Source organism: Marmota flaviventris, chromosome 15 (assembly GCF_047511675.1).
Source record: "Marmota flaviventris isolate mMarFla1 chromosome 15, mMarFla1.hap1, whole genome shotgun sequence".
In the NCBI taxonomy this organism is placed as follows: Eukaryota; Metazoa; Chordata; class Mammalia; order Rodentia; family Sciuridae; genus Marmota; species Marmota flaviventris.
Genome location: NC_092512.1, coordinates 19883645 through 20027823, shown reverse-complemented (window position 1 = coordinate 20027823; position 144179 = coordinate 19883645). Strand labels below are relative to the sequence as shown.

At 34.9% G+C, this 144179-nt stretch overlaps 2 protein-coding genes and 1 pseudogene across 3 annotated transcripts; 1 reads left to right on the top strand and 2 right to left on the bottom strand.

Moving 5' to 3' along the window:
- Positions 1-40999: 40999 nt before the first annotated feature.
- Taf2 (TATA-box binding protein associated factor 2) lies at positions 41000-121310 on the bottom strand. 2 transcript variants are annotated; one of them, XM_071602159.1, is made up of 27 exons: positions 120985-121310; positions 120473-120527; positions 114849-115009; positions 109432-109550; positions 107935-108076; positions 106518-106749; positions 104771-104955; positions 103633-103746; positions 102029-102128; positions 100588-100673; positions 95750-95885; positions 94047-94201; positions 93220-93334; positions 92762-92871; positions 87708-87773; positions 85929-86181; positions 84024-84164; positions 81084-81194; positions 75990-76183; positions 75110-75249; positions 72937-73006; positions 58971-59080; positions 57409-57638; positions 56069-56224; positions 55468-55573; positions 52074-52196; positions 41000-42458 (listed from the first exon to the last, which is right to left on the bottom strand). In XM_071602159.1, exons 1-27 carry the CDS (start codon positions 121065-121067, stop codon positions 42157-42159), a joined length of 3795 nt encoding a protein of 1264 aa, XP_071458260.1. In that variant the 5' UTR covers positions 121068-121310; the 3' UTR covers positions 41000-42156. The 2 variants fall into 2 exon arrangements, with proteins under 2 accessions (XP_071458260.1, XP_071458261.1); XM_071602160.1 differs by lacking the exon at positions 56069-56224.
- Positions 89094-89394, top strand: LOC114106006 (transcription initiation factor IIA subunit 2 pseudogene; annotated as a pseudogene).
- A 2780-nt stretch (positions 121311-124090) lies between the features above and the next one.
- Positions 124091-143232, bottom strand: Dscc1 (DNA replication and sister chromatid cohesion 1). The gene is made up of 9 exons (XM_027949577.2): positions 142979-143232; positions 140356-140524; positions 137144-137278; positions 135720-135810; positions 132802-132940; positions 132268-132320; positions 131901-132055; positions 128415-128563; positions 124091-124848 (listed from the first exon to the last, which is right to left on the bottom strand). Exons 1-9 carry the CDS (start codon positions 143155-143157, stop codon positions 124740-124742), a joined length of 1179 nt encoding a protein of 392 aa, XP_027805378.1. The 5' UTR covers positions 143158-143232; the 3' UTR covers positions 124091-124739.
- Between the last annotated feature and the right edge of the window lie 947 nt (positions 143233-144179).

The following is a 144179-nucleotide window of genomic DNA, read 5'->3' as shown; positions in this document are numbered from 1 at the left end:
TGAGGGTGGAGACAGAACCCAAAGAACGCCAGTCTAAAGGGCTGGTGGGGGAAGTGGAACCCACAAAGTTAGAACTGTAAAGGTCGGAAGGAGACACTGAGGCAGAGACATCATGGAAAAACATGAGGGAGAGTGTAGCAAGAAAGGAGTCGGCAAGTTCAATGGGCAATAAAACAAGCACTGAACATCATCCTCTGAATTTGGCAATTGACCAGACAACTTTGGTAAAAAAGGAAGCAGAGCAAAGGAGATCTAATACATACCTGGCAACACATTAGCATTGGCCTATCATTTCCACTTTTTCTGCATAAAAATCCCCCAGAAGAGGAATCAGTGGCTACCAGATATTAACAAATCCTCTGAGGATCATTCAGAGGCTCAGGGAAGCTGTTGAATTTATATACAGGCCTGCCCCATTTTCAAAGCGCTATCTTATTTCCACTACCTTATCTTTCAAGTAAGATGATATTGAATTAACTAATGTCTTTAGCCTCAAAAACGTAGTATACTTTCATATCACAGTTTCCTAAGTTACTCCTAGTAGAAAAAGTTTGCTTGATTGCTTTTACAAATTCTGATAGTCAAGACAATCACTAGGACTGGTGGCAAAATGTGGGCTAATGCGCCTTCCTCCTGCAAACTAGCCCAACTGCATTGGCTTCATTCCTGGCAACGAAGTGCGCAATAGATGGTGACTAAATCAACAGCACCACAAAATTAGTGGCAAAAGGATAACAATAATAAACAAGGCAAATCCCCTATGTTTTCCCTGCTTTTTTTTGGCGGGGGGGGGGCGCGGTACTGGGGAGTGAACCCAGGGGCACTTAACCATTGAGCCATATTCTCAACCATTTTTACTTTTTATTTGGGAGCAGGGTCTCGCTAAATTGATTAGGGCCTCACTAAATTGCTGAGGCTGGCTTTGAACTTGGGATCCTCCTGTGTTAGCTTCCTGAGTCACTGGGATTACAGGCATGCACTACCCTTCCCAGATCCCTTCATGTTTCTTTTTTTTTTTTTCTTTTTCATAGGATATTTTTTTTTAAATTCTAATTTGTTATATATGAAAGCAGAATGCATACAACTCATATTACACTTATAGAGCACAATTTTTCATATCTCTGGTTGTATACAAAGTATATTCACACCATTCATGTCTTCATACATTACTTAGGGTTCCTGAATGTTTCTTTAATAGAAATTTTTCCCTAATTGATTGTTCATCTCCAACTATGTTGGAGAGAGATGAATATACACAAACTTTCTTGGCCTGGAAATGACACTCTCACCTCTTGTATTCCCTTTTCACGTTTCTGTCTCTCTCACAAGACACCAGCGTCTTCTTTGCTCAATGCAGTGCACACTATAAAGGAGGTGCTCAACGAATGTTTCTTCTTCTGAGCTGTTTCCTCTCCATCCCCAGGCTGAAGACAGTGCTGGTGGTTCTATAACCAACTTGCCTTCCTTAAGAGAGAAACTAAAAAACACATCAACGTCAGAGTACATGATTAGTCTCAACTTCATTACTCAACTGTTTCAAAACATATCAACTGATGATATTGGCTGAAGGAAGTATCAGTAATTTTATACTCTTCCTGAGTAGGGGGAAAAGATAAGTTGTATGAACAAGTTTATAATGGGAAAATAAATAAAGATTCTAGAATTCCTCCTTATCATTTCTATCCAGAGAAATTCGCCCCCAAACATAGAGAATACTATGAGAAGTGAGATTTTTAATAGGGCCATAGGACCAGGATTTGTGTACTATATATAATATTCATAACAATTGATTTTCAAACCAACTTAACTAGAAGAAAAGAAAAACTCCTTGCCTTGGCACTGTGGTGACTATACTTCGTAAGACTGCCTCCTATAGCTAATTGGATAATACATCTTTTAGTGGAAATGTTTTAAGGTACACATTTTCTCAATAGGGAATTTAACCATGTACCATAATTTTCTGCATACTTATACATTTTCCAGGGACTGTGGCTTAATTCTTTAAATAATCCTATATGTCAAGGATCTTAACCTAAGTAACACATTTGAAGTCATTGGAAAAGCCAGGGTATAACCAGATCTGTTTATTATAGGATCTGTTATCTTAATTATAAGACTAAAGACTGGTGACCCTCCTTTTAATTAAAAAATACATTTTAATAACAACAGATCCCTTGATATTTAGATGGTCCTATAGCCCCCCAGAAAAAAAAAAAACAGCCTTTCTTGCAGTTAGTTAAGGTCATGACTAGGTTTTGACTAATGTGATAGAGGCAGATGTGATATATGCAATTTCTGAAATTTATTCTAAAGGAAAGAAGCATACCAGTCTTCATCATATCCTCCTTCCTACTGGCTAGAGTTTACATGTAACTGCCATAGTTCCTATAGTCATTTTGGTATGGAAACTGTTTTTGTCCATTCTGTGTTGCTATAACAGCATACCTGAGACTGGGTAATATGCTTTTTTAAAAAAGAAATTTATTTCTCATAGTTCTGGAGTCCAGGAAACCTAATATACCAAGATGCAGGCTTCTGTTGGGGGTCTTCTTCCTGTGTCATAACATGGGCAAGAACATCACATGAGGAGAGTACAAGAATATCATCTCAAGTCCCTCTTCCTTTTCATATAGTCACTAATCTAATCACGGGGCCCCACCCTCATGACATCATTTAATTCTTATTACCTGCAAAGGTAATTAATTTTCAAATACCATCAACATGTTAATTTGGGGATTAAGTTTCCATCACATGAGGACTTGGGAAACAAATCCAAACCATAGCAGAAGTAATAGGGAATTGCAATAGGAAAGAAAGTGTCTGGGCCACGTGCACCATGGAGTACTAGCTACTGCCCACGGACATCTTGAACGTGGGGACATCATTCCTATTTGCTTAAGCAACTGTGTTTATTTCTTGTTACCCACAGTTGGGTCTAATTCCAACCCATACAGGAACCTTATGGTATCTCATGTATTACGATATACTAACATTGAATGTGAGTTTACTGTTAAAAGTTAGTATTGGAAGTGCTAAGTCCTAATGATAACAATGACTTAGATACAGGCTTTCTTCAAGGAGGTTTTAATCTAGAAGAGGAGAGGAGGTAAACCAATGGGACCACAATAAAGGGATTACCTGGTATGTGAGTAGAATATTTCTACACACCATTTATTTTTAGGTATGTTTTGAAATTTTTAAATTTGGTTTCATACATGGACAAGGGAGAAGGCGCTGTGAAAGTCTTAATTTGGGGGGAATGTTTCAGTTTCTGACCTTCCTGGGCCTCAAGTCTTTAATTACAGTTAATGAATAATGAGGGTTGGACTCCATGGCCTTCAAGGTCTCATGTAGCACAAATGTTCCCTGACTATGTGGCTGGAAGCCCAAAACAGGGATTTAGGGAATCTTGGAAGATGTACTATGGACTGAATGTTTATATCCTCCCAAATTCACATGTTGAAACCTTGCTCCCCAGTGTTATGGTATTTGGAGATTACCTTTGGGAGGTAATTACGTCATGAAGATGGGCCCTTTATGATGAGGTTAGTGCCTTTATAAGAAGAGATAGGAGAAAAGGAGAGACCTTGTTCTCTCTCTCTCTCTCTCTCTCTCTCTCTCTCTCTCTGCTTTTTGCCATGTGAAGACATACCAAAGAGATAGCCATTTGCAAAACCAGGAAGGATGTCTTCACAAGAACTCAACCATGTTGGCACCCTGTTCTCAGATTTCCTATGTCCAGAACTTTAAGAAATATATTTCTGTTGTTTTAGTCCCCCAATTTATGGTATTTTTGTTATAACAGAATTAATTAAGATATGGGCTGGGGTCCTAGCTCAGTGGTAGAGTGCTTGCCTAGCACACGCAAGACCCTGGGTTCGATCCTCAGCACCACATAAAAATAAATAAAATAATAGGTAATAATAAATAATAAATAAAATAAAAGGTATTCTGTCCATCTACAACTAAAAATAAATATTAAAAAAAGAATTAATTAAGGTAGGTTGAATTTGGTTCTTCCACTAATTCACATGATGATCTTGAAATAGATATGCAAATCTGCTAACCCATAAAACAAGGCTGGTGAATAGTATAAGATGCCTTATACTATGTCAGAGAGTTCATTTATTCTATGAATACCTTTTGAAAAATTATTCTTTCCTGATGGAAAACAATCAAGTTAGTATTTTAAAATATATGGTTGAAGCATTTAAAATAACTCTAACCTAGTATTCCCCACATAAACCAGGGATTATTTTTTAATTACCACCCTGTGATAATACCAAAATTGGAAGAGAAATGGAATTTTACATTATCTTTTATCATTTTACATGGGCTTATACAGATCACAGCTGAGGTCAGAAATGAAAATGTTCTCTATGGAAAAAGTCATGTAGGTCCGTGTGGATGACCATGACCACAATCTTAATGTCCTGTTATTCCCCTTGATCCCAAATCAGTTTCCTTTTATCCAGGTCCAAGCAATTCATCTATGTCCATTAGAAAAAAATCATTCAGCATCATCCATCCCCTTTTTAATACCCTTCAAATCCTCCCTTACAATAAATCTTAGCCTAAGGCCAGCAAAGTATTGTGTTTTTTCCTTTTAGAGCTTGTACAATGTGTACACATTTCCAGAGCAAGACATTCTACGTCAACTCCAGGCTGTAACTAAGGACTTAGTAAACAAAACAGTTAGGGGTAGTTAACATAGCTTAGTGCCAAAAAATTGAAAAGTCACTATCTTCATCAAACAACAAAATCCTGAGTGAATGGAAAATTTTATTGCTTTTTTTTTTTAATTTTTGGGGGTAATTTTTAATTTGTCAGAAGAACATCAGTTTATTTACCTATTAGAACTAGAAAAAAACAACTTGAGTAAAATAAATATACCAATCTCCTCTTCCTAAATTGAGGCTCAAATTTTGAAACTTTGCATTATGGACTGAATTTGTTCCCCAAAAGCTCATATGTTGGATTTCTAACTCCCAGTATCTCAGAATGTGACCATATTTAAAATAAGGTAAAATGAGGTCACATTAGGTGGGCCCTAATCCAAGATGACTGATGTCCTTATAAGAAAGAACACAGATACCACACTGAGAAAGTGTTTGTGAGGAAGGAAGAAGAAAATCCTCTATAAACCAAAGAGACAAAGGCCTCAGAAAAAAACAACACTGTGGACATCTTGATGTCAGAGTTCTAGCTTTAAGAATGGTGGAAAAATAAACTGCTATTGTTTAAGCCACCCAGTCTGTGATACTTTGTTATTGCAGCTCTAGCAAACTTATACAGGTTGCATATTCTGTGTCAGATTGACACAAATGGTGAGTCTCTGAGAGTTTATCCCAGTGCCTTGGACATCATAAGCACCACAAATGAAAAGATAATTTTGTAATGGAATCATAACTCACCTAGACTTCTAGAGCTTAAATTGTTTTGAAGTGATAAATAACCAGCCCATTTTTCTTTAAGCCTCTCTCTCATTTGATCTCAGGCCAGCATTTCTGTAATAGTTCTTACTGCATTTGTGATGGAAACCAATGCTCTTATTGCACTGCTTGCATATATGTTCTGCATTCTTCTAGAATTAGATACAACTCTCTCCATAAGTGAGGAAGTGATCTTAGTGTCTCTTTATATAGCCTTTAAAAATGCCAGAACAATGGAGAACATTTAAGAGACAGCACCTGAAGTCTAGGAAAATTGATCCACCTTGAGAACTGAGGAACAGATAGGACAAAAACAATTCATCTGGGTATTTGGGATTGTATTTGCCCATTCTGCCTTCTCTTTGAGGCTTTATGGAATTGTAAAGTTACTTGAACTCTTTTCTCTGGTCTTTCCAAATGAGCAGAGTGTCACTTAAAAATTTCTCTTGAATCATTCTTCCCTTTGTACTTTGCATGTCAGATATTTATGAATGGGTCTATAGAGCAGTAAGATAAGCCAACAAAGCTTCAATCTTTACATGTAATACTTAACCTTCAAAGTGTTCAATAGAGTTATTCTGGTGTTGCAGTCTTGGTTTTGAGTGTGGGAGTGTTTTTGTGGTGCTGGGGTTTGAACCCAGGGCCTTGTGCATGCTACCTTTGAGGTATATTCTCAACCCTTGTGGGTTTTTTTTTTAAATAAATGAATAAACATCTCCAAACTATGGCAAATTTATTCAGCCAATTATTTATTTAGTGCATCATCAATGCAGGCACCCTACCAAGAATGGAGATACAGGAGTGCAGATAAGGAACTTTAAGACCAAATGAAAGGACCATAAATGAATAGTGATGATACAGTGTAATGTTACATACCATCTGTGTGAAATGGTAATGGGAACACAGCAAAGTGAAAACTATCCTATTCTAGAGTAAGGGCTTCCCTGTAAACCTTTGCTCCCGTTGTCCCCCTGAATATCCTAGCTATCTTTCAATTTCGTATATTCCTACAGTTCTTGACTTATTAAAAAAAGCAAGACATTCTATGTCATTCTATGTCAACTCCAGGCTGTAACTAAAGACAAAGAGCTCATACTCATATTAAATTTTTTTGTAAGTCCAATGGGACTTTTAGAAAGCCCAGCTTAAGTTTTAACCCTTGGGAAAATCTTTTCTGATTTTCCATCATCTTCCTCACAGTTAAAATCCATTTAGCAGTGACTCTAAAACCATCTTAAGAAATACTTCAATTGTTCACTTGTGTCATACATTGCTAGTACCTGTTTGATGCTGAAAGCTTCTTGGAGGTGAGAACCACCAATACTAATATGATGTTAAAAACTCAATGAATTTTATGGCCATTTAATCTAACTTCATCTTTTACAGGTGAGACAACCCAGAGTCACAGACATTGTCACTTACTCATAAGAATACAAAGTTAGTGGAAGAACAAAATTAAATTGCAAAGTTAAAATGATTTGAAAATAGGTATCAGAATACTAAGAGTCCTGTCCATCTTTTCAAGTGCCAGCGTCTTTTGGGGCTTTGACTTCCTTCTTCTAACATCTTCTCTCTTGAATTTAGTCCCTATAGAATGAATGAAGGGCATATTGTATCCCTAAGGAGAATGAATGCAAGGTGAGGGATTGTGTTAACACCATAGATTTTGAAATGAGATCGTTTTGTTTCAAATCACAAATCTTTATTTTTCTTTTTTTTCCTTTGTGTATCTCCAAATCTGTTTCTGTGTCTATAAAATAAAAATAAGGCTGGGGGTATAGCTCAATTAGCATGTGCAAGGCAGTGGGTTCAATTCCCAGTACCAAACAAATAAAAATTAGAATACTTACCTTTTTTGTTCTCTTATAAGATCAGACTTGTGAAGTGATATCATAATGCCCAACAAAGAGTGAGTGCTCAAACACTTCTGATTAGTATGAAATTAAATGCACATTTTTAAAATATGTTCTTGATTTGATTAAAATGAAATGTCCAGGTAAAAGCTGTAGAAAAGGCTCACAATGCATAAAAATAGCACGTAAATTCTTTATAAGCAGTTACACACTTCAAACCTCAGCATGTAAAGATTACCATTTTTCTAAAAAAAAAAAAAAACAAAAATTCTTTCCTTTCCAATCAGAAAAAGAGATCACCAAAGATGCCCCCTACATTTAGTTAAACTACTTCCCTCAGAAAACAATCAGGCACTCATTTTTATTGCAGGTTGGAGGACAAGTGTCAAGGTCAATGTGCCTATTCATTATTTGTAATCCCTTTTCCACTGTCAAACGAAAACAGGAATCAATTAATTTCCTTCAGATGCCTATTCAGTTGAGTCCCACCGGCATTCTGGCTGTTTCTAAGGACTTTCCTCAATGATACCATCAAGAGCCTTGAGAGTTTCCTTCCTCTCTGCTTGTGTCTCTCCTAAAAGAATATTCAATTTACTACTACTTTTTTTTTTCCTGGTGGATAATTAACAATTTATGGTAAAAGTATGGAAAATTACCCCCATTGTAGTTTCCCTTCAGCTCTGCCAAAACAAAATGAAACAAAACAAAACAGAAGGTTTCTACAGAACTTACAGAATATCTAAACCATTCCTACAAAATTGGAAAGGGATTTAGTGAGTTTCTGAGATTACAGCAGATTGGCTTAATGCTCTAGCTGGAGGTCTTTTTGACCTCTACTGATGACCTTGTAGGAAACTGTAAATGCCTTTGCTCTCCTCCTTGAATCTAAAAAAAAAAAAAAAAAAAAAAAATCAGATCTACTGAACACAATTGAGATTTAAAGACACGTGCATTTCTATCTGGTAGTAATTAATATCTTTGTGAAGATAGACTAAGAAGTGGGTGCAGAGGAAATAAAAAAGGCCACCCTCCCTCTGCTCCTGGTTCTCAATCTGTCAGTTGCTGTGGGCACTCCTAACAAGTAGCAGGGGATGTCTCTACCAGAATGGAGAAGTCCAATTCATGAGTTTTGTTTTCAGAGCCAACCATATAAACAAATGTGTCATATATCTGTCTGCTTAAAACTGCACGTGATACACTCCACTCTTAGGATGCCTATACTAGGGACTCAAAATTACTGAAGAGCTTCCTCCCTGCACTTTGGAACTAATAATTAAATCCAGGGATGCTTTACCACTGAGCCTCATCCCCAGCTCTTTTTACTTTTTGGTTTGAGACATGATCTCACTAAGTTGCCCAGGCTGGTCTTTGAACTTCCCATCTTCCTGCTTCAGCCTCCCAAGTCACTGGGATTACAGGTGTGTGCTACCATACTGTGCCTAAAGAGTTTTTTAAACATGCAAATTCCCAGATCTTACATCCCTGAAAGACTGGTGGAACAATGGTGATACCCAGAAATTTGAATTTTTAGTAAGAGGCTCAGGCAGAATTGTGATGTAGATGCTTAGATCACATTTTAAAAATTATTTTGGCAGTTCTGGGGATCAAACCCAGGGCCTCCTGCATGCTATGCAAGTGCTGTACCCCCGAGGTGCATTCTCAGCCCAGACAGTACTTATTGAAAGATTTCTCAGGCAAGTGTATCAGGCACCAGATGGTTACTCTTCCAGAGCTCACTAGCTCCCTGTCCTAGTCACCACCCTCAACTAGCTGTCTCACTGGAAACCAGAAACCTGACACAGCAAAGGTGGTAGTAACTAGAAAACTTTTCTCTCCCAGAAACATTTTTTTTATTTTAATGAGGGAGAAAGAGAAGGGTGGCTGGTTTAGAAAAACACTTTTACATGAAGGAAAGATGGATGCTCAAAGCATCTGCCCAGTAAACCTGGCCCTGTGGCATTTCCACTTATCCATGCAGAAATTCTCAAACTCCTCTTTCTTAATTCTCATGACATGTAAGCCCACCCCGAAGTCATATTCTGTCTGACTTTCTCTCTGCTATCTTTGTGAACCAAGCCTGACATTTTTGGCATCACCAATTATGGAATTCCTTTGCAGTTTTCTTTTACTTTTTAATTTTGCCCTCTTCTAATTATCATTGATCATCAAAAAGCCTGTGAAGTTAAAAAGGCAATATCCTCAGTTCTCTATTGAATTTGCTCCCCAGCTCTGCCGTGTCATAGGAAAATTAATGAAGACTGTTCCTTCTGCACTGAAGAACCTAAAGCATGCTTTGCTGATTCAGTCTGCATGAATGTTATTTGTTATTTTTGTTCATCGGGGTGTTAGTAAAGAATAGTGACATGGTGTTCAGAACATCTACTAAATCCTAGATACTGAACTAGGTCCTCAACATCCATTAGGAAGTTTAAACCTCCTATCAGCCCTGCCCTGGAAGATGCTATCATGACCATTTAACAGATTAAGAGAGATTGAAGTGATTTGTCAAAGTCACACACCTGGAGAGCTGGAATTTGTCCTTCTGACTTCAACCCCATACTCTTCTCATTACATCACAACTGCTTCCCTCTATTAAACATGTTGCAATTATTTAATTATAAGCGATTAATTGTAAGCACCAATGTGCCAGGGACAACATTTCGCTAGAATTGTGAATATAATTCAATTAAAATCATATTGTACTCAAATAGCCAACAGATATCCACAAAGCGTTTCACACTCTAGAGAAGCTATGCTACAACATAAAACATATCCAGGCAATATGGTTAGCACTGACTGCATCTGCAAATTGCCTTCTCTATTCAGAGACAGGATGGCTTTTTAATTTCAGGGCATTAGTTCAAATCTGTTCTAGATTTGAATTGATGGAAAATTGTTCCCTCCTGACAGCCATTCGGCAGTCCATGCTCATTCTCAATAAATTGGTGTTCCCAGAGGGCAGAGTTGCTTGTGCACAAACTCTGAATGCCATTGTCTTCTGCTAAACCACATGGTAGAGTTGGGGAAAACCTGAGGAAAAGATCAACTTCCTTTAAAAACATTTCCTAAAGGGACCCTGTGTTTAAGGCAAAACAGATGCTCCTGAGAAACAACATCAACTGAAGGGGCCTTGTGCTCTGCCAGGAACCATCCCAAAATTCAGATCAGCCCTTGATCATGGCTCCTCTTTTTCCAATCCTCTTCTTTTTTATGTCTTTGCAGCACATTCACACATGTGCACACACAGTGGTCAGAAGTCAGGTTGTAGACTTCCTCAATGTAAAATCTCAGGACAATGGAGAATCATCCAGCTTTGCAACAAACTATCTGGGGATGACCCTAGTCAACAGTGGTGCAAATACCTACAAATTTACGGAGCTCTTAATGTACCAGACCCTGGGCCAAGTGATTCTTGTGGATGTGCAGATGAGGAAATTGGGGATTATAGAAGCTGTTATTTCCAAGATCATGCATCTAACCAATAGTGGTTCTGGGATGCATACCAGCTCAATCTGACTCTGAAATCCAAGCTCTAAATTCCCAAATTGCACACATTCTCAGTCATCCCTATAAAGCTCATCTGTTAAATGGGTATGCTGGACAAATTTTAGATTTTCAGAAGATCAAAAAAGGAGCTCACAGGAGTTGTGGAACGTTTTTATTTCTTTGAGTTATTGTAATTTTTTGCCACAGGGTTTTTTTTTTTTTCCAGTCTTTATTTATTTATTTATTTTTATTGGTTGTTCAAAACATTAAAAAGCTCTTGACGTATCAAATTCCTACATTTGATTCAGGTGGGTTTTGAACTCCCAATTTTACCCCAAATACAGATTGCAGAATCACGTCGGTTACACATCTACATTTTTACATAATGCCCTATTAGTAACTGTTGTATTCTGCTACCTTTCCTATCCTCTACTATCTCCCCTCCCCTCCCCTCCCCTCCCATCTTCTCTCTCTACCCCATCTACTGTAATTCATTTCTCTCCTTGTTTATTTTCCCATTCCCCTCACAACCTCTTATATGTAATTTTGTATAACAATGAGGATCTCCCTCCATTACCATGCAATTTCCCTTTTCTCTCCCTTTCCCTCCCACCTCATGTCTCTGTTTAAATGTTAATCTTTTCTTCCTGCTCTTCCTCCCTGCTTTGTTCTTAGTTGCTCTCATTATATCAAAGAAGACATTTGGTATTTATTTTTTAGGGATTGGCTAGCTTCACTAAGCATAATCTGCTCTAGTGCCATCCATTTCCCTGCAAATTCCATGATTTTGTCATTTTTTAGTGCTGTATAATACTCCATTGTGTATAAATGCCACATTTTTTTTAATCCATTCATCTATTGAAGGGCATCTGGGTTGGTTCCACAGTCTAGCTATTGTGAATTGTGCTGCTATGAACATCGATGTAGCAGTATCCCTGTAGTACGCTCTTTTAAGGTCTTCAGGGAATAGTCCGAGAAGGGCAATAGCTGGGTCAAATGGTGGTTCCATTCCCAGCTTTCCCAGGAATCTCCATACTGCTTTCCAAATTGGCCGCACCAGTTTGCAGTCCCACCAGCAATGTACAAGAGTACCCTTTTCCCCACATCCTCTCCAGCACTTGTTGTTGTTTGACTTCATAATGGCTGCCAATCTTACTGGAGTGAGATGGTATCTTAGGGTGGTTTTGATTTGCATTTCTCTGACTGCTAGTGATGGTGAGCATTTTTTCATGTACTTGTTGATTGATTGTATGTCCTCCTCTGAGAAGTGTCTGCTCAGGTCCTTGGCCCATTTGTTGATTGGGTTATTTGTTTTCTTATTGTTTAATTTTTTGAGTTCTTTGTATACTCTGGATATTAGGGCTCTATCTGAAGTGTGAGGAGTAAAAATTTGTTCCCATGATGTAGGCTCCCTATTTACCTCTCTTATTGTTTCTCTTGCTGAGAAAAAACTTTTCAGTTTAAGTAGGTCCCATTTGTTGATTCTTGTTATTAACTTTTGTGCTATGGGTGTCCTATTAAGGAATTTGGAGCCCGACCCCACAATATGTAGATCGGAGCCAACTTTTTCTTCTATCAGACGTAGAGTTTTTTCCAGTCTTAACTTGGTTGCTTTTAGTCAGGATATTCACACCCCTGTTCATCCAGGGCCCATCTATCTTCCCACTTTAGGCTCTACTCTTTGCCTACTACGGCTTGTCTTCTGAAGGCATTAACATTTTCAACTCCTGAATGCTCTGTACGTATTTCTTTAGCTTGACCATCTATAATCTCTTCATGTCTGAAAGTTCGGAGCTCTGAAAGTGGGGTAGATACAAAGTAGATGCTAGTGAAGTCAGAGTGAGAGATGTTGAAATTAACAATGGCTATGTGACAAGATGCTTACACGAGAAATGGAAGACATTATTTATCTAACATGTCAATTCTGATTGGTTTTTAGTAGAAGAATGGAATTAGGTGTTGAGAAGGATTCTGAGGCTGTATCCAGACACAACAGAAGAGAGTACCAAGTTTGATTCTTGAAATGTTTTAGCCACAGAACATTTTCCTTGAACAAAAGCTTGTTAGACTTCATTAACAAAGCACAAGTGGAGTTGTTTGAGCTTCATGAAACAGAGATAAGACTTAAGCACCATTCTTCAAGTTTCCTTTAATCCTTTGTAATTATGGACTTAACTACCTTCATAGAGATCCTTTGGCTCCTAAGAGATAATTTAAAAATCATTGGCAAAACCGTTCTCAAAGTATCCTTCATACTCAGAGATATATGGATTCCTTGAGACATCAAGAGCCTCTAGATAGGAAAATTCTAAGGAAAATGGAGGTTCTCACTTAAATACCTTTAATCAACCTAAACACAGGGTCAACCTCTTCAGGCAGAGATAGGTTGCCATTTACGTCATTTCCATGAGTGCTTATCTGACAAGCCAAACCATTTCCATCATGTCCTCCGTGTTCCAGAAGGTCATGGTCTCTGCACTGCCTCCTGGATGGCCTCTCTGCCTCACCCCTCCCATCTAACTTATTCACCACTAATGCAAAGAGCAGACTTTTAAACATTAGATCACCTCATGTCTCCACTCAGGCCTACAAATCCTTCCCAGTCAACCTAGGGAAAATCCCCAAGTTATCACCACCTGAAGGTTGCTCCATGTATTCCCCAGTGACATCTCCACCGATCCTTTCCTTACTGTGCTCTAGGGCAGCGGCTCTCAAATCCAGTTTCTGACACTCTTTCAGAGGCCTGAGAGGTCAAAATTACTTTTATTGTAATGCTAAGATATTGTTTCCTTGTTCATTTTCTCATAGCCCAAATAGTTTATTGATATGGATTAAGATTCCACATTGTGTCTACCTTTTAAAAGACTAGCACTTGTTGAGTATTGATGTAATGTTAAAGAAGAAGAACTACAAGTATCTAAAAAGCCTATTAAAATACTTTCCCACTGTCTGGTCACAGGTCTCTCCGAGGCCAGATTCTCTTCACATTGGTAAGCCTGGAATGGGCAGGCCTGGTCAGACTCATCTTCCCAGAGAGATGTATATAAGTGGTACAAGAGAATACCCCTTTGTCCTGGGGCTGCTAAGCTGGGAATTAATGAATCAAGGGCCATTGACATTCTCTTGCTTCAGTTTCATGAAATAAGATCTATCTGCAATAGGAGGGAACAAGGTCAACATACAAAGACAAGCAGATCCACAGTAAGAGGAGACAACATCATTTGAGGAGATGACATCATTTGAGTCCTTTGAGTAAAGTGGGCCTGCAGCCTGATGTCTCAGTTATGAGATCCAGTAAATTCCCTGAGATGAGTTGGGCCAGAGTTGGGTTTTTTTTTTTTTGGACATCTTTCGCTTGTATTTGAAATTCCTGACCAAAACCTACATCACTAGTATGTTTTCTTTAAAAATTGTTTTAAGGCCAGGTGTGGTGGTGTACCCTTATAATTCCAGAAGCTCGGGAAGCTCAGGCAGGAGGTTCTCACAAGTTCAAAGCCGGCCTCATCAACTTAGCAAGGACCTAAGCAACTTAGAAAGACCCTGTCTCAAAATAAAAAAATAAAAAGGGCTGAGGAATGTGGCTCAGTGGTTGAGTGCCTCTGGGTTCAATTCCTGGTACCAAAAGAAAAAAGAAAAAGTTAAAAAATGTTATTTACTATTAAATAAAGATTAATTTCTAATGTGAAAGAAGAGAATGTGTGTACATTTCTGCCTCAACCACACATATCTTTGAAGTCTGGCTTACCTGCTTTGAAAAGCCCTTGCTGATCCACCTCTCCTTTCCACCTGTGAGGGCTGGATGCTCTCATTTTTGTTACAGAACACCTGGGCGTCTTCTTAACCACATCACATTGTATTGAAATGCCGTTTCTAGGATTACCCGTCGCTGTAGATGACAGTCTCCTTGAGGACCAGGATACCTTCATATACTAAGTACTTATACTCACAGCTGTGTCTAATAAGGACTATATTAAACCTAGAGCTGAAAATGTGTACCCACAACTTATTATCACCACCTTGTGGTAGAGGTCTAAACTACTCTTTCATTTCCTTTGGAATATATCAACCAACCACCAAGTACCTTGGAAGGGGAAACCAGGGAATGTGCCTATTCAGCTTACTAAATTAGAATAAAATTCTCAAATACAAAATTACTGAAAGGTTTCTAAGTCAAAACTACCCAAAAATAGTACTGTTAATTTTAAATAAATCTCAAGAATGGTCAAATCATGTGAACATATTTTGGCAGATAAAGCTTGATTTATATTGTAAAATTTTGCCATATTGCATTCAAGGATTTTTAAAAATTAGATTCATTTTTATATAAAAATAGTCAGAGGCCAGTAAGTTTCCAGTAGTTTCTCTCCTTGAGGTGAAAAGCAAGGTCTGCTGCAATCACAAATCCTCAGCAATCAGTGATTTCAGCTGGCTGCATTTCTGTGTCAAAACTAAGTAACTCTGGGAAATGAGCAGACAAAAACAATAAATCAAATATGAAATTTTCCACTCTGCAAAGAGAAAAACATACCATTAACATACCATTGCTAGTAGGTGAACGTTTGCAAGTGCTATATTTTGCATTTTCTTACATTCCTAACATCCCCAATCCCCATCCTATTGCTTCTCTGGTAATAAACACTCTACCCTCCATCTTACAAACTTCCTTTCCTAAATGATGATACCATCTCCTGACAAAGCATTCTCTAGCACTTTCCCATGATTGCCTCTGCCATCTGACAGGTGTGTCTCTTAGAGACCTATCCATATTAATAACAGCTTGAGACATATTCATGTACTATACAATTTATCCATTTAAAGTGTAAACCTCAGTTTTTTAAATTTTTTTTCACAAAATTGTGCAACAATCAATTTTGCACATTTTCTTCACCCCAGAAAAAAACACTATACCCATTAGCAATGACTCACCCCATTCCCCTCTCAACCCTAGGCAACCAATAATCAACTTTTTCTCCAGATAGATTTGCCTCTTCTGAATACTTAATTTAAATGGAATTACATAATATGTGGTCTTTTGGAACAATGTTTTTAAAAGATTTAACAATGTTGTAGAGTGTATCAGTATTTTATTTCTTTTTATTACTTAATAATATCCCACTGTATTTATTTATCCATTTATCAGCTGATAGACATTTGGGTTGCATCCACTTTTTAGTTTTTAAAAATAAAATTTTAAAGAAAATTTGGGTACAAGTTTTCAAGAAATAGATTTTCATTTTTTTAAATACATTTCCTAGGATTATAACTGCTGGCTTATATGTTTAATCTTTCAATGAACTGAGAAATTATTTTCCAAAGTGGCTATACCATTTTACATGAATAGTGTAGGAGGGTTCCTGATCCACATTTATAATTGCCTTTATTTTTAATATCAGCCATTCTAGTAGAAGTGCTGCTAGTTCATTAAGATTGTGATTTGTATTTCCTGTTGAGCATCTTTTCCAGTGTTTACTGGCCATTAGTATATGCTATTTTGTAAATTTGATGTCTATTCAGATCCTCTGCCCATTTTAAAATTGGGTTGTCTTTTTATTTTAGAGTTGTAGGAGTTCTTTATATGTTCTAGATACAATTCCTTTTGCAAAAAAAAAAAAAAAATCTTTCTGATTTTGTAGTTGTTTTTTTCATTTTCCTGATGTCCTTTGAGGTGCAGTTTTTAATTTTGTTCAAGTCTAATGTATCTACTTTTTTTTTTAACCTCATGATTTTATCATATAAGTGTCAAATGAAGGTCACAAAGATTTAGATTTGTTTTAAGAGTTTTATTACTGTAACTCTTACATTAAGTCTTTGATCCAATTTGAATTAACTTTTTGCATGTGGTTGGAGACAGGGATCCAACTTCATTACTTTGCATATGGTTACTGTGGCTCCCCAGTTGTTCTAGCACCTTTTGTTAAAAGACTGTGTTCTTTTCTCATTGAATTATCTTGCCACCTTTGTTGAAAATCAATTTCCTGTGAATGTAAGGGGTTTGTTTCTGGATTCTTGATTTTTATGCTTATGCTTGTACCCTATTGCCCCGATTGCTATACTTTGTAGTATACTTTGAAATTGAAAAGTGAGGATCCTCCAATTTTGTTCTTATTTTTCAAGATTATCTTTGTAGACTTTGGTCCCTTCCATTTTATATGAGTTTTGGGGTCAGCTTGTTAATTTCTATAAAGAAATCAGCTGGAATTTTGAAAAGGATTATATTATTATCTGTATGTAGATCAAGTTGGAGGATATTGCCATCTCAACAACATTAATCTTTCAACATTATTTTGTAAGTTTTCAGCATGTGCATTTTATACTTTTGTTTAAAATATTTAGAAATATTTTGCTTGTTTTTACATTATAAATGGAATTTCTTAGTGTCATCTTCAAATTATTCACTGCAAGCATATACAAAAATCTTTTTAAGTCTTTTATGTGATTTTATATACTTCAATACTGTTTATTAATTACAATATTATTTAATGAATTACTTTGAGTTTCCTATATATAAGATTATGTATTCTGCAAATAGAAGTAGTTTTTTTTTTTTCTTTTTTTTTCAATCTAGATATCTTTTATTTCATTTTCCTGCCTATTGATTCTGGCTGGCAGTAGTATCATAATGTTGAACAAGAGTGGACAGAGTACAAACCTTTTTCTTTTTCCTGGATATTGGAAGATTTAGTCTTTAACCATTAAATATGATATTAGCTATTGGGGTTTTTTTGTTAATTGTTTATTTTTTTAGCTATTTTTTAACTTTGTATTTTATCAGTTCTAATCAGTTATATATGACAGCAGAAGCTTTTCGATTGATTGTACACAAATGGAGCATAACTTTTCATTTCTCTGGTTGTACATGATGTAGAGTCATACCACATGTGTAGTCATACATGTACCTAGGGTATTGAGGTTTGTCTCATTCCACCACCTTTCCTACCCACCTGGTCCCTTCCCCTTGGCCCAGTCAAAGTTCCTCCATTCCCCACCCCACCCCCCATCATGGATCAGCATCCATTTATCAGAGAGAACATTCGGCCTTTGATTTTTGGGAAGTGGCTTACTTTGCTTAGCATGGTATTCTCCAACTCCATCCATTTACCTGCAAATGCCATAATTTTATTCTCTCTTAATGCTGAGTAATATTCCATTGTGTGTGTGTGTATGTGTGTGTGTATGTATGTATGTGTATATATATCACATTTTCTTTATCCATTCATCTATTAAAGGGCATCTAGGTTGGTTCCACAATTTAGCTATTGTGAATTGTGCTGTTATGAACATTGATGTGGCTGTGGCTCTGTAGTGTGCTGTTTTTAAGTCCTCTGGGTATAGACCAAGGAGTGGGATAGCTGGGTCAAATGGTGGTTCCATTCCAAGTTTTCCAAGGAATCTCCATACTGCTTTTCAGATTAGTTGCACCAATTTGTAGTCCCACCAGCAATGTATGAGTGTACCTTTTCCCCCACATCCTCGCCAACACTTATTGCTGTGTGTATTCTTGATAGCTGCCATTCTGACTGGAGTGAGATGAAATCTTAGAGTAGTTTGGATTTCTCTAAATCTTAGAATAGTTTGCATTTCTCTAATTGCTAGAGATATTGAACATTTTTCATATGTTTTAGGATTAAAAATTAGCTACTCTCAGAATGGAAAATAAAAATCAAAACCTAGAAGCACATTGTTAAGTATTAACATGGAGTGGTGATTATGGGGGAAGCCTTAACATTTCAATATAAACACATCCCATATACCAGGTGCCAAAACTAATGCCAGAGAGCTTTATTTAAGAAACTTCACTTCATCTTTCAAGTACCACAAGGAGGGTGATTAAGAGCTGAGTCTGAAGTCAGCCTTGTGGGATCAGAAATCCAATTCTGTCACTAACTAGCTGATTAAATTGAAATATTTAACATCTCTGGGCTTCAGTTTCTACATCTGGAGATTGGAGATAATAATGGTACTTATTAATGTAGGAGTTAAGAATGGGCTCACCTGCAAGTAAAGGAACACCAGACAAAAGTAGGTTAAGCAAGTAAGGGTATTTTTACATAATCAAACTTCTAGCAGTGAGTGCACTTCAACAATGTCAGGGATGGTATCTGTGATTCATTTGGCCTTTTCTTCAGGAGCACAAGATGGCTGCTGCAAACCACACATCATGTCAACAAGGCAAGCAGCAAGAGGGGCCAATTGGAACTAGCTACGGGGTCCCCACTTGGGCAGCAAAGCCAAGGCAAAACCCCACAGATTTTTGTTTATGTCTTCATGGCCACACTATATTATATACATCCATTTGAGATAGATATATGTAGGAGACATTCTTCACCCACTCAAAATCTATAAGCAAGTGAGAAGAATTACTGTTAGATAAGCACCTAAATAGTATCTGCCATGTTATTCTATGAGGCTAGGGGAACTGAGGGAATTCATGCTCTTAACACAGTCCAGGTCCTCATCTACTGCAGTAGAGGTTACCTGGGTTATTTTAAATGTTTGTTTTTTGGCAGACAAAGAATTTGAACAATTTGTCTCAAACACACGGTTTCTATACAAAAGAGCAAGATTCAAGAGCAGCCCTGTGGCCTCCAAAACCTAAGCATTAATAATGTAAAAAGTCATTAGAATACCCAGATAGGAGCTTTTTAAAATATTCCTTTGTTCCTGCATTCCTCTGTATACTCTAAGACTCACACACTTTTTTTTCTTTCATAGATATATTAAAGTATACCTCTGCTGGAGCCCCTGCAGGATTAATGGAACAAGAAGTGAAGAACAAATCTAGTGTTTAGTCTTCTGAATCACCAAGCAACCACCTATAATGCAGCAAAAAGACATGTGCATTTAACAGAAAACTTTGTATTTAACCAAAAAAATTGCCATGAAGCTCAATTGTTCGATTAAGTATGGAAACCAAATACTAACCTTTTAGGATAATAATTGGCTTCTCTCAGAATGGAAAATGACTATGAGAATCAAAACCTGCTGTGTGAACTATCCCCTCAAAGCAGGATATTCAAAAGATGTTAGAAGCTTTTGCCAAGAAAACAGACATCTTTATTTTTCACTTGAAATTTACCATCACTAATTAAAACCACAACATTTAAAGACTGATGTCTCCTTGCCCCACACCCCAGCCACTGCATGAAAGGAATTAGGTTCATATTTGTAAGGTGTAAGGAACATGTAAGGCCTGGTGACTTCATACAGAACAACTCGGTGAATATAATTACTGTGTACAGAGGTGTCTGGACAGCAGATTTTCATCAATGCCAGGACAAGCCTGTATTACATTATTAAAAATGGAGAACACATGGTTCCAAATCTGTTTTTCAACCATAAAACGAGCAGAGTATTTGTAGCTTTATTTCCTTGCAGAGGATAAAGAGAAGCTCCATGAAGACACAAGCTTCAACTCTAAAGCATTGATCGCAGTGGTTACCAGACCTGGGAAATTCAAAACTGTCAACTTTTACCTTGCCAAATAAAACCAATTGTAACAACCAACAACCAACCAGCAAACTAACCACCTTCTTCCTCCTCCTCCTGCTCCTCCTCCTTCTTCATCATCATCATTTCATAGAAGGACTTTTTAATACCAAGCAAGAACAATGGACATGCTTATTCTCAAAGTAACAGGCAATATTTAAGCGCAATGAGTTTCATCAAAGTCTATTTTTTTAAAATTATTGGATACGAACAGATTAGCATTCGGGAATCACAGGGTCAGTCTCTGCATTGTTCTCTCTGCCCTAGATCCATTTTCCAGGGACTGAATTTTAAGGATAAGAGAGCTCTCTAGTATAAGATTATAAGCAGGACCCAGAATTTCCAAGATGCATGCAATGAAAAATTGTCATTAGAAGATTTTAGAGTATATTTTTTAATTGGAGCAAAGAACTTGACAAGACTTCTCATACTTCCCACACGGTATATGCCCTAAAGTATCTTATTAGTTTTAAGACTGAGCTTATTCATACTAAAGATTCAAGTTCCTGTTATTGGTATTTTTTGCAAACACCTTCACCATACAACATAGCCTCCCTGAAGGCAGAGGCCTTCTATTCTTCACAGGATCTCCCACCCAGCAGGAATCTAATGGTGCTTACCTACTCCAAGTGACTCAGCATGATCGTGAAGCCTGTAAAAGATCTAAAAGGCAATCAGCAGCTGGTGAACATCACTGTGAGCTAGTTTTTTTTGGGAAAAAAATAAATCTGTCCAGAGTTAAGAGAAAACAGTTTACAGAAAATTAAAAACTTTCATGCTCATTCACATATTTTAACTATAGTATTTTGTCCATATGTACAAAGTATATGCAGATGGTGTGAGGCTGAAATATTAGTCTTCAATAAAGATTTTCTCTATGCATTTTACTATATAGTAGGAACAGAATAATCACAGATGCCTTGTGACAATCTTATAATTTTCATTCTTCAGGGACACTAGCCTCAGTAAGATTGGGTGACTTTTTTTTATTGGTGCATTATAATTATACAAAGTAATGAATCCACATAATAGTGAGATTCATTATGGTATATTTATGCACATAACATAATCTGATCGATTTCATTCCCTGGGTCCTTCCCTTTCCCTCCCTTCCACCCTGCCTCACTTGCTCTATACTACTGATCTCCCTTCTATTATTACCGCTATTTTAATTAGTGTTGTAATTATATAGATGCATGTAATTATACACTCATATGCACGTGTGTGTGTGTATGGTTTGTTGTGGTATATTCCTACATGGACACAGCATAATTTGGTAGATTTCATTCTTTGGGTGACTTTTTTCAGCTCACAACACAAAGCTCTCAGAGTTGTGACACAGAACCCAATTCTGTTTTCCAGAGCCGTGATCTCTCTACATTGATCTCTCTGCTTTCTGATTGATATTTGACAAAACCAGAGTTCATGTTAAGTGCAAAAAGTGACTTGCAGTGGTACTGAATGATTAAGAGAGGATAAGCATCTTAAACAGGATAAGGACATGACTTGTGCACTCAGTGACTCAAAGTCAAATGGAAAGGATCCTCAGATACCCAAGTAACATCTTTTAGGGTAATTTAGCATCATAAAAATTTTCAATTTTTAATTCATCTAATTTGCTGAGCCTTTCCACTTTCTCTACCACATTCATAATATCTAACATGTATATTATACAGAATACCTTCTATAGTCAATTAGGTATCCCTATTGGAGAGTGAAATAAAAGCCCTCTCTAGAAGCTGCATCTCAATGCTTGTGAGTAGGAAAATGAAATAATATATTTTATATTAAATATATTTATATTTCGTGCTCCTTTGCACAAAACCCTGCACATTTAACCTACACACTGACATGCAATTGTCACATTAAGAATTCCATTTAATGTACATCAGTGTTCATCTAATCAATGTTCCAAACAACTATCATTGTAACTCAAGAACACAATTCCTAACAACTATAATGAAAAAGAAGTGAGTGAAAGATTAGTTCTGATTGGCATTATCCTTGAGGATAGGGGCTATCTGTCTTCCTGACTGTTTTAGAACAAAGAAAATAGTGGGTATTCAAAATACTGCATGTGTAAGTGTAAGGAACAAAGGAAGGAAGAGGAGGGAAGAAGAGAGAATAAAAGGAGGGAGAAAAGAAACAATGGTTGTGTAGTTGGAACCTGAAAATCTCATGTCAGAGGAGGCCTGAGTGGGGTCTCTGAGCAAGGCAAGATGTTGAGAAGGGGAAAGTAGTGGGCAAGTCATCCAGGCCATGCAGGCTGTGCACTGTTGTACTCCCGAGGGCTGTTTACATAAGACCCTGATACTCTGGTTTCTCTTCAGATCATATAAATCTTTTGCCTTTTACATAAGACCCTGGCACCCCTAAGGAAGATGAAATCTATCCATAATGGTGAATATTCCCTAAATGTATTTATAGTTCATCAATCGTGATTGATTTGGCTTTTTCTTCCAGAATATAATTTAGGTGAAGGTAGTGGTAGAAACTGAGATGAAGTGCTGTTCTAGAAATGATATCTAGGTTAAAAACTTGACCCTTCTTCTCATTTAACTGTGCAACAAGCTCCTTGAGAACAAAAGTGGCATCTGTCTTGTTCATGAATTTACCCCAATGCCTAGCACACAGACTATAGCTAACAAATGCTGGATGATAAATTTTAATCACAAATCACATAGTTGTTATGTCATCTATAAAACAAGGACATTGGCACTTATTTTACATGGTACACTGAATATGAAACACAACAATGCACATGAAGCAGGTACCAGGCACAGCGCAGACGGTTAATTATTGGAAACAATATGAATTTGTTTATTTTAAATAATGAAACCAAGCAATTTTCTGTCTTGTAAGCTGACAGACACTAATGAGAATCTGGAGAGAATTCTGTTAGCCAAAGGGTTTCAAACGTGAGCAATACTTTCACGTTTAATATAAAGACAGGTAAGGAGTTCATGATTGTTCCAATGACTGGGCATGCTCTTGGCATGCAGTGGACAAGAACCAGAGATGCTAAATGTCCAATAAAGCATAGAGCAATGCTACATAAAACACCCAACACATACAATCATGCTGTCATGAAAAGCATCACATTCTTTGAGATAATGATGTCTACTGGTTTCCTACCATCTTTTACTTTAAAATACTATATCCACAACAGGAAGTATGTCTTAAAAGTACTTGCAAATCAAATTTCCACATTGTTCTCATACGTAGAAAAATAAATAGCAGGTCCCATCATATTATAAAATAAATTCAATTAAAATGTCACAATTGCCAGGAGTGGTGGCACACACCTGTAATCCCAGAGGCTTTGGAGGCTGAGGCAGGAGGATTGAAAGTTCAAATCCAGCCTCGTCAACTTAATTTTGTGAGGCTCTAAGCAACTTAGTGAGACCCTGTTTCAAAATAAAAAACTACAAAGGGCTAGGGATGTGGTTCAGTGGTTAAATGCCCCTGGGTTCAATCCCCAGTATCAAATCAAATAAAAAGGGCTGGGGTGTATATCAGTTATAGAGCACTTACCTGGTATGTGCAAGGCCTTGGGTTCAATCCTTAACACTATCCAAAAAAAAAAAAAAAAAAAAAAGTCATAATATTCTTATGAAGGCATAAAAAGTTCTAATAATAAAAAATAAAGACAAAATATGGCCGTATAAGCAGAAAATATGTCTGTAAAAATCATTAAGAAGAATTTCATCTCATCACAGAAGCAACCAAGAATTTTTTTCTGAAGAAAATCAAATAAAAGCAATTTTGAAGTATTCCTTTATTTATCCTTTTATTTATTGTATCTTTCTGGCCCTATATCTCATATAGTAAATATTGTGTCCCCTTAAGATTTGATTCTTTCAAGGGATGGGCTAGCTGATGAATGCCAACTAACAGAAAGGACTTCTGTTTCCTTCTAGGTGGTGGCCCAGCTGCAAAGCAGCGTTGGCCTTTTCCTGAGTGGGGTTCCGACCACCCCTCTTCCTGGACCCTCCCCCGCTGATTGCCAATAGCAGTTGGGGCCAACTTTCTTGTAGATGGACACAATACCTTTATTTATCTATTTTTATGTGGTGCTAAGGATCAAACCCAGTGCCTCACGCATGCTAGGCAAGCCCTCTACCACTGAGCCACAAGCCCAGCCCCTTTGACTTTCTTGGTGTGAACTGTATTACAAGTTTATACCTGGATTTGAGGAACTGTGAACAATAGCAACAAGTTTTTGTTTCTTATATGGTTGAAGAGAACAATGTTTGACTATGAAGTGATTATAGTAAATAGGGCTCAGTGGCATCTCTTAAAGTCAGGCTGATATTGAGATCAGCAGAGGTCATCATTGACATAAAATATCATTATATCGATATTTACCCAACCCAGGGGTCTTAAGAGAAAGAAGCTCACAAAGTAGTCTATTAAAGAATTGGAGAACCATACCAATAGATAGATGGGTAGCCATATAAACAATATGAAATAAGCAAGGGAACAAACCATCCCAAAGAGCCCAACAACTGATTTCCTTGACACCACAACAACTGATTTCCTTGACACCACAGTGGAGTAAATGTCTGAGAAGGAATTAGAAAGTTCATAGTTAAAATGTTCAATGAACTAAAAGAAGATAGAAAGTGAAATCACAGAGAAAATACAGGAAGTGAAAGATTACTTCAAAATAAAGAGAAAAAGATTCTAAAAAAGAACCAAATGGAAATCACAGAAATAAAAGAATCAATAAACCAAATTAGGGGATGTAGCTAAGTGGTAGAATGCTTGCCTTGCACATATGAGGCCCTGGGTTTGATCTCCAGCACCACAAAAATAAATAAACAAACAAACAAATTAGAAATTTAAAAAAATAAATCAAACTAAAAATTCAATGGAAAGAATTACTAATAGATTAGAACACTTTGAAGATAGATTTTCAAGCCTTGAAGACAAAGTATATAATCTTGAGTATAAAGTCTACCATAAAGAAAACAGTGTTAAAAGAACATGAACAGAATAGTCAAGAAATCTAGTATAACATTAAAAGGCCAAATTTAAGAATAATTTGGATAGATAAAAACTATGAAATACAAGCTAAAGGGATGCACTTTCTTTTCAACAAAATAATATCAGAAACACAGAAACAACTCTAACACATGGAGATTAAAGAATACATTTTTGAATGATGAAGAGATAGCAGATGAAATCAGGGGAGAAATAAAAAAAATTCTTAGAAGTAAATGAGAATAGTGATGCAACATATCAAAATCTCTGGAACAGAATGAAGGCAGTTCTAAGAGGAAAGATCATAGATTGAGCTCATACATCAAAAGAAGAGAAAGATACCAAATAAATAAACTAACATTACTTCTTGGATCCTAGAAAAAGAAGAATAAACCAACACCCAAATCAGTAAAAGACAGGAAATAATTAAAATCAGTGCCAAAATCAATGAAGCTGAGATTAAAAAATATATAAAAGATAAATGAAAAACAAAGAACTGGTTTTGTGAGGATGAACAAAATTGATAAACCTTTAGCTAAACTAACCAAAAGAGGAAAAACTCAAATTAACAAAATCTGAGATGAAAAAGGAAATATTACCACAGACACTACTGAAATCCAGAGGATCATCGGAAACTATTTTGAAAATTTATACTCTAATAAGCTAGAAAATCTTGAAGATACTGACAAATTCCTAGAGACACATGGCCTACCCATGAGGACAAAGAAAACTTAAATAGATCAATATCAAGTAATGAAATTGAAGCAGCTATTAGAAGCCTTCCAACAAAGAAAAGCCCAGGACCAAGTGGATTCTCAGCGGAGATCTACCATACCTTTAATGAAGAACTAATTCCAATCCTCCTCAAATTATTCCAAGAAATACAAAAGGAGAGAACAATGCCAAACTCATTCTACAAAGCCAATATCATACTGATACCAAAACCAGAACAGAGATACACCAAGGAAAGAAAACTTCAGACCAATCAATGTACTTGATGAACATGATGCAAAAATTCTTAATAAAATACTGGCAAATCACATACAAACACACATTAAAAAGATAGTGCACCATGATCAAATGGGTTTCATCCCAGGGATGCAAGGTTGGTTCAATATACAGAAATCAATAAATGTAATTTACCATATAAATAGACTTAAAGGCAAGAATCACATGATTATCTCAATACATGCAGAGAAAGCATTTGACAAAATATAGCACCCATTCATGTTTAAAACACTAGAAAAACTAAGGATAGAGGAAAATTACCTCAACATTGTAAAGGCTACATATAAAAAACCCATGGCTAACATTATTCTGAATGGAGAAAAACTGAAAACATTTCCTCTAAAAACAGGAACAAGACAAGGATGCCCACTTTCACCACTTCGATTAGTCAAAGTCCTTGAAACTCTAGCCAGAGCAATCAGGTAAGAGAAAGAAATTAAAGGGATACGAATAGGAAAAGAAGAGTTCAAATTATCTATGTTTGCTGACAACATGATTCTATATTAAGAAAACCCAAAACACTCCACCAAAAAAGACAACTAGAGCTCATAAATGCCATCAAAGTAGCAGGATACAGGATCAACATTTAAACCAATTACATCCCTATATTCCAACGATGAGTCCACTGAAAAAGAAATTAGGAAAACTCTCCCATTCATAATAGCCTAAAAAAAAAAAAAATCTTGGGAGTCCATCTAATAAAAGAGGTGAAGAACCTCTACAATGACAACTATAAAACACTAAAGAAAGAAACTGAAGTCCCTAGAAGATGGAAAAAACTCCCATGTTCTCGGGTAAGCAGAATTAATATTGTCAAAATGGCTATATTACCAAAAGTACTATATAGATTCAATGTAATCCCAATCAAAATGCCAATGATGTTCTTCACAGAACTAGAAAAAGCTGTTATAAAATTCATGTGGAAAAAGAAAAGATGCAGAATACCAAAAGCAATCTTTAGTAAGAAAAGTGAAGCAGGAGACATCACAATCCCGGATCTCAAATTATATTACATTACTGACACCAAAACAGCAATGAAGACCAATGGAATAGAAGACATAAGAGACAAACCTACAAAAATGCAGTTATCTCATACTAGATAAAGATGCCAAAAACATATATTGGAGAAAAGATAGCCTTTTTAGCAAATGGTGCTGAGAAAACTAGAAATCCATATGTGGTAGAATGAAATGTAACCCCTATTTCTCATCCTGCACAAAACTCAACTCAAAGTGGATCAAAGATATAAGAATTAGACCAGAAACCTTGCAATTGCTAGAAAAAAATGTAGGTCCAACACTTCAACATGTTGGCTCAGGAAGTGACTTCTTTAAGACTTCGAAGGAAAAAAAAAAAAAAAGACTTCGAAGGAAGAAAAATAAAAAATCAACTAGTGGGATGGCATCAAATTAAAAAGCACTTCACAGTAAAGAAAACAATGGAGCATGAAGAAAGAGCCTACAGTATGGAAGAAAATCTTTGCCACCTTTTTCTCAAATAGGGCATTAATATCCGGGACACATAAAGAACTGAAAAAAACAAACAAAAAAAAAATTTGATTAATGGGAAAAGGAACTAAACAGACACATCTAAAAAAGAAAAAAAGAAAAAGAAAGAAAGACAGACAAATGGTTAACAAATATATGAAAAAATGTTCAACAGCTCTAGCAATGAAGAGAAATGCAAATTAAAACTACACTGAGATTTCATATCACTCCAGTCAAAATTATCAAGAACAAAATAATAATAAATGCTGATGAGGGTATAGGTAAAAAGGTACACTCATACCTTGCTGGTGGAACTGCAAATTAGTACAACCATTCTGGAAAGCAGTATGTAAATTCCTCAAAAAACTAAAAATGGAATCACCATATGACTCAGCTATCCCACTCTTTGGTATACATCTAAAAGTTTTAAAATGAGCATATAATAGTGACAAAGCCACATCAATTTTAAAGCAGCACAATTTACAACAGCCATGCTATGGAAGCAGCCTAGGTGCCCTTCAACTGATGAATGGATTTTGAAAAATATAATATATATATATATATATATATATATATATATATATATATATATATATATATATATATATATTCACATACATACACACACATACAAGGGAGTATTACTCAGCCATAAAGAATAATGACTTTATGGCATCTGCTAGTAAATGGATGGAACTGGAAATTATAATACTAATAAGCCAGTCCCCAAAAAGTCAAAGTTTGATGTTTTCTCTAATATGTGGAAGCTAATCCAAAATAAGGGGTCTAGGGGTGAAACAAAGAGAATAGAAGAAAGATCAGTGGAGAAGACAAGGGGAATGAAGGGAATGAGAAAGGATGGGATAGGGAAAGACAGTGGAATGAATCTGACCTAATTTTCTATGCACGTATATGAATGTGCTAGAGTGAATCTCACCATCATGTATATCCACAAGACACTAATTAAAAAAAAAAAACTAAGTAAATAGCAAAACATCAGTAGAGTAGAGGGAAAGGAACAAGCAGAGGAAGAAGAAGAGGGTTAAGGCAACTACTGGGGACTGAATTAAAACAAATTATATTCCATGGTTTTATAATTATGTTAAGATGAATCCTATTGTTATATATAACTAAGAAAAATAAAAAAGAAAATTAGTTTGTAAGTAGTGTTTAGTACTCATGGACATAAAATAGAAAATGTTCTATTTTAACTTGGCTTATAGTCACTTAGTTCTGGTAATAGTTTACTTTATTCATTTTGAAATTCTGCATAGGCAGAACTTTATGTTCAAGTATAGACAGCAGAATGACATTCAGATAGAGCTAAATAATTTCACTGAGGAAAAATAAATGATGTAGGTTCTTATCAAGAACTTGTTTTAACATAATCAAGACCAGGAGAATAGAGGAAGGGTATCAGGGGAAGGGAGGACAAGCAGAGGTATCAGGAATTAAATTGATCGAATGATGTTATGTACATGAACACATATGCCACAACGAAACTCACTCTTCTGTATAATTATTATGCACCAATTAAACAAACAAACAACAACAAAAAGTCTTATTTCAGCCAGCCACAGTGTACCTGTGATTCCAGCTACTCAGGAGAATGGGGCAAGGGGGTCATAGGTTTGAGGTCAGCCTGGCAGTTTAGACCCTGTCTCAAATAAGGATGGAAGTGTAGCTTAGTGGTAAAGTACATGGGTGAAGCCCTAGGTTTAATCCTCAGTACTGAAAAGAAAAAAATACTTCCATTCTGAGAATTATCTAGGGTAGCTATTACCCATTTACCAAATCATCCATTAAAACAACCTCAGCATGGCATTTGTGGAACCATCTGATTTTGAAGTACTGTATACTAATCAGTCTGTTAGAATAAGTTACCTGGTCATGAATAAAAGAACAGAGTAAGTTCCAGTTCTGTGCCAGTAATCAGCTGTATGGCCTTAGTCAAATCTTTAACTCCTTTATGCCTTAGTTTCTTTAAATCTATAAAAAGAAGTGATCTCTGCTATCCTATTTAAAACAAAGTCCATTATTGTGAAAAATTTTTGCTTGTGTCTATAAAATGTAATGGTTTTGGGCTGGGGATGTGGCTCAAGCGGTAGCGCGCTCGCCTGGCGTGTGTGCAGCCCGGGTTCAATCCTCAGTACCACATACAAACAAAGATGTTGTGTCCGCCAAAAACTAAAAAATAAATATTAAAATTCTCTCTTTCTTCTCTCTCTCACTCTCTCTTTAAAAAAAAAAAATTAATGGTTTTACTTAAAAAAATTTTTTTTAGTTGTGGATGGACACAATACTTTTTAAAATTTTTATGTGGTGCTGAGGGTTGAACCCAGTGTCTCATGCATGCTAGGCAAGCGCTCTACCACTGAGCTACAACTCCTGCCCTAGTTTTACTTAGTATAGTTGATTCTGAATTACCTACCCTTTTTCTGAGAAATATTTTAGGGAAGTTTTAGGCTAATGGTTTGGAAGACTCTGTTGTTCATGCTAAGGCCCACATTGATTATTTTTACAAAGAATTGAATGAACAGTTCAGAACTCTTCAGATAGCCATCAATCAGAAAATTAAAAAAAAATCTTTCTATTTCCAATTCAAATTAAAAACAAGCAAGTACTGGGAACCATGGCATGCCTGTCATCCCAGCAGCTTGGGAGGTTGAGGCAGTAAGACTGTGAGTTCAAAGTCAGCCCCAACAATTTTGTAAGTCCCCAAACAACTCAGTGAGACCCTGTCTCTAAATAAAATATAAAAAGAGCTTGGCATGTGGCTCAGTGGTTAAGCCCCAGGGTTCAATCCCTGGTACCAAAAATAAAAAGCAATTAGGTATTACCTGTGTGTCTCAGTCCTCTGCTGCTCAGTTACTGTCATTCAATCAATGGACTAAAAGGCATTTTGCAGGGCCAAGTACCATGGACTTCACCTGATCATTACTTTTATATCTGGAGCTTCAACTATATCCTCCTTTCTGTTTTAAAACATGATGATCAACAGTTTTGAAATCAGTTTACAATTTCCCCTTTATCATATGAATTGCTCAGAGGCAGTTATCTAAGTAGCAAACTAGGAGAAATTCTCATGATAGAACCAAAGGACATATTCTTGCTTCTCTTTACTATAATTCATGAAAATTGCCTTTTGTCAATGAAAACCCAAAACCTTGCAGTCCGAGGCCCTAATAGTCAGTGTTGACTAGGTTAGCATATTCACACAGGGAGGAAGCATTGTGACGTGGCAAATAGCCAAATAACACCCCCAGTCTGGTGGGCAGGATTGTACAAGGGTCCCCTGACTATTGAAAAGTCCATCTATTGCTTGTTATTATTATTTTTTTTTTCCTGTACTGGGGCTTGAACCCAGCAGCCTTTGCATATGCAAGGCCCTAGGTTTAATCCCTAACACTAACCTCCCCTAACCCCTACTCCCACCCCCCCAAAAAATATATAGATAGAATAGATAGATAGATTACCTCTCAAAAAGATGTACTGCCTTTTTTTTCAGTGCTGATGTTGGGCGCTTGGGACCAAAAGCCAGCCTCCTGCATGTTAGACTGGAGCTCTACCACCCAGTTACAATTCCACCCAGATGCACCAATTTTTCATTCTATCAGGGAAAAGTGCCTATTGTCCCTTACCTTTTCCACTTTTTGTGATTTTTGTTGTTATTAGTGAATGGTGATCTTTGTCAAATGGGATAAAAGTGGTATCTTTTAAAATGTTTATTTCTTATATCACTAATGAGATTTAACATTTTTATGTATATTTGCTATTAATACTTCCCATTTATAATTTCCCTGTTTTCTATAAAAAAAAAAAAAAAATTCTAGTTTTCCTGCTGAGCATTAGTCCTGCTGGTTGGTCCCTTGCCCTAAGACCCACCTATTCCTTTGCAAAAATGGAGATGGAGGAAAAACAATGATGAAACATTAAGGCACTGGAAAAGCAGGAAATAGGTTAAGGATATAAGTTCAAAAGTGCAGAACAGTGGCCTCCAAAGCAAAGTGCTTATATGCTTGGCTTATATTTACTTATATAATTGATAATCTGTTTATCATGCCAGAATATCATATTGTGTCTTTTAAAGTTTCTGAGCCCTGAGTATTCCACTGGTTTATACAAGCTGTGTGACCTCTGGTTTAACCTTCTTATGCCTAATCATTTGCCTATCTTATGTGGTTATGGTTCAAGTTAAATTAGTAATACTTAAAAAGTACTTAAAATGTCGCATGGTATACGTAAGTTTTTATGATCTCCTAATCAGATTCTGAGAGAAAGGAAAAATAGAAGTAAATTATTAAAATAATTTGAAATATTAACAAATTCTTGTTTTTAATAAACCAGAACTGAGTTTGTATTGTATTGTGTTATGTTGTTAGTATGAAGTAATTAAAAGCATCAGAGTAACAAATAATTCAGTTATTTACAATAATTCAGTTCATCTTTATTTTAGCCTTTTTATATTTTATAATAAACATAATATTAATAAAATTTTAAAAAACATATACATTGGTCATGCACACTAAATTTTTTAAAAAAGTAAATGGAATAAACAATCAAAAATGTTTGGAAAACACTGATAAATCAAGAGAAGTTTGTTTCAGCAAGAAAACAGTGCTGGGTAGATAGGTATTCAGTTACTGCTTTAAAGTCAAGTAGATACTTACTGAGTTAAAAATGTTTGCACAAGGAATCCTGATTACTCAGAAACTTTAAAAAGCCATTATATTCAGAAACTTTAAAAAGCCACAATGTAAATTACCCAAGAACAGAGGAGGCTCTCAGTAATTATGTCCCTTTATTAAACACTAAGATATTTTTGAGTAAGTCCTGAGAACTGGCAAAATTTCTAAAACGAAGGACTTTTCTCAATAACTGATTGAGAAAAATCATACTTTGGCCTTGAAAACAGTCCAAATAGCATAAATTATCAGGATAATAATGAAAACTTATGTCAAATAGACATTAAGTCAAAAAACTGTAAAATGAGACAAAGAAAGGACATTATATAATGATAAAGGAGTCAATTCATCAAGAGGATATAACACATGTTGGAGCATCCAATAGATAGAACAAATACAAAGGATCTGAAAGGGAAGAAACTGCAGTACAAAAATAGCAAGGGACTTCAGTACTACACCTTCAACAATAAATGAATCATCCATCAGAAAATTAATATAAAAACATTGCATTTGAACAACATTTTAGGCAAAATGGACCTGATAAGACATATACAGAATGTTCCATGCAATAACAACAGAACATGTATTCTTCAAACATACACTGAATGTTCTCTACGTTATGTTAGGGCATAAAATGAGCCTAAGCAAGTTTAAGAAGATTGAAATCTTTTATCTTTTCCAGACCTAATGGTATGAAACTAGAAATTAAATATCAGAGATTTCAGAAAATTCACAAATACATGCAAACTAACTTGACCAACCTGAACAGCCAATGGGTCAATGAAGAAATTAGAAGGAAAACTTAAAATTATCTTGAGACAAACAAAAATGGAAACACAACACATCAAAACTTATGGGATACAACAAAATCAATTCTAAGAGGGAAGTTTATAGCAATAAGTTCATACATTTAAAAGGAAGATCTCAAATAAACAACTTCATATTACTCTTCAAGGAACAAGAAAAAAATCAAAACCAAAATTAGCAAATAGAATTATAAGGATTAGAGAGAAAATAAATAAAATAGAAAAACAACAAAACTAAGAGTTTTTTTCAAAAAAGATAAGGCAAGATCAACAAGCCTTTTAGTTAGACAAAGAAAACAGAAGACTCAAAATCAGAAATGAAAAGAGGAGACAATACAATTGATGGCACACAAGAACAAAGGATCATAAGAGATCATGATGAACAATTATATGGCAACAAACTGAATATCTTAGAGGAAGTGGATAAGTTCCTAGATACATACATATATCATGCCAAGACTGACCTGTGAAAGAACAGAAACTTTGAACAGACTAATAAGGAGACTGAATTAGTAATAAATAAAGACTCCATTCAAAGAGAAGCTCAGGATCTGATGTCTTCACTGCTGAATGCTACCAAATATTTACTTATTGCACTTTTTTTTAATTGGTGCATCATAGTTAAACCAAATGCTTAAAGAAAAACTAATACCAATCGTTTTCAAACTCTTCTAAAAAACTGAAGACAAGGGAATACTACTAACCTCTTTTTACAAGGCCATCATTACCCTAATACCAAAACAAGGCAGGAACTTTACAAGAGAAGTACAGGGCAATATCCTTTATGTACATAAATTCAAAATTCCTCAAAAAATTACTAGCAAACTAAAGTTGACAATATACTTAAAGGATCACCCAACATATTAAAGTGGGATTTATCCCTATTTGTGATACACCACATTAACAGAGGAAGGATTAAAAACTTTCATTATGATCATCTCAACAGATGTAGGAAAATTAATTTATAAAATATTCAAAATCCTTTCATGATAAAAACTCATAGTAAGCAAATTAGATATAGAAGAAATATACCTCAGCATGATAAAGGCCATCCATGAGAAGCTCACAGCTAACATATCACTCTAATGGTAAAAAACTGAATTTCTTCTAAGATCTAGAACAAGACAAGGATACCCACTTTTCTTTTTCTTTTTTCTTCATCAAAGTATTGGAAGTTGTTGCTGGAGCAATTCGACAAGAGAAATAGAAGGTGTCCAATTAGGAGGAAAGAAGAATTGTCAGTCTTTGCTGTCGACATGATCCTATTATAAATAAAATCATAAAAATTTCACCCCTCCCCCCAAAAAATTATTTATAAGTGAATATAGTAAAGTTGAAGGATAAAAAAAATCAACACATACACACACACACAGAGACACACACAAAATCATTGTTTCTATACACTAACAAGCGACTATTTGAAAAAGAAATCAAAGAAGTCTCATTTATGAGTTACCAATAAATAAAAATAAAAAAACCTTAGGAATAAATTTAACCAAGGAGATAAAGGACCTGTAAGTTGCAACTATGAAATGTTGATAAAAGAGACTATAGACACAGATAAATAAGAACCACATTCATGGACTGAAGAATCAATATTGTTGAAATGTTTACGCTATTCAAATTGATCTACAGATTTAATGTAGTCTTTTTATCAAAATTCCAATCTAATTTTTCATAGAAATAGAAAAAAATAATCCTAAATTTCATATGGAATCACAAAAGAAACTGAATAGCCAAGGCAATCATGAGGAAAAAGAACAAAGCTGGAGGCAACATACTACCTAATTTTAATCTGTAGTGCAATGCTAGAATAATTAAAACATCATGGTACTGGAAAACAAAAAGAAACACCGACCAATGGGACAGAAGAGAGCGCCCAAAAATAAACTCATGAATGTATGGTCAAATAATTTTCAACAAAGGTGCTAAGAATATACAATGAGAAAAGAATGTCTTTTTAATAAATCATGTTGGAAAAAAATGTATATTTATATGCAGAGGAATGAAATAAGACCATTATTCACATCACATATAAAAAAAACAAATCAATTCAAAATGGATTAAAGCCCTAAACTACTTGGGGGAAAAAAAAACAGTGGAATAACATATGACACTGGTCTGTGCAATCATCTTTTGAAATTGACCCATAGAGCATATGGAACAAAAGCAAAACTAGACAACATAAAACCAAAAAGAAAACAACAGTGTGAAGAGACAAACTATGGATTCAGAGAAAATATTGGTAAACCATACATCAAATAATGGGATGATATCCAAAATGTACAGAAATTCGAACAACTCAGCAACATGAAAACAAAACACCCAATTAAGAAATGGGCAAGGGACCTAAACAGATATTTCTCATGAGAAGACATACAAGAAGTCAACAGATATATGACAAAATACTCAACAACACTAGCTGTTTTAGTTACCTTTTTCACTGATGTGACCAAAGACCTGACAAGAACAATTTTAGAGGAGGTAAAGTTCATTTTGGAGCTCATGGTTTTAGAGGTCCCAGTCCATACGTAGCCAGCTCCTTTCCTCAGGACTCGATGTGAGGCAAAAATGATGGCAAAATAGTATGGTGGAGAAAAGCAACTTAGGACATGACAATCAGGAAGCACAGAGTGAGCTCACCTCACCATGCCAAAAATATAAACCCAAAAAGGCACGACTCTAATAACTCACTTCCTCCAGCCACATCCTACCTGTTTTCAGTTACCACTCAGTTAATTGCCTATCAGGGGATGAACACACTGATTGGGTTAAGGCTCACATAACCCAATCATTTCCCTTCTAAATCTTACTGCATATCTAAACCATAACACTAGTCATTAGGAAATACAAATGAGAACTACAATGACATAATATCTTACATATTTTATGATGGCATAATCAAAAGGATAAAAGTTAGTGCTGGCAAGGATACCAAGAAAAGGTTACCCTTATACATTGTTGGTAGAAATGTAAATTAGTACAGTCATTATGCAATGTTGTATTGAGGTTCCTCAAAAACCTAAAACTAGAATTACCATATGATCCAGAAATCCTACTCCTGAGTATGTACCCAAAAGATCTGAAATCAGTTTGTCAAAGAAATATCTGTATTTCCATATTCGTTTCAGCACTATTTATAATGCCCAATTCACGGAATCAACTTGGTATCCATTAATAACTTAACAGATAAAGAAAATGGTACATATACACAATGAAATAATATTAAATTTTAAAAAGGAAGGAAATTTTGTCACTTGTGACAACCGGATAGAATTAGAGAACATTAAACTACATGAAATAAATAAGGCACTGAAAGACAACACATGAATCTAAATCAATTGAACTCACAGAAGCAAAAAGAATAGTGGTTATAGAGGTGGGGGTGATGGGAGGTATGGTCAAAGTTCAGTAAGATAGAAGGAATAAGGATTTTTTTAAATTCCATTGCACAATTATGATGAACAGTGAGTGAGTGTACTATGTATTACAAAATTGGTAAAACCAAATTTTAAATGTTCTCACCAAAAAAATAAATATTTGAAGGAATATATTAATTAATCATCCCACATCATATTCTTAAATCATTGCATCACTGTGTACCCCATAAATCTGTACAATTATAAATTGTAAACTTATAATAACAAAAAGACTTACTTATTCCTCAGCCTTTTCATTTCTTCCTTGGACGAAATCCTTTCACAATTCTCTCTTGATTACAAATTTTGGACCACTATCATTGGTACCTTTGACCTTTCTCCAAATGTACTTCTAATAAGTGTACAAAATTTTATTCTAAATCCTGAATTGAGGAAATGAATTTTTATATCTCAAAGAAGTAAATAATTTGGGTCATAGAGACAAGCAAAATACACTCATATTTTAGGATTGCAATTCTATTAGCAACTCTTCCTTAGTATTCCCACATACTCTTCACCCAGTTTTCCCTATTGTTAATATCTTATATTACCACAGTACATTTGTCAAATCTAAAAAACGACTGTCCTACTACATGTAAGTGGTTGGACTGGGCATACTTTTAAGTAGCTTATAAAAAAGAAAAATTTATCTCAGTTCTGGACTCTGGGAAGTCCGAGATCAAGTAGGATGTCAGCAGATTCAATGCTTAGTAAGGGCTTACTTCTAGGTTAATGGGTGATGTCTTCTTCAGTGTTCCCCTCTGTCTGAAGAAGCAAGCTAGTTCTCATGGCTTTCTTTCATAATGGAAACCCTCATGACCTAAAAAGTTCCCACCTTCTAATACCATCACATTGGGGGTTCAATTTCTAACATCAATTTGGGGGCGGGGGGCAAAAACACTCAAACCATAACAGCAACATCAGTACATTAATGAAATTCCAAAATGCACTAGAATTTCATTTGTTCTTCCACTAAAGTTATTTTTTTTCTTGCAGGATCCAATCCTGGATATCACAATGCATTGTTGTTATAGTCTCCTTAGCCTCGTCTGGTCTGTGAATTTCCCAGCACTGTCTTGTTCTAAATGATGTGAAAGCTTTGAGATTAATGGACAACTATTTTCTAGTGTCCCTCAGTTTAAGTTTGTCTGTTACATCTCTTATGATAAGTATGATTAGATTGGGTAATCAAGATTGTAGGTTTATTTTTTTAGTTGTTTAATATTTTTTAGTTGTTTTGTAATATTTGTTTTTATGTGGTGCTGAAGACTGAACCCCATGCCTCACATGTGCCAGGCAAGCACTCTACTACTAAGCTACAACCCCACCTCTGATTGTAGGTTTTTATACCTACAGGTAAGTGGCCTTCTCATCATATCACACTAAGAATTGTATAAGATATTAACACAACTTGTCACTATGATTACTTGATTAAGATAATTTCTGTCACTTTCTTAACAGTGAAGTTCCTATTTTTCCCTTTATGTACTCAATTCTTAGAAGCAAGTCTAGCACACACTTTCACAAAGGGGAAGGTGCTAGGAGTTTAACTTTGAAATAAAGTTCTGCTTAGACCGGTAAACATTTGATCTGAGGGAATTTCATTTATTTATTAAAAAAATAGAAAGGATGAGAAAACTAGTAGCTTTCCAGTCATTTCACAGATAAGGATTTCAAAGTAAGGATGATATTTTGATCAAAATTGTCTTCTTATGGAGTTGCATGACTTTGGTGGTAGATAAGTAGCTTCTCCAATCTCTATGAAAGCAACCAAAAGAAACACAAAGAAGCCAGGCATGATGGCGCATTCCTGTAATCCCAGCAGCCTGGCTTGGGGCCAAGACAGGAGGATTGAAAGTTCAAAGCCAGCTTCAGCAAAAGCAAGGTGCTAAGCAACTCAGTGAGACCCTGTCTCTAAATAAAAATACAAAATCGGGCTGGGGATGTGGCTCAGTGATCGAGGGACCCTAAATTCAATCCCCAGTACCAAAAAAAGACCCCACAAAGAACAAGAAGCAAAACCATACCAAGGAACTAAAAGAAATGTGAATCTCAACCCATGACACATGAGGAAGGGCTGCCAAAGTACACAGGGTGGAGGAAGACCATGAGAGAGGATGTTCATCCTCGCAACTCTCAGGCAAACTTAGCAAGAGAAAAGATGTCATACAAAAGGAAAAATTAGAAAACTAGTACATGAAGACTTGAAAAGAGGTAATAATACTTCCATCATTTACAGATGTAATTATTTTCAAGGACAATTGAAGAAATGCTTTAAAATTTTGCAAATAATGAGAATTCAGGCAGATAGTTAAGCACAAGTTTAGCATAAAAGAATAAATAATCTTATAGTGAAAAAAGACAATTTATAGAATATCAAATGATAACATAATTATTTTAAAAGAACTATTATATTAATAGTAATATTGACATCTCTAATATGAATCAATAGCAGGATATCAACTCTAAGTTACTTCCTGATTTAACCACAAACTACAAAAATAATTTTGAGGAGAAACTAGAAAAACTGATTTCATATAAATACTGAAAATAAACCCACAAAAAGGAAAAAAATAACAGGGTGGAAAACTGATAAGTATACGACAAGGAGTAGATTTTACAACATATAAATTAGAAGATAAATCAAAGGAAAAAAGAAAATAGTCCACAAGAAGAGACAAAAAATTCTGAAAATGAAAAGTAATAAAACATTAGTTATATCACAGTTCTATAATAATCTAAACAGTATGGTAGTGATAAGAAGACAGATCCATGAAATCAGCTATAAAATAATTTAGTAAAGAATATATTGAAATCTAGAAATTAAAGACAAGAGTTTTAAACACACGGTGTTGGGTAGCATTCGAGAAGGAAAAAAAAAGTGGATCCCTATCAATATTTTATCAAAACAATTCAAGATGGAATCTAGTTAGACAAAGGGTATAAACTTGAAAAAACATTTTAAAAACTCTAAAAGAAAAAAAAGAGGGAAATTCTTTTATAATCATGGAATAAGAAAAATAACTAAAGGCAAAAAAAAAAAAAAAAAAAAAAAAAAAAAGAATAAAATGGAAGAAAAAAAACCCTCACTTTTTTGGTACTCTGTTCCAAAGATTTGAAGGCAGCAGCAGACTATCTTACATGAGACTATGTGTCTTTGTTTTTCTATGTATCTCATTTAGACATTTGGCTTCAAAAGTCTAGTAGATTTAGGGGCTGGAGTTGTGGCTCAGCAGTAGAGAGCTCGCCTACCATGTGCTAGAGGCTGGGTTCAATCCTCAGTGCCACATAAAAATAAATAAATAAAATAAAGGTATTGTGTCCAACTACAACTAAAAAAAAAAAAAAAAAAAATATATATATATATATATATATATATATATATATATATATATAAGTCTAGCAGATTTAAAGCAAATCCACAGGACACCAGAGAACGGAAACAAAATAATTATATCTGAACAGCATTTCTGTTCCTCTCTTTTGTTGCCATTGTTGTTACAATGGCTTTGCATTAAAAATATTAAAAGCAAAAAGAAAAAACCACCACCAACAAAAACTGTATAAATATATATACCTGTAAATGTATATGGACTAGCTATAGAAAGGCACTAAACACTGCCAGCAATGACTGCTTCTGTGGAAGGAGGGAAGCAGACTGAGATGTTTACACTAGAAGTCTATATTGTTTGTGTATAATTACCTATTTTCAAAAACCTGAATAAAGTAATTTTCACATTGTTTGCTCTGAACTATCAGCCTAAATAATCGAGAGTGAACTATAAAAAAAGTTCTTCACAAGAATAATACAAATATCCAATTTTGCAATAGCACATATAATAGATCCTAGTTTAAAAGCACAAAAGGTGCTTTTAAATTATAATAGAAAGCTATTATTTGCCATTCTTCCTACAACACAAATAACTGAAAACTTGTCTGTAGAATTTTCAAAGCTGCGAGTTCTATGTACAGTACCACTGTGGACTCTATCATAAAAGATCCCATTTTCCAAAAATAATTTCAGTTGGTCAACATTCAATTAATTAGAATCTTTAAATACCTGTCATTTAAGCACTTCAACATCTGAATATATTCCTTTGCATTCACATTCCAAGCCATCTGTGCTTTCTAATTCCCAAATATGTCCTTACTTTGCTCATGCCTTTGAAGATACTGTTTCTTCTGCTGAGACACTTTTGCCTCACCTTCACCCACTAAATGATCCTTGCTATTGGGGCCAACTCAAATTCACCTATTTGCAAAGTGCTCTGCAAACCATGTGGATAAGTTTATTATATATACACAATAAAAAAGGAAACAAACGACATAGAAAGATACAAAGGCAGAATGGTCAATTTAAAAAGTTATTTATTAAGTTAAATACAACTAAAAGTATACTTAAAAGTTTAACAATATTGGATCCCTTTTGAAATATCTGTTCAGGGAACAAGTATCTTGTCAAACTTTTTAATGACATGGGAAATGATAAAAATTGAAGATATAAAAAGCATTCTTAAACAAACAATAAAACACGTGGTAAATCTAGAAGAAAAAATAAAAACACAAAACCACACAGATTACTAAACCATGAAACCAAAACGTTTCACATGTTTGCAAATGTTTCTGTTACACTCACATGAGTACTGAACTGTCTTCATCCAAATTAATAAACAAATAAACTCACCTTAAGGTCATACGTTGTGGTATATGATTTTAAAAAGAATACATGTTGGGTGTGTAATTTGTCCACATCTAACAAAACATTTTACATATGAACCTATTCACTTATACTTAATGGAAGACAAAACAAAACTTATAATTTAAGCATCTTGATTTGAGAACAACTGTGGATTTGGTATCTCTGTTAAATTCCAACATCATAATCACCAAATGTGCTATCAAAGATAGTTATTCCAATTTTTGCTAAAAAGAACTTCTTCCAAAAATTGTAGTATTTCAGGATAAAAGGAAACACAACATATTCTTTGTTCATAAATTACATTGCTTAGTTTCTACTGTTAACACAAAAAATAGTGCAAGAGGGAAGACTCCTATAGAAAAGCCTCTGTCTTTTCAGTAGTTTCAAATGGCGTTATACAATATTTCACTGGAAATAGTGATTACACCACAAATTTGGCAGTTGCTTCTGTTTAAACCGTAACTCTGCCCCATAACATCCATCAAAGGCTTTCAAACATAATTGGTTTTGGCAGTACACATGGAGATCATGATGTGAATGGGGACTGCCCAATGGACACCAGGGCTTTTGTAAAAGAAGTTTTCTCTGTGTGTCTGTGTGTTTTAAGTAGGAAACAGGCGAGTGTTTTAAGTAGGAAACAGGCAATGAAATAGTTTATCCAGAACCATAAAACACATCTTCCTAATTAAATCTCAGTTGTATAAATAATATAAATCAAATGTCTAGGACTTAAATGGATTCTGAATTTATGTAAGAAAAGCAAATCCTTTCCTGCCTTTTATCATTCTCTACAGAGGATAAAGCTTTAGTTATATACATTCTTCTGGACACAGAGGGAAAGGGCTCTTTGTCCCTTTTTCAGTCTGAAAGAGAGGAGAACGAGCAGACCTGCCACTGGCAGGGCTGGAGTAAGTGAAAGGATCCTTGTCCTTTTCTTTGCTGTCGTGCTTATGCTTGTGTTTATGTTTATGTTTGTGCTTCTTCTTCTTTTTCTTATGCTCATGGTGATGGTGGTCACTGTGTTTGGAGGATGTAGATTCCTTAGTAAATACTGAGAGTGGAGCTGTTGCCACTGGATGCATACTCATCTCCAAAGGCGATTGTTCTTTACCTTTAAGATTAAAAATAACCAAATGAATTCCTGTTGATACCAAGGAAGACAAAACTAAAGTTAAGAGGAAGCTGATGACAGTATTATGGAAAGGGAGATTCCTAAGTACTTATCACTTCCATCAGGAATGAGGAATAATCAATAAGATATCCAACCAGTTATACAAAGTTTTTAGTATTTTTGGCCATGAAGTTGAATGTTTTAGTTTCTTATGATACATACCAATGCATATATTAAAAGATGACCAAATTACCTTTCAATATTTTTAAGTATTACATGGTTTGTTACAGATTAAGATCTACATTAGTCAATGAAAATATAACTATTTCCAATACAGTTCTGCCTTATGTATTATATGTAGAAATGGCAGTATTTGATTAGTGCCATTTAAAGAACTATTCACTCACAAACGTGTTAGTTACTGACAATGATATTTTAGTGAAAACTGAACATTCTTATGGTCCCTTAATACAATTTCTGGGAATAGATGGGCAAAAGTAAACTCTCTGAGAGGATTCATATACACAGTTTTAGAAACTCAGAAAAGGCATAGTGTCATTGAAAAAGAAAGGGTCAAGAATTGGGAGATTCTTGCTCTAAACTAGGTTGTCCTGCTAGTCTTTAGTGTACTTTATCTCTTAGAGCACTAAGTCCCTCATCTAAAAATCTAAATAGAATATTCTCTCCAGTTCTAACAATCTACCAACCTAGGACTCTATAATAGTAGTTCCGAGACTTGAGTAAAAGAATTTTCCTCTTGTCCTTTGACCATGCTTTAAAAAACAATTACCTCTTATGTTACTTCAGGTTAATGGCATTGCTTTAGATGCAGCCAACTAAGGAAAAAGTCTGAGATTCATCTCAGATCCCATCTCCTCCAGATCTAACTGGTCACCAAATCTTGTTAATTTTCTCACAGCCTCTCTTAAATCAGTCCCCACCCTAATCCTGTCTGCAACTGTATTAATTCATACCTCTTCATCTCATCTGGATTACACCAATAGTTTCATATTAACTGATTCCTCTGCCTGAAGTATACCCTAACTATACTTTATACAGTTGCACAGTAGGTTATTTGGCAATATCTGGAGACATTTTTTTTTGTTTTTTTCAACTGGTAGGGGATAGGAAATGTAACTTGGCATTGTATGGGCAGAGAACAGGGATACTGCCAAACGTACAATCTATAACCCCTTACCTCACAACAAAGAATTATTATGCCTAAAGTATCAATGATGTCCAGGCTGGCAAACCCTATTCTATAATAATCTTCCTAAAAACAAAGCTGACCATGATATATACTTAAAAGGTCAGTTGGTTCTACTGATAATATATAAGCTTGGGACTTCAGTGTAGAAGTCTCCCCCACCACCACCCAAATTAACAAAGAAAAAAAAATTCAAGCTAAAATAAGCTTCAAGGTAACTGTTTATATTTTTTTTTCTGTTTATATTTTAAAAAGTAATTTCTCAGCACAAATTCTGATCCAAACCAGCTCCAAAACTGTAATTTTCAACAAAGTAGAACGTTTTCTAAAAACTATACCATAGCACTAATTTTACTGACAATTCACAATGTGTCCTGAAGTTACCTTTCCAGTCTTATCTTCCACTCTTCCTCTAGGCAAAAGAGAATATTTGTAAATATTATTTCCTTGTGCTTGGAATAACCTCCCCTTTTTATTATCTGGCTCACATACTCATTTAACAAATATCAGAAACTATAGGGGAACTAGAAAAAACAATGATAAATTGGATGGATCTTAGCTCTTCTGCAGCTTACAAATCAGAAAAGAAAAAAGAAAGTAAGTACACAGGACTTAAAGATACAGGAGCCCAGTAGGGGACTTAAAGTATTTTGGAGGCAGAACTAGAAAGACAAAGTTCCCCAAAAAGTAATAGTAAAGATGTAACCTAAAGGAGGGTTTAGAGGACCACTTTAGTCTCTTTAATCGTTTAAAAATAAATTCAAATGTTTCTTTGGGATGTTTCCCCAATGTCAATAAGGAATTAGTTGTTTCAGTTCCCACAGTATAATACAGACAAGGAAAATAAAGCAGTGAGATTAAGTAATTTGCCCAAGGTGGTACTGACAGATCTGAGCTACAAACCCAAAAAGCCTGATTCTAAAGTCTCCTCTTAACCCTTTATGCTATGGGCGCACCCTGCACGCAGACAGACTAGAATGTTTCTTTTTACCTATTAGTCTCTTCTATTAGCCTGAAAATTTCTTGAGGACAAGGAGTAGGTCTTTTTCCTCTGTGTCCCAGTGTACACACAGTATCTGACATCCCCTACCTGACCCCACTCTTGATAAAGCTTGCTAAACAAATTAATGAATTAATAACAAAATTATATAGGGTTTCTTTTCAAATAGGATGTCAGCTGAACTTAGTCCTTACATAATTTGAGGTTCACTAGTTTTGATGGGAGAGGGATAAAGTACAAAAACTATTATAGATTATAATTTCTTTTTGGAAAGCTAACACTATTACTTCTGGAAAAGCTAAATAATTCTTTCTATGGAGAAGCAAGTTTGTAATATCTGAATCTTCTGTAATAACTAGTACCTAGATATTCTCTAGAAAAAAAAATAATTGAGATCATCTGAATCAAATGTACTAAAATGTGATCTTAATTTCAGTTTTAAATGAATTAGATGGGTATCCTCCCAAAGCTATTAATACAGGAAAACAGCTCCATGCCTAACAGAATGCAAAAGTAGGCAACAAGAAGTAATAACAGACTTGAAAACCTCAAACGATTTAGCTCCCAGCTCATCATTTAGTTATTCTACATAACAGACTTCTGCAACTTTCTAATTTGCTGTCTGCACTCCTGGGAGACTGAGGTCCTTTTCTGGCTTGAAAAAAAGTTTCTTCATCTAATCCTAAGTACCTGCCAAGCTACTTGGATTGCAGAAAAGCCAATAATTATACTGGAACCTGTAGTTCCCAGCAGAGGCAAGTACCAAATGAACAACTGAGTGTTTGTGGTGTACTCTTTTCTAAGGAATATTTAGAACCACTTTGAAAGTGATTCCAATCTTTTGTCTGCAGGTCCTAAAGTTTACACTAAGGTTACACTGATCACAAATCTTGCACTTCATTTGATTTACATGGGGTCTATTTAAAAAATGGATTAGAGCTGGGGCTGTGGCTCAGTGGCAGAGCACTTGCCTACTATGTGGGAGGCACTGGGTTCGATTCTCAGCACCACATAAAAATAAATAAAAGTCCATTGATAACTAAAAATATTAATTTAAAGAATGGATTAGAATACAAGTTAAGAATACAGGTATTAGGAACCAAGGTCCTAGGAGAAATCTGATTACAGGTCCGAGGAAGAATATTTATTTACAAGATAACCTGAAATATCATGTAAGAAGGAAGTTAAAAGTCTTGCCAAACAGATTCAGGAGTCAGCTTAAGAGGGCATTAATGTCCAAAGACAATTTGAATACTGATAAAGATAATGATTATAACAGACTCAAGTGTCTCACTGAAGGATGCTAGTCAACCAACTAATTATTTTTAAATGTAATAAGTTTGTTATTTTAAAAATTATTGAATAAATAGAATCAAATATTTATTTTGACTTTTCTAAATGATTTATATCATTCTGTACAAATGAGGAAGAATTTAGCTTTATAGAAGTAGCAGATGAGTAGATAAAGAAAATGTGGTATGTATATACCATGTGACATATATATGTATTACTCGTAATTTCATTCTTCTTTATGGCATTTGTTGATAAATGGATGGAACTGGAGAATATCATGCTAAGTAAAATCAACCAATCCCCCAAAAACCAAAGGCTGAATGTTTTCTCTGACATGTGGATGCTAATTCACAATAGGGACATGGTGGTAGGGAAGAATAGAAGGACTTTGGATTAGACAAAGGGGAATGAAGGCAAGGGAGGGAGAATGGGAACAGGAAAAATAGTAGAATGAATCAGACATTACTATCCTATGTGCATATATGTTTACACAACCAATGAAATTCTACATCGTGTACAACCAGAAGAATGAGAAGTTATACTCCATATATGTATAACATATCAATTTTTTTTTTAAAAAAAAGATGCTCTTGGGGAGGGAAAGGGGAAATACTGGGGACTGAATTAGAGCAAATTACATTCTATCCTTTTATAAATTATCTCAAAATGAAATGTAATGTTATGTATAACTAAAATGAATCAATAAAAAGATGGGCTTGTTTTTTTAAAAGTAGCAGATGAACAAGAATTTTACTTTATAGAAACAATCCAGCTTATAAATAAAAATAGAAGATGAATTAGAATATCACCATCTTGCAACCCTCAGGAACCTAATGAATCTACAACCTTGAACATTTACTGTGGTTAACCTCACAAAAAGGAATTGACCTGACACTGTATGCTTCCAGGTGAAGAACACACCATCACCTGTAAACATGAATCCAATTACGCTCCAGTACAACTACTAGTACTATAGAGACTTCTAATATTTATACAAATAGCAAAATACAGACTTAAAAAAATACAGATCAAAAGCCTGGTTTCTTTAACAAAAACACTATAAGCTGCGGTGGGGGGCAGGGGACTGGAGAGAGGGATGGGAAATTTTAGAATAAAAAGGATATATTAGCAAATTGAAATGTGGACCTTACATGGACACTGATATAAACAAATGAATTGTTAAAACAAAGCCAAAATAATGGGCTGGGGATATAGCTCAGTTGGTAGAGTGCTTGCGTTGCAGGCAGGCACAAGGCCCATGGTTCAGTCCCCAGCAACAAAAAAGCACCAAAAACAAAATAAGTGTATCTATGAATCAATTAAAATTGAAGCAAATTAGATATTTAATAGTATAAAAATACTAATTTTTAGGTATAATAATTTTACTGTGCTTATAAACTTTAAAATTTTTATCTTTTAGATACATATTAAATTGTGGATGGAATGACAAGATTTACTTCAAACTAATTCAGAAGGGTAGAAATGAGTAAGAGTACAGATTAAATGAGACTGACCATGAACTGATCATTGTCAAAACTAAGTTAAAAGATAAATGAAAATGAAGTTCATTGTACTAGTCTACTTTGTTGTTTTCCATAATAAATTGTTTCTTAAGAAGTAATTAGGGTAATTTAGCAATATATATGAAAATGTTAAGTGGCCATATCTTTGATATAGTAAAGTTCATTTCTAGGAACTTATACCACTAATATGTTCATGAATATGTGCAAACACATGAACACAGAGAAATTGTTTTTAATAGCAAAACATCTGCCCACATTATACTATCACCACAAAAAAATTGTTAGCTCTTAGCTCTTACGTTTTTTCATTTGTTATAAACAATGCATATTTCTTATTTGCTTTTTCTCTATCCTTCCTGAAAAACTTTACCAGGTCTAATCCAAAGTGATAAGAAACACAATTTCCTTCTCATGTAGATCACATTAATATTCAGATTAAGTACACATGAATTTACTTTCACAATAATGAGGTTACTCAAGGACTTTCATGAATATGCATGTATTAATCATTTCCTGGACACAAACTGACACACAATTTTAGAGGTTTATAAAATGCTTAAAAACTTGAGGCCCACCCACAGTTAAGCGTCACTCCTTTTTAAGCTAATGAAAACCATTTTAGTGACCTAAAATATGTATTTCTATTTAAGATACCAGATAAATCAGAAGAAAATAATACACATAATTCAAAATACTACAATTTTCCTATTTCATAGTATAAATAGAAAACAAAAGACATATTCAGAGTTTTGTTTTTCCCAAAGACCAAATAAAATACACCATGAATAAAGGTTATTGCAGCAAATTTAACAAATGCAAAACAAACAGAAAGAGGCACTTCCTATAAGTTTAACATAGGTTTTTAGTTCACTTGATAAAACTGCTGCTGAGAAACAGTGAATAATCTGCTAATTAATCTATTAAACTTGTTCATATTAAGTGTTTGGATTTAATCAAAAACCTGTAGGTTCTATTAGGAAAGGTATGAAGTAGTTTTTTTTTTTTCCCTCAATGCTTTAAAGCAATATAAAAATAAAGTGTTGAATTATACCATGATGATTTAAGGATAAAAAGATCAAAGTCTATGGCTGGGGCTGTAGCTCAGTAGTAGAGCACAGCTTCTCATGCATGAGGAACTGGGTTTGATCCTCAGCACCATATAAAAATAAATAAATCAAGATACTGTGTCCATCTACAACTAAAAAAATTAAAAAAAAAAAAAAGATCAAAGTCTGTTTCTCATATTTAGTACCAAAGAAAGACCTATAAGGAACGTTTCCAAACTTAAAAAAAAAAAAAGCTTTAACTTAAAAAATCAAGCACTAGAAATATGTTCTTCTGATTTGCACAAGAAGAATTGCATAACATAGTGGCCAAAGTTAAGCAGCTGCAGGAACTTGCCTTCTCTTCCCCACAGAAACTACTAGGAATTCCCAATGCACCTTGTTCCCCTCACCTTCCTCTCCTGTTAATCACTGTAACACTGTAGCAACCTGGAGATAGCTCTGTCACCTTAAGCCTTTACAGTGGTGGAGAGAAAGCTGCAGTAGTTGGAAGGGAGGGGCTTCAGTATGTTCAGCCTATCACCAAAAGGACCAAAAGGACCATTTAGCCCTTTCTGCACATTCCCTCCCTTACCTCAGCAAAGGGAAAGGAACACTCAGGTAACGAAGGAAAACAAACTTGCCACTTTTCCTTTCTTACCCTAATGGCTCAACCTACTACCCACATATGACTGATTACACCCTAAAAGTGCCCTTTTATCATATACAAGGAAAGGGAAAATTGTGTATATGTGAGACATATAGGGTGAGGTTTAGAAAGTAAAACCATTACTGTCCTCTACTAAACAGCTTCCATTTCCTCTTTTACCTAAATCCTCATTCCTTTTCTCTGTCTTCTAGATGAACTCTGCAACACATTTTAGTTCTTAATTCCAATTTGGTTCCCTGGTCCTAAGCTTAAGAAATCTGAGACTTCATCTCAGCACAGGAACAAAGGAGGCAGGGACCCAAACAAAAAAGCTTTAAACCCAAGGAAAAGTATAAATAAGCACACTACAGGGTACAGCACAAGAAAAGTTTGAACTGGAACGTACATACCCTCCTTATGAAGTCCTCTCAGTTAAATCTTCAAGAAAAATCTAGATTATGTGTGATCTCTTCATTTTTAGTCAACCCATTAAAAAATTTTTGTAAGAATTACCCAGATTGAATAAAAGACATTTCACCTGGATGAGCCGAACGTGCCTCCCCAAACCCATGTGTCCTTAATCTAGATTCCAAAGACTGAAGAGAGATCACCTTACTGCTGCTCTACTTTTCTCTCAGGAGCCTCTCACATGACTTTCAATCTCAGAAGATCCCCAGCTGTTACTGAGAGACAGGAAGAGAATACATCCCTTTTTTACAAAGAATTTCACATGACTTTATTTAGGTTAGGCTGAAGTTGTGCTTCTGACCTCCCAAAGATGAAGCTGAGTGGCCTGCTCTCACAGAAACTTTGTTATACACAATGGCTAGATTTGATACTTCTATTCTCCATCTGTGGTATGTGTTCAAAGGGCTCTTGGTAGGCTAGTTTGGGAAAATTACAATATCCAATATTATCAACAAAGTATTTATGGAAAAACTGCATTCAAAATTCTAAAATCAATACACATAAAAACAAACTTTTGGGGCTGGGGTTGTGGTTCAGTGGAAGAGTGCTTGCCTCACGTGTGTGAGGCACTGGGTTTGATTCTCAGCACCATATATAAATAAAAAATAAATAAAGGTCCATCGAAAACTAAAAAAAAAATTTTAAAAACAAACTTTTGGAACACTACCCTTTGTAAAATGCATGTTTTCTAAAATCTAAATATTGCTGTTGAGTTTTAAGAGATGCTTAATGGTTTTAGGGTACTGAATAGTCCAAATATACTTAAAGGAAATTATAAAGGCATATCAAAGAGTATATTTAAAATTAAAGTTTAATAGATCAGTCTACATAACTGCCATATAGTTTGCCTTATGATATAAAATAGTTCTACATGGATACCAATCAAAGCTAAAATTTTAGCACTTTATTATTTTCCACCACTAGCCTGTATCTGTCTCTCCCCAGGCTTCTCAAATGTGACGCAATGAGAACTACAACAAAGATTGGGGGTAGGGGGATTTTTAAAAGCAATATGGAACAATGATACAAAGCACACTAGTGGACATAAAAATGTATTAAAGTTTGCTTCTACACAAGTTTGTGGGCCACATCATTAAGAAAATCCAAACAATGTACTGAACTTCTTTTTGGACTAGAAACTGATTTGACTCTTAGAAATTCAGACAGAACTTATTTTTTCATAGGAAAAGAAGGCAGGCAGAAGCACCATAAACTATATCAATAAGTTTTAATCCCATATGCTTTGTAATTTTTTTTTTAAAAAGTAGAAAATTATTCATGTCCAGTAAAAGTTTAAAAAATACACTGATGATAAGGCAAAACTATACCAAAACTAAAACCAAGATAATACAAAGCCCTGAGTGGTTGAGTGCTTTGCTTGTCTAGAATGTGTCAGGATCCAGGTTCCCCCTCTAGTACCAAAAGAAAAAACAAACAAAACCCCACAAAACAATAACAACAAAAAGAAAAAACAAAACAAAACAAAAAACAAACCCAGAACACAAAATCAGCAGAGGCCAAGAAATGAGAAATGTGAAAATTCATTCATCAGAATAAGCACCAAAGTGCAATAGTCTGGGGTCTCAACACCAAAATATTTTGATGTGTCACTTTTATTTGAACTCGCCTTTTAGTCACAGTGACCCCTAAGCTCTTCAAATGAATAAACAGTACTCTATTGCTTATACTGGGAAATAATTTTGGTTACATATCTTGTTTTTCATTCCCTGTTTCTTGAAAACTTGAAGACTGATGAATCTTTATTTCATGGTAGCTCATCAGCATCTAAAGTTTATTACTCTTTATTTGGATTTTAATCTCTTAGTAAGTAACATAAGAACAGAATAAACAGAAAAATATGTAAAACCATGGAAAAGGTAACAAGCACATCTGTATTGAATTACCTTTCATAAACTTAAACCTAATTAGTATACAATAACTTAAAAGATATAACATTTGAATTTTCTAGGTAAATCATCAAGTCTTCATAAATGAATCACCAATCATGAACACTGGGTTTATGGAGGGAATAAGCAGATGATTTTCATATTTTATAAAGTTATAATGATACAGATTTGATGGTTTCTACTTAAGTTAGTATTTGTCATAATAATTAGAAAATGTACTATAAGAGCAAAATATTAATTTAAAGGGTATATGTAATGGTATCAGGTGGAATGATTTTTATTTTCATTTATTTTTCTGTTATTTTCAAGTTTCCTGTAACAAAAGTCCATTTCTTTTGAAACAGAAAAAAGTCTAATTTAAAAGTCTTTAAAGTTAAATAAAGTCAAATGTACTGTAAGGAAAGCAACTCCTAAGATCTATATTTTTAAAGTATTTTTCCAAGTTATTAAAGTAACTCTATGTAGTTTTACAGATTTGTTCTTGAGGGGAAAAACAAAAAAGGAAATTAGTCGATTGATTTTTACCTGTTCCCTTACGTGTAAGTTCCATACTCCATGGGGGTTTTGTGGTAGCTGTGCTATCACAACCTGATGAATGCTGAGGTATTAAAGCAGATCGAGAGCTAGCTGGTCGATATTTGGAAAGTCCTAAAATGCCAAACAAGAGGAAAAGGATGGATTTACTTCCTTGTTTCCTAAAAGCTGAAAAAAGCCTGATGGGTTTTTATAAGTTACCCTTAAAACTAGAAGCAGTGGAACCACAGTAAAATTCTGATAATAAAAAGAATATCCTTTAAAAACTACTAACAATCCCATTTAATTTAATCCTTTGTCACAGGTCCTGTAAGTTTAAATCTGAAAATAATACACATTGAAGAGAGACAATATGGTGGAATGACTTGGTAAACATATAAATTAGATTCTATATTCTATCACAGAAACCATTTCATAAATTTTTTTACATGGAACTTTGCACATAATAAAATGTGCCCACTCTCCAAAAAATCCACTAATAAATTACGGTATAAAATTTATTTTAAAATAGATCAAAATGATTTAGGAATTACAGAAGACATTTAAGAAGGGAAGTGAATGAGGCATGGCTGCTCACATCTGTAATCCCAATCCCAGTAGCTGGGGAAGCTGAAGCAGGAGGATTCCAGGTTTGAAGCCAGCCTCAGCCACTTAGTAAGGCCATAAGCAACTTGGTGAGACCCTATCTCAAAAAAAAAATAAATAAATAAAAAGGGATGGGGATGTAGCTCAGTGGTAAAGCACTTCTGGGTTCAATCTCCAGTGCCAAAATAAAAACAAACAAAAAGCAGATAGTGGTTTAATGGTGTAACACGATCAGTATCTGATACCAAATTTATCAACAAGTATCTATTTGTGTGTTAATTCCTTCACCTATAATATGGAAAAGTTCTAAGATTTGGATGTAGTTGGCCATTACATGTGTGTGTCAGTTCAGGCAAATCATTTAAATATCTCTGCTCAAGTTTACCACTTAAGTGAGCAAAACGGGTCACTATTATTATTAAGATCTCTTACAATTATAAAAGCAAAAGAATTCAGGACCTATTAGTTTCCAATTATATCCTAGGCTCATATTCTATCTGAAACCAGTTCTCAAATTCTTTAGTTCATCTTAGATTACCAGATCATATAAAATAATATAGGTCCCATAAATAAAAAGACAGACAAGCAAATCAAGGTGAATAGTGGGGACTTTAGAACTTAAAAAAAGTAAAATTAAAAAAACCTCACTCAAGCTGGGTGTGGTGGTGCATGCCTGTAATCCCAGCAGCTCAAGAAGCTAAGACAGGAGGATCTCAAGGTCAAAGCCAGCCTCAGCTAAGGCTAGGCACTAAGCAACTCAGTGAGACTCTGTCTCTAAATAATATACAAAATAGGGCTGGGAATGTGGCTCAGTGGTCCAGTGCCCCTGTGTTCAATACCCGGTACCAAAAAAAAAACCAAAAAAACAAAAAAAAAACCTCATTCAAATGTAAAAATTATAAACTACAACTACATGGGGTATTAGGATTTTCAAATAAGAAGAACATAAAAAAGAAGCAACTCAGGAAGGACATAAAAAGAAGAAAAAGAATAGTCATATTCATAATAGAAAAATGCATTAAAAGCAAACCTGAATAATAACAGTTATTATTATTGGTACTGGCAACTGAACCCAGGGGTGCTTAACCACTAAGCCATATCCCCAACCCTTCTCATTTTTTGAGACAAGGTCTTAATAAATTGCTGGGATTAGAGATGTGCACCACCACACCCAGCATTAAACCTTATTTAATCATTTTAGAGTTCCTAAATAAGAATTTTAACTTATTACACTGAGTATGATAAAACAGTGCTATGACAGACATGATAATGATACATATAGATTAATAGATTATACCTTATGTATCCATATTAATTTTAGAAACAACGTTGAGTGAAAAAAGCAAGCCATATTATCATACCATTTTCATAAAAATTCAAACAATAAGAGTAAGTAAACATAGAATAACACATCTGTGCTGTATACTATCAAGAAAAGCAAAAAAACTAAATTTAGAAAAAGAAAATTCAAGATAGTAGTTAACTATGGTGCAAAGACAACAGAATAGAACTAGGATAGAAGTCTACAGGAACATCCACACGTGCACTATGTTGTACAAGTTAAGTGATGATCAATTTCACAGATACTTGTTCTATTACTGTATTTCATGACTTATGCGCGAGTCATATCAAAAGCCTTAATTATTCCTTAAAAATTAAAAAAATGTTTATGACATATACTGATATAATCTCTTCAAAAAGTACCATGGGAATGCACAAAGCAATAGGTCCAATTTCCAGCACTGAAAAAAAGGTTGGGGGGGGGGGGGGAAGCACCATGACAACAAATAACAAGAGATAAAAAAGCTAGCCTGTAGTGTTAGCTACTTGGGAGGCTGAGCTCAGCCTCAAGGGATCCCTTGAGCTCAGCAGTTAAAAATCAGCCTGGGCTACATAGTGAAGTGAAATCATCCCTCACAAAAAAAAAGCTGTATGAAAATCTTAAGATGAATATCTCACAATATAGCTAATATTCTTTTCAATAATATTTCAGGAATATATACTAAGAACATAATTTAAAAGTAAAAGTATCAAAAGCTTTCTTGTAAAGATATTGAGTTCAGAATTGTCTATAATCAATAAAGACTAGAAACAACCTCAATATCTGCCAACAGGGAAATAATAAGGCAAATTATAAGCATTATCAATTCAATAGTGTCTTGGGTAGTATTTCCAAAAGAAAACTTGCTTTGAGAGATACATGCAAAAGTTTAGAATATATTACATGGAATAGGCAGGCACAAAGAGAAAGTAGTGTTATGGGCAGCACTAGATTTAGTTTTAAAAAATTAACGTAAATATAGTTACATTATTAAAAACTCAACGAGACCTAATTTTTCATTTCAAAGCTGAGTCTACCACACATGTGCACATTTACTTAAAGAAATTAAAGCTATTGGGCTGGGGTTGTGGCTCAGTGGTAGAGTGCTCGCCTAACATGTGTGAGACACCGAGTTTGATCCTCAGCACCACATAAAAATAAATAAAATAAAGCGCCTACAACTAAAGAAAAATATTTTTAAAAAAGAAAAGAAATTAAAGCTATTGTAAGGAATCTGATAAACAGGTTTTACAAAAAACAAGTTCAAAAGCACACAATATTTAAAAAAAATTAAATCAAGAGAAACACTTAAAATTTTTTTATTTTGCTTATGTGTTTTAAAATCTGGTATCATCTAATATTTTGTACTGGCTGCCTTTTCAATTTTATAGGTTTCATTTGAAAATAAAGCAACAAACGTTCAAATGGAGATATCATGTGAACTCCTCCTTCTAAGTGAGAGTACAATACTAATCTTACCTGGAGTTGACGGTCTTTCAAGCATGTTCAGATGATGGGAGATGAAGGCCTGACTATCATGAACAGTATCCATGTCAATCTCCTCCTCATCTTGAGAATTTGAGAACTAAACATAGGCACACAAAACAAACAAAATAAAAAGAAGCCATTACATCACTTTATATTTAGATCTTATCTTTTAGAAAAAGTGGCAGAGGCAATAAGAATATAACCCCTTATAATCTTAAAAGGAAAAGCAGTCTCTTTTCCTTAAAAGGTGTTAAGAGAAAGGAAGGATTAGGTGGTCCAGCCTCCAAAAGAAGCTGATTTAGAAATTACTGGAAATGTAATAGCAACTAAAATCTACTCCTATATTGTGGGAAGAAGTAGTGAGTTGTGGTGAAACGTGCACACATAGTTCCTTCCCCAAACAGAGAAGAAATATGTGATAATAGAAGTTAAATAATTGGATGAAATGACTTGGAAGGACATTTGGGTTGTTTTATGATTCAGTCTGTCCCACATGTTCCTGTTAAGGAAAAACCATTCCAAGTATTCAAAAAGATTTATGAGAATGTGAATACCCTACACTGTTAATACAGGTTGAACCTGTATTTCTTACTCTGATTTTGAGTTTGACTTTACTGCTATCCTCATTCTTCTCCAGTATTTGACCAGGTTCTAGTGGGGACCCCAGTGGTGTATCAGCCTTCCTCTTCACTCCCTGCTGATGAGCTGATACATTACATGATGCTTCCTTGGCAAGGTGATCATCTTCCTGTGGCAATATTTAAGATCAAAATTAGACTTGTAAAGACAAGTAGCTCATATTATAGCTGAAAACTAATAGCTATAACAACCATGCAGATTAGAGCATGCCCAAAGGCTAAAAAATGGGCTTAAAAATATAACCTTTTTCTGTGTGTTTTACTTTTGGGGTGAGAATATAAGTATTTAAGTGAACTTCCAGAGCTTTTCCAAAAGAATGTATCTTTTAGTGTCACTTTCTTCACTTATCCTAAAGTGTGAATGTGCACAATTAACATATGGGCAAGAACTATAAACTATTTATTTCCACAGGTTTATAAATATCTAAATCTAAAAGAGCTCCTTTTTTAGACTTGTTTTTCCTATGTAATAATTGGCCTTACTTCTTTAAAATCAAACTCTAAGACACTTGTAAAATTTACAACAAATAAGTGTGGTTACATTTCAAAAAATTTAGGTAAATAAGTTTAAAAATTACTTAGTATCATAGAGAAAATCTGAGTATCAAAATGTTAAAACACCAGTAGGGCTTTGCCATGCAAGTAATCTGGTCTAAATATTGGTGAAAAATGAAGCTTGAAATACTACAGACATTGTCATCAGTAAGAAAAGTGTTTCTGGAAAACTTTGTTTATAGTCAAATAATTAATATGTATCCTATAAGTCCTTTTACAAAAAGGCTGACAATTGTATAATATACAGTTAGAAAAGCTTTTCTAAAGGCAAACACACACAAATATATAAAAATTTTTAAGACAGTCTTCTCCCAAATCAGCAGCTTATTTATTTACCTGATCATTCATTCATTTATTTATTTTCATTCAACAAGCATTTGCCAGGCACTTACCATGTTAAGAATTGTGCTAGGTACTACATAGAGCAAAAATTTAAAAAGACACGGCCTTTGGGTTCAAACAGATTAATATGTAATAGATTAACTATTCATTTTTATTTTCTACTACTCAGAGGAGAAATTCTATGCTCAAATATTTTTTTAAAATGATTATGTCATCACAAAAGAGAGTAAATGGACTGATAAAATGCTAAACAAATGTTAGCTACAGGTTTTAAAATGGCACTGTGAACTGTTTTAGTTGCTATAAAATTTACCAGTTCACAAGAAGCAATTCTTTTCTCTAGATGGCTCTATATAATAAAACTATATCTTCTGTATGTAATACTTGTGATTCTTACAGGATTCTGAAATCCAACTAGCTGTGCATGACTGCTTGGATTATTCGCAGCTTCTTGGTTGCCTGCTACAGCCTCTGGAATTATAGTAGGATTCAAGACAGCTTTTTTCTCCTTCAGATTAAGAACCAACCCAAGCTCTGGTAAGGGTAAACAGGAAGGTCTACTGAGGCCAAAAAGTGTGAAATACAAGTCCACAGCACCACACCGCAATCTCCAGTCATGTGAAGTACCTGAGATATAAATAATAAAGAAATTTTATTATCACACCTTTATTCTTACAAAATGAGTACTATAGATCAACTAAAAAATCTAATATTCTAAAAACAATTTTTTCCCTCTGGCTTTCAATATTCTTTTACTTCTTCCTCAACAGTAATTAGTTATACCACATTCATTCATTCTCTGTCCAACTTGTCTGATTCTCTTCATCAACAGACTGTCAAGCAAACATCACTCCATAATCCTTCATGTACCCTATCACAGAAACAAAGTTTTAAAGTATTTAAAGTATTAAAACAAATACCTACTGCTCTCCTACCTTTTATATATAACAACTATTTATATCTAATAAAACACATTTCAACCTATCTTTTGATTGAGTCTTTATACTAAAACCAGTGTTAGTTTCAACCTATCAGAGACATCAGGCAAATTTGGTGAAATGTATGTAATACTTACAAACCCATAGAAGAAGAACAATAACCTGAATAAATAAAAATGACTTTAAAAAGACACAGGTTTGGGGTGTGTTCTGTGGTAGAGCATTTGCATAGCATTCACAAGGCCCTGGGTTCAATCCCCAGCACAGGAAAAAAAGGAATTACAAATATCTAAAATATAAGCAGCATAATGATAATATCATCATTACACTTGTCTAACAACATTTTTAAGTATTCAATATAAGCCAGATACTGTGCTTAACTCATTTTAATTCTCAGTTTACAGGAGTTGATATAATTATCATGTGCATTTTATAAATGAAAAAAGTTTAGAAGCTACACAGTGAGAAAATAACTAAGACTCAACTATCTGCAAACTGGTTTCAAAGATAGTGCTCCTAAGCAGTGTTATCCTACTTCTTGACCTCACTCAAAATAAATTAAGTTAAAACTATAATATACCATGAACTCCAGGGTGCAAACCAAAAACAATATGCAGTTTTAAAAAATGGAGACTGATTCTATATGCACTGACTGCCCCTGCAAGGATAAGAAATTGGTTACTTATGGGAAAGGCCACTAAGTGGCTATGGAAAAGAGGTGGAAAGTTTAAGTTTTCACTACTATGTAACACTTTGTAGGGTTATATTAATAGCCCTTTAATCATCTGAAACACTTTCAAATAAATTAATCTTTTATTTCCTTAACCTCAGTGGGGAGCAAAGTGAGCATATTCTTAACCAATATTATAATACCCATCACTGTAAAAGTGTGATATTCTACTTGAAAAAAAAAGGCAAAAACTAAAATCTTCTGTTCTTAAGTGCTATTGAATTGCAAGTCTGCTATAAAATGAAAATACTCTAATAATAAAAATTTCTTTAAAAATCACTGCTCTCTTACCAGAATTCATAAGTTTCCAAAGTTGATCTACCAGGGCTTCATTGCATAATGGAGACTCCATGTTCTTTGTAAATGGTGGATTCTTAGTCAACATATTTAGAATCTTATGCCTGAAAGAGTAAAAAACAAATTAATTAATTTTTGCTGACCATCTGTTGACTGATACTGAGTCAGAGACACCACAAAACAGCTGAAAATTATGTGTACTTCTTCCTTATTAATTTGCCACTTTCCATTAGGCCTAGTTTTGTGACTAGATTAGTTTGATTTCAGAAGACTTTGAGTTATATCCTAAATACTTCCTACTTGTTTCAATTAAAAAAAATCTGGTTGTTTTGCTTCTAAATCAACTAACTGTGCAATAAAAAGCTTGACTACACAATCTTAACCAATCTTTACCATAACATTTTGTGTGTGTGTGTGTGTTAGTAGTCCTCTGCATATTTTAAGCAAGTACTCTATGACTTGGTTATATCCCCAGCCACTTTCATAATTTTGAAACACAGTTTCAAATGGCACAGGCTGAACTGACTTTTTCCTCCTGCCTCAGACACCCTAGTAGCTGGAATTATATGCTTGGGCCACTGTGCCCAGCTACACCCATCCCATGTTTTAAAATAAACAATCTACTCTCCATAGAAACATGTACAAAAAAGAAAACACACATAGACACATAGACTGGTCAGTTAAGTACATCTTAAAACTGAGGAAAAACCCCCCAAAACCCACAAAATACATAATAGACCTAGAAGTCTACACTTTAGATAATAAAATGAATATAGACATCATTATTCTATCTTTGTAGAGAATGTGAGGGAGCATTTTAAATGCGGTACCTACAAAAAGATTCTTCAAATTAAGCTGAGGTAAAAAAGAGTCAATTAAGAAAAGTATTCTCATAGGGGTAACTGTTAAACTCTACTAAGTCATTTAGTCAAAATACGGCATTATGATGAAGAAAAAATTTGAAAAAGAAGTATCTGATGGTATGAAAATAAGACATCATATGAAGTATATAGAGAAAAGACAAACCCAGGTCTAAGATCAAGGAAAAATTCAAGGTTTAAGAGTAACTGGAGAGCTGGGATTGTGGCTCAGTGGTACAGCACTCGTCTAGCATGTGCGAGGCCCTGGGTTCGATCCTCAGCACCACATAAAAAAATAATAATAATAATTAATTAAATAAAAAAAGAGTAACTGAAATTCTACAATATAAGTGAGAGGGAAAGAAACTGAATTTTATCCTTATGGTGCTTAGCAAGTCTTGAGAAAAGGTGAATCTGGGAATTTTTTTACATTTAATTATTGGTGGTAAGACACCAAATTAGACTTGAAACTAGGAAAGAGATGGGAAGAAAGTTGATCTGTAAGTGATAATTTCTTAGACACTAAATGCTTATTGGCTATAATTTCATATTTATAATACTGAGACGTGGATTCTGTTAAATACACTTTGGGGCTATGAAATTAAAGACTAAAATAAGACTGCTAAAAGACTACAGGAACAAAAAAACAAAATGTTGTTATAGATACAACTATAAAGTGTGGTATGAATTTTTATAGATATCTACTTTTGTCTTTATGGATAAATACAATTCCTGTCCTTCAAGAACTATTACTCCATTTCTAAGAGTATAGAACTGTATTTCTGGGCTTGGGCCACTGTGCATCCTTAAAATGTGAGTGAGTCCCAATCTGGTCAACTATTTTGACTATCTCAGTTAAGAAGATTCTTTCATTCTTCATCAAGATTTTAAAATTTTTAACTAATTGATTTTATTCTTTCTGTATGTTGAGGGAGATGTATTCTGGCTGTGCTGGTTGGTTCAGTGACATATATATACACACTTATTTCTTTTTCTTTCATTTGCAGTATTTTAAAAAATGTAATTATTTTTTCCTAGCATAGTCAAAATTTTGAGGGTTCAAGTATTCTAGATTGTAAAATTTGATTTGGTCCTGTATTATTTTCATTTGTTTATTTCTATTGTTTCTCTTTTTCTCTTCTCCTGCTAAGAGCCAAATTCTGTTGTTTTTTGTGGTACTGACAATTAAACCCAGGAGCACTTAACCACTAAGCCACATCGCTGAGTTGCTTAGGGCTTCAATAAGTTGCCGAGGCCAGCTTTAACAATTTTCCTACCTTCTGAGCTGCTGAGATTACAGTCATGTGCCACAGTGCCTGGCCAAATTCTATTATTCTCTTTCCCAATACTTTGCTTTCCTCCCCACCCCTTCTATATAAACATCACATCTACATTTCTTCTGCATTTACTCCGTTCACTTTTTTTTATTTTTTAAATTTTAATTTGTTATACATGACAGCAGAATGCATTACAATTAATATTACATATAGAGCACAATTTTTCATATTTCTGATTGTACACAAAGTAGAGTCATATCCTTCATGTCTTTATACATGTACTTAGGGTAATGATGTCCATCTCATTCCACCGTCTTTCTACCCCCATGCTATCTCCCCTGCCCTTTCCTTTTCCCCTTTGCCCTATGTAGAGTTCATCTAATCCTCCCCACTCCATCACATTATGAATCAGCATCCTTAAATCAGAGAAAACATTTGGCATTTGTTTTTTGGGGTCTGGCTAACTTCACTTAGCACTAATATTCTCCAACTCCATCCATTTAACTGCAAATGCCAAGATTTTATTCTCTTTTAATGCTGAATAATATTCCATTGTGTATATATACCACATTTTCTTTATCCATTCATCTACTGAAGGGCATCTAGTTTGGTTCCACAGTTTAGCTACTGTGAATTTAGTTCCAGAAGATCTTTAAAGTAGAATTAATATCAATACTCTTCAATTTATTGAAAAAGAGGGAGCACTTCCAAATTCATTCTATGAGGCCAATATCATCCTGATTCCAAAACCAGGCAAAGACACATCAAAGAAAGAAAACTCTGTTCACTTTTTGGAACTGTAAAGTCTTTTCTCACTTCCTAACACATTTACTTTCCCCCTAATTAAATGTACTTTTATTATCTTTCAGAACTAATTGATTTATATAATTCCTCCCCCACCATTAATGCTAATACAGTCATTACTGCTATAGATGATAAGGTTGACACTTGCCATTTGCTTCAAAGCCATATTCAGTTCATGGTTATTGTTTTTACTATTGACAATTGCCCGAACCAATCTTTCTTTTTTATTGGAGGCAATTAATGCTGAAGACTTCACAGGAGGGACTAGGTATTTACTAAACACTGTATATTGTTTGTTGTTTGCAACCCTTGTTCTGTTGTTTATTTCACCCCATTCTGTGAGGTGCTAGGAACCTATAGGGACACTAAAAGTTCATAGGTTAGAGATTCTGCTGCTGACCTAAACATTCCTTAACATTACTTCCACTCAAGGGAGGAAACCAAAGACTCAAACCAATAAGGACTCAAGGAGGGGAAAAACAAAATGGAGAAGGAACCCAGGTCCCATTCCTTGGCATCTATGTATACATCAAAAACAGAGAGAAGTCCCAGAACAAATAAGATTAAATAATAAAAGAATACCCACAATAAAAGAGGTAGAGGAGTCCATCTGAATTGATGCATAAGACTAAGACATTTGAAAACATGAGAAAACAGGTAAACAGATATCTCAAAATCCACAATCCCCCAACAAAGATCCAGCTGATACTAAGGTGGGTGCAAGCCTAGAGAAAGATTATTTAAAAAAACCCCATTCTTAAAAATGTTCAAAGAACTAAAATAAGACATAAGGAAGGAATTGAGAGAGCAATTACAAAAGATGAAAGAAAACTTTTAAATAGAGTGAAAAGACCAAACAGAATTCCTAGAAATGAAAGATACCATCAATCAAATTAAAAACTCACTTGAAGGCTTCACTAACAGATTAGACTGCAGAGAATATACAACCTTAGCCCTTGAAGACAGAACTTTCGGCCTTAAAGAAAGGCTATATTATGATCTTGAGTACACAGAAGGCAATAAAACAGAAAAAATTATAGGACATGATCAGAATATAAAAGATAACTGGGATAACACTAAAAGACCAAACTTGAGAATCACTGGGATAGAAGAAAACATGGAGATAAAAACTTAAGGCATAAAGAAAAATTTCAATGAGCTAGTTACAGAAAATTTTTCCCATATCAGAAATGGTATAGACATTCACATACAAGAGGCTTACAGGAATGGAATGAAACTGGAAATCAATGATAAAAGAAGGAAGGAAAAATCCTACATCACATGGAAAATGAACAATATGTTACTGAATGATCAATGGGTTACAGAAGATATAAAGGAGGAAATCAAAAAACTCTTAGAGATAAATGAAAATACAGACACAACATATCGGAATCTATGGGACACAATGAAAGCAGTTTTAAGAGGGAAATTCATCGCCTGGAGGTCATTCCTCAAAAAAAGAAAAAACCAACAAATAAATGAGCTCACACTTCATCTCAAAGCCCTAGAAAAGGAAGAGCAAAACAACAGCAAATGTAGCAGAAGGCAAGAAATAATTAAAATCAGAGCGGAAATCAACGAAATGGAAACAATGAAAAAATTGACAAAACTAAAAGTTGGTTCTTCGAAAAATTAAATAAGATCGACAGACCCTTAGCCATGCTAACGAAGAGAAGAAGAGAGAGAACTCAAATTACTAACATACGGGATGAAAAAGGCAACATCACAACAGATACTACAGAAATACAGAAGATAATTAGGAATTATTTTGAAAACCTATATTCCAATAAAATAGACGATAGTGAAGACATCGATAAATTTCTTAAGTCATATGATTTGCCCAGACTGAGTCAGGAGGATACACACAATTTGAACAGACCAATATCAATGGATGAAATAGAAGAAGCAATCAAAAGACTACCAACCAAGAAAAGCCCAGGACCAGATGGGTATACAGCAGAGTTTTACAAAACCTTTAAAGAAGAATTAATACCAATACTTTTCAAGTTATTTCAGGAAATAGAGAAAGAGGGAGCTCTTCCAAATTCATTCTATGAGGCCAACATCACCCTGATTCTGAAACCAGACAAAGACACTTCAAAGAAAGAAAACTACAGACCAATATCTCTAATGAACCTAGATGCAAAAATCCTCAATAAAATTCTGGCGAATCGGATACAAAAACACATCAAAAAAACTGTGCACCATGATCAAGTAGGATTCATCCCTGGGATGCAAGGATGGTTCAATATACGGAAATCAATAAATGTTATTCACCACATCAATAGACTTAAAGATAAGAACCATATGATCATCTCGATAGACGCAGAAAAAGCATTCGACAAAGTACAGCATCCCTTTATGTTCAAAACATTAGAAAAACTAGGGATAACAGGAACTTACCTCAACATTGTAAAAGCTATCTATGCTAAGCCTCAGGCCAGCATCATTCTGAATGGAGAAAAATTGAAGGCATTCCCTCTAAAATCTGGAACAAGACAGGAGATGCCCTCAATCACCACTTCTATTCAATATAGTTCTCGAAACACTGGCCAGAGCAATTAGACAGAAGAAAGAAATTAAAGGCATAAAAATAGGAAAAGAAGAACTTAAATTATCGCTATTTGCGGAAGACATGATTCTATACCTAGAAGACCCAAAAGGGTCTACAAAAAAACTACTAGAACTAATAAATGAATTAGCAAAGTGGCAGGATATAAAATCAACACGCATAAATCAAAGGCATTTCTGTATATCAGCGACAAAACTTCTGAAACGGAAATGAGGAAAAACACCCCATTCACAATATCCTCAAAAAAAAAAAAAAAAAATACTTGGGAATCAACCTAACAAAAGAGGTGAAAGATTTATACAATGAAAACTACAGAACCCTAAAGAGAGAAATAGAAGAAGATCTTAGAAGATGGAAAAATATACCTTGTTCATGGATAGGCAGAACTAACATCATCAAAATGGCGATATTACCAAAAGTTCTCTATAGGTTTAATGCAATGCCAATCAAAATCCCAACGGCATTTCTTGTAGAAATAGATAAAGCAATCATGAAATTCATATGGAAAAATAAAAGACCCAGAATAGCAAAAGCAATTCTAAGCAGGAAGTGTGAATCAGGCGGTATAGCAATACCAGATTTCAAACTATACTACAGAGCAATAGTAACAAAAACAGCATGGTACTGGTACCAAAACAGGCGGGTGGACCAATGGTACAGAATAGAGTACACAGAGACTAATCCACAAAGTTACAACTATCTTATATTTGATAAAGGGGCTAAAAGCATGCAATGGAGGAAGGATAGCATCTTCAACAAATGGTGCTGGGAAAACTGGAAATCCATATGCAACAAAATGAAACTGAATCCCCTCCTCTCGCCATGCACAAAAGTTAACTCAAAATTGATCAAGGAGCTTGATATCAAATCAGAGACTCCGCGTCTGATAGAAGAAAAAGTTGGCTCCGATCTACATATTGTGGGGTCGGGCTCCAAATTCCTTAATAGCACAAGAGTTAATAACAAGAATCAACAAATGGGACTTACTTAAACTAAAAAGTTTTTCTCAGCAAGAGAAACAATAAGAGAGGTAAATAGGGAGCCTACAACATGGGAACAAATTTTTACTCCTCACACTTCAGATAGAGCCCTAATATCCAGAGTATACAAAGAACTCAAAAAATTAAACAATAAGATAACAAATAACCCAATCAACAAATGGGCCAAGGACCTGAACAGACACTTCTCAGAGGAGGACATACAATCAATCAACAAGTACATGAAAAAATGCTCACCATCTCTAGCAGTCAGAGAAATGCAAATCAAAACCACCCTAAGATACCATCTCACTCCAGTAAGATTGGCAGCCATTATGAAGTCAAACAACAACAAGTGCTGGCGAGGATGTGGGGAAAAGGGTACTCTTGTACATTGCTGGTGGGACTGCAAATTGGTGTGGCCAATTTGGAAAGCAGTATGGAGATTCCTGGGAAAGCTGGGAATGGAACCACCATTTGACCCAGCTATTGCCCTTCTTGGACTATTCCCTGAAGACCTTAAAAGAGCGTAGTACAGGGATACTGCCATATCGATGTTCATAGCAGCACAATTCACAATAGCTAGACTGTGGAACCAACCCAGATGCCCTTCAATAAATGAATGGATAAAAAAAAAGTGGCATTTATACACAATGGAGTATTACGCAGCACTAAAAAATGACAAAATCATGGAATTTGCAGGGAAATGGATGGTACTAGAGCAGATTATGCTAAGTGAAGCTAGCCAATCCCTAAAAAACAAATGCCAAATGTCTTCTTTGATATAATGAGAGCAACTAAGAACAGAGCAGGGAGGAAGAGCAAGAGGAAAAGATTAACATTAAACAGAGACATGAGGTGGGAGGGAAAGGTAGAGAAAAGGGAAATTGCATGGAAATGGAAGGAGACCCTCATTGTTATACAAAATTACATATAAGAGGTTATGAGGGGAATGGGAAAAAAAAAAACAAGGAGAGAAATGAATTACAGTAGATGGGGTAGAGAGAGAAGATGGGAGGGGAGGGGAGGGGGGATAGTAGAGGATAGGAAAGGTAGTAGAATACAACAGTTACTAATAGGGCATTATGTAAAATGTGGATGTGTAACCGATGTGATTCTGCAATCTGTATTTCGGGTAAAAATGGGAGTTCATAACCCACTTGAATCTAATGTATGAAATATGATATGTCAAGAGTTTTGTAATGTTTTGAACAACCAATAAAAAAAAAAAAGAGGCTTACAGGACCCCAAACAGACCTAGTCAAATGAAAAGCTCACCAAGACATATCATAATCAAAATGCCTAAATAAAAAATAAGGAAAGGACACAAGAGAGAAACATAAGGTCACATGTAGAGGCAAACCAATAAGGTTCACTTTTGATTTCTCAGCTCAGATCCTAAAATCAAGGAGGGCCCCAAAAGAAAACAACTTTCAGCCAAGCTCAATTTCAAATTCAAGGGAGGAAACAGAAACATTCCATGACAAGAATAAACTAAAAGAATTTATGAGCACCAAACCAGCACTACAAGGAGTACTCAAAGAAAAACTTCACACATAGGAATAGAAAAAGAATTCCCAAAGCCCATAAACAGAGGAAGTTAACAGAAGAATAATCCACTAAATGAGCTCAAAACAGGATAAAATATAGCCGGAAGAAAGAAAGAAAAAAAGAACGAATGAACGAACGAGCAGAAAAACACAAACACATATCCAGACCAATGCTGATTGTTAATAGTCTCAAAGCCCCAACTAAAAGACACATATTAGCAGACTGGATCAAAAAACAAGATACAACAAATTACAAGAGACTCATCTTAAGGGAAAGACAACCACAGGCTGAAGGTTAAAGGATGGAAAAAATATTCCATGCATGGTCCAAGAAAACAAGAAGGAATAGGTATTATCTTATCCAACAAAGCAGAATTCAAGCAAAAATTACTGAAACAAAGGCCACTATATTCTAGAAAGAGTACAATCCAAGAAGATCATATAACGAGGGTAAATATTTAAGCCCCAAATGTTGACACACCCAATTACATGGGAAAAAAATTATTCCTTGACATTAAATTCCATGACACAGACCCTAACACAATAATACTGGGTAATTTCAAAACACCCTCATCACCAACTGGTCACCAAAACATAATATCAAATAAAGATATCTCCAACTTAATCAACATTATAAATAAAATGGAACTAAGGGACATCTACAAAATCTTCCACTCCAAAATAGCTAAATTTACCTTCTTCTTAGCTGCACTTGGAACTTTTTCCAAAATAGATCATATTCTAGACCAAAAAGTAAATCTTAGCCAATACAAAAAAATGTGATATAGTCCCACGCATCCTATCAGATCATAATGGAATGAGGCTAGAATCCAACAGCAAGAAAAATAATAGAAACCACATAAACCATGTAGACTGAACAAAGAAAAAATAAACCAAAGAATAAATCAAGAAATTCTTATAAATGAACAAGAATAAAGATACAACATATTAAAATCCCTGAGAGAATATGAAAGCGGTTCTACGAGGAATATTTAGAGCACTGAATTCATAGTTAAAAATTAGAACCAAGTAAATAAGCTTATGCTCTACTTCAAGGCCTTAGAAAAAGAACAAATTAACCCCCAAACCAGTAGAAGAACAGGAAATAATTAAGATCAGAGACAAAAATGAATGCAACTGAGCATGAGAAAACAATACCCAAAGATCAATGCAAGGAAGAGTTGGTTCTTTCAAAAGATAAGATTGAAAAACCCTTAGCCAAACACAAAACAAGGGAGGGGGGGTGGGTAATAATAGGAATCCATTGGATTAGACAAAGGGAAATGAAAGGAAGAGAAGGGGGAGAGGAAATAGGAAAGACAGTAGAATTAATTGGACACAACTCTTCTGGCCATGCATTTGAATACACAACCAGAGTAATTCGGCATCATGTACAACCACAAGAGTGGGATTCAAAACAGAATAAGTTATTCTCTATGTATATATAATTTGTCAAAACACATTCTACTGTCATATATAACTAAGAACAACAGTAACAACAACAACAACAAAACCCTTAGGCCAACTAACCAAAAGAGTAAGAAGATACAAATCAATGAGATCAGATATTAAAAAAAGACAAAAATTAAGTAATGAAATTGAAACGGCAATTAAAAGCCTTCCAAAAAAGAAAAACCCAGACCTGCTGGATTCTCAGCTGAGTTCTACCAAACCATTACAGAAAAACAACAATCTTTCTCAAATTATTCCAGGAAACTGAAAGAAAACATTCCTAAACATATTTTATAAAGCTGGTATAACCCTGATACCAAAACCAGATAAAAACACATGAAGGGAAGAAAACTACTGACCAATATCTCTAATGAACACAGATGTAAAAATCCTTAATAAAATATTAGCAAACTACATTCAAAAATATCAAAAAGATAATATAACATGAACATTCCAGGAATGCAAGGTTGGTTCAACATATGCAATCAATAAATGTAATTCATCACTTAAACAGAATTAAGGACAAAAAGCACAAATAGACACAGATAAGGCCTTTGATAAAATCCCACTGCCAATCACCATAAAAAATGAAGCTAAATCAAAACAAACAAAAAAAATTAAACACTCTTTCAGGAGAAAAAGCAGTCAATGCAAGTTTGCCCCCTTAAAGAATTGATGCATTCTATTCATAAGTATGCTTAATTACAAAATGGGAGGATAATTCCATGACACTATTAATACAAAGCCCACATAACTATTCTTTCTACTAATGTACAAAAGGAAATATAAGCATAGAAATAACTGAAGAGCAATAAATCAGAATAGTAAGAATTATTGTTTTCTAGCTATAACAATTATAAGCTACTATACAGCTTTCTTCTTAATATATTGATTCTGCATTTTTTCAAAATTTGTATATTTTAGAAAGTCACTCTCATTGATACTCTGTAATTCCAAAATTTTAAGTTTTAATTTAAAACAAACCTAGGTTTACATATTTAGTTAAAAGCTAAGTATCTAAATTTATTCTTTTAATTTTAACAGACATATTAAATCAAAAGCAAATTTCATGGGAAAAAGAAGTGCTAATAGTTTGTCAGGTGATTATAAAAACTAACCAAAATGCATTTATTTAGTTTAATTGGAAAAATATAATAAAAAGCAGGTATAGAATCTGAAAATTCTCTACTAAGAGTAGATTATACAAGAAAAATGGTTATCCCTGTCCCTACATTTGTGACATCAATCACACAGAAGACCACATACTTTCCTAAACATTCTTTTCCTGGTTGTTGGTTCTAAGATTAAACTCAGGAGGAGCTTAACCAGTGAGCCACATCTCCAGCCAATTTTTGGTTGTTGTTTTTGTTTTTTTCTGAAACAAGGTCTAAGTTGTTCAGGCTTACTTTGAACTTGTGATCCTTCTGCCTGAGCCTCCCAAGTTGCTGCTGGGATTACAGGTGTGTGCCATGATGTCTATCCTTAGCCATTTTTATATGATTATATATCTTAAAATTTTTTCCAACTAGTTGTCACAACAGAAATAAAATAAATTAAGTTTAAAACATATATACACACACATACATGTATGTTTATGTAATATATATGTGATTAGAGAAAAAAGGAAAAAAAATATCCGTTTTTTAACATGTATTTGACCAATTATGTACAAAGCAATGTGTTATGTGTCAAATATACAATGGCAGAAGGAGATAAGGCCCCTGCCTTTCAAGAGTTATATTCCAGCTGTACTCCAAAAATAATCAATAATCAAACTATAAAATCAATACTTAATAACTAGTCCAGAGAGTCAAGGAAGTTCCCCTGCATCAATGATATTCTAAAGTGACAAACGTAATTATGAAGGGGAAATAAAAGAAAAAGAAAAAAATTCATTTTCTTTACTTCTGACTTTAAGGTTTTACCTCAAATTCCTTTAGATAATTTTGATCACAAATCAAGAACTATGAAATTTATCTAACTCTAACCAAAGGAGTAATTCTGACATATAATAATAAAAGCAGGAATAGAAAATCTACATACTTTAAAATTTTTAATAAAGTACTTTTTTTTTGGTGGTGGTGGTATTTGGGATTGAACCCAGGGCCTCATCCATGCTAAGCATGAGCTCTACCACTGAGCCACATCTACAGCCCTAGTAAAGGCAATTTTTACTATGAGTTTAATAATCCACCAAAGACCATAAAAATAAAATGCTTATGTTTGGGCCAGGAGAGGAAAATGCTACCGATTTTAAGAGAAAAACTTATCTGTCTTAATATTAAGAATTCTGTCCAATTAATACAAACAAATATAGACATTCTATATGGCAATTATATAATGAGGTTTTAAAAAATACCAGGATGAAGAGAAAAAGAAAAAGTTCATATTCAAAGTATACAAAATGGGGCTGGGATTGTGGCTCAGTGGTGGAGTGCTCGCCTACCGCAGGCGGGACCTGGGTTCGATCCTCAGCACCACATAAAAATAAAAAATAAAGGCATTGTGTTGTGTCCATCTACATCTAAAAAAAAAAAAAAAAAAAAAAAGTATACAAAATGGAGAAACACAAAAGTCCCAAACACTTAAAAATATGTTGAATTTTTATAACTATGTGTATAAACTACATGCTAGATGATATTAATGTCCCTAAATTTCCCTGATAGTGATATAAATGAACCACATCACTTGAGACCAAGACAAGAGGAACCCAAGCTCAAAACCAGCCTGAGAAACTTGGTAAAGACCTATCTCAAAATAAAAAAATAAACAGATAAAAGGCTGCAGATGTAGCTCAGTGGTTTAGCACTTGCCTAGCATGTGCCAGGCCCTGAGTTTAAGACCCCAGTGCCTGAAAAAAAAAGCTAAAACAATAAAAAATATATATTTAAAAAGACTTTCTATTCAAACTATAAATCACAGGATTCTTAAAATATGAATGCTTCTTAACAGTTTCAAACAGTATTCCAAAAACAATTGTTTAGATTATATGGTAAAAAGTTTATACAGTAATTTTAAATATTACAAAATTATGATAATCTGCTACAAAGTCTTTGAAAGAAATGCCTTTAAAACAGATCCCAGAAATATGTGTGTTAATCTAAGTTATGTTAATGAAAACTGAAGACAAATGAATGAATACCCGATCCTACTGGCTATCAGCAGGATCTTTATGATAAACTGCCAAATGCACATACTCTGTTGGATAAAACAGGAGGCTGGTTTCCCAAACCTGTATTTTAAAACAGGTAATTATGAGGGTTTTCTTTTTTCATGTCAATCTTATATTAGCATATTGATCTCAAGGAAAACATACTTAAAATACAAGTTAGATCGCAAATCAAGAACTATGAAATCTTAAAAATTCTTTTTAGTTATAAGCAAACTTTTGCACAAAGAATTTAACAATCATCATCACTTAAAGTACTGGACTATAAGGTCACTTAACCAAGAGCTCATTATTACAAACAATGTGAAAATTTTTTTTAAATATTTATTTTTTTTAGTTATAGGTAGACACAGTATCTTTATTTTATTTTTATGTGGTGCTGAGGATCGAAACCAGTACCTCAGGCATGCCAGGCGAGCAACTCTCTCTGAGCCACAATCCTAGCCCCAACAATGTGAAAATTTGTTAGTCAAAGACCAATCTCTGTGTTCACTTCTCATGCTCACATGCATTCTGGTGAGGTGGTTAGAAGGTAAGGTTTTACTTTCTGTCATTTTAGGAGATTGTAAGACAATTAAGGTCTCAGAGTCTTATGTCCTCATTTCTAATTGGAAAGCTATAATTTATTTCTCAGCTTTAAATTCTGTTCTACAAAGTCATAATATTAAACCAAACAAAAATCTGTTAACTATTTTCAAAGAAAAAAAAACACAGAAATGGTTAAATGGACTCATCTCAATATCCTATGAACATACTACCTTGTAAAAGAAAGCAGCAGAAATGAAGAAAATGACTAGAAGAGGATTTAAAAATAAAAGTAATTACTATGTCAGGATTGGAATTTTATTTTTTCCTCATGTTCTAAAATTTTAATAATATTATCTTTAAAAATATTCCAAAATTGAGATTGTGAGACAAATAGGAAAAAAGGGACCCCCAAAACACTGCTCTTAATTACTCTCAAAATTGTAAAAATCAATGAGTACAGAGGTCTTATAACTTGGGATTTGTAAGGAATAAAATCCATATTCACTACAAACTATTACATAAGCTTTTCTTTAAGTTACCATAGAAAACACACTGAAAATTACAGGGAATAAACTTTGTTAGCAATCTATTTTAAAAAACGTTTTCCTAAAGGCAAATCAAATTTTAGAAAATGAAATTTTAAAAAAGATACAAATATATGCTTAACAAGTTCCCATATTTTAAAAAACTCATCTCTTCTGTATATAATCTGAAATTATTCAATTTACTCCAGGACTTACAAAAATAAAATATTATAGTACATAAACTAACCTCACATAGGGTACAGGGTCATTCTGAATCATATTAAGAAGCCACTGCAATTCTTCGTAACTCCTGTCCACTGAAAATAAAATTGAGGAAATATAGTTGTAGTTAATTAAAACAAATTAAAGTACAAGTGATAAGCAGGGAGTTTATATATATTTCATTCGTAGGATTCTGCTTTAGCTGGATTTCCATTCAAAGTTGAAGGCTACAATCAAGCTCTTATACTTTCTTAGATTTTTTTTTTATGCAATTTTATATTGCATAAAATTGTATAACATTCTTAAGAAAGAAATGTTTCACAAATGTAAACTAAATTTTATTTTAGAAGCATTGTTAGACATCACTAGTTCACTTCACACATTCATCAAGTTTGAGTTATAATCTGATTTATAGCCAGGTCAGTGGAAAATTATCTTTGGGAGTTTTCTTCTTAAGAATGTTATACATTTTTATGTTTATAATTTTGTAAGTATTGTGACATACATAACCAAGACACAAAATAGTATCAACTACATATTCTTTACCAAAGTTCAAATCAATGGCAAACACACCATAAAGCCAATTATAATTTATTGAGTCCTAAATTAAAGATGATTAACTAGATAAAATCTTTGTAAACAGAATTATTTCTTAAATGCTTACAGAGAGGCTTGATACCCATTGGTATCTCAACTGTATTATAGAGAACGATCAACTTTTTGTCCACACAGTTTCTTTCACTTTGAGACCAAAGAGTAGTCTTAATTTTTCAGTACAATATAAAACACAATAAAAAAGTGCTATTAATATAACTGACATAAAATTATTCACTATTACTATTCATCTTTTCAACATGTTTCACTTTTATGATTTGAAAAGCTTTTAAATTTTATTCCCAATAGTTGTCATTTCTTTTAATTTGACAACCAACTGTTTAAACTTAAAATTTAAAAAACAGTGAAGTCTGGGGATTCATGGTTTACATTTAAGCAAATTACATTATATTTTAATCATTAGTTTAACATTCTTTTGGAAACCATAATATTAATATCTACTTCATTTCAGGTTTATAAAGACATTATACCATTCATACATCTTGGGAAACAAGTTGGGCATACCAGCAAATTTGTTGGACCTTAAGACTTCCTTTTCATAGTTGGATGAGAAGTTTAGCATACTTAAATTTCTTTACTCTTCCCATATTTTAAATAATCTTGACTTCTAGATGTAGACTACATTTATATGTTTCTTCGACTTGCATATTCTTTTAAAAGAAATGTTTTACAAATGTAAACTAAATTTTATTTTAGAGGCATTGTTAGACATCAATAGTTCACATATTCACCAAGTTTGAGTTATAATCTGATTCACAGCCAGGTCAGTGGAAAATTATCTTTGGGAGTTTTCTTCTTAAAATGTTATATAGGAGATGTACTTCTAATTCTATAAGGCTACCTTAACACATTGTCACTATTTAGATAGCAGTTTTCCCCTAAAACTTACATAGCAATTTTTCACTTGTCTTTGAATCTTCATGTTCTGAAGAATTTACAAGCCACACTATTCTTTTACCTTGTACAAAAATATGGTTCTGATATTCCTAAGAACTTTTGTCCTTAACCTGAAAAATTGAAATTTCATCAAAATATAGCTTAACCCAGTTTAATTTACACCCTTTCAGAGATTTCTATTATTATTGCTTTTCTTCCAATCCATTTCATTTTTCATGACTTCTTCCTTACGTTTTCACTACTTTTCCTCATCTGAATTTTCAAAAATGTTTTAACATATATTATTCTTTTATTCATTTTTTGGCCTTCTTTTACATCTTTTTGACTTTGTGAAAAATTGCCTAATTTCCCTACTGAAATTCCTGTTTATGTCTTCTGCTATTTTCGGATATAATTTTTTTCAAGGGTATGTTGCCTCCACTTCTTAGAAATTTCCAAAAAAATCTCCATTAAAAAAAAAAAACACATATAATTAAATCTATAGAAAACACTGACTTCTCAAAAAAGCCATAGATACCTATAATTTTATTCTTTTCTCTCATTTATCAATTTTTATGTGAATTCTACATTTTATCAAAAATTCTTTCAAATTCAATGTCACAAATTTAAAATTAAAATATCTATATTGTAGACTTGCTTTAAAAAGTATTTCTAAAATGACATAGCGTCTATCTTTAAAACATTACCTTTAGTATAATCAACAACTGCTTCCAAAGCTGCTATCCTGATGTCTACAAAGTGACCGTATTCAGCGTAAGACTTAAAAAGAGCTGGATCACTTGGCACATGTCCATTCTTCTGAAGTACCCGTATGGCTCTCAAGCAACTATGAAAGAAATTTTCAGTTAACTACTTTCATTGAGGTATTTTGAAACAAATTTGTTTTCTAGATAGCAGAGATTCCTTTATCATAGTAAATCTAAAAAGAGATGATTTGAATCCACATTCGATTTTGTAATATTCAATTTTTTCTATGATACATTTTTTAAATAACCAGATCCTACTTAAACAAATTTCAAAATTTATGGAAATTTAAGTTTGATGTATCATTACAACAGAAGAACTGTTCAGAAAGTATTTAGCATAAAATATAATTTATATTAAGTATTTTCTCCAAAAGCTTTAATAATATAGTTTAGTCATTTTATAATGGAAAGTTATATTATAACGTTATTATATAAAAGGTTACATGTAAACTGAATATAAAAATATATAAGATAATCATGAGTAATTACAAAGTTCTGTAATTATAAAAGGGAAACATTTAGGTTATTTTTCAAATATTAAAAATTTATACGTAGATAAAAGAATCACAGAATTAAAATTTTTCCCTTTTATTTCCCAATTTATCTGATGAAAATAAATTTATTTTATACTTATAAAAATAAATATGGGACTGGGACTGGGGCTCAGTTGTAGAGTGCTTGCATCACATGTGTGAGGCACTGGGTTCGATCCTCAGAGTCACATGAAAATAAATGAATAAATAAAGATATTGTGTCCATCTACAACTAAAAAAAATATTTTAAAAACAAATAAATATGTTCAAAGAAAATTTAATGCTACCTGACAGTGATAGTATGTCTATAACTTGGAAGGAGTTTTTCCATATTCAAAAACCTGGTGATTTCTTCAAGAATTAGTCGCACATCAGGATTTAAGTTATCCAGGGTTCTAACTTCATTATTCACACTAACTGCAGGTGTAACAGAGTTGGCCAGAGCATCAATCATTTCTGCACGATAATAGTTATCTGAAAACTAAGTCAAAGAATAATTAACAGAAGAAAATTCTTCTAATGAAAACTTAATATGAATTACTTAAAAACACAATTTATCTGAAGATCTAATCCAGTTCTCTAGTAAATATTCAACTCTGGCCTTTGCATAGATAGAGTCATACTTCGGAAAAAGAGTAAAAGAAATTTATTAATCAGTGACTCATTACTTTACCAAATAAATATTTACTCTGCAAAACACTCTCATAGCAATCTAGCTAGATCCTCTAAAAGGAAACCATGGTCCACGGGTGCTTCTGTAACACAAAGCTTCTAATCAGCTATTTAATGTTCTACTTTAATATATAAAAATACAACCAAGGATCACCACATATTTGAGGAAGGCTTCAACATGAAAAAGAAGCACTATGATAGGCAGGAAGCTGTGGTTCAGAAAGGAAAAAAAAAAAAAAAATGCTGGGCAACTTTAGCAACTTAGTAAGGCTGTAAGCAACCTATTGAGGCCCTGTCTCAAAATTTAAAAAAGGGATAAGAATTGGCTCAGTGGTTAAGCACCTTTGAGTTCAATCCCTGGTACCAAAAAAGAAAATTTAAAAAAGACATAAGAAAAGAACTCAGAACAAAAAAGCAACTTGTAAGATATAGAGCATGGAAGGACCAGAAAAAAATCTTCAGTAAGGGACAAAAGAAAAATTCATGAATTATCATTAATATTATTTGAGTAATTATCAATGATATGTATTCCAACAGCATAACATTCCTTTTTTTTCAGCTTCCAAGTTGTTATTTTATCAGATTGTTTAAAGGTTAAATTTATTCTCATTTGCAATCCAAAATAGTTACTTGAAGTCTGCTGGTGTGTATGTGTGTGTGTGTGTGTGTGTGTGTCTGTTTACTTTTATCAGTTATTTGTCTTCTAAACTCTTTGGCACAATTTTCTGGGGGCGTTCAGACTGCCACAATTCAAGTCAGGAGAGCTTTTCTTTTGTGCTGCTAATTTCAAGCATTTAAATTTGGGTTGTGGCTTTTTTGTCTTTGAAGTCTGCATTCTTTTTATTTATTTATTTACATGAGCTCTATTATTATTATTGTTGTTGTTGTTTGCATTACAATTCTTAATACACCTTTATACCACAATTTATCATATCTCTGTATATAAGATATGTTGACACCAAATTCACATCTTCATACATGTATTTTGTGTAATGATGAGGGTCTCCTTCCACCATCCATGCAATTCTCCTTCTCCCTCCCTTTCCCTCCCACCTCTCTTCCCTATCTAGAGGTAATCTTCCTCCCATGCTCTTCCTCCCTATCCCATTTTGAGTCACCCCCTTATAGCAGAGAAATGGATGGCATTAGAGCAGATTATGCTAAGTGTAGTTAGCCAATCCCAAAAAAACAAATGCTGAATGTCTTCTCTAAAGTCTGCATTCTTTATCTGTAACAATAGTACTTTTATTTTTTTTATATCCTCTAACTCCAGAGTTTTATTTTTCTCCCCCTTCACTCCTACTTCTATATTCACAGTTGAACCATATTATTAGGAAAGGCACCCTGATGAAAAGATCAAGATTAGGAGCTCTGACCATTTGTCAGTGTTTTCCCTAAAATAATTAAAAAAAAAAAAAAAACCCAAAAAACAAAAAAACCTAAAGAGCATCTTTCCTTTTTTCCCCCTCTTTTTTACATGTCTTGTGCAGCATCAGTAGACAGAACTTCGGTTCATTTTATGAAATGCAACATCTAACCCCTTGTTTTCTGGGAAAAAGAAACTGCAATAAATTTAAGTTGATAATATAAACACCACCTCACTTCACACATATTCATTCTCAGACTGTAATAATCCTTCACTCTCCTTCTAGCCTGCACGTGTACAATACCATGTGGCAAAGGTACAGCCACAGGTGGGCTTGAGAACCAGGCTTATTCCAATAACATTACTTTTAAAGAAAGAAATATGCATAGAAAAGCACCAAACATTAAATTGTGCCCAAATTCAGAAATCCTGCCAGTATGAAGATAACTACGGGCTGGGGTTGTGATTCAGTGATAGAGCACTTAGCATGTGTGAGGAGGCACTGGGTTCAATTCTTAGCACCACATATAAATAAATGAATAAAATAAAGGTCCATCAACAACAACAACAACAAAAAAATATATATATAAAAATTTTTTAAAAAGGAGTGTTATATGTACATACACATTCATATACATACTTTCTGACTTACACACATATACACCTTCTTAAACACACTTATCTTCTGAGTCAGTAAGCATCCACAAATAATTTTAATGTATAGTCAGAATAGCCACTAGCAATAGAAAATAAACTTGACTTTCTTTCCAGTTTCATTAACTCTGATAATTCTATGCTTCAGCTTTGCTAAGGAACTGTGTATGAAGTAAAATAATAGGAGAAGTAGTGCTATGTTGGGCAAGTACTCTACCACTGACTATACTCTCAGTTCTTCTGTTTTTTTTTTTAAAGAAATGTAACCATGCTTGTTTTTTATTTTTTAAATTAAATCTAAGCTTGATTTTTCAAAAATGATGCTGATGTACAGTGTTCATTTATCAACTACTTAGTAAATTCTTGGTACCATAATAAGTGCTTTTCTTACTGTCTTATTTTTTATAACATTATTTCATGGCTATTTTAATATAACATTCATAAAGGAAAAAAACTTCAATGAAACCTAACAAGAAAAAAAAATGGGCTTAACTAAATATAAAAAACAATTTGGAAGTCAAATCCACAAAGATTAAAACAGTAATTTAAAAAAATCATGGTAATTATGTTTCTATGGGCATATTGAGTGCTTTCCCAAGTAGGCCACACAGTTTAGACTGGTAGGTAGAAAAACTTTCTTCAAATTAAGAACTTTGAAAGGAAATAATGAGAAATATAGCCAGTTAAATTCCATTAGATTAAATTTCCCTGGGAACTAGTTACCCAGCTATGTACTGACTGAAATAAAACATCAGATGAAATTAAAGATTTCACCCAGTGTTTTATTCCAATTTAGTGTTAAGTTAGATGAAAATCTTAGACACTTAAATGAAACAATAATGCAAGAAAAATAAGCAAATGCTTGTTACAATGGGTCTGACAACACAAGCTACTCATTTAAAAAAGCCAGACCCATGAGAAAGGTAACTAAAAGTTATCCTTGGAATTCTATGACCCTAATGTCCCTTTTCTGGGTGACACTGATGATCACCTCATCCCAGCGATAAAGTCAAAAAGTATTCAAAAATAGCAAGAAAAATGAAACCTATTGAAATGTATTCTTTTAAAACACTTAAGTTTTAAGGAGACTTTTAAAATTTGTTCTTTATAGATATACACAATAATAGAGTATATTTTGACATATTATACATACATAGAATAAGTATAACTTTTTCCAATTAGGATCTCATTATTGATTGGTTGTGTATTTATATATAAGAATAAGAAAATTATGACTAATTCATTCTATTGTCTTAAGAACACTTTTAAAATATTATTTAAAAAGGCAAAATTTGTCTTCTTAATTTTCATAAAAAGTCATCTTCTTTTAACTAGAAATCATTATGTTAAGTGAAATAGCCAAACTCAGAAGATCAAGAGTATATGTTCTCTCTCATATGTGGAAGCTAGAAAGGAAAAAGGAAAAGAAAGAGGGAGGGTGGATCTTATGAAAATTAAAAGGACATAAGTAGAGGAAAGGGACCAGTGGGTGGGAGGTAGGAAGATAGCAAAGAAGGAATGGGGAGTGATACTAGCCAAATTATATTGTTACATTGTACGCATGTATGAATATGTAACAATAAATCCCATCATTATGTATAACCATAATGCACCAATAAAAATGTGGAAAAAAATAATCTTTTAATAGTGCTGACTTCATTTTTTTACTGTTACAGCATTTTATTAAACTTCATAATTTTGTTCTACCAGTCACATGTGTCTTTGTATGTGATGTTCCTTCAATCCGAAATGACCTTCCTAAATTAGCCCTATTCATAAACAGGGAAAGTCCTATTCATCTTTATGATTCAGTTTGAAGCTCACTACTTCTCTACAAAACTTCCCTACGTATTTGGAAGCTGGCACTACTTCCTGAGATGCCCCAAGAAATTATGTATACTTCCATCATGGTAGTTATCCTGAATGACTTGTGTTTACTTATCTGATTACCTACTAGATTTAGTCCTTGAGGGCCCCAAATCAGACCATGATTATGTAAGAGTTGTTCAATAAATGTTTAATGAATAAATGAAGTTCCAGAAGATGTCAACTGTGTCTTCTATTTAAAATTGTACATTGCCTATTATAACATATATTCACAAAAATGCTTGATTATTAGACTGATAACCAGTAAGATGAAAAAACCTTTGAAGGATAATATCTAATAACAATTGCTAAGTAAATGAATACAAACATAAAATGATTTAAAAAAACACGACAACATCAAATTAACCAATGAACAAGTTAATCCCAAGCTTCCAAGCGGTAACTGCTTATAAAAGGTATCATTTTATTTATTTTTATTAAAAGAGTAAAAATAATATTGTGCTGCCAGACTTCATCAAACCAAATTTTAGCTGGCTCTCCCAAATATAATGCACTGCTATCTCCCTACAAGAAATTTGAGGAACACTTAAAAATTCACTGGTTATTCTAATAAGTAATGTTTCTAAGACTTTAACTCTAGAAATTTCAAGTATCATGGACTCAACAATGATTATACAGACAAATATCTCTTTCCTTTCTTCCTTTTTTTTTTTTTTGGTGGTGTTAGGGATTGAACCCAAGGCCTTGCACATGCTAGGCAAGAACTGCACCACTGAGCAACACCCCTAGTCCCCTAAAAATTTCTTTAAGAACAAAGTATCAATGGTTAGATTTATAATATCTATTAAGAAAAGTTTCTTACCTTATTTTTCCTGTTGTCATTGTACTTGATTAAGTCTAAAATAAATGTTAAGACTTCTTTGGGACAAAGGTTATGAACATCCCTTAATAAAGCCATTGCAACTGGCATAGTCTAAAAATTAAAAAAAAAAAAAATTTAAGCATATAACCCAAATTTTTCATTATGACAATTTTTTGAACTATATGTAGAAAAAAAATTACTGTAGAGTTGACATACATATGTGGATAGAGCCTAACCCCTTGGCTCCCACTTATTCCCATTGAGAACATCTCTCTAAGCATTCTAAGAACTTGGTAGGAAACCAAAAGAGAACTGTATGACTGGATGTACTATGTAGGACATGAACCTGTGAGTTCATTTGCTATAGGAAAATATATTTCATGTAAATTATATAAACTCAGTTCTGAATGATACAGAGGAAAGGAACAGACTTTAGCATTGGTCATTATTCAATTCCTAACTCCACTCTTACTACCCTGTAGTGTTTTTTAGCTAGTTGCTTACTAAATAGGAACCTTGTTTACCTGTAAGCATTTTTAGGGTTAAATAAATAGTGGTTGGAGTTAGATTGCATACAATAGTGCTCAATCTCTATTATTCTCCAGTACTACCTAACCCTGAGACTAAGGAAAAATAGTATGTTATCTGAAACCTAACCTACCTTTTCCCCTTTTCAAAATTTTCAAGTGCAATTTTTCTATGTAAACAGAAACATTACTCAAATAGTGGTACACCCTAGGCAAACTGCAGATATCCTTAGTACATGGCAAGATTTGCACTATCCCATCTAAACTGGGAGGGCAGAAAGAAGAATGGCTCATTTTTCTTGCTCGAAGGAGCAAAGGCAATGGAAGCAACAACAGTGTTCAGATTCTGTAAAATAAACTGAGGGAAAGTTTCTTTTCCATAGAAATATCTATACTACACAGTTCTGTTCTCTCTCTATCCCACCCACTACAAGTATTATAAGAAAAGTCAATTAGTCTAAAAAGGATTAGCTTTCCAAGTTTTTTGACTGCAATAAGAAATATATTTTATAACACAATCTAACACATGCGCACACATTTAGAAGCAATGTATATAAACTAAAAAATAAAAGGCTTATAATGAACCTCATCACACATGATACATTCTGACACTGGTTATTCTGTTTTATTTAAAAAAATAAAAAGCAAACAACAAACAAAAACTTCTAAATTAATTTCAAGGTCCCTCACAAACTGTCCACAACTCTAATTTGAAAGATATTCAGAAGTACAATAGTGTAATCCAGAGCATTCAGAAGTACAATAGTGTAATCTTGGCTGTTTCACAGACTTGTGAAAGTTAATTTCTGTGTTAACTTTCACAAGTCTGTGAAACAGCCAAGAACTGGGCAATATGTTTGAGTACTTATTATCCAATGTTCAGTTCTTAAAATAAAACAAGATGCCACACACTTCTTTGATCACACCTATTTGCCTTTCCCTACAGCTGGGTCATCCTCAACCTATTCTACTAATGAAATTTATATAATTATACCATGATGGCCCCTCTCAACAGGCACCCCAATGTTACCAGAAATCCTTTACTATTCATTATATTGTACATAAATCAACTTGTCTAACATACTCCTCAATATACCTTTTTACTTGTTTTTAATGTGCTTTTCACCTTCTTTAGAAAAAGGAATGTTCCTATCTTTTTTACAATTCTTCTCCTAGTTGTGTTCTCTCCCCTACTAACACCTTCAAAATTTATTCCATCACCTCTCTTTTACATTTACTTTCTCTCACTTAAAAAAAATTTTTTTCTTTCTTTTGGGTACTGGGGATTGAACTCAGTGACCCTTGACCACTGACCAAATCCCCAGCCCTATTTTGTATTTTATTTAGAGACAGGGTCTCACCAAATTGCTTAGCACTTCACTTTTGCTGAGGCTGACTTTGAACTCCAGAGTCTCCTGCCTTAGCTTCCCAAGCTGTGGGGATTATGGGTGTGTGCCACCTCACCCAGCTCACTTAAATATTTCATATCTTTCTCTCCACCAATTCTTTTTCTTTGCCCCAAACATGTCTTGGTTTACTTTTTCCTCTTTACAAATTAAACATAAAATGTCCTCTCTTCAACTTGGCTTAATCCTCAACACAGTTTTCTTTCTCATATTCTTCAACTAAAATCATGAAAGAATACGCTTCATTATTTTTCTCCACTTCAACTTCACTCCTTTCTATTTCAATCTAGTAATCTGATCTCTGACTTCATTTTTACATCACTCAAAAAACTACAAATGATTTCCTCATCACCCAAAGGCTGACCACACTCTCATTCCTCTATCCTTTCCTAAAACAGTAATTCTAACCACACTATGTCACCACTTTCTAAATTATCATTTACAGAAAACTTACTAATGTAATCAGTGCAGTAAAAAGCACTTTACATAGTTATCTTATTTAATTCTAAAACAGATAAATTTTAAATTGAGCAAATAGGCTTTCTAAGTTAAAAACTTTTAGATTAAGAAACTTGTCCATGTGTAAACTGGTGGTGAATTATAGAACTGGGACAAAAACTGGAGGCCTATGCTGTATTGTTCCTGACATGGATATGCCTGTCACATTCTAGAAGGACTACAATCAGAAAGCCTTACCAATTCCTCCATTCACCAGAGAACCAACCAAAGACAAGTCATCCATTTCTACTCACTTGAGTACAATATAGATAGTGAGTTACTTGTATAAAATTCATTTTTAAAACTCAAGAAAAAAATCAAAATTAAAGTTCTGGAAGAAATATTACAAGATCAAAAGCAGACTTGTAATTAAAAAAAAGTAAACACATTATTTGAACAGTTTCCAAGTTAAACTACAATATACAGATTATGGCATTAAAGTCCTAAAGGCAAGCATAAATAAAATTAAATGTAAAAAAAAAATCATTAGAATAGAACATAAACTGTACCTTTTGTAGAAAATAACTTTGAAAGCTCATGAAGTTGTTTGTTTTCACAATATTTGGACAAGTTTTACAACAAAACATTCTAGTAAAGAGTGACTTCATGGCTGGTGGTCCTGTCCACGTGCTTACCATTGAATTTGCAATCTGCAAATAATCAGAAAATGAAGTATTTTTCCATCACCACTACAAACATTTTTAAATCAATAAAATATCTTTATGAAAGCCAATACTATATTTCTTTTAAATTAATAAAATTTGAGCCAGGCACAATGGCACACACCTAAAATCCCAGCAGCTTGAGAGGCCGAGGCAGGAGGATCACAAGGTCAAAAGCAGCCTCAACAACTTAGCAAGATCCTGCCTTTACAAAAAAAAAAAAAAAAAAGGCTGGGGATGTGGCTCAGTGGATCAATGTCCCTGGGTTCAACCCCTTGCATGAAAAATAAATAAATAATCACACACACACAAAATTTGTCCTTTTATTATCATCTCCAAGAATATATACAAACCCACCCTCCAAAAATAATTCTTATGTACACTTATAGTTATTTTCCACAACTTAATTTTTAAACTGCAATAATCAAGAAATATGTTTGCAAAAGGCTTCTTCTTTGAGTAAGTTTGTCTCCATCCACTTAAAATGGACTTATAATTGTAATATTTTAAATTTATCAGGCAGAAACATCACCATAAATTTTAAATAAGGTTTTTCAGTATACCCAAGTCAAAACCAAGTTAAATACCATACTATTTAAGTCTTTTAGAATGCTTTACAAAAAAAAAAAACAAAAACGTATCTGGCTTCTGGTATGTTCAGGGTATAGAAAAAAACCTGTCTGAAAAAATAAAGTTATGATTAACTTTAAGTTACATATTCCACATTTAAGTGTCACAAAGATCTTTACAGAAGCAATAAAATTTTATCTCTAAGAGATAATCATGTTTTTCCTCAAATATGTGAGAACACGGGAATTGAACTACTCATTTGCTATCATTAAACAAAACAAAGCTAAACCATTACCATCTGCTGAAATGTAAGATAAATGAATTTAGCAGTCAGAAAGGGAAGAGGGTCACCAAATCAGAATGAACTTATTATAAAGATGCTTTTTAAATACCTGTTAACCAATACTTCTGTCTAAATATTTGTCTGCATTCTTCTGGTTTTCATTTTTTCTGCCTTCAGATTTTGTTTTTTAATTCTAAAGACAGATATTTAGTGTTTTTAAACAAAATAACTTTTCCAGAATGTTAAATTGTAGAGCCAATCAGTATTAAATTACATGTCACAAATATTGGTTCCTAAGCCAAATCAATGTGAAATAACTGCTACAGAGGAATAATTGATTTCTATAATTTAAAAAGGAAAACTCACACCAGAGAATTTTTTATCAAATATATTCTTTGCTTTAAAAATATAATTGGCGTGAGCATGGTGACATATGCCTGTAATCCCAGTGATGTGGGAGGCTGAAGCAGGAGCACTGAAAGTTCAAAGCCAGCTTCAGCAACTTAATGAAGCCCCAAGCAACTTATGTGAGACCCTGTCTCAAAATAAAAAGGGCTGGGGATTTGGCTCAGTGGTTAAGCACCCCTACGTACCAAAATTTCCAGTACCAAAAAATGAATAAAGTTGACTGGTCATTTAATACAACAGAGAAAATTCTTTTTGGTTTTAAAATCTGGTGTTTCAGTTTGACAACCATCACATTTTTGTGCACATGTGCTTTTAGGTTAAAACATGTTTCCTCCAAATCAGTCCTGTTAAGTATTTGGCAGAAGCTTTCAAAGAACAGTTACCAAGTAAATTTAGACTATGGTGAATTGTAATTCATTTTCAGAAATTAAAAAAAAAAAACAAAACCATACAATAGTCATCTTGTTTTCCTTCTGCTTATATAATCTCACCTTTGCAAGACAGAAGCAAGCTGACATCCTTACTCGGTAGAAACACTGCTCTTGTTCTAATATGTCAGTGAGAGCAAGCCGAGATGCTGGAGTAGGAAATTTTTCCAAAGCCAAGATGGATTCCTGCTGTGCAACAACATCCCTCTCATAGCGGAGTTGATATTGCCACATAAAATCAGCTTGCTCAAATTCTACCTTTCTCAATACTGACATATCTGGGTCTATCCTTATCCACAGCAAAGGGGAATCAGCACTGAAATAAAACGCAATTTTCTATTTTATTTATTTTAACTTAAAAAACTTAATCCTTATTCTTAGAAAATAAAAACTAAGAAATTATTAATCATATTCTCCTTTAGATATAGTATTTAAACCATTGAGTGAGTTTCTGTATTTTTTAAACTGTACCAACAAATTTCTTATTATTTTTAATATATGTCAACTTTCTCACAATGTTTAATTTACATAAATCTTAATAAAAAGATCTTTTAAGGACAAGTCAACTGCTGTCACATAGGATACTGAATCCTTCATTTGCCATCTGAAAATATTATTTTTGGCATTTTTATTTGTGATTATGTGATGTGAAAAAGGAAAATGATATGAAATCTCTCTATTTAACCTTCTATTTGATAATGGCCTCCTAATTGATAATGGCTATGAATACTACTTTTTATTGGAAATCAGTTTGTGACTAAAAAAATGAAAACATCCATTTAACTAAATTTATTCCTTTAGTTGACTTAATATTTTTTAAATGCTAGATTAATAATTACATTTCTCAAACGGCAAGTTCTGAAACTATAATTCTAAAGAAAGAGTTTATCCTCATGTATTTTTCAAGTCATAAGCACAGCTCTAAAACTGAGTCTATGTCAACAATTCACCAAAAGAATACCATCTGTAATATTAATTCAATTCAACAAATACTACAGGGTGTTTACTATAGGCAAGGTACTTGCTACGGAAAATTTAGATTAACACTGATATTCTACATGTAAATAGTGATAACAATCTGGTGCCCAAGTCAGTAAATAACTACAGATGTTTATAAAAACATACAGGCACAGGGTAAATGAGCAAAATAACAAAGTTTGAGTTATATTATCTTTAAAAATGAAGCACTGTCAATCAATAAATATTATACCACATAAAATAAAAAATGTTGGTTTTTTAAATTTTTTTCTAATTTGGTTGTATACGACAGCAGAATGCATTTCAATTCATATTACACATATATAGCACAATTTTTAATATCTCTGTTTGTACACCACATAGACTCACACCATTCTTGTCTTCATACATGTACTTAAGAGTAATAATGTCCATCTCATTCCACTGCCTTTCCGAGAACGTTGTTTTTAAATTATGTTTTCGCAAATACAGGGAATCTCAAAATGTTCTGGAGCATTATCCCCAATATAATATCATGTGACAGTCATCACTATACAAAATACTAGGTCCCACAAATGAAGTACTGAGTCAGAAACTACATTTTAAGATCCCCAAATGATTCACAGGCACATCAAAGTTTAAGCAGCACTGCCTGAGAAGCCACCTAAAAGGAGCAAATAGACTGCTCACTTGAGGCTCTCTCAACTCCCTCACAATCATGCTGCATTTCCTCTTAATTTCACACAACCAGTCCAGATATATAATCTGATCTCTTTTTTGAGTCATGATTTTACAAAAATTGTTTCAAGCACAGAATTTATATTAACCTTAAATTTTTTTTAATTACTCATTTCAAGGATAATTACATACTTGTAAGTAACTTACTCCATTGCAGAAAGATCCATGTCAACTTCTTCTCCATTCATTAATGGGATTTTTTTCTTCTTATTCCTATATTAAGGAAAAGTAAGTTTGAAAACTAGATTTTCAAAGATAAAGAACAGTTAGAGATCTAAAAAAGAACCTCACATAATATTAAAGATGTTCTAATGAAGAATGGATAACAAATGTAAAGGAATTTAAAAACAACAAAATCTATTCTGAAGCTAGAGAAAATACTAAAATCTTTACCAAATCAAAGTTTAACAAAAAGCAGAAATATATAATTAAATGTCAACTGCAATCATGTATATTCTCAAGAACAATTTTAAATAGAAAAAAAATAAGAGGATTTACCAATAAAGAAATCCTTTACAACAAATAAAAAAAAATAACTAGGCCTGAAATAAGATGTAAATCATTTCAAATTGAATTATGTGCTTCATCTGCAAGGCTGTGTCCTATATAAAATGAAGTGATTAACTACTAAAACATCTTAAGAGTATTAATTAACACTATAGTTGGATCTGAAATATCTCCCAAGGACTCATGTGTTAAAAGCTTGGACCTCAACTGATAGCACTATTAGGAGGTAGTGGAAACTTAAGGGGGTAGGGCCTATTTGGAGGAAGTTCATTGAGGGTGTTATGTTGAAGGGCATTTCGGTGCATAGACCCATTCCCACCGTTGACCCATTCCTACTGTCTCTCTACTTCTTGGCCACCAAGAAGTGAGCAGCTTTACTCTATCATGCACTGCTTACCATAATATTCTGCTTTACCACAGGTCCAGAATCAATGGTGCAAAGTGACCATGGACTGAAAACTTTGAAACCACAAGCCAAATGAATTTTTTCTCAGGTATTTTGGCACAGCAATAAGGAGACTGACATAGAAAATGGTGCCGAGCAAGGAGGTCCCTGCTGTGACTATTTCTGACCATGTGGTTTAGAAGTTTTTGGAACTAGTCTGCAGAAATTTGGAAGGGTCTGGAGATGTAGGTTAGAAAAGCCCTAGAATTATTGTAAGCAGTGTTTAATGGACGAGTCTAGTGAGGGGTGGAAGACCAGAATGCTGATAGGACTATATACTATAAAGAGCATGTTCATGAGGCTTCAGATGTAAATGAGGACTCTACTGAGAACTGGACTACAGGCCATACTTGGTATATTGTAGCAAAAAATCCTGTCTAAATTTTCTCTATGCCCTGCGACTTTTTGTGACACTGAGTTTAAAGAGGGGTTTCTATGGTAACTGAAAGGTAGTTGGCAAAGTGGTTACTTGCTGCCAGGCTCCTGGCAATGCCACTTCTATGTGTTTTGCAGGAGGAAGCACCTTGCCTGCAGGACATCAACGCAACCTTAACGAAAAAGAATTTATTTCCTCTTTCACCATGGCATATTAGTTATCCAGAAATACCACTGTGGGAAACAGTCTTCAGGAAAGCCTCATACAGTCTCAATAGGTCATCCACCTGAACTTACCCTTCAAGTTCAACTTCAGTTTGATAAAGTTATATAAATTAAAGAATTAGGAACAGTCAGTTTTGGGAGAATGCTCTATGTAAAGATTCAGCAATAATGTGTGGACTTTTGTATTGAATGATGTTGAATTCAGAGAGGTGAACTGAAGTGGATAAAGCAAAAATTATAGCCTGTGATGGTAAAAATATTGGCTCCAATACTTCAGAATGACTAGAAAAAACATTTTTAGTACATTTACTGTTATTCATCACTTTTTGAAAAGAAGCAAAGAAGAAAAAAATTATTCTAGCACTGCATGAATGATTACACTGTGCTTTAGTATCAGAGAATTCCAGCAAATACCTTATAGCTCTATATTCTCTTACATTATACAGTATGAAGAAATATAACTTTTTTTAAAAGGACAAATCAAAAGTTACTGCCGTAAGAACATTCTTTAATAAACTAACTTTAAAACTTGAAGAAAAGATGATGAACCAAATCTAACAGAGGAATTTTCAAGGCAGCACAGCATTCAGGCAAGGGCATCAGTATTGCTGGTAGCTTTTGGCCAGATATACTGTGAGAATAACAACAAGGAGCAAAGAAAGATTTGAAAAACTTGCAGTTTGGCCAGAAAAGAGGCACTGGTGAAGTCAGGGCAAAGGAAAGTGTGAGTACTTAAGAGATTAGCACCTTTAAAAAGAAATCATAGCAGCACAGTTCACAATAGCAAGACTGTGGAACCAACCTAGATGCCCTTCAATAGACGAATGGATTAAAAAAATGTGGCATTTATACACAATGGAGTATTACTCTGCATTAAAAAATGACAAAATCATAGAATTTACAGGGAAATGGATGGCATTAGAGCAGATTATGCTAAGTGAAGCTAGCCAATTCCTAAAAAATAAATGCCAAATGTCTTCTTTGATATAAGGAGAGTAACTACGAACAGAGTAGGGACGAAGAGCAGGAGAAGAAGATTAACATTTAACAGGGATGAGAGGTGGGAGGGAAAGGGAGAGAGAAGGGAAATTGCATGGTAATGGAAGGAGACCCTCAGGGTTATACAGTGGAGGAGGTAGAGAGAGAGGAGGGGAGGGGAGGGGAGAGGTGGGGAGGGGGGAGGGTGGAGGACTGGAAAGGCAGTGGAGCACAACAGACACTAGTATGGCAATTTGTAAATCAATGGATGTGTAACTGATGTGATTCTGCAATCTGGGTATGGGGTAAAGGTGGGAGTTCATAACCCACTTGAATCAAAGTGTGGAATATGATATGTCAAGAAATTTGTAATGTTTTGAACAACCCACAATAAAAAATTAAAAAAAAAAAAAAAAAGAAAACAGTAAAAAAAAAAAAAAAGAAATCAAGTACTTTGCCCTGGGATAATAGGGAAGATGCCTAAGGGCATCTCAGGAATTGGCCCGTTCCATCCACTGCAGCCACAAGAATGTAAGTGTAAACCTTTCATTTGAAAAGAAGAGTAGGGGGCTCCCAGGTCCCCAGGGAAGCCTCAGAAGTTGTTTCCCCAGGAATCATTTCACTGTGTTCAGTCATCTGTGCACAGAGGTCTCTACAGCCATGGTCCAAGCATGCCTGGCTACAGCTCATTGATGGGAAACCTTGCTGTCATCCATGTGATGCTACATGCCTGGGGCTTGCAGAAATGCAGAATGCAAGAGCTATAAGGTCACAGAGGTTTCCACCAAAGACCTGGAAGGCCAGGCAGTATGTGGTAGGGTCAGAATCCCTGCAGGAGCCTGTTATGGTTAGGATAAGAGGTGTTCCCCAAAAGCTCATGTGTAAAACAATGTAAGAAGGTTTATAGGAGAAATGATTCCAGTTATGAGTCTTAAGCCAAACAATGAATTAATCCCCTGATGGGATAAACTGAGTGGTAACAGAAAGTGGATAGGGTGTGGCTGCAGAAGGTGGGAATTAGCAGCATGCCTTTGGGGCATATATTTTTTATCTTGCAAGTGGAGTCTCTAGGCTTTCTGATCATCTTGTGGGCTGCTTTCTTCCACCACCCCCTTCTGCCACGGTGTTCTGCCTCAGTTTGAGCTGCAAGGAAATGAAGCCAGCCTTCCATGGATTGAGACCTCAGAATCGGTGAGCCCTCAAAATAAACTTTTCCTCCTCTATAATTGTCTTTTAGTCACAGCAGCAAAAAAGCTGAGTAAAAGAGACCCTGAGAGGGCCATGCAGAAACCAGTGAAAGTGAAGCCAAAATTGCAAAGGAGATTCCAGGAAGTTAAGAGATTCCAGGAACGAATGTCTGCCAGGGAATGCAGCAGCAGCAAGCCAACGCAGCCCAAAAGAATGGTCATGTGGGATGCAGTAAGCAAAGCCACAGGAAAGGGGCTGCACAAGTCCTTTGGGGCCCTTAGATGCCAGACATGGGATTATAGGATTTAATGGTGGCCTCCTGGATTTCAGTCTTGCTTTGGTCCAATTCCTCCTTAGAATTCCTTCCTTTTGGAATGAGAATGTTTATCCTATACCTTTGTATATTAGAAGTATGTAACTTTCTTTTTGCTTGTATAGAGGCTTACAGCTGAGAGTTTACTTTGAGCTTCAAAGAAAACTATGAACTTTTAAGTAATGCTAGAACTGTTAAAACCATTCAGACTCGTGATGATTAAACTAAATACATTTTGCACTGGGAGATGAGCATAGGCCTTTGGGGAGCAGGGGGTAGAGTTTTATACTTTAGATCTGAAATATCTCCCAAAGTTTGGTCCTCAGATGGTGGTACCATAAAAAATAATAAAATCCTGTCACCTGCAGAAAATGGATAGAATGGGAGAACATCATGTCAAGTGAAACAAGCCAGACACAGAAAGATATGTGTGACATGTTTTTTTCTCATATGGGTAAACTTTAAAAAAAAAAAAAAAAGATGATCTGAAAGAAGAGGGATTAATTATAGGGTCTAGGAAGTGGGAGGAGAGGGGAGAGGAAGAACAGACGGTAGAAGTAAGAATGGATGGACATGATCAATGCACAATATAAGCATGTAAGAAATAGCACAGTGAACCCTATTAATTTGTACAATTAAAATGTGTCGTAATTTTTTTACAAAGCATAAACCTAAATTGTTTTTCTTGAGTGTTTCTTAGCTTCAAAGACAAAACTTCCACCTTCTTCTCCTACCTGCCCCCTCCCCACAAAATAAGTACCTCAAACCTAAATTTAAAAAATTAACGCCATTCCAATGCAACGGCACAGCAACTTGAAAACCTATGGCAGGAGGATGGCAAATTTAAAACCAGGCTCAGCAACTTAGCTGAAAATAAAAAAGTATTGGACATATAACTCAGTGGTAAAGCAACCCTGGGTACATTCCCCAGTACCTCCCCAACACACACACACACACACACACACAGTATTAATTCTAAAGATAAAAAGTCATTAAAAACAGAAAACAAATGAAGACTATTTGGTAATGCTAACTTGAGGTAAAATAAAAAGAAAGATAACACGTTCTTTACTTTAAAAATTAGGAATACAAAAGGATTTTTGTTTTGGCATTTTTATCTGTGAGATTCATAGTTTAACCTTCTGTTTTTAGCTATGATTCAATGCCTACCTTCTGCTTTTGGAATGGCAAGGTATATCGTGTTTAAGGCTGTTTTCTTCAATTTGCAATGTATGATTGAAGGATCCATCTAATTCCTGTACTGTCACTTTAAGTGGTCCCTTAAAAAAATACAAACATACTGTTTGAAAATTGTGCTAGAAAAAACATCAATATGTATACTTACGTGTATAGACACACACATGTATAAAGATATAAAATAATACTATTCAAGATGTGTATCTACAAACACACAAGAGCATCTGGTGACAAAGAAGAGAGGAAATGGGAGAATCTGAAACGTGCTCTGTAGCCCCTCTTCCCTTCATGGACTCATAGTATTTTTCAATTCATTCTCTGCAAACAAAATCCTATTATGAAACTTCTAACCAGTAACCTTATACGTAAACCCTTCCTATACTGAAAATGGAGAGCAATACAAAAGGCCCCTTTGGAAAAACAACACTTACCACATACTTCTGAGTTCCAGGAGATGTATAATCTTGTTTTATTTCCAACTCTAAGACATTTCGTTTTCTATTAAATGCAAAACTTCCATAAAATTTTACCACTCCACTTTGGTCTCTGAAGAATTGTAAAGGAAATTTTACATGCTGAAATGAATATATACTAAATGAATATATACTAAACAAAACTGTAGTTTAAAAATTTTCAAATGTATTATCAGGAGTTCAAAGCTTGAAAGCAGATTTTATTATAAACCAGGTGGCAAAGTATTCAAAAACCTTGTGAAAAATGCTTCCCCAGATTTAAACAAAATTTTTGAAACATTGAGAAATTTGTGTTTTGAAAAAAAAAATTTACCAGATTATTAAAATGTTCTTAAAATGAAAAATGCAAAAACTGCAAAATTACAAGATACCATTCAAGTTGTGCCAATTTCTAACCACATCTAAAAGTCACCAGACCATTTCATCTTACAAGTATGCTACAGGCTGTCTGGTAGATTATTTACCTCATCCACTAGCAAACCTATTTTTTTTTTTTACTTGCATATTAAAAAGTACTTAAAATACGACAAATTTTATAAAAATAAGCATGTTTGTGTATATATATATATATGTGTGTGTGTGTGTGTGTGTGTGTGTATCTCAATGATTAGCAGCAGTTTTAGAGGAAACAATTCACAACTCACAGCCATTTCCACTATTTTTTTTACAAATATTAACAGTTCATACATACTCACCCTATACCCCAAATCCCTCTTCTTTTATCTTCCCCTTAAACATACCTTACTCCCCACCCCACTCTGTAGAAATGCTATTGAAAAGGATACACCCACTGCTTTATTAAGGGCTGGATATCTTTGCCAGAGACATTTGAAATGGATTTCAAAAACCCAGATGTGGAAACCAACATCTGACTCCACATATGTGACTGGAACTTCTGAGATGAAGCAGTACTAGCCAGGCTTAGCAATTTATTGAAAACCTTTAACAATAAAAGTATCATTTAGTAAGTTCATATAACACTGATTTCTGTTGTATACTGTACCCACTTGGCATTATAACCTCATTATAGCCAACTGTAAAAGACAATAATTTCACAACTTCTTATACAGATTGTTCTAGTTAAAGACTACAAGCAACAGAAACATGCAAAGATTTAAACAGCCAGAATATAAAAGCATTCTAAATGTGAACATTATTGAATATTAATAATACAGTGAACAAAAAATATTGTGTTTACTAAGAATTAGATCAACATCTAATACCTACAATTTATTCTGTTGAGTTTTATAGAGAAACTAAAAATTAAGGACTTAAGAATATTCATTAGCAGTCTAATACACTCAAGTCTTAAGCATGAGTCTTAAAATTTTGTGCCTTTTCTATTTACAAAAGGTGGGGAGACAGCTGCGGGTGTTCATCAGTGTTAAGAGTTCCTCCCAAGCATGTGTGAATCCCTAGGTTTGAGCCTCTGAACTACAAAAATTAAATAAAAAGTAAATACACAACCAGAGAAATGAAAAATTGTACACCACTTGCGTACTATGAATCAAAGTACATTCTGCTGTCATGTATAACTAATTAGAATAAATACATAAATAAATTATTTTAAAAAAAGTAGGTCTAGGGATATAGCTCAGTTTGTAGAGTGCTTGACTTGCATACACAAGGCTCTGGGTAAAATCACCAGTACCAAAAAGAAAAAAAAAGTAAATACAAACAGTCACTAGGATTTATACTACTGTAAAAAGTTGAATGGCTCTTTATAGACCATTTTCTCATTTAATATTTCCATTTTCCAACCTAAAGGCAAAATGAAGGATAAAAGAATTAAACTTAACTTTAAGGTAAACTTAAAATGCTTTCTCTTTCTGTTTTGGGAGACTAAGGAAGAAGTATTGCAAGTTCAAGACAAGCCCCAGCAACTTTATGGCCCTAAGTAACTTAGTGAAACTATGTCTCAAAATAAAAAATAAAAAGGGATGAATATGTGGCTCAGTGATAAAGTGCCTCTGGGTTCAAGCCCCACTACCAGGAAAAAACAAAACAAAACAAAAACGGCATTAAATGTTGTTTTTTCCACCTGCCTCTCAGAATGCTACTATCATTTATAATGTACCTATATGATCTCTACTATCTCATCTACCATACTGAAAACTACTTACGCCTGAACATGTTTAAAAGTATGGCAGAATTTAACAATAGCAAAAAATAAGCACCTGTTAAATGGGTTTTTTTTCTATTGCCAGTATTTTTAAATGGAATTTCATCCTTATTCTTCTAATTACTGCAGAATACAAAATAATGACTAAATAGGTTTGACCTTCATCTTCACATCCTAATTTTATCTTCATAATAATCATGTGCTAAGTAGCTTAGATACTGACACCATTCTATTCCTGAGAAATGCAAATTAACAAGTTATTTAGTGGCAAATAACAGTATAAACCCAGATTCCTAGAGAATAATATTCATTATAAAAATATAAATTTATCTCTTCTATTGTTAAGTTCTTAATTTTAGTACTTACTTGTAGCATAAATTCCATGCTGATTCTATTTTCAATCAATCTCATCACAAGATGGGCTTTACACTGAAACATAGTGTAGTATTCCCAGGAGAGTGTATGCGGATGCTTTATAGAAAAGTGTAGATGGGATGCTGGACTAAAAAACAACAACAACAACAAAAAGATTTATTTAATAAAACACATTTGACTATTAATTAAGCACTAAATTTCATGGCCACATCAAAAGCCTCATGGGAATACCTAACATATTTCCTTAGTACCAAGAAACATCTAAAAATCAACTTAACTAGAAGAAAATTATGATATTTTCCTAACGCACATAAAGGAAACTTGAAAAAATGGAAATACATGACAAACTCATAGATGGGAAGACATAATACTGTATATATAAATTCTCACCAAATCCAGAAATACAATCAATGCAATTCCAACCAATATCCCAATGCTAAAGCATGCATAAAAATACATTCAAGGTAAATTGCATAAAGTATAAATCTACAAAGAAAAAAAAAAGGAATTTTTCTCTTCAAATCCCAGAGTGGGAGAAATTTTCCTAAGAAAAATGTGAAATCTGAAGAACATGAATACCAGATTGACTATGTAAAAATTTAAAATTTTGACAAGATAAAAAAGATCATTAGTGAGAGAAAGGTACAGTCTAGTAGAAAAGTAGAATTTCTACATGATCATATACCTTGAAGAAGACTTGGGTAATCTGGAAATTACCCATTTTTAAAATTTGAATCAATATATTAGCCTTCAAAAATGTACCAAATTATACTCTTCGAATCAATATATAAATAGTGGCCCTCCAAAAATTCACATTAAAACTTAATCCCAATGTAACAGAATTAAGAGGTGTGACCTCTGGGAGATGATTATGTTATGAGGGCTCTCCACCCTCCATGAACAGGATCAGCACCTTAGTAAAAGGGTCTCAAGGGTAAAGGGAACTTATTTGCCGGTCTGTCCCTTAGGTCATGTGATGACACAGTGTTCCTCTCCTCTGTAGGCTGCACAACAAGATGCCTTCTTGGAGGCAGAAAGCAACCCTCCTCAGATATCAATTTTGTCTGTCCCTCAAAGCTTGGACTTTCCAGCTTCAGCTTCCCCAGGGTTAATAACCATGAGAAATAATTTCCACTGTTTATAAATTAGCACCTATGTGATCTCTAATATCTCATCTACTATATTAACTACTTAGTTACAATAGCATAAACTAAGACAAGTATTATGTGTGCTTAAAAGCATGGCATACTGGAGCTGGAGTAGTGGCTCAGTGGTAGAGCACTTGCCTCACATGTATGAGGCACTGGGTTCGATTCTCAGCACCACATATAAATAAATGAATAAAATAAAGGTTCATCAAGAAAAAAAAATTTTAAAAATCGCATGGCATATTGAAATTTAAAGTATTTTTACCAATCCAATATTTATAAAATTATTTTTATATTTCACTTATTACTTTCAACCTTTTGAGCACTGTGGGTTTATAAGCTTTAGAAATAAACAGTAACATGGCAAATGCTAAGGCAAAATGGAATAGTATGTAAATCTTAAATGGAATGAAGCAAGTTAATGTAGTTATAGAGATTGTTTACCAAGTATACTTGATTGTAAAAAAAAATACAAAGTAGAATTCATGATTGTTTTTTTGTTTGTTTTTGTTTTTTTAATGTCAGTTACAGAAAAATAAAAGCCAAAAAAAAGTCTTGAAGATACATCAAAATTATAATCATGGTTATTCAAGGAAATGAACTGGTGGGGTTTTCAACAGTGGTAAAAGAGGATTAAAAAAGAATCTCTTTACTTTATTCCAATACTTCTAAATTTTCTTGAACTCTTGAAAGAATATTTTTCACGTACAAATTTTTAAAATTAAACATATAACAAAAACTAATAAATGAGTGGGACTAATATAAAAACCATTGAGTGTAAATACTAAGGAACAATGGGAATGCCCTAATTATACTAGGAAACTGCTAAGCATTAGGCACTCAGGAGAAGAAATTAAAATTTACTGAGTGCTTATTATATATATAGCTTTACCTCAAGTGATCCTTCACAACCAACCACTTTAAGGTGAATCATTAGTGGTAATGTATAAATACATTAAAACACACACATGCACATACACATAAAGGTTATGTAATTTTCTTTAACTGCAAATTTAACAATAAAAGTCTAGTTTGCCTAACTCTATAAATTCCCTATACTTTGGAATATTATTCATCCATAAGAATGAATGACCTTATAATTTTTGCTGGTAAATGGATAGATCTAGAGACTACCATGATAAGTGAAATAAGCCAATCTCAAAAAACCAATGGCAGAATGTTCACACAATGGGGGCAGGGGAGAAGAATAGAAGTTAGGTGGATTAGACAAAGGGTAATAAGGAGAAGGAAATAGGGATGGAAACAGAAAAGACAGTAGAATGAATTAGACATAACTTTTCTGTGTTCATATATGAATACACCACCAGTGAAATGCCACATCATGTACAACCACAAGAATGAGAGCCTAACTACAATAAGTTATACTTCATGTATGTATAATATGTCAACATAAACTCTACTGTCCTATGTATCTAAAAAGAACCAAAAACAATAAAATAAAATAATTAATTCCTATTCTTCCCCACTGACTTAATTTTATCTCAGTGACCATCTGCAACAACACCAACAAAAAGGGCTATCACTTGCAAAACTTTAATTATCTTAATCTTTGCTGTTCTTTGAGCACTTCAGGCACTATGATTAACCTTATGAGTCGTACGTAAAAATTTGCTTTTAAATAACTAAAATACATAGGGTTATAAAGGAAACTAATTATAATGATATAGTTAATCAAAATATTAAAAATTATGATACTCCACTGAATATACAAGTTTACTTATTAAAAAACAACAAGATCTAGCTAGAGTCTGCTCTAGTAATTTTGAGGTAGTGATGAATACAAGGATATATAAACATTTCTGCTACCAGTGATAATGTGACAGAAAAACACCTATGATTTCTACTGCTGACAAAGTAACACATATTGTTAATACTACCATATATATTGCCAACATCCCTAATGAAGGAAATGAAAAATTTTAGTTTATGGTTAGGGAAATTAGGAAATTTTCACTTCACTTCAATCCATAGTCCTTTAGAGAATCTATGAACCTTAGATGAAAATCCCTGCCAGCACCACTGTGTTGTTATAAGTGACTATCTTGAGAATCACAGCCTCAGGAAAAGAGTCTCCTGTGTATCTCCTTTGCTAGCAAAGAAAAAAACTTTCTTCCTTTTTCTGAAACCGTGTCCTCATTATTGGACTGGCATCAAGGACAAGGACCAAGTTTTCAGTAACAAACTGGCAACCTAGATGGGACTTGAGAACACTTCCCTCTCCAGTTTTCTTGGGCAGGTCTAGTATTCCCAGCAATCCCTCTTCCATACTGAGGATTCAAGGTGGCTGGTCAGCTTGTTGAGAGACAATGGCTAGAAAATTAGGAGACACGTGAGTCTGCTTCAGGCTGAAGAGGAGGAGCTGTTCCCATGAGTAAAGGGAAGGACTGAGGGACCATCTAAGCAGCTATCAAGCTCTTTTGGCTTTAGAAAATTCTTGCCTTCTCTCTCTGAACTGTAGGTTGCTCCATCAATTGTTCAACTGTGAGAAAAAGGAAAATGAATGCTGTAAAGTCGGGACACCCTTGGACATCTGCATGATTTCTGCCCTATGTATTCCTTGTTCAGTCACCCACCAACTGCTACCACAGATATCTGGACTGCCACGATGCTAAATATTCTTAACTGTCATTGTCCCACCTGATAAAGGAAGAAGGACTTTGTGTCACTTCTCTCCAACTTTGCTCTCTAGAAGGAAGCAACTTGGAGATGTAGTTACCCATTTTTCCATAAAAATGGAATGTAGAAATTGACAGGGGGGAAATATAACAGTACTCCACTTCATGCATTGAATATAAACTTTTTCTGCCCTGCTGCTGTGACTTATTTTTAAAACAGACATGTTTCTTTCTTTTCTTCTCCCCTTCTTCCTCCCTAATCCTTTCTTTCCAATCTGGGGAGGGAGAGGGTAGGATTACCCTTCTTCCTCATCCTAGGCTTTCCTGTGCTTAAGCACACACAAGAATGAAGTAATCAGGTGATGCCAGAAGATCTAAGAAATCTCCCAAACTAACAAGCAAATTAAGACCCCCCCCCCCCCATCTAGGGTACACCTAGAATGTAGCCTTTGAATCCCCCGATAGGCAGATTCCTTTAGGACCGGAGTCCCATTTGTTTCTCCTTTCCTAACAGAGTAATAAAACTTTTTTTTTTTCCTTTTTCCAAAACAAAAACAACAAAAAGTGGCTGTCTCTTTTAGTGACCTGATAAAACAGAGAAGACAGGGAGAAGAGTGAGGGAAAGAAAAGAAGGAAAAAGGAATAAATGAATGTCTACTTACGTAGCTACTCAGGTAAATAGGTAGGGGTAGGATGTCTTGATGCTGAAATTATCTACTTAGACTTAAAAAAACAGTGGTATAAAAGCAAAATACTCGTTTCCATTATTTTTAAACTTTAATAAGAACAGTATGACACAATAGCATTAAGAAGTAATCACAGAAAATAGCCTAATTTTTTTTAAAGTCTTTTTTTTTTAGTTTGAATCCATTTGTAGCCATCTCATGAGATAAACATAGAAAACAAATGAAAGGAATATTCATAGCATTAATAATTTTGCATACTATCAGTACTTCTTTGGCTTTGCAGGGGCCTCAATAAAAACACAAGTGGTCTAAGAGTGACCCCATGAAATAAGGCTCATATCTTGGAACAGAAAACTTACTTATCCTTCTCTTTTCCTCCACCAAATATGGGATGTAGTAAAACTCCCCCAGTTTTTAGTTCATATGCCACTATTTTATCTAGCTCCTAAAAAAGACATAAAAATGGGAGTTAAAAACTTTCACACACCAAATTTTAGAAATAAACCATAAATTCTCTTTCCTGGCACCAGAATATAAATTTTATAAGATAAATGAAATGCATCTGCAGAATAGTTAATGTTCTTATAAATAAAGCGAACTATACAGCTGGCTGAATGCTAAAAGCCAAACAGCATTCTTTACTTTGTGATCAGGGCTGGCCAGCAGCCTGGCAACTTTTCCTTATGGCTCTTCTCAACCTCTCTGACCTGTCTTCCAACTTTATTTTTTCCTTCTCAGTATTTTGCTTCTGAAGACTTAGACAAGTAAAAAGAAAAGGGGATAAATTATGTTAGAAATCTATAATTTTAAAACATCTCTAGTCTTCTCTAATATGACATAAATCAAACTCATGAATAACTTAAACAATATAACAATGCCTGACACAAGTAAGATGTAATTTTTTTCTCCTTCTGAAATGAAAAACTGGCTCTAACAGTTCTGAATGTGTAAATTCTTTCAACAGTTCTAGATGCGTGAAGTCTTTTTAACAATTAACTTTTGGGCTTGGGTTTATGCCTGAATGATAAAAATATATAAAATAATAAAATGGGGAAAATGAAGGAGGCTATTTAATTAGAACATTGCAACTTGGATTTTTATTTACCTGAGAAGAAGAATATATAAGCATGACATAATTAAAACATATATGACTAGAATGGAATATGCAAAATAGATAGTTTTCATTTTTTTCTAAATGTTTAAATAACAGGAAAAAGGTATAACAATAGAGAACATATAAGCATTAAAGGGATAACCAGCCTGTAATAAGCATTCATCATGTGCAAAATATGCATGATATAGTGTGCCACAACCCTTGACAACAGGGTAAACACTATTTCACTCCTTACACAGATGAAGCTTAGAAAGATTAACCATTCACAAAGCCAGACTAATTTGCAAAGCACAGGTACAAAAGACCACTATGAGGAGCTGTGATATATCTATTGACCAACTTGATGATTAGAGAGTTTAAATATTCTTCTCCTTAGGGAAAAGTTGTTAGGGGCCGAAATTGACGATAAAACAGATAACTAATTTTTTTTCTCAGTGAATTGACACTCATTTTATGAGGGAAAATTAGAGATTTTTCAAGTTATGTTTTACAGTCATTAAAAATAAAGCACATGATGGGAGCTGGGGTTGGTAGAGTGTTTACCTAGCATGTTGGGAAGATCTGGGTTCAATCCCCAAACCAAAAAAAAAAAGCAAAACAAAATGAGCACATATAACTTGGAAACCAGGAAAATACTATTGTATCTTACTGACTTATGAGTGTGTAAGGGATCTAGCTATTATTACCTCTTTAATCCAATGGTGGTACTCATTAACACCAAAAGTTTTCTTCATCCAAAGTCCATAAATATAGCCTGAAATTCCCTTCAGCACCCATTCATCAGACCTAAGCAAAAAGTCAACATTTAAACTTATTTTTAATCATAAAACTCTTCAGATGAAGTAAAAAAGAATAATGCAACTAGTATGAACCTCCTCCAGCCTTCTTAAAGAAAAGGAAAGTGATTAACAAATTATTGGGCTCCTAACTTCCTCTGTCTGATGTGCCCATTCATTATGCCTTTTTTTTTACATCTGGCTTAATCTTTAATTATAAGACTACTTTCCAATCTTATTTCAAGTATAATTTATCAATAGATGTGCTCTATTTCAACAGTGTTGCTTCTCTCCTTACCAACTCTGCTCTGACCATCTGCCTCTTTAGAAATACCTGTGAATAACAAGGATTGCACTGCTCAGTTCAACATTCCGCTTTCTTTACTACTAATCCAATGCATAATTTTCTTTTTCTCTCTTTTGTTGGGGGCAGGGGGAATTGAACTCAGAGGGGCTTTAACACTGAGCCACATTCCCACCCTTTTCATTTTTTTGTTTTGTTTTGAGACAGGGTATCACTAAGTTGTTTAGGCTAGCCTCAAACCTGTGATTCTCCTACCTCAGCCTCATGATTCTCTGGGATTACAGGCGTGTACCAATATGCCCAGTTCTATACATAATTTTCAATGGTATCCAAAACATGAAGTTGAACTATTAATTACTGTTATGTTTCTCCAGAGAAAAGACAACTGGCATCATTCACTCATTTATTCATTCATAAATATATCCATCTGTCCAGGCATCTGCCTATCATGTTCAGGCACCATTCTTTAATTAAACTATATAAAATGTTAGGAAAATTATAAATCAGAAATGTTCCCCTTTCCCATTTAGCAAGAAAGAATAACAAGCCAGGATTTATACAATATGCAGAGTACAAAATGTTCGCAATTAGAAATTGTAATCTTCAAGAAATTTTTTTGTATTCTTTCAAACTCATCTCAAGCTAAACAAAAAGAAAATAGAAGGGTTTGGGGCTTTTTTTTTTTTGGCAGTGCTGAGGATTAGACCCAGGGCCTGGTACATGCTAGGCAAATACTATATCACTGAGACATACTTCTAGTCCAAAAAAATATTCTCATCTCTCCTTTCTTTCAAGCAATGTGGTACACAGTTGAATACTAGCAAGGAACTCTCTACAACATAATTATTTTATGTAGAGAATTATTTTGCTTTAAACATTACCTTGAACATTTCCAACTGCTATGAGCACTAGCATCAGAATTCTCACTGTAGTTTTGTGCACATTTAAGTCTATTCTTTAAGAAATTGTGTTTAAAAATCTGACTTTACTACAGAAGCAATTATACTGATTTTTACAGCCAAAAAGTTAGGATGAAATTTAAATTCATTACTTTTCTAAGATATACACAGAGAATAGTATCTTTTAAGCTAGTTATCTACAATTAGAGCAAAGGTCAGCTTACACTGCAAGAAAAGAGAAATAAACCTTTCTGATTCAATTTCTTATTTGAATTGAACCCAGAGGTAATGTAAACATTAAAATGACTTACCAAGACATTCTGGATATGAAACATCCAAAAAACTGCTGGGCCAAGGACTGGGCTAAACACCTTCTAGTCAAAGGTGTCTCATCTATAATCATGGCACTGTGTAGAAGATTTGTGCTGAAATTTAAATGAAGAGGAAGTTAATTAAAATAAAGAAATCATTATTCAGTCAAAATAAAATAATTAATAATTAAATAATCATACTTTTAAAATAATCGAATTAAAGTTAAACACAAAAGATAAAAACCAGAAAAGTTTCCCAGAATACTTTCTAATCTTTTCAGAACTTGGCTGAAATTTATAGTCTTAACTGCTGCTTAACACAGGGAACAATGCTGGATATAGTGGCACATGCCTGAAATTCCAGCGACTGGGGAGGGTGAAGCAGAGGACTCTCAAGGGCCACCCTGAGCAACTAAGCAAGAATCTTTCTCAAAATAAAAAATAAAAAGGACTGGGGATGTAGCTCAGTGGTAAAGCTTCCTGACTTCATCCCCAGTAACAAAAAACAATAAAACAAAAAAACAAAACCTTTCCTAATAATTACTAACTTTGTTTTATTATTTATCTTTAAACACATTATCTCATTGGACTTTCCAAACAACACCCTGAGGAATGCCCATTTTACACATGAGAAAATTTAGAAACAAGGAATGTAAAATAACTGACTTTGAAACATAAAACAGACATTTGGAATTTTCCAAAGAAGGAATAAAAGAAGAGAGGCAGGTAAGGAAGTTTAAGAAAGAAAGAAAAGGAGAGAATGAAAAACAAATCCTCTCTACTTTTTTCCATGAACAAGTTTCTGATGGTATCAGCATATTTTTAAATATTACTAGAAAAACTAAACTATGGGTATGATTTTTAAAAATTTATAAACAAAAAAAGAGACTAAAACATGCAAAATATTAACATCTATTAATTCTGGATGAAGACAATGAGTCTTTAAAGTTACTTTAAAATTTTCTTCATGTTTTTCTACAATTTTAAATTTTAAAAACACAATATTTTCTTCAACTCAATTACATTTAAATTAAGGGGAGAAAGTTCATACCTCACAGTAACCCTGCCTATAAAATCAGAAAGCTTTCCTCATATCACTATTCTACTTTAGGCATTTCAAATGTGAAGAGATACCAACCTAAAAATGCTCATGGAAGCATAAGCAGCCACTTCAACATAAGCCTCATCAATGAATACAGTCTTAAAACACGAGTATGGATATCGACATGTAAGAATTTCTTCATAAAATTCAAAAACTTCATGAAGGTATGACGTGGTATGTTTAAGCAATGGAAGAAGTTGGGGTAAACAAAAATGAGTAACCTGAAAATAAAAAGCCAGGGAGGTCATCTAAATGTTAAGGGTTAACGTTTATATTTTAAATTTCCTAAATTTCAATTCTTTCTCTCTCTATATATATATTTTTTTATAAATTTCATAATCCTGACAGTAAATGCTATGATAAAATTATTAATTACTTTTTTAATCACCTTTACAAAATATTCATTGTATTGAAAATACTAAATTCATGATGGATTATAAATCTGTGAAATGCTTAGACCTATTAAAAATAAAACTCTGGTTCCAAAATAAACTAAAATTTCTTCTGATAGGAATACATAAAAAGAATTTTCAAAACCTACCTCTTATTTATAAATATCTAACCTATTGAACACTATGCATTTTATAGCACTCTCTTAATAATTTTTCTTTTGAAGGTGCTGGGGATCGAACCTAGAGCCTTGCACATGCTAGTCAAGTGCTCTATCACTATGCTATATCCCCAGCCTCCCATCCTAGTACTTTAGTTAATGCTAACCAACTGTATATAAAGAACAATTACTATATTTGGCCTCTAAAATCTCAAATACATAATGAAAGCTACAGAAGCTTACTGGTAGTTAGGAGATAAGAAATGCTCACAATACAAGTAGCAATTTTGGTTTTCTTATTAGGTAATAGTTCACCGGTCACAGAAGTATCACTGACTCATATGATAATTCTATTTCAAATTAATGACTTCAACAACGGCACAGAAGAGAATACCCAGGAAGGTTTCATATAAGAAAAAGAATCTGTGGTAATCATTTTAAGTTAGATAAAAGTTTGGTACATCACAACAGGAAAAGTGAATATCCGAGATGGAGAAAGAACTGTGTTATGAAAAATAGACCATTTCAAATATATTAAAATTTTAGATTTTTTACAACATGGTGCTTAGTATTCTAAAAGATTCAAGTATAATCTGATTAGAGTATAGACTGATGTCTACTAATTCTGTTCACTATTAATGTCTTCTTTTTCCTTAACATGTGTTTATGAGTGTTCAAGTCCCATCTCTGGAATCTGAAAAATCACATATTCAAAATTAAAAAGCAAGCCAGGCACAGCGGCACACGCTGGCAATCCCAGCAATCTGGGAGGCTGAGCCAGGAGGATTGCAAATTCAAGGCCAGCCTCAGCAACTTAATGAGACCTTGTCTCAAACTAAAAATAAAAAAGGGTTGGGGATGTACCTCAGTGGCAAAGTGCCCTTGGATTAGAGCCCCAGTACCAATAAATAAATAAACAGAATTTTAAGCGCAAGACTTATTCTCACTTCATTGTATTCAGAAAAGAGAAAAAAAGACTGAGGCAGGGTTCAAATTCTAGTCAGCAAACTCATGAAGATTTCTTTCCTTTTGAGAGGAATTCACTCAAGAATTCATGTCATTAAAATGTAATTAACATAGTTTCTAAAAATAAAAAATAATATATAATTTCTCTCTAGTGATATTCTTGATAGCTGGAAGATGAGTTAAGAAAGACATTATTTCATTAATACTCTTCATTTAACAAGAAGTGAAAGGATAGAAGAGAGCAAGAGGGGAGAAGCTATGACTTACCTCATGCATATACGGATCTACAAGTATTTCAAAAGGTCCAATGGCCAAGGAGATGTTTGATGCTGCTGTAGGAATAGTAAGCATGTAATGGAAGGTCTTCTTCCTCATATCATGGGTATACACTGTCTCTACCAAATCTCCATTGGATATAGCCACCATAGCAGCATCTACTGTAAATTCTAATTTCCATGTACATAATTCAGAGTATGAATCAACACACGGGAACCAAAATCTAGAACAAAGATTGACAGTATAGAAAATATATTGAAAGTGTATCCTACATTGTTGTCTCCACATGTAAGTTATTTTACCATTTCTAAAAATGTATAAAAAGATATTTTATTTCACTGATGAAGTTTTTACTCTGTGTTTTCAAAGAATCTGATTTAAAAAAAAAAAAACTTCCAAAAATCATTTGGCAATATTTAAAAAATATATTGTGTGGCAACTCCAGTTCAAATGATAAACAGTTAAGCAATTCCTACTTTCCAATTTTTAAGTTAAAAATAATTTTAACTTGTATAATCAGTTATTTTTTATGTAGCATTCATTTGCAGAAATTAAAAAGTTTATAATTAAGTTTTATGAAACATAATTAATATTCAGAATCTAGTCTATAGGTATGGAAGTTGCTTTTTGATATTATGTGATATACTGCATAATTTCACACTGAGTACTAATAAAACAAGATACAAAATTTATTTGACTGTCAATTTAGGTCAGGTCTTATTATGGTGTCAGGGTTGGTACTTGGTAATGAAACATAAATGGGCTTAGAGAAGTTAATAATCTAAGGAGAGTAAACTTACTATAAAACATTCCAGTAACGTGTAGCAAATTACAGAGTATATGAATGTATGAACTACAATTACACACAAAGATGTAGGTAAATTTCACTATCAATTTTGAACAAAAACAGCCAAATATAAAGAGCATAATACATATGACTCCATTTATATCAAATTCAAAAACAACTAAATTGGCATTTTAGAAAATAATATAGTTGGAAAACAGAATGCTCTGTGGAAACAATGAATGGAGGCAAGCACAAGGGGTGTCTGGGATGCTGGTAATGTTTTTCATCTTAATTTGAGATATGGATTTAATGGGTTCATTCACTTGTGAAAATTTATTGAGCTTTACACTTAAAATTTCTGTAATTTTCTGCATTTTTTTAAACTTCCATATAAAGTTAAAGAATCAAGTAAGATAATTATTTTAGAACAACAGACTTGCAAAAGAAAGAGGAAAAGGAAAGACACATGACTGAGGAGGAATAACTAGGAAGAGGTATATGTTTGGGGAAATCAAATTCATACTTCCCATTTTACATTAAATGAATATATTACATGCACATTCATGATAAAATAAATTGAAAAATAAAATTAACTGAAATATATAAGAATTTATAATCTACCTTGTGGAATTTTGATACCCACAAGAGAAGACATGAGCACCTCTCTCTGCCATACTCCCCTCTACACTGGGTACCACAAAATGAAGACCTCCTTTTGGCTGATCCAAAGAAAAATTAATGTGTATCTTCAGAACCTTTAACTCTGCAACAAATAAATACACACATCTGTTGATATATAAATAACAGTGATCTATATAAAGAGTTATACTGAATATAAAATGGGAGTCAAAGCCTGAATTTTATATTAAAAACCATACTCTGTACCTTAGTTAGGCCTATTATTCTCTCTCCACTTATATTAACCCAAGAGCCTACCTCTACCAGTGCTCCTACTCCAATCAGTTTAATTGATGCTTACTGCTTTTCACAAAATACTGCTGCTCTGGTTATATCACATCCTCCTCTCAACATTTCTAACAACATATAATGCCCAAAGAAAAAAGTTCAAAATTCCCACAATGCACATGCAGGCCTTTCCAATCCAATCCCGAATTTTCTTTTCAAATTTTTTCTTCTTTTAAATTTCCCTAAAAATTGTTCACTGTAGTTGATTTTGGAGAGTACAGAAGAAAGATGTATACGAACAGGACTACCCGAGAATTTGCATTTTCTTTTAAGCTTTTCATTATGTTTGATAAACATGTATTGCTTTCATTAATATTTTTTTAAAATTTTACTTCAATTTATCTCCAAATATTACAATAATTTCAACAATGATAAACTTTAATGGCTGGTCCCTATACTGTATAACCTCCCTGAATTCTCCCACCCCCAGTCATATAGAAAGCAAAAACAAAAAGTCTTTTTTATCTCAGTTAATTTTTTTAAGGCTAAATGAAGGCAGGCAAAAGCTTTTTATAATAATTATAATGGCTGAAAATGTAAGATTTAGAAAGAATATGCTCTAAAGTATATAGAGTAAGTACCAGGAATCCTATGTTCCAGTTTTGACTTCACCAGTAATTAGCTAAATGAAATTCAGTAGGCCACTTACTCTCAGTAGACTTCAGATTATTATTCTATAAAATGAAGAAGCTGAATCAGATTATTTTTCAGGATCTATCCTACTATAAGATGCTATAATTCTAAAATGATTTAATATGGCATAGGCTCTCAAATCTTGACAATTTGTCCTGTCCATCTTTTTTTAAAGTAAAAATTTTAAATTTAAAAAACAACAGTGATAGTGGCATGCCTATAACTCCTGATACTAAAATAGCAGAAAGACGACAAAGTTCAAGGCTAGCCCGGACAACTACTCGGCAAGACCCGGTCTCAAAATAAAAAAAATTTATAAAAGGGCTACAGATGAAGTTTAGTAGTTGAGTGCCCCTGGGTTAAATCCCCAGTATCACAAAAAAGACAGACAAAGTTTTCAACTCCTCTTCTTCCTCCTATATATTTAAACTGATTTATTTACAATTTAGATATCATTAATTTTCAAATCTCTGAATTTTACATGAATTTAATGTAGTAAATATATTCTTGGTACTTTACCATCAACGTGCTTCCATAGCTCTGATGGAACCTTAATGCAAAGTTCTCCATTTCCTGCATCAGGATCCACGGCACTAACTGCAGCTGCATATGCATTGGAAAAATAATTGAGATTCCTCCTGGAGAAAGAGGGGAGAAAAAATGATTTGTAATAACATTAAGTTACATATTTCACCAAGATTCTTCTTAGATCTCATGTGACACCAATTGTTTTTAAGCATAATGTAATTCATAAGAATTAAGATTCTTACATAGCTCCTAAGAATACTTTTTATCCAAGTTAACTATTGCTCTACTCACCATGTTAGAAACTATTAAACTACAAAGATAATGGCATATATATATTTCGCTCACTGTTACATGACTATTCTCATGAAACTGACACACTGACTGATGTGCCGAGAAGGCTCTTGAATGACTATTATTATGATCATCACATTCTTCATTAATTTTGGAATGTCAAAGTCACTATACTTTTCTACATTCTGAAAGTAAACAGACTACTCAATATATTAAAAATATTTTTCTATTATGATAACTATGTAAAATAAAAGCTGTAAAACTTCAGAGGCAACCTAAAGACAGGAACTGTGGGTTTTCTTTGTTTTTTCTGGTGCTGGGGATTGAACTCAGGGCCTTGAACATGGTAAGCACATTTTCTACCACTGAACTACATTCCTTGCCAATAACTGTGTTTTAACATATCATCTATTTCTTTCATTATTATCATACAATAAAAATGACCTTTTTCTTTCCTTTTGGTATACAGTTCTATAAATTTTAACACATGTAGATATAAGTAACCACCACCATAATCATGATAAAAAACATTGCCATCACCCTAAAAGAGTGCTACCCCTTGTGTCAAATAAATGGAATCATACAGAATGTGACCTTTTGAAACTGGCTTGTGCTATTCAGTATGTCTTCGAAATCGAGCCAAGTTGTTAGACATATCAATATTGTGTTCCTTTTAACCAATAATAGCATTACATTGCCTGACTCTACCACAGTTAATTTATCCTTTCACCAGCTCAAGTATACTTAGGCAATTTTCAGCTTTTGGCTGTCACAAATAGAGCTGCTATGAACATTTGTATTTAGGTTTTTGTATCAATATAAGTTTCATTTCTATAGTGTAAATAAAATACTTGTGAGTGACACTGCTGAGGCATATGGTAAACATGTTTAACTTTCTAAGAATCTGCCAAACTGTGTTCCAGAAAAGTTGTACTATTGTTATCCTTACCAGCAATATATGAAAGTACTAGTCCAAATCCTCACTAACATTTAGCATACCATCTCATTTTAAAACTATTTTATCTACATATTACAATGACTTTTCAATAAAATTTTAAAAACATGAAATTTGAGAGATATAGCGACAGAACTTTTATCCCATTATCCCCAGTTATCTGAGAAATTCAAAAATAAAAATATGAAGGGCCAAGGGTGTAGCTCAGTATTAGAGTGAGCTTAGCATGCATTAGACCTTGGGTTAAAAAAAATAAAAGAAAATAACCTTTAGTCAAAAAGTAATCCAGATTTAAACATTACACATTAGAGTGCTTAATTGTTCTTTATTAATGGGTAATTATTTTTACTTAATCTCATTTCCTGAGAAAATGTAAACTGGTCCAAATAAATGGGTAAGTTATCATAAATGTACTCTATTGGGAAGCCAGTCATGAGGAACAATCTTCTGATAGTTTGGTTTTAGTATAGAAATGAAATGTCTTCTTTCATAACTCATGAACTCAGAAATTACTAGAGCAAGATTATAGGCTTTTGAATTTTCAGAAAAATTCTGTGATTTTTGCCCTATGACTACCACCAACTCCAACTCCCAGCTCTCCTCATGGAAACATAGCTTAAAAAGGAACAATGCTATAAAGGAATACTAAAAAACTAGTAAATTAAAGGAATCAAAAGAATTCTAAGAACCTATTACAGGTTAAGGATTCCTAATTCAAAAATCTAAGATCCAAAATGTGAAATATTTTGACCATCAGGGATGGTCAACCAGTAAAGTCTATCTATGTAAATACCCCCAAAACTGAAAAACTCCAAAATCTGAAACATTTCTGATCCTAAGTATTTCAGGTAAGGGATAACCAATTCTTATTTATTAAACCATATTAAATTAAAATGATAATCCTTTGTCGAATAAAGAACATTTGTTTTTTAAAACTATAGGTGCAGATTTTTGCAACAGATATCAGCCATACTGGCTACCCATCCACAAAAACAACAACAACAAAAAAAAAACAACCAAAGACCCACAGCTCCTTTGGAAGCGAACTATATCTATATCTATTTTATAACACATAAGATTCAAATTTTAAAAATGTATTTGGAAAAATTTCCAAGTGCTAAAATTATTTTACTGGAAAAAAATTAACCAAAAAAAGGGTGGGGGGGTAGAAATGTTACATAACCAATATGGTTTTTAATTCTAAAAGGCAATTTAACAAGTCAATTAACATACAGTTGAATAAGCAGACATGTCTTTTCATCTCTTATCTGAAATTTTCCTTCCTGCATATCCTTCTACAGTTCAAAGATGCTAAATCTGAGAGCACATTCTATCAAAACTGGGAGGAGCTGGTGCCTCAACTTTAAAACAAATAAGAAAAAAATGTGATAAAATAGTACATTACTTGTTTTGAGTATTAAGACATTTAGGGCTGGGGTTGTGGCTCAATGGGAGAGCACTTGCCTAGCATGTGTGAGGCACTGGGTTCAATTCTCAGCACCACATACAAATATATGAATAAAATAAAGATCCATCAATGTCTAAAAAAATTTTAAAAAAAGGACATTTAAATGTATTAAGATCAAATTTTACCATGGAATTTTAAGTTTTATTTTTTAATTTCAAAACCACTACAAGTTAATTCTCATTTTAGTTTTATTGGAAACTTTATAGGTACATTAAAGAAAAGTTATTTTAGAAACAAGAAAGATAACCGTAGTGTCTGGGAACATGCTAAAATGTTAACTAGCTGTATTTCCCAAAGTTTCCTTTAAAAATATAATGTGATCCATGAGAGATATTTTTTATATTCAGTTGCCAAGAAAAGTAATATTTCTTCTGAATAATCGGTGTGTTTCTGTCTTGTGTCTTCTGAGTCTCATAAACAATATGTTTCCCTCTTTGTTATGACAACTAGAAATGAGAACCAAACCTGCAGTTTTCTTCTAAGACTCTTGTGGTAACTTAACAATGTGTATCTACCAACATCCGTTTGTTTATCTTTTATGCCAATTTCATCATCTACCTTTTACAACTTTTATCTAATAAAACTCTAAAACCAATTCCAAATTCTTTTTAAAACAAGTAATGGGATAATAAAATCAGAAAAAAAAAATCATCTCTCTTTAAAGAGTAGTAAAGATTTTGAAGTTAGGCAAAAAAGCAGGGGATGCTAGTTAAACATTTACTAATGACCATGGCCAATAAAATTCTGCTTCTAGCTGGAAGGAAAATTTAAACTATATCTTTCCTAATTTCCTAACATAATCTTTGAAAAGCTTCTCCTTTATCATTTCCTTTATTTTTAATACTAAAAGTGATAAGGTGCCAGGTGCAGTGGCACATGCCTGTAATCCCTGCAACAGGAGGATCACAAGTTGGAGGCCAGCCTCAGCAACTTAGCAAGCCTGTTTCAAGATAAAAAATAAAAAGAGTAGGGAATGTAGCTCAGTGATTTAAGCAGCCCTGGGTTCAATTCCCAACACCAAAACAAAACAAAGGGATAAGCCATCATCAATATCACTAGAGAAAAATTTTAGGAGGTATCATCAAAGTAAGTAGCAAAGTTTGCTTCCTTAATGTAACAGGATATCCACTGTTCCTGTCATTGCACTATAACAGATTATTTGCTATGAGTCCTGAGCATCAGAAATAAATCATTGGTAAAGCATATGTGCAAATCATGTTTTGTATCTGGCTTCCTACCCTATCATCAAAAGCAGGGTTCTAGGCTAAATATGATAGATATGTTTTTCCTCTAGCAAAACAATTAGTCCCCTATAAGCTCATTTTAAAGATGTCCTTTTCATTCATTAGAGGTAAACACTTAGTACTCTAAAGGCAGATTTCTTTTCTCCTGAAGAAAAGGGGATAGAGAAAATCTTGTAATGAGCCTTTTTATGTAAGTTTTAAGGGCAACTGTTAAAAACAATGTAATTTTAAGAACTCACCTATGTGAGATGGGAAGTTATAAGGAGTAACTCAAGAGTCCCTGGACTTTTCAACACCATTTTCACGTCTCCTCTCTGAGTTTGAAAGATTCTGAAGCAATGATTACTGAGATCTTAAATATGTCACAAGTTAAGTTTCCCTTCTCAACAGTCCCCAAACCCTTATGGCAGTGTTTCTCAAGCAACAGCCTACAGCAGAATCACCTAGAAAGCCTATTAGAACACAAATTGTAAGATGCTGACCACAGTCTCTAGTAGGTCTGGGTTAATGCTTGGGAGTTCACAGTTCTAACAAGTTCCTAGGTGATGCTCATGTTGCTCAATTGGGAACACAATTTAAGAATTGATTGATGCCTTAAGGCAAAAATTATATATCCTAGCCATTCAGGAGGTTGAGGCAGGAGAATTACCAATCTAAGATCAGCCAATTCTAAATAAAAAATAAAAGAGAGCCAAGGATATAGCTCAGTGGTAGAGCAGCCTGGGTTCAAACACTAGTACCAGAAAGAAAAAAATAAAAATAAAAAGATTACACACACTACACTGGTTAATTTTTTAAAATATCATATTGATTAAGAGTATATAATGACTTTTGGTATCTACCCCCCAAATACCAAGAATCACAGAAATGATATGACACAATGCTACTGAAGCTTTGAAAAAACAAGTACTCTCAAATGTATTTATAATAGTAATGGACATGTTTTCAGGGGAGCAATACTGAGTTTGAACCCAGGTATTCTCTACTACTGAGCTACATCCACAGCCCTTTTTCTATTTTGAGAACAGATCCCTCCAGAGCAGCTAAAATTACAGGTATACACCACTGTCTCCAGCCTACACGTAATATTTTCATGATATTTTAAAATAGACAAAATATTCTATAGACTATTTTAAGTTAGTCTTTGACCTAAGAATTATGGTGACCACCCAACACACTGAAAATCACTTTTATTTTTTATTAAGTAAATAGTTAAAAATAATTTAAAACAGGAAAATGGCTAATAAGATTTAATTAAGTTCTTTGGTAAGAAGAAAGGAAACTTGGTACCAGACAATACTGAGAACAAAACCACCTGAAATACATGTGCAAAGTGGGAAAAAAAAATCCAGAATCTAATAATAATCTGAAAAAAAATAAGTAATCCAATCATTAAACACAACAGCAAAAAAATTGACAGAAATGTTGACTTTTAAAGTGTACAACTTACTGTTTTGATTCATTGTGACAAACTTCTAAGGTTGGATCATTATAAATAAAAGCAGCCTCTAAATCATTGATCCTTACTCGATAGATTCTACACTGTTTGCTGTTCAACTTTATTCTATTCAAGTTTGCAACTGTAGGAAATATAGTCAGTTCCACAAAGCCCTAAAAGATAAAGAATAACAGCTTTATTATAAAGATTGGTATGTTTTAGAACATATTCCTTTGACTTCTACTACTTAGAAACATACTATCCTCCAGAAATAACATCCTAAATAGCTACATACACACAAATTCTCTACAAATATCTTAATTTTAACATGATTGTCCTAGTGAATGAATGGGGTCTGAGTTATGTATACTATACCATCTTATCATTCATATGAACTATCAGTGAAAATTAAGTTAATACAAGTATTCAATACACTCAAATACAACAATTTTTAGATAGACTGCAACCCAAACAGAGAATAAGAAGAAGAAAATAAAAGAGCAGAAAGAATCAAACAGGTTGGTAAGTGAAAGAACATGGGGAGGCAAAAAAAAGGCGGGGAATAAAACCCTGTCTTACTGAAGCCAACAAGTGTGAGTCCCGGCTTATAGGAGGTAAATCAGGACATGTGAAATAGCAAGTGCTAAAAGAAAATCTCAGGCATGTAGGTATTTCAAAATGCAGAAGAGTTTCCTACCAAGTAGTCCATAGTTCTACCATGTTTGCTGTGTGGTATGCAATCTATCTGAAGCATATACCTAAGAGATGACAGACAGATAAATAAATTGACCACTCACCATTTGTTTATTTGTTCAATCAAATGGGAAAGACAGACAGATGAAACGTGGAGCACATCACCAGTGATTTTAGTATCACTATTTGAAAACTAATATACTCAAACATGAAATATGAGAGGGCATAATATAGTAACATTTTAAGGGCTGCAAAGTGAGCAGGAAAACTTAAGAGGATATAATGGGGATATCTACAATGAAACTCAAGCAGTCACCAAGGAGAACTAGATTACAATGGCTTCTACTCTATGACAGATATTATACTGTATACTTTCATTATGTATTCTCTATTCCTAATACCAACTCTGAGAGATAAGTGCTACTTTATGCTTTTTACAGAGAGGCTCTAAGAGCTAAGTGCTATTGAAAAGTGCAAAAAACAAATTAACTTTTTACAAATAAATGAATAAAATTTAAAAAAATTTATCAAGTGGAGAACTCACAGATACATTTAAATGATCCCAATAGATTCCCACTATTCCATAATGCCTCTGGGCACAAAGGCTTTAAATATTTTATTTATTTGTTTGTTTGTAGTTATAGATGGACCTCACACATGCTAGGCAAGCACTCTGCCACTGAGCCACAACCCCAGTCCCTTAAATATGTTTTGAAACAACCTTAAGCCCAATTGTTCAAAAGCCTGGAATTATACAGACCCTCTGCCCCCTATTCCCAAAGAGAATCACACACTCTTAAATTAGACCATCTATACAGATCCATGTAGAAGCAACATAGAAAATAGGTCAAAGGCAAAAATATTGTTAATGAAGGTTTTATGTTTAAAAGTGTAAGCCATGAGCAATTGTAGCTGGAAGACCAATATTTTCTTAAATCAGTAATTCAGTCATCCATTGACCACTCCAAATAAATGAGCTTCAATTATTTGAAAACCAGCAAGTAGTAACAACACAACAATGTCAAAAGTGAATTGGAAGTGTCATCAATATGTACTTGAGCAAGGGTGGGTAAGAACATGATTTGGCTTCCTACAGTAAGGTAAGTAATAACAAAAAAGTGGACAGAGAATATTTCAGGAAGACAGGGAAAGCATGCCCTGATACCACCTAACCTCTACAAGCCTCCTGTCATCATTGGCCACTGGTATAAACGCAAGTTCCCCAAGTATTCTAACCTTATACTTTTATTTCATTCTTGCTGCTTAACCTCTTCTGACCATTTCACACCTTAACCATACTGTGTTTTCTATCTTTTCAAAAATCTTCTTTTCACTTTCTATCCTTAAATGAAATATCTCCTGACTCCCCATTGACAATAAACTACTTATTCTCTCACTCACTATAAATTAAGATTGGGGAAAAATACAAATTCTCACTGTTACTTCTAGGCCATTTATAGGATTTTATACAATACACACTACAAGAGCCAGGAGAATGGTGTTATAGTTAAATGAATGTGTTATGGGGGTAAACTCCTATATTCAAGTATTAGCTCCACCATTTAGTAATTTTATGCTCTTGGAATACTCTATTTTTCTGTGCCTCATTTTCCTCATCCGTGAAACAAAAATAATGATATTAACTACCTTGTACTGATATTATGACAACTGAACAATTTACTACATGAAACCTACTTAAAATAGCTAAGGGACATTGGTATGGCTCAGGGGCAGAGTGCTTGCCTAGCATATGTGAGGCCCTGGGTTCTATCCCTAGCATCAGGAAAAAAAAAAAAAATTGTGGTTGGCATTTAGTATTTGCTTAACACCTAAATGTTTATATTCTTTTTTTTCCTACTCTTGTTTTTTGTGATCATACTAATACAGGCATACCATCCTCCACAATTGATTAAATCCCCCTACATTCACTGAACACTCCTTCCTAACATATCTTTGCTATTTTTTAAGTGACTTCAATATAGGTTTATCTGATCCTTCCAATAACACCACTTTAAAGTTCCTTAACCCCAGATCCTACAATTTTCATTTCCATTCCTGGACAAAAATCAAAATCACAATCTGAGTCCAGCACAGTGTAATCCCAGTGCATGGCCTGAGAGACCGAGGCAGAAGGATCACAAATTCAAAGCCAGCCTTAGCAACTCAATGAGACCCTAAGCAACTCAGTGAGACCCTGCCTCTAAATAAAATAGCAAAAAAGGGCTGAGGATGTGACTCTGTGGTTAAGTATCTGAGTTCAATCCCCGGGGTAAGGGGGAAAAAAAAAAAAAGGAATCACAATCTGAAAGGTACCTCATCACAGCTCCATCCTGACATCATATTCTTCACTATCCAGGACAAGACACCTATTCCTGATGATTACTTCTCTCCCAGTCCTTCTGTTCGATCACCTACATGTTTAAGAGTTTCTCACCCCAATCCATCCTAGTACTTCTGGGGTTTTCTTCACTGCTCCCCCTGAATCCTTAACTTCAATCATTTTTCTGCCAACTACCAATCTGTGTTCCTCCTCCTTTTCTCCCTAAAATGATCCTTCTACTAGTCCTCTGGAGTTCATCTCCAAATTATTACCTGAAATATTACTCTGCTTATTATCTTTGCCTCAAATTACAATCTTTCCTCTCTGTAGAAATTCTCCCTGTGCCCATGAACACTTGAAAACTCACAAACAAAGACGGGCATGGTGGTACATGCCTGTAATCCCAGCAATTTAGAAAGGTGAGGCAGGAGGATCCCAAGTTAAAAGCCAGCCTCAGCAACTTAGGGAGGCCCTAGGCAACTTAGTGAGACCCTATCTCAAATAAAAAACAAAAAGGAATGGGATGTGGCTCAACTGTAAAGTGCCTCTGGGTTCAAACCCTGGCATCAAAAACAAACACAAAAAAACACCTCACAGAAAAGTAGGCACATAATATACCATAGAAACAGACAGGGTAAAGAGGGAGGTTTTTGTTGTCATTTTGGTTTGGTTTTTTTGAGACAGAGTCTTGCCATGTTGCCCAGGCTCGTTTCAACCTCCCAGGTTCAAATAATCCTCCTTCCTCAGACTCAGTACTAGGATTACAGGTATATGCCACTGCACCCAGCTTAAAAAGAGTTTTTGATTCACAGGGAATCTAAGGCCAATGATTACTGGGTCTAGAAGAATGAAAACTAAAGGTAGTTTATGATGTTTCTCAATAATATAAAAAGTATAGGTCTAATAGGCAAAAACTTGACTCAAGGTGCAAAAGGAGGAATTTATGACCTCTTATTCAGTTCCTAGACCTCAGCCAGTTCACAGTTCCAGAAGAGAGTCCTTTGAGTGAGTTTGATGAGAGGTCACACAGCCTCTAGAGTTTATCTTCTAAGACTACCCCAGAATGGCCTGTAGCCGAATTGCCAGGTACTGATTTGTTCTGGAGAAAAGAAAATTTCCAAATCTTCCTTGAGTTATTATATCTTGGTTCTGATCTGACGTGAATACTAAAGTCCTGAAACATTACGATAGTCAGACTAAGTTTTTAGAGGTCAAATAATAAGTGGTGTTACAGACAAAGTCAATCACACAGAAAGACTTCTCCAATCCTATAACATATAGTATATATTTTATTTAGTAGTTGGCAAATATCCTTATTGGATACCTATAAAATGGAGTAAGGGCTATTATGGTAAGGGTAAGTAGAGACCACTGGACAGACTATTTCTTTACTACAATATAGTAAACCAAAGCAACTAGACAACCCTGGGGAATTGCAGATTAGTGCCAAAAAAGATTGGAAAAATGCTGATACCAAAAGTTCCTCTCTGCCAGGATGCAGGTAAGCAGAAGCTTCATTGATATATTAATATTTTATTCTTCTACTTTCCTTTAGGAAAGTTACCTAACCTCTATTCTTTCAGCTACCTCACTTATAGTTACGATTAAAATATTATCTACTTCATGAGATTCTGGTGAAGATTCAATTAGTTAATACACACACAATTTAGAAAAAATTTCTACCATACATGTTCACTGTAATTCAATCAACCTTGTCAACTCCTTCTATTCCATTCTCATAAATGCTGTCATTCTTGAGGGTGTCACCATTTCCCCACCAGACTACTATAGTAACCTGTTATACAGACTCCAAATTTTCATACCTTTCCTACACAATTCATACAAGATTATACACCTAAAGTATTCTACCACAAGATACAAAGTAAATAATAATGTGTGAGGAACACTGCAAAAGAAACACCACAAATGGCCAGGAGTGGTGGTGCAGGCCTGTAACCCCAGAGGCTGGAGAGGATGAGGAAGGAGGATAACTGTTCAAAGAGTTCAAAGCCCACTTCAGCAACCACAAGGCATTAAGCAACTCCATGAGATCTTCTCTCTAAATAACAAAAAATAGGGCTGTGGATGTGGCTTAGTGGTCAACTGCCCTGAGTTCAACCCCCAGTACCCATCCTCCCCCCAAAAAAATAAATACCACAAAAGAATAGATGAACTTAATGAAATGTTTAGAATCTTTACAAATCTTGATCATATCTCAAATATTATATTTGAAACTTCACTAAAAAGCAATACCACCTAAACTAGGTCAGCCAAGGATCAGAAAACAAAAGAAGTGGCATATTAGAAGCTAACTAAAGTGAGTCCACTCATCTTAATTTTTTCACAGAAGAGATCTCACAATGGGCTTACTGTTATTTCATGCACAACTCTAAAAAGCTTGGTTATACAAGCTTTCATATTCCACAATAAAGAAATAAATTGTAATCAGGAAAAAGAAAAGAGGAGAAGGATTGAGAAATGTACAGAAGGACCTCAGAATCAAACAGATCTGAATTCTAATTCTTAGCTAGTCTTAAAACATCATTATCTGAAAGAATATACAGTGTTCAAGTACTGTGAAAGGTACACTTATTATTCATTATAATTTTTAGAAAAAACTTACCACAACAGACTTCCTCTGGAAATTTATGTTGTTGATGCAGACAACTTGATGGGTTGTATATTAAAAAATACAAAAGCATAAAATAATTTCTATTATTACATGAAAGCAAACTCCATCCAAGTATTAATATATGTTCTAAGCATGCGTGTGCCTTTGTGTGTGTATGAAAATCATATAATCCACATAAATTCAAAAATTACACGTTAATCTTTCATTTAAAAACCTACAATCTGGAATGATTTGCTTGTTTTAAATCTAGCAACAGCCACAAAAACCAAATTTCTTTAGACAGAAATAATTTAGTACTTTAAGAAAAAGATTTATTAAATCTGCATGGTGAACTATATCTGCTAATTGACACTGCCATTCATAATGATCACCCTACAAAGACCACTTCCATCACAGCGAGAGGACTCTCCTTTTCCACCGTTTTCAAGGCCCACCAAGTCGGTTTCAAACAATTACAAACGAAATAATGAGAAAAAAAGGGGGAGGAATGAAAAGATACTTATAATTTATATGGCCTTGGGCTTTCAAAGCCCTTGTCTCCTTTCTTCCTGTTCATTCTGAAGGGCTCCGCACCGGTCGATGGCATGCAGCGGCCCGCGGGGCTGGGGTTCCCGGCTTCCCCGGGGGCTACGGGGCATTACCGGTCTCGGGAGCCTAGCCCCTGCCTCGACTGTCACGCCCAGCGTCCGGGACACCCTGAGCACCCAGACCGGGTGCACCGCCAATAGACTAGGCTCCTTTCAGCCTCCTGCGCCCAGCTTCTGTCACACGGACGCTCCGCTCGGCAACCGCTCAAAGGGAGCGCCAGCCGACATGCTGCCGGTTGCCTTTAACCTCTGGCGTCAGCGGAAGTGGGACGCCTCCGGGGGCGGACCCGGAAGTCTCCCGTCAGTGGGCGGTGCTTGCGCGACAACGCGGGAATTTTCTCATTTCCTTGCGATTGTTAAAACTTAGAAGAATGGAGAAAATAATGGATGAGAGGAGAAGCGCAGTTAGGGAAGAGACATTAAAGTTCTTTTATTTTTTTTTGTACTGAGGATTGAACCCAGAGGTGTGCAACCACTGAGCCACATCCCCGACCTTTTTTATATTTCTTTCTCTTTTTTTTGGTACCGGGGATATAACTCAAGGGCACTCGACCAGTGACCCACATCCCCAGCCCTATTTTGCATTTTATTTAAAGATAGGGTCTTGCTGAGTTGCTAAGTGCCTCCCTGAGTTGCTGAGGGCGAATTTGAACTCGCAGTCCTCCTGCCTCAGCCTCCCCACCGGCTGGGGTTACAGGCATGCGCCACCCCTCCGGGCACGCAGGTTGTGAAGTGCGGGGGAACAAGGTTTGCAAAGAGCCTAGTATAAACAGGGTAGGGGCCAATAATGGGGGCGCTTCTCAAAACCAGGAGGAGGGATGTGCTTCTGGTTTGCTGTATGGAGACACCACAAACTCAACTCATTTGTACCCACTGATTTAAACTGTAGGTAATGTCCCTATACTACAGGTAGCCTGACAAACCTGGAGTCCTTAGTAGGCACTGCTGACTCAATATATATGCTGCGTGTGCCTTTATGGGTGTATAAAAATCATATAATCCACATAAATGCAGAAAAATGTATTGAAAAAGATTTTTCATATTCTTATTGGTGAATTATAGCTGTGCAAAATGGTGGGGTTTTTTTTACATGCTCTTACATAAACACAAATATAAATTAACCAATACCATTACCCAGTATTTCGTCTTTCCCTCCTCTTCCCCTCCCCCAGTCTCTTTATTCTACTGAACGCCCTTTGATCTGCATATTTCCCCAATCTTGCTTTTCCTTTTTCCTCTCTAGCTTTCACATAGGAGAGGAAACATACAAGCCTTGACCTTGTGAGTTTGACTTATTTCTGTTACCATAATGGTCTCTAGTTCCACCCACTTTCCTGCAAATGACTTCATTTTTCTTTATGGATGAACAAAACTCCATTGTGTGTATATGTCACATTTTCTCTATTCATTCATCCATAATTTGGCTATTGTGAATTATGCTGCTATAAACATGAGTACACATGTATCATGGAGTATGATGACTCTAATTCTTTAGGATAAATACCAAAGAGTGATAGAGCTGGATCATATGGTGATTCCATTCCTAACCCTTTGAGAAACTTCCAGACTGATTTCCATAGTGCATGTACTGATTTACATCCCAACAATAGTGCAAAAAGTGTTCACGTTCTCCACATCCTCTCCAGCCAGCTTTTATTTGTATTCTTGATGACTGCCATTCTGAGTGGTGTGAGGTGAAATATCAGTACAGCTTTAATTTGCATTTCCCTAATTGCTAGTGATGTTGGACATTAAGATCATTTGCTCATTTATTAGTTTATTTGGCGTTTTTGTTGTTGTTGTTTTGAGTTCTTTATATATTCTGGACCTTAAATCTGTCAGAAGAGTAGCTAGAGAAGATATCCCCATTCTGTAGATTCTCTTTACATTCTTAATTGGTTTTGTTGCTATGCAGTTTTTTTTTTTTTTTTTTTTTTTTTTTGGTCCGGGGTGGGGATTTGCTGGAGAGCTAACCAGTGGCACTTAACCGCTAAGCCACTTCCCCAACCTAAATCACTGGGATTACAGGTGAGGTGTATGCCATTGCACCCAGCGTGCAGAAGCTTTTTGATTTGATATTGTCTCATTAACTCTTGTCATTCTTTCCTGAGCTTTAGGGTCCTATTAGTGGTTGCCTGTGTCTATATATTGGAGTGTTGACCCTATGTTTTCTTCTAGGAATTGCATAATGTCTATCTTAATTCCTAGGTCTTTGATCCATTTTAAGTTAATTTTTGTGCAGGGTGAGAGATAAGAGTCTAGCCTCTTCTAATATGGAAAACCAGTTGTCCCAGTACTATTTGTTTAAAAGGCTGTCTTTCTCCAGTTTATGTTTCTGGCACCTTTGTCAAAGATCAGATGACTGTATGTGGGTTTGTCTTTGTGTCTTCTATTCTGTACCACTGGTCTATGTGTCTTTCTTTATGTCAGTAGAATGCAGTTTTTGTTACTATATTTCTGTAGCATACTTTGAAGTCAGGTATTATGATGCCTCCAGAATTGCTTTATTGGTTTAGAACTGCTTTGGCTATTCTGGGTCAAAAGACAAGCCTTGACCTTGTGAGTCTGACTTATTTCTGTTACCATAATGGTCTCTAGTTCCACCTACTTCCATTCTTCCAAATGAAATTTAGGACAGTTTTTTTTCTAATTCTGTGAAGAATATCATTGGTATTTTGATGGGAATTGCATTGACTCTGTACATTGAGTTTTGGTAGTATAGCAAATTTAACAGTATTAATTCTGCCTATCCAAGAACATCAGAGGTTTTCCATCTTCTTATGAAAAAAACATATTTTGAAGCCATCATGTTGCATTTCACATGCATGAGAAAAAAACTGGTAAACTTCAGTAACAGTTAAATCTTGTAATTATGTATTAACACTTTTCGAACCTTGGACCAGATTTAACTTGGCCTATCCTTTCCTTTTGTCCTACTGGAAAGCTTCTTAACTAAAATAAAATTTGGTCTAAACAAAAACAAATTTTATCAAGCATTCCAACTCCAACTAGAAATTACCAGTAGTTTTCTAATGAGTTTTATTTGTGCCAGGATTATAAACCGATCTATAAGATTGAGGATGAAACCCATTTTGTTTAAAGTGCATGTATATACCAGCTAAGTGAACAGGGAAGCAATTACCAAGCCAATTTCACAAATCTTAACAATATACTTGATAGCACCTAGTGACATCCTGTTTCTGTGAAAGGTTGAAAGTAGAGAAGAACTCAATTGAGAAATAGCATGTAAATGACTAGATCTCTTCTAGACACTTATTTTCTTATCTAGAAAACTTTTAAAACATGAGAACATCAAATCCTAATTAAAGGTGTGAAATTTATATACAAAAGCAATATCCTTTCTATAAATAGAACCATGTAGACATCAGAGACTACAGAACTACTTTTCTATTAAATATAGGAAATAATACTTTCTTGTGCCCTTGTTTACACTGAGTACATACAACAAATGTAATCTGAAGAATTGAAATATCCTGTTACACTTAAAAAGTAAGTAGTAATAGTTTCAAAACATTAAGATGAGAACAAAAAATGCATTCAAGGAGTAGGTTTTTAAAAGCCAAAATAAAAATACATAAAATAATCTTTTTCTTATATCTAGCAACTTTATAAAGCAATTCAGTTCCAAAGAAAAAACTCTTGTTCAAATTTTAAGTAATGGGTCTTCTTGAATTATAAACTTTAATTCCATTTTGCATCGAAGAACGTGAGTATTTAGTGAGTAATGCACCTATGGTTTGCTTCTCTCCACACAAATCTCTGTGGGAAGGAAAAAATAAACGAATAACATGAAAATCTTAGCAAGCATAATATAAAGTACTAATTATTTTATCTTTCTTCCCCTTAATCCATCTTTCAAGTAGGCATAAGGGTATGTTTTGTGGGGAGAAACAGGGTGGGGATTGGTTAAGTCTTAACTGAATGGGTACATTACATTATTATTTTATTGAATCTTCACAGTAGAAGCAAGAGTGATATATTATTTAACCCTACATTAGATAAGAGGAAGAGGCTCAAAGATGATAAACAACAGTCAAATTTTGCCACCAGGTCTTTATGACTTCAGAGTCCATGTTTTCTGTAATATCATACAATTTCTAAGGTTAGAATTCCAAGCAATGTGATACCCTGGAGTATGGAATGAGAAAACCTAGATACTAGGCCACCTGTGTGAGCCTGTCTATGTTACCTGCCCTTTTTGAACTTGAGCTTCCTTTTCTGTACCTCAAAGAGGAAAAGATTATGTCCAAAACATAATGCAGGGAGGGAAGACATGATGAAAGGGAAAAGGCCTAGATCATAAATAACCATGAGGACATGAAAGGGAGCTGTGCCTTAATTCTAAATAAATAAGAAGCCCCTAAGGGAGTTTTAAATAATAGAAAAAAAGCATAACGTGATCTAAGTTTTAAATAATAGAAGCAACAAGTCAATGACTAAGAAAGATGGGTGGGGGTATGTGGAGGGTTCACTATATTATATTGCTGCTTTTGAATGCTTAAAGCTTTTCAAAATAAGTAGCATAAAGAAAGGAGAGGGAAAGTAAGAAAAGTAGAAGGAGAGAGCCCAGTTCAAAGATGACCATCAGGATTTACTCATACTTTGCCCCAGAAAGTGAAGGAAGGCAAGGACAAGAATGGTTTCTAGACTTTTTGCTTGAGTAATGGATGAGTGGAGGTGCTACTCACTGAGATGAAGAAGATGAAGAGTAGAGGCAGGAAGAATCAATGTTCTATTATGAAATTCCTATTAGATATCCAAATAGACATGTTAAGTAGGCAGCTAAATATAACAATCACAGAAAAGGTAAAGTATGAAGATAAAATGAAGAAGTCACTAAATTTAAATCCAAGATGAGGGCTCCAATGGAAAAGCATGCACAGAAGAGACAATAACCAAGAATAGAGTCCTAGAGCACTTCAAAATTTAAAGATGGGGAAGAAAGGGAGAAGTCAGCAAAAAGACATAAAAGGAGCTGCCCTGGGGAAGAGAGGAGAAACTCAAGATGTTTCAAGAAGGGGAAAGTGGCCTACTGTGTCAAACAGTGCTAAGAGGTCAAGTAAACAAGGACAATTGGCCACTGCATGTAGGAAGATGGAAGTCACTGGAATCAGGAGATGTCACTGGGTAAAGGAAAAAAAACAGAAGATGAAAAAGCAGAGAGTAAATATACACATTTTTAAAAGGTGTCTTCTTGTAAGAGAACGTATGTAGCCAGTGTTTTCTTTCAAGATGGACAATACAGACAATATTATAGATATTGTGCTGATGGGATGATCCATCCAATCCCAATGATAGGGAGACACTGATAATAAGAGTGGGAAAAGGGGGTAATTAAAGGAGCCATGTCTTGAAGAAGACAGAGGAAATGAATCTATTGCAGAGGAAAGACTACCCTTAACAGCAGGAACAGTTCATGCACTGCATAGGAGGGACTGCAAAAGAAGAGGCACAGACATGAGGAAGTTGCAGAGTTGACAATGGGATAAGGTGGTGTTATGGTTTGGATGTGACGTGTCCCAATAAGCTCATGTGTGAGACAATGCAAGAAGGTTTGGAGGAGAAATTATTGGGCTGTAGCCTTAACCTAATCAGTGAATTGATTCCCTGATAGGGATTAACTGAGTGCTAACTGAAGTGGAATGATGTGGCTGGAAGAGGAGGGAATTGGGGCATGGCTTTGGGGCATATATTTGTATCTGATGAGTGGAGTCTGTCTCTGCTTTCTGATCACCATATGAGCTACTTCCTTCTGACACACTCTTCTGCCATGATATTCAGGCTCACTTCAACCTCCAAGGAATGGAGCTGGCTGCCTACAGACAGAGACCTCTGAAACCGTGAGCCCTTAAAAAAACTTTTTCTCCTTTATAATTTCTCCTTTACCTCAGGAAAAAAAAAAGCTGACTAAAACAGGTGGTTCTGTCTAATTGCTCTGATGTCTTCAAGAAATAATGTCATAAGCTAGGCACAATGGCATACCTCTATGATCCCAGCAACTTGAGAGGCTGAGACAGGAGAACAGCAAGTTTGAGGCCAGTCTCAACAACTTGCAGAGAGCCTGTCTCAAAAAATAAAAATAGGTTGGGGACGTAGTTCAGTGGTAGAGTACCACTGGATTCCGTCCCCAATACCATGAAAAACTAAAAATTGTAAAATAAAGAAGGTCCTAAGCTGAGGGCAAAGAAGAAACAGGAGATATTGCTGGTGTGTAGAGATAGAAAAAGATGTAATTGAAGTTCCAACAGTAGAACAATTTCAATGAAGAAATGGTGCCTAGCCAGGGGCTTTAGTAAGTTCCTCTTACATTTTTGGGGGTAGATGGAGGGGGACCAGGGATGAAACCCAGGGGCAATTTTACCACTGAGCCACATTCCCACCCCTTATTTATTATATTGAGACAGGGTCTTGTTAAGTTTCTTAGGACCTCACTGAGTTGCTGAAGCTGCCCTTGAACTTGAAATCCTCCTGGCTCAGTCTCCCAAATTGCTGGGATTACAGGCATGTGCCACTGTATCCGGTTTCACTTACATTCCTTTTTTTTTTTTTTCAGTTGTCGATGAACCTTTATTTTATTTATTTGTTTACATGCAGTGCTGAGGATCCAATCCAGGGCGACACACATGCCAGGCAAGCGCTCTACCACACTGAGCTACAATCCCAGCTACTCTACTTACATTCTTAACTGAAAGTGATAGCCCCATTATGTTCTGAGAAATTTTAGCTGCCCAGGTATAGGCATGGAATAAGCAGAAAGTTGTATTAAATCTTTGTAGATTTTTACCAGAGCAGTATGAGGAAGAGAGAGCACAGTAAGAGAGTATAAATAGCAGGCGTTAGAGACACTGGCCACAGAATCTAAGCTAGGTAAACAGAAGAGAGATGATCTGTTAGGTGTGACAAGCAGGGATGAAGCCATAGTGTTAGTGGATCTTAAATGTCGGTGCACTTGAGATCCTCTAAACAGTGACTCAGGGTTAACACATTCTGCTGCAGTTTGGCTTCTACCAAAATGTTAAAAAGTAAGGCAATAAATAGGTGGCAAAGAGAGGTGATTAGAGTTTTAGTGAGGTATATATTCTGTCCCTCAAAGAACTGTAATTTTGTAGGAAGGAGAGCAGAAGTGTTCTAGGAGTTGTAAGGAACAAAGCTAACACATGTGCCACCTCCAGGACCAGTAATCATGGAGACTACCTGAGCAAGTGTGGAGGGAAGCAGTGTTCTCAGGGAATGCAAAATAACAGTCCTAGTAATAAATCTAAAATGCTATGCCACTCTTTGTAAAAAGAACAACCCTCAAAATCCACTTTTCATAAATTAATTACCGGATATATGGAGCAATGTCTTCTTCTGTCCACTTCTCCCTTAGAGAAAATAGACTATTAAAACGTTCCTGATTTCCCTCAGGTAAATCATCTACTTTCAGCAAAAATATGATTTCTGGTCTTGAGTGTCTGTCCACCAGTGCTAAACCCTATAAGAAACGACAACAACAACAACAAAAAATGGCAGTTAAAGTAATGATCTAATATTCAAACATGACTCATTCTTTTACCACTAGATTTAGCTTAGCCCATAGTATTAAAAAAGTCAGCTACATGAAACTTACATGAACCATCCAGGGATTTATAATAGTCTTTTTCATGAAAAGAGTTCCTTTAAGCAGTCACCTCTTCTTGTATTCCAGCTTCTACTACCACCAATTTATTAAAGTAACTTTAGTTATTTTTTCTTTTTAATAGTGCTGAGGATCAAACCCAGGGCCTTGCTCATGCTAGCCAAGTACCATACCATTGAGCTACATGCCTAGCCCAAGACAGCTTTAGTTATTAAGGTCACCAGTGACCTGTCCTTGCCTAATCCAGTGGGCTCTTTTCCTGAATTCATCTTACTGACCCACTGCTAATTAATTGTTAATGTTGATGACTCCTTTATCTACTCTTGTAGATAAAGGAGTCATCACTGAGTAGATAAAAGAGTCATCACTGACATCACTCTCTTATTTCCTGCATTACTTGATATGGTAGTTCCCTGGGCCTCTATCCTGACCCCATTACCTCTTTCACTGTCACTCTTCTGGGTAACCTCATATTAACCTGTGGCCTGGCATTACCTGCTAATGATTAACATTCGTATCTCCCACTCCAATGTCTTTCCGAGACCCAGACTTCTATATCCAAATTTACAGATGAGCTCATGTTGTTTATCACCCCACCCTGCTATAGTCCCAGTATGCTAGGAAAACAGGAAACCTAGGTATCCTTGTAGATTTTACTGTTCAAACCTCAAACCTAAGTGGTTAACAAATCCTGTAGATTTAGGGCCTCAAGATTTCTCTATCCATTCCCTATTGCCTATTTCTTTGGCCAACACTCTTTTATTTTATTTATTTATTTTTTTAAATATTTTAATATTTATTTTTTGACAGACACAACATCCTTGTTTGTATGTGGTGCTGAGGATCGAACCCGGGCCGCACACATGCCAGGCGAGCGCGCTACCGCTTGAGCCACATCCCCAGCCCAAGGCCAACACTCTTTTAAACAGGAGTATTTAAGTGCAGAAAGCCTGGAATGTTCTTTTTCATAATCTATCCAAACTTCCATCCATCTAACTTCTTTATTGTTATAGTACAGGCTGAACATCTCTAATCAAAAATGCTCAAAAAGTTTCAAATTTTGGATTTGGGAGCATTGGGATTTTGGATTAGAGATGCTCAACCTGAAGAATTTATGCAAATATTCCAAAATCTGAAAAATCCTGAAATCTGAAACAGTCCTGGTCCCAAGCTTTTCAGGTAAGGACACTCAACTTATATTCTTTCCAAAAGGCAAATCTGATAAGCACTTGATGAGGCAACTCTTCTAACCAATGTCACTGAACGGCCCCAGATCTTTTAGAATTGAAGGGTTTTTTGCACAAACCATAGTGTCCCTAACTATCTCGCCAGCACCCTTCACTTAGCCATTATCCATACTAACGATACCCCAATTTTTTTTTTAAAGAGAGAGAGAGAGACAGAGAGAATTTTTTAATATTTATCTTTAGTTTTTCGGTGGACACAACATCTTTATTTTATTTTTATGTGGTGCTGAGGATCGAACCCAGCGCCCTGCGCATGCCAGGCAAGCGCGCTACCGCTTGAGCCACATCCCCAGCCTGGTACCCCAATTTTTATACTTCTATACCTTTGAAAATACTCTCTTGGTACCTGTCTCTGCCCTTCCTACCTAGAAAGAAAAAGTTCATCCTTCCATACCCAGCAAGTAAAGCATCTATTACTTCTAACAATTATCTGATTGACCAGTCTGATTAATAAACTCCTTTTCTTTGCTCTCATACATTCTGTGCATGCGTTTTTGGTGGCAACAATCACTGTTTGTAAGAACAGATTTACTCATGAAATGTGCACCCCACCATTGCCAATTCCCAGGCCAGCTCTCAGCACCTGTATGGTGGTTAGCATCTAGTTTGGTACTTTGTAAATATGGAATAAATTCTTTCATTTATTTCCCAAATACTTATTAAATATACTACATCCCAGGCAGAATGCCCCATATGGGCAAGCAACAATAAACAAAATGCTATCAAAGCAGACAGTGAGAAACTATGCAATTAAACACTTTTCCAAAGCTAAGGGGTAAGTGTCATGAAGGAAAAACTACACGGCACTACAGAAGGAGGAAATGGGAGGCATTTTTTTTTAGAAAGAAATAAGTAAGAGTTGGTCAGGTGGAATTAGAGTGAATATCATTCTAGAACAAAAGCCTTATATGTAGGTCCTAATGTAAGATAAGAGTTTAATGATCTTTAAACCTTCAAGAAGGATGTTATGTGGTAAGCCAGAGAGAAAGCAAACACATAAAGCTTTGGGCAGATCAAAAAGGGCCTAGGGGCTGTGGTTGTGGCTCAGTGGTAGAGCGCTTGCCTGGCACGCATGAGGCACCCCATAAAAATAAATAAAATAAAGACATTGTGTCCATCTACAACTAAAAAAAGTATTTTTTTTTAAAAAAAGGGGGCCTATAGGCCGAGATACAAAGTCAGTATTTTATATCTTAAGTGCAATGGGCAATCATTAAAATGATTTAAGCAGGGCATTCATCTAATCTGACTAGCACTTTTAAAAGATCATTCTAGGGCCTGGGGATGTGGTTCAATGGCAGAGCACTAGATTAGCATGCTCAATGGCCTGGGTTGGAATTCCAGCACCATACATACACAAAATTCATTCTAGTAGTACCACAGGAAGATGCTGAAGGTGGGGAAAATGAGAAGAGCAGGAGCCTGCTGAGGGATGCTACTACAGATGCAGGAGACCCTGGTAGTTTGGACTAGGACAGTTGTGATGGAAATGGAGAGAAATGAATAAAATGAGACACACTGGGTAGGAAAAGAGATTATCTATGAATGCGCCCAAGGGATATTAAGGAGGTGATGGAAGTGTTCTAATACTGGATTGTGGTGATAACTATATAACTAGTCAAGTCACTAAAAACCATTTTAGTTGATTCATTTATTTTTGGTGAGGATCAAACTCAAGGCTTTGTGAGTGCTAACACAAGCTCTTCCATTGAGCTAGCTCCCCAACCCTTAAAGTCATTTTTAAAAGGTAATGTTATGAAATGAAAATTATGCCTCCATTAAGTATTGGGAATTCTAAAAGGACTCTGAGATGAATTCAATGGGCATTATAATCCCCTTGGTGTCTAGGAAAATAAATCAATTCCAAATTCAGATCCAAGACAAATACTATCTCCCCTAGTAAGTAATCGCCTATTGAATCACGTAGCAACTTTGACTGATATTACCTTGAGCTGATCAAGCCTAGTTACCATTCCTTCAGGAACACTCTGTTGCCACACTTCTTGAAACTCAGCCAGATTGAATTTCACTGCATTCTGAAGTAACATTTGTGCTGTTGCTCTGCATATTTTATCAGCACTCAAATCAAAATAAACTTCACCTAAGGAAAAGATAGTTTCAAATTATCCACTTACAATTAAATGTAGCACTAATGTTTTCTTTTCATCTATACTACTTCTAGGAAAGAATTATACACCTCCACTCACCTCCCATAGTCCCACTATTATTTTTAACATCAGCATTCTTTAGAAAGGTATACAAATTTTAACATACAAAAGTTAAAATAACCATTAAAATCCTTTAAAAACTTACCTTCTTCTGTATATTTCTTCCCATAACATTTAAGACAGTGTTCTATCATTTCCCTGAAAAATTTAAAACAACCTTTGACAAATTACCAACATTTTTATACACTGTATTTTAAACCCCATTGCTAATTAGAAACTAAGATAAAAATCTGAGGTTTGAGATACTAAATTATTTGGATGCCAAATAAGTCTTTATTTAAATTGGGAACTAAATAAAATATACTGGGAAGCTGCTACATGCCAAGCCCCAGGCTAATACATTTTTACATGAATTATGTGAGCACAATTTTATGACTATAAAATAGCTCAAACATAACAACTCTTTCTATTTTTATGATAAAAACAAAATCGAAAGGAGAAAACATGAAGTAAATTTATTCAGCCATTTACCAAATTTCCTAAATCCTTTTTAGTTCTATATTTAAATTATTTTTATATTGAAATACAAATACTCTGTCCCCTGGATTTAGTTTTGCTCTGGAAAAGAATTTCCTTCCCCTTAAAGAAATCTGGAGGGACAAGTAATTAAAATACTTACCCTGGTTCCAATGGTCCAAGTTCCTGAAGGCATATGTTCAAAGGAACTTTACTAAAAGACCAAGATTCAGAATCCACCAGCTGAGTTATATGATTCAGAAGTTTCATCTCATAGTCAAAGTCAAGAATCCTCCAATAACCTAAAAATTCCAAAAGTTATATTTACCAAAGAACATTTAAACGAATTGAACATTAAATGAATTAATTAGCTAACAGATTGTTAATACGGCAGCATTCTCTTGCCTATTGCAAAAAAAAAACTCAAAAAAATAAAAATAAAAAAGGCACTAAAAGTCTTATTTTCTTTAAACAATGGGTTTTGTTGTTGTTGTTGTTTTGTTTTTGTTTTTTTTTTAATGCTTTTCTCCCAGGTTTTGTGGTGGTGGGGATTAAACTCAGGACTCCATACACGCTAAGAACTCTACCATTGTGCTATACCACCAGTCCTCTCAATCATTTAAAATTCTGTCCTGGGGAAGATCAACCTATTTTTAAATAGTATTTTTTATATGACCAACACTGGGTTTCTTCAAGATGTTTAATATTCTTTTTTTTAATATTTATTTTTTAGTTTTAGATGGACACAATATCTTTATTTTACATTTATGTGGTGCTGAGGATGGAACCCAGTGCCTCGTGCATGCTAGGTGAGCACTCTACCACTGAGCCACAACCCCAGCCCCCAAGATATTTAATATTCTATTATCTCACAATAATTTTCTTGTTCTGTGAAAGTAAGGAAATCTGCAGCTGGTATAGCCATTTCATTAGCGAACATTTTCAAATAAATGAAGCAAGGGTCAGAGATTCCAGGGTAATCTACAGGGTAATCTCTGCTGTGCAGCATTGCCAGGTTATAATTCCCCGGTCACGGCTATTTTGCAGTGATATTCTCACATTCATAAAAATGTTTAGCTCAATTGAGATATGGCAGACTCTGATACAGTATGGGCAAAGGAAAATAAACATTGGACCCTGAGATACATTATCCCTGTAACTGTGCAAGAATATAAAATGCCATATTATAATTGATAACACAACCACCAGCCCTGGAAAAAGAAACTGAGCACACGTCCACCATTTCCAAGAGAAAAGGTTTCTATTTCTATAATGAAAAAATAAAAGCAACATTAAAAAATGGATTGTGTGATGTAAAACTAGAGGAGAGAGCTAGGAGTAATCTGTGTATCCCTCTCTCAAAATTTTATCCATTCCCATGCAATCAGTGAATAATGTAGAAGATACATGGTTTATAGCTGGGTGCAGTACCACACCCCTGTAATCCCAGAGATTTTGGAAGCTGAAATAGGAGGATCACAAGTTCAAAGACAGCCTCAGCAACTTAGCAATGCCCTAAGCAACTTACTGAAACCCATTCCAAAATAAAAAATGAAAAGGGCTGGGGATGTGACTCAGTGGTAAATCTTCTTTGGGTTCAATTCCTAGTACCAAAAAAAATAAAGAATAAATGGTTTGGTTAGCCACCACCCCCCACCTTTTAAAACTAACATTCAAGGCATCCATACACCATACTAATTAGCAGCAGGTATACTTAATTAAAAACTGTTTTAGACACTCTAGACAGAATGAGTCTCAAAAACCACAACAAAGGGCTAAGTGGTACCAGTTAATTCTAAGTTGTGTGAAGTTGCTTTACTCAACAAAATTTGTCACACTGAGGGGTACAGTCTCACAAAAGTTAATCTTGTTTGGAAGATTATAAGCAAATTGAATCGTGTATCTACCAATACATGCTGATTTCCTCATCCATAACACATGGGGACAGAATTAAGCTGCTTCTCTAGGCAATAATAAAAATAATTTAAAAATTAAAAAAAGAGAATGCATGCAAACATCTACTGAGGATCACCACAGATCCATGTGCTGAAAAGAAGCTCCGATAAGGTATTGCACGGTTTCTCCATCAAGCCCTCCTGTATCTTTTATACAGGCTTAAATGATAAATACATGCTTAGAAATACATTAAAGAAGAAACACAGCCCCATCTCCAAGCAATTGGTAAATACAATGAGATTATTAAATTAATTTTGAACTAGGAATTCAAATACATGATTCTTTGCCATATCCTATCACTCAACATGTAGCCCTGGACAAGGTCGTTTTTCAAACTTTGTCCTAGGCCTTAGTTTCCTTACCTATTAAAAAAAAATAATAGACTGCCTGATATATCAAACCCTTTCTCAATCAAACATGGTTCTTCTATTACCACTTAACCCAAAGAAAAAGGCTACAAGGAATGGTTAAAGTCACTGGTAACCTTCTGTATGATGATCACACACAGACTCTCCCATACCCCAAAAGACAAATACCATCCTATTTTCTTCCTCTTCTTCTTTATTTTTTAGTTTTTGATGGTACTAGGGTTGCAAACACAGCGCCTCATACATGCTAGCCAAACATTCTACCACACAGCAATATCCCCAGTCACTAATATTATCATATTTGAACGCAAAAGATTAAATAAGCCAAGAGAAATGGTGCACACATTTAACCCCAGCTACTTGGGAGGCTGAGGAAGGAGAATATCAAGTTCAAGGCCAGTCTTAGCAACTTAGTGAGACTTTGTCTCAAAAAAATAAATAAATAGCCAGGCTCAATAGCTCACACTTGTAATCTCAGCAATTCAAGAGGCTGAGGCAGGAGGATCACATGTTTAAAGCCAGCCTCAGTAACTTAGTGAAGCCCTAAGCAACTTAGCAAGACCCTGTCTCAAAATAAAACACAAAAAGGGCTGGGGATGTGGCTCAGTTGTTAAGCTCTCCTGGGTTCAATCCCTGGTACCAGAATAAATAAATAAATAAATAAATAAGCAAGCATGCAACAGGGTGAAGCTGTCCAAAAACTTCTCGATTCATACCCAAATCTATCTTTAAAAATGATAATAATAAAAAATGCTACCTCCAATCTCACAGGCATTTAAAACTTCTAACTGGGTCATTATTTCTTCTTCACTTGCCTGAATTCGATCAAGCAAATCTTCAGTGGTGTACTGAAACAAGCAAAAACATTTTAATGCTTTGAAGAATAATATTTTAGATTCCTCGTTGAATTTTGGGAAATAAATACATAGAACAGATTAAGGCAATATTTATGGACTAGTCCAGTTTCTTTTATTAATAAATAATGCTTATAATACAAAATCAATAGACAGCAGAAAACAGAGGTAAATGTTCATGTCACTGAAATTGGTAATAGTTTCTTTCTTTTTTTTTTTTGTCATGCTGGAGATTGAACCCAGAGCCTCATGCATGCCAGGCAAGCACTCTACCACTGAGCTACATACCCAGACTTCACTGAAATGATGAATTTTTGTATCAAAGCACTATCAAGGGGCTGGGTTGTGGCTCATCAGTAGAGCGCTTGCCTCTCATGTGTGAGGCACTGGGTTTGATCCTCAGCACCACATAAAAATAAATAAACAAAATAAAGTTATTGTGACTATCTACAACTAAAAAATATGTTTTAAAAAACACTAACAGTGCAAAAGAACAAATATTATATGATTCCACATCCATATGATATATTAAGAGTACTTAAATTCAGAGACAGACAGTAGAATGTGGCTGCTATTGCTCAGGGAGAGGGAGGAATCCATTGGGGAATCCATTGTTTAATGAATACAAAGTTTCATCTTCCCAACATAAAGTTCTAGAGAAAGATGGTGCTTAATTTGCACACCAACATGAATGTACTTAGTGCTATTGAATTTATATTTTAAAGTCATTAAAATGGTAAGTGTTATGTCATATCTATTTTACCACAATAAAAATAAATCAAGAAATTAAAAGAACAACCTGCCAAATGGGAAAAAATATTTGCATATGATATATATATATATATATATATATATATATATATATATATATATATATATATATATATTAAGGGTTCATAAATAAAAGACAAATAATTAAAACACAGGCAAAAAAAGTAAGTAGATATATTTCTCCAATGATATACAAATTAAATAAAATCATGAAAATGTGCTGAATATCATTAGTCATCAGGGAAATGTACTTCAAAACCACACGAGATACCATTTATTTATTTACATATATATGTACATTTTAAGCCTATAACACCCAGTATTTCCATGTGTTCTCCCATTTGAGAGCTGACCAGGCCCAACCCTACTTAGCTTCCAAGATCATAAAAGTTCAGGTATGGTCAGGGTGGCATGGCCCTTGAAAAGTTACCATTTTAAGCCCATCAGAATGAGTTTAAAATTTTCATAACCTTTAAAAAGTAAGAATTTCACCATGAAGTGCACCTTATAAAAGTTTTCTAAATTTCAAATCAAGAACTGAAAACAGGAGTCTTACTTTTGAGCGATTTGAATCCTCTTCTTTTTGACTGTCAGGTCCTTCATAGGTATTTTCCATTAGAAGTTTCTTTAGCTTCTTTAATTTAGGTCTGCATCTTCTCAATTCCCAATAGTTATTAGAAAAACCAAAGATCTAGAAATCATATCATAACCTCTTAGGGTCCATTCTAAAAGAGAGTTCATAAGAAATTCCAACTAATCCATCTTTCCTGACCAAAACCAAAGAAAAAGGAACCAAAGTATTCTACTTTTATCAGGAAGATACCCATCCAGTTGCATCAAGTAGATGGATAGATATCTTTAACAAACATCTTTTCTCAATGTCCAATTCAGAAAATGCTGCCAACAAAGTGAGAATCAATAACTGATCATCACATCTCAAGAATAGTCTTAGAGGGGCTGGGGTTGTGGCTCAGTGGTAGAGCGCTTACCTAGCATGTGTAAGGCCCTGGGTTCAATCCTCAGCACCACATAAAGATAGATAAATAAATGTATTGTATCCATCTACAACTAAAAAATATTTTAAGAAAGAATAGTCTTAGAAACTAAAGTCTGCCCAGAATAGAATGAGCAGAATGGTCACAATTCTGCAAATCTGGTAGAAGCAAACTGAAAATAAACATGGTTATGAAAAACATAGTTATGAAAACATATAGTCTGAAAAATACAAAATAGAAACATTATCATAGTCATCAAATAATGAAGGAATATTAAAGGAGGTACCCTCCTATCTTGCTCAGTTTGGGGAGGCTTTTTTTCAGTGCAAGAATTTCTACTATTTTGAATTACAGCTAATTTGATTGCTGGACTTGTTGAGAGCCACAGCAGAGTCGGAATTGTGCCTGGCATATTACCAGAAGGAGTGGTTGAGAGGTGACCCCAGGGAGCCATTAAGATGATGATAATTAAGTTAAGCTGTGTATAATTGCTGTGACAGGATGATGCTGGATTGAAACAGGCTGTGTATTCAGTTGTATATGGACCCCTGCTGTCCGGCAATAGGGCGGCTCCTGCTGCCTCTGGTGCCTGTTGAGTTCCCATTGAGTTCTAGCGGAGCCCCCCCCCCCCCCTGTGGAGGGCAGAGGAAGTTCCGGGGGAGGGAGTTCAGGTTGGTGTGGTGTTCCTGGAAGGGCCGAGTGGGTGGTGTTCGTGGGAGTTTGGGAAATAAAGGAGTTCCTGTTTGAACCTACAAGTGCCTGTGGCAGCTGGGTTATTTTGTGCCCAGCCAAACTGCGGTGTGGACTTGTGACAGAGGTCTATCACTTGAAGAAATCCAGGTCACAGAGGCTAGATGATGGATGAATATGTTATTTCCCTCTACATTTTCAGGATAGCCCAGTGCCGAGCACTGGATGCCCAATAAGTGTTTACATGAAAGGAGAAAAAGCTAAACTGGATTATCTCCAGGATGCCTTGCAACTCTGAGATGGAAGGACAGGAGATGCTTCTATTCTCAAAATAGGAAAAGGCTTGACTGACAAGATGAGGCTACAGCCTGAAGGAGATGCTGCTGAATCTAAGGACTTCAAAAGAAGAGGTTGGTGCCAAACAAAAAAGATGGAGTCTATCTGTAGTTCAAAGTGGCAGCCATCTGACTATCTCCAAGGCACAGATGTTAGCATATGGTTTCGTGTAGTACAGGAGAGGAATCAGGTTTGGCCTTATGTTTAAATTAGTTGCCAATAAAAAAAAAAATTAGAAGATTTTATCCCCAAAACCTAAATTTCAAGCATAACTGGAAAAAAAAAAATCACAATGCTGGGCCTGCTTACCTACAAGTCAACTGAATAATGGCCATCCACCTACTTAGGGCTTATGGTGTCCAATTTGCCACAGACCCAAACACTACTTGCTACTCCTGGGTATCCACTACCATTTGTCAACCCCAGCCTTGCTGATGTGCATTCTCATCTAGTCCTTTTAGGCATTTCTCTGCTGGGAAGAGCTACCATGGATTATGGCTTTGGTTAGTGGATCTTTAAGTTTTACCCAGTCTCATCAACCAGAATTCCCATAACAAATAAGAGCTCAAAGATACTTGTAGATATTCTTATGTTCTCACAAAAACACCAACCAACCAAGTTAGTGATGAAAAATATAACATTTTTCACAAAAGAATGAACTCTTAATATATCTAGTTAGTTACAGTGAAAGATTTGTAACCTGACAGAGACCAAAATAAAAATTTTACTGGAAATTCCTCTATTCCAGTAACATCACATGAATCACCAAAGCTTCCCAGCATTTTCCCTTTTTTCCTCTCCAGTTCTATTTTTAAGAAAATAGTTGGCCTAAAGTCATCCTGAAAGAATTAAGAGCTATGCTTTGATTGTTACATGTGTAATGACCTAGACAGGATGGAGACTTTTGTTTGGTAACTACCATTAGTATTCTCCAAAATAATTAAAAATTTGTTATACTTGGCTGCAGATATTAATGAACTAAACCACACTTAAAGCACACTTCATTCAAAAACTCATTTTCTTCCCTTTTCTCCCTTGTAACTACTTCCACATACACTAGTTATGACTTGAGAGAGTTTCTTTTCAAAACACATCCACAACAAAATTCACTGAAATTAGGTAAAACTTTTTGAATGACTCACCTAATAGCAAAGTCATCACATCAGCAAAAAGATCAATTTGAGATTTAAAAATCAAATTAGTGGCTGGGGAATGTGGCTCAGTGGAGAGCACTTGCCAGGCATGCATGAGGCCCTGAGTTCAAACCCCAGTACCACAAAAGAAAAAAAAAAAAAAAAGAGAAAGAAAGAAAGAAATAATTAAGTTGAGAAACTAAAGACAAGTTCACAATACTTCAAACAAAATAATAATAATAATAATAATAATAATAATAATAATGCTGAAAAACTTTCAAATTTCATTACAGAGGGCCAAGCAAGATGTTGCACACCTGTAATCCCAGCGACTTGGCCTTGGCAGGAGCATGGCAAGCTTGAGGCCAACTTCAGCAATTTAGTGAGACTCAGTCTCAAAATAAGGGCTGGGTATATATAGCTCATTGGTAAAATGCCCTTGGGTTAAATCCCCTGTACCAAAATAAATGAAAAAGTAGAAACAAATTTCATAACACAACTTCTGCAATTCCCCACGATTATACATTTTATGCCAAAAGTTTTAATAAAAGGCAAGATTGGCACCTGTCTTATCAACCTCAGACTTACATAAATGAGGGGAGAGAAAACAGTACCTCAGTGTGAATAATGTTACACTGTGTTTCCTCCATCTTCAGCTGGTCTGGAGTTTTACAGCCAGGAATAAAAAGCAACATATTTGAAGTATCTGCTATTTTCAAGTCATATGTTTTGTCTTTACTGCACAGCACAGCTTGTTCATCTTTATCTCCCCGAATCACAAGACTGCAGGAAAACAGAGGGAAAATACATGGTTTAGGGCTGGGGTTGTGGCTCAGTGGTAGAGCATTTGCCTAGCATGGGTGAGGCACTGGGTCCTATTCTCAGCACTGCATATAAATAAAAAAACAAAAAAAGGTCTATTTTATATGTATGTATGTATGTATATAAACATGGTTTATTGAGACTCCAGTGGACATCTTCATTTTAAACTCACTTCCCGAATGTTCTGGCTTGCAGAATTTAAAATTAAGCCTTGATGCTGTGTCCAGCCTTGTGGTACAATCATGGATTCCAAAGAGCAAATACTGGACCAAGTGAGAGCCAGACAGGCGCCTGGTGCCTCACTAAGGAAAACAATAACTAAATATGGGCAAGAAAGACCTAAAGAGGCCACGAGGCCAAATGTCACCCAAAGGCATCTTTGTGCAAGCTACTGGGAAGACCACAAGTATCTAGAGGCTTTAGTCAATGTCTCACAACTTTCTAAAACAGGCTACAGTTGTGCTTATGAAACATGTGCATAGGAATCTGGTTATAAAGCAAATTGGGATATAGTAGGTATGGGATGGGACCTAAGACTCTATTTCTATAAAGCTACCTAGGATAAGCACACTACTGCTTTGATGCCCACTCAAATGTTTTCGGTGTTTTGTTCTGAGCAATCAAAGGAGCACATCCTAGCCTAACCATTAGCTATGTGGCAAAGAAACCTCGGCCTTATGAAAAGAAGATTGTATGCTGAATGAAAAATAGGACAAGGATATGTATACAAATGAAAGACTCTGAGAAAGGGAATTTATCACAGGTGAAGAAAAGCAAAAAGATAAGGATGAAGGTGAGGAGGAGGAAGAGGAAAGACCAGATGATGGAGATGACAGAGTTGATTCTCCAAGTTTTCCTTGTGTATGGAACATTAAACTCTCCTGTGCACAACTCACTTCTTTTAAACAAATAATTACAAATCTAAAACAGAAGACTGCAATTGTCTTTGTAACTAAGCCATCAGTTAAGTGAAAAGAATGTTTCTTAGATTCCTGTTGCTAATAGTTAATAGGCCCAAATGTCTACCCTTTAATGTTTGTTTCTACATTGCACTATCCCCAATAAAATGCACAAGTTTGTCAGCTTAACCGGATAAAGAGAAGGTTCTTATACCTGAAGTCTTTTTGATCTCCATTAACTCAGATGGAATGGAAACTAATAAGGGAAGCTTTTCAGTTCTCTTAAGGGTACTCTGATTAATACCAAAGACTGGTCAATTGACTAGAACACTGTTTGAAAGAGTCAAGATATGAAGATTGAAACACAGCCCAAAGGGCCCAACTAAAAGGAACCTACAAATATGTATGTTGGAGAAAGAGAGGCACAAAAGAAAATCAATTTGCAGGAGTTGGGACTGCACCAAGTTGACAAGCAACTGATTGAAGGGTTCTCTAGATTTCTCAAGGCTGCCTTCACAACTACCAACTTCTGTTTTTGTTGTTGTTGTTGTTGTTTGTACTGGGAGCAAACCCAAGGCCTCTGCATGCTAGTCAAGCACTGTACCACAGAGCAACACTCTCAATACCTGACTATGTTTTTTAATCCAAGAGGTTGGCAGCAAATTTGCAGCTGACCTAGAATTAGAAATAGCTTTAAGTCCCCATTAAATGACCCCAAACAAGTCTGCTTGGGGCCCTTGCTCAATTACCAAGTCATAATGAAGGCTTTAAAAAAAAATTATAATACCTTTATTTTATTTATTTATTTTTTATGTGGTGCTGAGGATGGAACCCAGGGCCTCGCGCTCTACCGCTGAGCCACAACCCCAGCCCCCCCCCCATAATTAAGGCTTTTAACTTATTCCCTAAAAGTCCTATCCATCGTTTGAGTAAAAGTAATATAAGTGGGAAACAAGACATCTGTAAAGATCAGATATTATCATTGTACTTTAAAGTAGAACGGCAACAGAATGTATCAAACATGACTTTCCTATGTTCATATATGAATTCAAGAGCAGTGTAATTCCACATCATGTACAACCACAAAAATGGTAAGTTTTACTCCATCTATGTATGATGTGTCAAAATGCATTCTACTATCATTTGTACCTAACAAGAACAACAACAAAGTAGAATGACAAAGCATCCTGTGGAGTCCCTGGCATCACTGTTAATGTCTTCAAATTTTTAGTGGGGTTCTAGTTGCCGACAATTCCGCTGACACAGGCCTCCAGGTTCGGCTGAACCAATCCTATTTATCACCTCAGTCCAGCTAACGGCAGGGCCATGCAGGGGCTGGGGATCCTTCTCGGGAGTTGGCAGCACGCCAGATATCAGGCCACCAGCTGGCTGTGAGCCTCTGGCATTTCTCTGGCCCTGATTGCTCCGCCTGAATTTCCGGGTGAAAAACAATCAGAAGGCGGCTGGCAGCAGGCGGGCTCCGCGGGGCGTCTTGGGCCCCTAGCCCCCGGCTCACCTGTGTCCGGCCTCCAGCTGCTGGCACAGCGCGGGCTCCAGTTCCAGCAGGCAGAAGTCGCCGGCAGCCGCGCCGCTGGCCCCCAGGCCGAAGCCCAGGCAGTGCACGGTGGGCAGCAGCTCGGCGGCGTTCAGCTTGGCGACCTGCAGCGTCGCGTCCACCTCCTCGCGTGTCCTCATCGCGGCGCGGCGAGGGGGATGCGGAGCACCAGGGTCGCGGGGGCGGGGGCGGGTGCGACGGGCAAGAACCAGACACTCAAGCAGCAGAAGCCGGCCAAACGGACACGAAATACACACTATTTCAAAAGCGCGCCAAGGCGCTGGAGACGCGTTTCCGGGGCGGAGCGCGCCGCAGTACGCGGGAAGATCCCAAAGCATCAGGGCGCGCCACCCCTAGGAGGCCGGGTCATTCTACAGAATCCTGACAGCTAGAAAGCAAATCGGCTGCCCGCGGGCGGGCTGCGTGGAAGTTCGCGGAGCAGAGCTGAGACCCGGCGGGGCCTGACAGAACCCTACCCAGTCCTTTCCCGCCCTACCCCGCCCCACTCGGCCCCACTCCATTATTCCCCGCCAGTGCTCCCTGTTCTTGCACGTACGATTTCATTAACCCTTTAGGACGACCCTGCGAGGTGGGGCATGGTCATCCTGTTTTCTGCAAACGAGGAAACAGGACCTTTGCCCGTGGTGGCAAAGACAGGAGATGGCAAAGTCTGATTCCAGCTTAGTGTATCATGGCTCTAAAAGCATCTTGTGGGGTTTTGTGCAAAGGATGCACCACCGAAAAACAGCTGATTAGAATAAGACTGGGCATCTCACGTGTTTGTGCCCTGCGACCATCCTACCTGGGAGACAGTGGCTTGGACTAGTCTACCCATTCGTTTGTTTCAGCTCTTCAGATAATATGAAAATACTAAAATAGGGAGTCTCAGGTCTGTGAGATGCTTCAGTTGGTGGTGGAAATTTTAGTTTATGACTTCTTCATTAACCTTCTCATTCTGCTCACCCTGCCTCCAACACTGGGAATTGAACCCAGTGGTGCTCTACCACTGGGCTGCATCCCCAGCACTTTTTATTATGTGTTTTATTTAAGCATTATAACTATACATAATAGTGGGATTAATTACGCCATATCCATACATGTGTTTGGGGGCAAGGGCCTGCTGCAAAACTGAGGCCGCACATAGGTCCCCTCACCAGCTCTT

Coding starts and splice junctions, on each gene's coding strand:
- Taf2 (XM_071602159.1), bottom strand. CDS start 121,067: ATGCCATCGACCGGTGCGGAGCCCTTCAGAATGAACAGGAAGAAAGGA. Junction 108,077..109,431: donor GCTATGGAAGCACGTTGATG/GTAAAGTACCAA, acceptor TATTTGTTGCAG/AGTTAAAGGTTCTGAAGATA. Junction 81,195..84,023: donor AAAGTTATTTTCTACAAAAG/GTACAGTTTATG, acceptor TTTAATTTTTAG/ACTATGCCAGTTGCAATGGC.
- Dscc1 (XM_027949577.2), bottom strand. CDS start 143,157: ATGAGGACACGCGAGGAGGTGGACGCGACGCTGCAGGTCGCCAAGCTG. Junction 132,941..135,719: donor AAATGCCTGTGAGATTGGAG/GTAGCATTTTTT, acceptor TGGAATTTTTAG/GTTATTGGAGGATTCTTGAC. Junction 132,056..132,267: donor GAAGAAATATACAGAAGAAG/GTAAGTTTTTAA, acceptor TCTTTTCCTTAG/GTGAAGTTTATTTTGATTTG.